The sequence below is a fragment of the Thunnus albacares genome, chromosome 1 (assembly GCF_914725855.1).
Source record: "Thunnus albacares chromosome 1, fThuAlb1.1, whole genome shotgun sequence".
Lineage (NCBI taxonomy): Eukaryota > Metazoa > Chordata > Actinopteri > Scombriformes > Scombridae > Thunnus > Thunnus albacares.
The window spans coordinates 7,094,985-7,239,163 of record NC_058106.1 but is presented as its reverse complement, the minus strand read 5'-3'; the positions used below and the strand labels follow the sequence as shown (position 1 = coordinate 7,239,163).

Below are 144,179 nucleotides of genomic sequence, written 5' to 3'. Positions count from 1 at the left end.
CTACAGATCCCGGCGACATCGCGCTGGCGCTCTACTCTGCCCTCTTCTCCTACTCCGGCTGGGACACCCTCAACTTTGTCACAGAGGAGATCAAAAACCCTGAGAGGTAACATTTCTTTTCTTTTTTTTTTTTTGACCCCTGGAGCCACCAAATAACTCCAGAGTTTGATTATAATCCAACAACCTTGTGCTACAGGAACCTGCCACTGGCCATCGCCATCTCTATGCCCATCGTCACCATCATCTACATCCTGACTAATGTGGCCTACTATGCTATTTTGGACATGAGTGCTATACTGGCTAGTGACGCAGTGGCAGTGGTGAGTGTGACAGCAGCACAGAAGGACTGAGATGGATGACGAGATGCATGTGTGTGTTAGTAGCTGAAAACGCACTCGCTAAAGCGCTTTGTGTGTCTGAATCAGACGTTTGCAGATCATACGCTTGGTGTGATGAGCTGGACCATCCCCATCGCTGTGGCTCTGTCCTGCTATGGAGGCCTCAACGCCTCCATTATAGCTGCATCCAGGTAGAACACTAAAGCATCAGTTAGAGTTGCAAAAAATCTGCAGTGGTTGTTTTATAATGATTATTAATCCAGTCTTGCTGCTTCGTTGTGATTCATTTGCAGTATAAAAGTCCAGCACTTAGAATGGCGTCATGGTATTCATCTTAATGCATGTTTGTTGTGTTCAGGTTGTTCTTTGTGGGCTCTCGTGAGGGTCACCTTCCAGACGCTCTGTCCATGATCCACATACAGAGATTCACTCCGATCCCTGCTCTCATCTTCAATGTATGAATATGGATCAATTACATGTAAAGTATAGTGGAGGAAGTACAGGAATCTTCCATTTTTGTAGTGGTTGTTAACCGTAGAGTAGAGTCTCCTCCTCATAAATGGGCTGATTGTGTGAAACTGCACTAATTTTAAATGACAAAAAGTTTTTAAATCTTTGCTTTCCATGCTGGAAAAGGCTAAACACATTTTTCATTAAGGTTAAAGAGTAAAATTAAATTTGATCAAACACCTCAGTTATGTAATTTCTCATTGTTTCTCCATCCATCCACCGTTTAGTGCATCATGTCACTGATCTACCTGACGGTGGAAGATGTCTTTCAACTGATCAACTACTACAGCTTCAGCTACTGGTTTTTCATGGGACTGTCCATCGCCGGACAGATCTATCTCCGCTGGAAGGAGCCTGACCGACCCAGACCTCTCAAGGTAAGACCAGCCAATCACAACTAGGCTATGTTCTGAAATCGATGTATAACTGGTGCAGTGCCCGTTGAAAATGTGCCGATTGCTTGGCGTCTGTTATTGTTGCTTCAACGGATAGAAAATTGAATACTGTTGATGTGAGGTGAACAGATGTTATGAATAATAAAGCATTCTTAGAGTACACACAACATGCAAGACAAGAGAACATGTCAGTTCTTGATTAAAAGCTGTTTTCAATGTCTACTGTTCTCTTTTCAGAACTCACTTATTTCTCAGCCTGTAGTCTCTCGTCTCGTCCTTCCCGTGTGCACGTGTCTCAGTCATAGTGCTTATGGGAATGCACAGATTTGATTGGCTGAGTAGCATCATGTTTATGATTTACAACACATGCAGTTGGTCTGTGAATTTCCTGTGCCGTTAAACCAAAGGCTAGAAAAGCTGCGCCAGGTAAAATAGAAATGCTGTCAAAATGTGATAATTCTCAATAATGAATCAGTTATACAGAGCTCGCACTCGACACTGCACTTCCTTGGGTTCCCAGAAATACACCTGTTCAGAGTCAGAATGATTCAAACCCTACATATACTGTATGAGTTTCAGTTATTTTCATTGTCTAGAATATTGTAAAAACTGAGATTACAGAAGGGTTCAGCAATAAAGTGAAAACAGCAGATTATCACTTAAACATTAAAACTCTTCAGTAAGCTGCTGCATACTGTAAACAGAAAGAAAAGCAACATTTTGATGTTAATAAAAAGAGAGACTCATTGTTATTGATATTAATCTACAGCCATACAAGCTGTAATGAATCAAATTAATTGATTACTGTATTACATTGGCCTTCATGGCACAGCAGCCATCATGATTAATACAGATATCACTAATGATTGTCTGTGGAGTAAATGAGAGTTTCTACACTAAAGAAATGTGACATCAGTTTGTAGCTTCTACTGGCATGTTGTACTGTATATTAAATACACCTGATCTGTCAGTATGAACTGCTGCTAAGAATCACAGATGAATAAAATGAAAATAGTGGCATTCTGCATCGCTGTGTGGACTTACACTTCACTTCTACACCTTCATTTTTTTATGTACAAAATAGAGCTCAGTGGTAAAGGTGCTCTTTAGGAGGAGAACCTAATACACTCACACACCCATAGCACAGCCATCAGGAGCAATTTGGGGTTCAGTATCTTGCCCAAGGACACTTCAGCACAGCATGCAGACTGCAGGAGCCGGGGATCAAACCACCGACCTTCTGATTGGTGGACGACCCGCTCTAACTCTGAGCCACAGCCGCCCTTTAAAAGTTTTTATGGAATGTGACACCAACTAAACTATAAAAAGAAATAGTGAAACAAATAACTAAAATACAGCGGAATCTTTCCACGTAGTACAAATAAATCAACAGAAAGTTTTTTGTTGTTTCTGTGGCTCACGGTTTCCCTCCTCATCTCTCTCTCTGCAGCTGACGTTATTGTATCCGGTGGTCTTCTGTATGTGTGCGGTGTTCCTGGTGGCCGTGCCTCTCTACAGCGACACCCTCAACTCTTTAATCGGCATTGCCATCGCCCTGTCAGGTGTACCTGTCTACTTCCTAGGCGTCTATCTCCCCGAGTCCAAACGACCGCCTATCATCACTAAGCTACTGCGTGAGTCTACCCCACATCCTGTATCTCAAGACACTTGTGTCATATCGGTTATTTCTTACCCTCAACAACATGTTATTGTCTGTCACTGCAGGTTCTTTGACTCATTTCACCCAGTACAGCTGCTACTGTGTACTGACAGAGATGGACAAAAGTGAATAGCACTCCGAACACTTTACCCAGAAGTCTCTGCAGCCTCACAGCCACCAGGGGGACCAGACAAGGGATGCTGCTGTGAGGGGGGAAAAATAAAGGATCTATGACTTTTTTTTTATTGTACTGTACACTACGTCAAAGCTTTCAGACTTAACTGACTTGTTTACAACACTGACAACGCTGCCATTGACGCACATGTTCACTCGCAGATTCACACTGAAATTCAAGGACATTCAAGGAATTTTTACCTAAAGTACAGATGCTGTTATAGTGTTATACTCCATATAGTGGATATTGTTACATACAGTTTAAATTCACACTATTTAATGACCTCCATTATAAATGATTTGCCTTGTTAGTTCAACCGGTAATTGTAAATATGCTTTTTGAGCAGTATGCGCCTGTGAGATTTTACAGGGACCTGATAATGATGCAACTATATGTTGTCTAATGGATGTTTTATCAGAGGGATGGGATTGTGTGCAGTATATGTGAGCAGGAGAAAGTACTTAATCTAACCAGAGGATTTATTGTAAGAAATATGTTCATGTTCACTTCCTGAATGAAAAAAAGGGAAGAAAATATTTGTCTGCTGCTACGTTGCCCATATTATTATTCTTGATGCTACATGTTTGAAACAGAGCATTTGGTTCTTTTCCATTATGTTTAATGACTGGTGAATGTTTCAAACATTTTGGCGGGGTGAGTTAAATGTCTGCAAGATCCAGTCCAACACTATTGGCAACTGTAGCTTTGCTTTAAACTGCGTAGCACTAAATCAATTTACTCTAATTCTTTACAGTTTTCAATTTGTCCAATTATTCGAGACATCAACAGATGTTCAGACTTTGGACAAAATAGCATTAACGTAGTTTTGTTTTGTATTTATAAATCATGTCCAGTTGTGCAGCATTTACAAATCCTGTCCCACATTTTCAAGTATCATCAACTATCTCTGAATCACTGCTTGGTTTGGCTTCAGTCAGAGGACTTGAGATACTTGTGGAGCCTCCTACACTCACTCCTGTGAGTTGTCATTTCCTGAGAGTGAATGAAATCACCATTTACAACCTTTTTTTTTTCTACACTTGCAGTTTACATCCAATTCTTGTCATTTCATTCATGAATCTGGATACAATTTGATGAGGAGAAAAACTAAAATTAATATATAAATATTAAATTAATTAGCATTTGTATGACGAGGTTCATGCCCACAGATCAAGACTGAAAACATTTTGAATTATTCAAAAGACAGAAATCAAACTTAAAAGCTCTTGATTTGAACCTAGTGCGTCGTTTTGCACCATTCATAAACTTTAAAACATTAATGGAACTGAAAGCTTTGATGACCAGGTTAGGACAGTTCTGCTCAAACAACTTATGCTTCTCTGACAATTTTGGACCAACTGGTACTGATTTCCTATTGTGACCTCTGGGACGTTGACTGTCAATCATAAAAAGAAGACTATTCCAGCCTTGGGAAAATGAGCAGGCAACATCAGGCCAGCACTTCCAACGAGTCTCTCATCTGTGAAACATATAGACCTCTAAAGTTGTGAATCATAGCACTGTTTACTTTTGTTGGATATTGAATTACATCCTGTGTTCATTCTGTAAACCGATCGATCCAGCAGGTTTGTGCAACTAATATGTAAATTAACCAGTCTGTATGTTTATTATGCAGGAATAAATGACATCCAGATGTTTTCCATTTATTTTGAAAGCTTTCTTTTTATACACATCTACATATTTACAAAAAAAAAGTTGTATTTTTTTAATTCAACAAGCATTCAAGAGAAACAATCGGAATTTCAAAAAGGGAGAATTTCTGAACCAAACTCACACACCCACAACAAAAAAAAAAATTATGCACCACGCTTTCACATTATGCAAAATCTAACACACAATTGTACGTACACGCACTACCATGCACAAAATGCAAACACCCTAAATTGCAACCACACGCGGCCCGAGACGTCTCACTAACAGAAGTGTTAACAGCACAAAGCATACGAGGCAAATCACACTGATGTGCAACATTTCTAACACACACACATCCACTTTGAACAAACACCCACACACACACACACACACAAATTCACTCCACCACAGATTTAAAAAAAAAAAAAAAAAAAAAGACACTGGGTCCTGCTGGAAATAACACCTGCTCCTTCAACATCTGTGTAGCAAAGAGAGGGATGGACCTGATGTAGGGTACGTGTGCAATTCTCTGAACAGTGAGAGGACTAAATGCTCTGTGGTTCAGTCACAATTTTTAACATTGGCACATAGAATGTATTGTTTTGATGCATAGGGGATTGTTATTGGACCTCATTATTAAACAGTGATGAGTGCTACACATAAGTGCCTTTCTGATGTTTTGTTTTCCCTACACAGAGGTCTATGGAGTACGGTGTTATTCATGAAAAGGGGATCCACAGACAGATGGGTTAAAGGGGTAGATCAATCGGAATCATATTTGTTCCCATCATCATCATCATCGTCGTCGTCATCATCATCTTCACCACGCTCATGCAGCACTTCCCTCTGGTAGCGCTCCCAGCTCCTCCGGCTGTACGAGTGCTCCTCCTCCCAGTAACCTGCACACACAAGGCAGAGCGACATCAGCCAATGAGTGACTGGAGGGACGGTTAAATGGCATTTGGAAGCATGTTGTAACTGAAGTGATTATTGGGAACAGTCATCGCTGTCTCTCCAGGCACACTCACACTTCTGTGATGATCTGTCGGTTATTAATGGTTCATATCTCGGTCTTATAAGTGGCTGAGATGTGTCGGGACTTGCCTGACACGTCTCATAATGTGAACAAAAAGGAACAAAACGGAGACAAGGTGTTCACGGAGCACTCCTGTCTACTTTTGTCCTGTTTAGATTTAGTGTTAATGGAGATATGGGGATCTTGTGAAATCAGAATGGCAGCATGGGGAGCTTGTGGAACAGGCTGCTGGGTTTACCAACCAATAGGGTTGCTAGTTAGATATTTTATTGGAAAATTCACCTTAAGTGACGAGCATTAATGTGACGGTGGAACGTAGGGGTGGGCGATTGGTAAAAATATCATCAGAATTTTTCCAGGCAGGATCATGAGCCACAATCTTAATTATTTTTCATGTTGGTTTTTAAGACTATTTTGCAAGTAAATGAAACACTTCCACTAATAAATAAGAGGAGATGTGCAGAGCTGCATTAAAAAGTAGTGACAGTTTATCTGGCCTTGTTTAAAATGGACATTGCAGTGTGAAACCAAACTAATGTCACAGCTGCAAAGCAAACAGCACCAACACAGTACACCTGAGCTGACATCAAGCTAGCTTTCAGTATGACAGAAGCGTAGTGTAACTTACTGCCACATAATACAAGCGTAGCATTACTCAGTCTACCTTCACAGTCTGTGGTGATACTGGGTTCAAACCTACAGTCTTATATAACTGACAAACAAGTGAAGCAGCATGAGGACGTACCACCGTAGCGCTCCTCTCTGTCGCTGTCTGAGTCACTCTCCTCATCAGGGTAGTCATTCCTCCAGTTGCCTTCTTCGTTCTCATCGTCATCATCTTCATACACCTCCTCTTCATGAACCACAATGTCGGGCACCTGAGATAAACAAAGACCCATTTATGTGATAGCCTTGTCTTTGTTGATTCATTATTGGTTTTAGTGTCTTGTGAGAAACTGTTAATAATAAAGATACAGTCACATGGTTTATACATAACCCTGAATGACCACTAGAAGGCGATCATTTTGTTCCATTGTCCAAACCTGTGAGTCACCTGTTGAGCATGAGACTGTAATAAAGTGAAGAGCAGCTGCATGCCAGCTGACTCTCGCTCATTTATCCAAATACACATTTCACAGGAATCTAGTAGTGACAGGTGTGAACCTCCCCCATGTCTACCCTCTACTTCACCCATTTATTCATTCACTCACTCCGATTTCAGCACTCATTCATCTGTCCGCCCATCCATCCACACACACCAGTTCTCCCTCATCAGCGTAGGCCCTGACAGACAGGATGTCCTGGATCCATCCGGGTGTGACTGTTTCCTGGTAGTAAAGATCGTAGACGTAGTCATCTTCCTGCTCCCGGTGCTCTTCCCCGGCTCTCTCCCCAGATATGCTCAGACGCTCCCGCAGCAGCTTTGTGTTGTTGCACAGGATCACTTCTGGGTCTGGGGTCTGAGTCTTTAGAAAAATGGAGTGAGAGGATAAATTAATCACTAGTGAGGTCGTCCATATTAGCATTGTTGACCGATAACCTCTGACACATTAACAAAGGCAGTTAATACAACACAACAAACAGGATTTTTTGCACCTTCTGTCACAACCCCGCAGATCTATTCTTTGGATTAAACAGTTATTCAACAATTATTTCATAAGCTATTAAACATCCACTATGATTCTGTTGAAAGTCTAACATTATTCCAACCTTTCTTTTCACAGTGCAGGGCTCTCCACAGGATGAATGACTGATAAGGGATGTAAGCATGGCGCTATGCCAAACAAGTTAAAACACTGGAGTTCAGCTTAAGATGTGTTTGAAGGTGTGTTTCGTTGTCTGTGGCGGCACCATATGGTGATAAACTGTAATTGCAGGTGTGTTTTTGGACCTCTTCCAAGGGAACCAACTGTGTTGCTGTGTGACGTCATGCTAGCAGAGACCAGGAAAAAAATAAAGAGCACACACACAAGCGAATTGAAGAGTGAGTCTGTCGCATTAGCTTCTCTCTCTGGTGGATCAAACACTGGATGATGGAAAATGCATCAACTGCGCTGCTTGTGATTTGAATGCATCTTGGGAAAGTTGCCACTGACACCTGGTTTATAATAATCATAATACTGAAAATGCAAGAGCGTTCATCAGCAGTCCATGGGCTCAGTCACCACTGTGTTACCTCATTCAGTGATAGTGACTTAACAGACATTTATTTAAATGAAAATCTTTGGGGATCTCCCAGATTGCCACTGGTACATGTAATGGGAAATGGTAAAACCAGCAACCTAAAAAGGGACATTGTGACAAATATGTGCACTGTTTTGGACAGTGTGAAGAAATCTGCTGCTGGATCAGTATAGCCCATCCTCCACCCTGACCAGCGTGATGTCACTGTTATTCACACATCATCAATACTGCCAATATAGATAGTTGCTTTCCTGCTACACATCATTTTTACACAATAAAAATTGCATTAGGTTTTCACCCTTTATCAAGATGGGAGTTTTACTGTATAAAATTACTACTCAGTTCCATTTAATTACTGTGACAGACAAAGCAGACTTCAACATTTCTGTTAACTCTGTTCTGTTCTGCTCAGCAGGTACTCCTGGAACAGGAGGAGGGCTGGTTAGTCTCAGCCTGAAAGTCTTCAGGAATTAGAGGGAGGATTCTTTGGGAATCTCATGATTTGATTGCACATCAATTCTTGGTTGAATGAATAGAAAAGGGGACACTATTTTAGTCTCTTAGTCCAGTAGTTCAGTGTCTGTAGTCCACTGAAATGAAATATAAAAAAAATACCTGGCAGTTAAGATCTTGATGAAGGTCACTATCACCGGATAAAAGTGTGTGAGAGAAAGCAGCTCTTTAACTTAAAAAAAGTTAACTGCATTAATTTGGAAGCATCTTACAGTCTTCTGCCTGAATGAGAATAATGAAATGAAAGTGTCATTTATTAACTAATATAACTGGTTCAGATGAATTTCTTGAGTACTACTGCAGTGACCTGAATGCGTCAGATGCAAATAACTGCTATGCACGCAATGAATTATTGTACATCATTTGCATACTCGCAGCAGTCAAAACAGACAAAAAAAGTGAGAGATACACTCAGATGAAAATTCTTGATACCAATAACAGATTGTTTACAAAAATATCTGCAGATGCCAAAACTGTCAGTTGGTCATTTATGCCTGTTTGTCTTTCACCTGAAACCTGCCCCAGACCATTTTGTGGCTACGATGAAATAAATATTTTAGAGCTGGTTAATACAACTGTTCTCACTATAGACAGCCTATTACTGAATGATGACCTAATGACAGGCTGAATATGAACATGGCAGTTGAAACTGTAGAAGTCATCACATATTAGACTTAATTTGCAATAAACGTGTTTCCTTGAAATTTTCCTAGAGTAGGCAAAGTTATAGACTACAGTGCCAAAACACACACACACACACACCTCCCTCCTGGTAACGTTATTTCTGCAGCACATGCACTCGTTTTTTCCCCCCTCCTCGTCGTGCCATCATCTGCTCCTCTCATTATAGTTATGGCTTTGGCTGCAATAATAATAATAATAATAATAATAATAATAATAATAATAATAATAATAATAATGAATACAGTACTATGAAAAGTCACGTTTCACAATCAGCGAGAGACAGAGGATATTACTTAACGTTACTTTGCCGACTTAAATGCCTCGTGAACAAGCAAGCTAGCAAATTACATAATGTTAGGCTAATGTTATTAATGTTAAATATTTTCCCCAAGGTTGGCAGATCTGTGTTAACTTAATTCTCAATTTCAACTTTCCACATCCACCTCAGTCCGTTAAGCTTTGCAAAAGGAGTTAAAAGAACCGTTCTGACTTGAGAGAGCAGCCAGCAGGAGTGAGGAGGGGGAACATGAGGGATAAAAATCAATGTCGTGTTGCTGTTGATTCGCAGTCTCTTGAAATGACATCATGCATTTGTCAATCATGATCATCCCCCACTTGACATCCGGGTGAAGGCAGGGGAATGAATCCGATGCCATGATTGGTCGGACTCTTCTTCTTTTGCTTTTTGGCAGGCTAACCGCTGCTGCCTCTTGCAATTAGACTTGACGTGCACAAATCGAACTCACAGGCGTCATCAGCTTTTTGTGCAGTTTAATCGTTAAAATCGTATCAGCAAACTGCGTCACCTGCTACACAAAATGTGTACAGATTGGTGGGTTTGCTGGTTACATGTTTTTTTTGTAAAAAAAACAAATTTGGTGTGTATGCTGTAAAGTAAGAGGAGGGGGAGGAGTGCTCCACTGTGTTGTTTATAACATCACGTCTCCAGCAGTGGAGATCAGCCTCTCTGCTGCACTGTTAGCTCTGGGGAAAGCCATTACTGTCCAACACACTGAATGGGTTCATGGTTTTTTTTTGAGGTGAAACAGACTGAGCACACTGTTATTTTCATCACCGCCTGGGAGCTGCACTAATCGAGTTCGGCCTTTTTCCTTTCCATCAACATAACATTAACATTATCATCATCGTCATCATTTTAATAATTGATTTTTGGCATTTGTGAATCTGTTTTCTTTTCATGTGTCTATGTTTGGGTCTAAAGCACTGCCACTGATCTACACACAATACGGTGCCTGAATGCACCGTATTATACAGAGACAGAGGACTGAAAGCTCTGCTGCAGCTCTGCTAACGTGCCGCTATCACTATGCAGCCTGTGTATTGTCTAAGTATCCTTAGTATACATCCATTTTTGAATTGTAACCTGAGGGTACAGGATTTTGATACAGAGCCCTGCTCAATTAATTATTATTTCCTTCACAAAGCAACACCATCAGCATCACTTGTTCCACCATTTTCCGGGCCTACTTTCTGTAGGTTTTTTGGGTTTTGCCATGATTGAACAGTTGATAGTTGAGACAGAAAGATGGTTATCACATACAACAAAGGTTCCTGGATGGAACTGAACCAGGGAAGTAATGCATCTTAACCACAGCACCATCTTTATATTCCTGATTAATCGTGTTAAGTCCACATGCTTGTTTTTCTAATAATACAGGAGTGACACCACATATTTCCTGTTCTTTCCATTTTTGTTACTTTGTGGGAAGTGAAGCAGCAACAAAACTTCAAGACACAAACTTATACCTGACCGTCAATTAGACTATTCAGATGGATCGATTTAAATGAGCAGTAGAAACAAAAGATACAGACAAAATCTTAACAATACCCATCCCTTATCGTCCAGCTACAATAACACTCAACTCACCTTCCCAGATGATTTGTCCTCGCCTTGTCCATCCTCATGTATGAGATCAACCACCTGGATTTCACCAAGACCCAAACATTTATCCTGGTGTTTCCCGGGTTCCTCTACACTCTCAGAGTCATCTGTCTGGGGATCCTGCTGCTCAGCTGGGCTTGGCAGCCCTGTGCGGTGGCTGGAGAGTATTCTGTAGCGTTCCTCCCTCCGGGTGCTCCACTTTGTGCTCCGTAGGTCCCCGGTGATCCGTTGTGAACTGCCAGCAGATGGGCGCAGCGCATGGGCCATGCGAGGCCGGGCCAAGGCCTGTCGAACCTGCGTCTGAACGGGGGCATCCTGGGGAGGAGATGACAGGAGGTCATAATCTATAGTGCTCTTACACGGAAATTAACAGATATTTAGCTTTAGTTTAGAGCACCTTGAGGTTGGAATAAACACAAACATGTGTCAGGTGATAAACCTTCAAGAACAACACACCACCCATGATTTACTTTCATACCCAATCTTCACTGCATCACTAAAAAAAAAAAAAAAACAAAAAAAAAAAAAACACTTGCTGCATCAGATGGGGACAGTCAGCAGAAACACAAAGAAGTAGAACATGACTATTTAACTCACGGCAGAAATGAAACAATCAAACTCGTGAGTGATATAAACCCAAAGTGAAGGCCTTGTGATGTTTACAAACTGAAATAATTCGCTTAGGTGATGGATGTGACTTACGTGAAAATGCTGACATGTACATTTAAATACATTATCATGTCAATCATACGACTGGCTTTGATTTTGGATTGAGTAAAACCATTTTACAGGCCAGCAAACACGTCACAACGACGTTCAACATCAACAAAATGAGCTAACGACAGCAGCTAGCAGAGGCCACTGTTTGACGACAGCATTGATTCAAGTTAGCTTGAGCGCTATGCTAACAACAGCTAACACAGAGGGCGCATTATTTTTCCAACGACAAACATCATTTTAAGTTATCAAAATCAGCTTCCTATCGGTCAGTCAACTTAACTAAACCAGCTGCGTTTGTACCGATACGTTAACTAACTTGAATTTGCCCACAGGCACTCCTAACCCTTTCCCCCGCCAGCTGCGTTGACGTTAGCCCGGTTAGCTGCGGATGCACCAGCGGGCCTCTTACCTGCGTCGCTACGGTCGCCACGAGTTTGAAGACGGAGTTTTCCACCTCGGCTTCATTGGGCTCCGGTACCGTCTCGCCGGTGCTCTGGGACGTCTCCGGTCGGATACGTTTGCATGCCAGCAACAAAGCATCCGCGGGGTCGGTGCCCCTTTTTCTCTTGACTCTCAGAATCGTCGTGTTTGGATCCATGTTGTCCTCAGTCTGCCTGGCACTCAGAGAAGAGGAGAAGGCGAGAGCTCTCACTCCGCCTTTATTTCTGGATACCGCAGACGTCATGAAACTTCTACTTAATCGAATTAGTTGATTTGTTCACTCGATTTAAAATGTGCTCTAAGCTCATTATTTGAAGTCGACTGTGCCACCACAGAAACGTTTATGTTACAATTAAATTATGGTATCCAAAAGCCAAATCGTTGTTAAATGTGCCAATTTATAGTTCTATTTCATTATTGTGTCTTTAAATGGAGACTAGATAAATAAAATGTTGAAATAGATTTGGAAAAAAATCTCCTAAAAGGCTTTTAAACTTGGAGGTTTGTTATTCAGTTGGGTTTTCCTATCATGTTAACATCATTTGTCTTTGGCAGTTTATGTTTTAAAGGATGATGAGTTCATTGGCCAGCTGACTGAGGATAATGGCTGGCCAACCAGTTCCCTGAGTTTAATTAGTGGGACACACTGGCAGCATGTCTTCAAATTAAACAGGGAAAGTGGTCAGGCTAATACAAAGAAACCTTATAAGTGGTTACTAAAAAAAAGGAAAAAATATACACCCTTTTAGAAAGTATTTTACTTATCCATATTTTAAAAAGTCATTTTTTTCCAGTTATAAATGAATACAGAAAAGTTATCATTTGAACACAATACTGTATATACAAGCGGAACTGTTACTTTGCGCAATTAATAATCTTTAATAAATACTATTTTAGTGCATAATTTAGATTTAGAATTTTTAAAATGTGTTCAACTGATCGACTATAAGAAATCATAATTATTTAGCTGGCACACTCTTGACACTAAACTGGCTGTAATGTAGTTATTGGCTGGTTTTCACTCTAAAACCCACTGGACAGCCAAGAGAATGAATTAAGTAATTTCAGGTCATGCTTTAATAATTTTAGGAAACAGATTATAGATCAATTATTAATGAATTAATTTGATTTGGTACAAATTACTAAGATAAATACTTTTATAAAGACTAAAATAATTCTCTTCTGATACCTGTAGACATATTATATTCGCAGCGCTTGAAAAAAGTTCATCTTGCTGAATTTGTTGAAATTGGAAGATCTGTGAGATATGGCCCTTTGCTGAAGGCTTAGTTACATCTAATATATTTAGGGAGGAAGTGATACTACAAATTTTGAACCAGATGTCTGTGCATGGGGCTGCGGAGAGAGCACACAGTGTTCAGATGTACCAAAAACTGAAACTGAAGTTAAGAAAACTGAACTATTTACTTACCTAACAGCTGATGTTAAATGATTCAAATCATCATCATTCGGGATGTTCTTTGTCTCACAATTAATTCAACAAAAACTCAGTGAATACCAAGGAAAAATGTTGAGAATTGCATTAACAATCGGACACCAATGTACGTTTTAAGCTCAAATTCTGATTGATTTTAAAATCAAGTGTGTGAACTTTTGTTGTGTTAACATGTGTCTTCTAAATCATGTGTTGAAACTCATACTGCCCTCCCAGCTCATCTTTCCTTCCTTTCACATTCCTGTAGTGTAAAATGTGATTTGCGGTCACATTACATCAACAATCTGGTCAGTCTTGCTGAGCAACATTGGCAGTAGTCTGTGCACGTTTTGTGTATGCCAGGAGGGCTCTAGGGCGGGTCACTTAGGACAGAAGAAAAGATATTAGGCTGTTTGTCCTCAGGGGGTAGTCGCATGACAAGTTTAAGCCTATGAGGAGGTGAAGCAACATTGAAAAGAAGAGTAACACATCCCCCAGTGTACTTACTGGTTTCTTAAAGAGTGACAGCTGGGCTGCGGTCACCACAGGTCTTTGCTTCTAAAGACAATTCAAAGCTTGGTTTAGTCTGCCTTTTTTAAGAACAGAGAAGTTACATAAATACATACAGGTAAGTGCAATTTTTACTCTTTGCAATTTTAACACATACATGCTGTATTCTGAAAGACACTGCTCTTGATAAATGAACATTTCTAGAAGACAATAATTCAAATGTACTTCGACTAATATACTAACAATCGAACATTATTCTTTTTAAAACAAGTATTTTTTAAATTCAGTACTGAAAATTGTTTTTTCATATCTTTACTCTTGCTCTCAGTGTGTTCAACATGTCAGCTGCCACCTGTCTGCTGTCTGAGGAGAACTTTTTGTGCTCCATCTGCCTGGATGTGTTCACCACTCCTGTCACCATACCGTGTGGACACAACTTCTGTAAAAACTGCATCACTGAAAACTGGAGAATCAACAGAAAATGTCACTGTCCTGTGTGCAAAAAGCTTTATGACAAAAGACCTGAGCTGCATGTCAATATATTCATATCGGAGATGGCTGCTCAGTTCAGAGAGTCGGATGTAAAGAAAGGCTCAGAGCAACACCGTGCTAAACCAGGAGATGTTCCCTGTGACGTCTGCACCGGGATCAAACTGAAGGCCCTCAAGTCCTGCCTGGTGTGTCTGGCCTCATATTGTGAGACTCACCTGGAGCGCCATCAGACAGTATCAGGGCTGAAGAGACATACGCTTATTGATCCTCTGGAGAACCTTGAGGACAGGATGTGTACAAAGCACAATGAAATAATGGAGCTGTTCTGCAAGACCGACCGCATGTGTGTTTGCCAGTTTTGCACTGAGTCGGACCACGAGTCACACGATGTTGTTCCTCTGAAAGAAGAATGGCAGGGGAAGAAGGCCGAGCTTGGGAAGACAGAGGCCGAATTTCGGCAGATGATTCGGGAGAGACAGCTGAAGATGCATGAGCTCAAACAGTCCGCAAAGCTCAGCAGTGAGGCTGCAGACAAAGAGATAGCAGATGGCGTGCAGGTCTTCACTGCTCTGGTGCAGTCTGTCGAGACAGGCCTGGCCGAGCTCATTGAAACGATCAAAAAGAAGCAGAAAACCACAGCGAAGCAGGCCGAGAGCTTCATCAAAGAGCTGGATCGGGAGATCTCAGAGCTGATGAAGAGAAATGCTGAGGCGGAGCTGCTCTCGCTCTCCAAAGACCACCTCCAACTCCTCCGACGGTTCCCTTCACTGAACGCCTCTCTACCCACAAAGGACTGGACAAAAGTCAGCCTCGGTCAGCCATCTTCTGGGGGAACTGTGGTGAGAGCTGTGTCTCAGCTCAAAGAAACGCTCAGCAAAGGGATGGAGAAGCTGCTTGAAGCTGAGCTGAGGAGGGTGCAGCAGTACGCAGCGGACATAACTCTCGATCCCGATACAGCACATCGCAAACTCATCCTGTCTGACGATGGGAAACAAGTTAATCACAACAATGTAGAGAAGAATCTCCCAGACAACCCAGAGAGATTTTCATATTGTGTCATCGTCTTGGGAAAGCAGAGTTTCTCTTCTGGCAGATTCTACTATGAGGTGGAAGTTAAAGGGAAAACGAAATGGGATTTAGGAGTTGCCAGCGGGTCGGCCAACAGGAAGGGAGAAATCACATCGAGCCCAGAGGCCGGCTACTGGACTCTGCAGCTGAGGAATGGAAATGAGTACATGGCTCTGGCCGACCCCGATGTCCTCCTCTCTCTGAAATCACGGCCTCTGAAGGTGGGAGTGTTTGTGGATTACGAGGAGGGTCTGGTCACCTTTTATGATATCGATGCTGCAGATATTATCTACTCTTTCACCGGTTGCTCCTTCAGTGACGAACTCTACCCATTCTTCAGTCCCTGTTTTAATGATGATGGTGACAACTCTGCCCCTCTCAGGATCTCTGCTGTCCTTAAAACTGACTGAATGTGTCGCTTGTTTTCCAGAAAATGATTTCTTATCATTTAAGGTAAAGTCACAGAAGTGCTAATAATGAAACAATCCAACAAAGCTTGAAACTTTATCAAAGGCTCATGTAGCAATTATGTCAGAATATTATGTTCCAGTAATAGCAGCATAATTATAACTGGATTTTATCATTTAAGAAATATTGTGATGGTAAGGAGCTTTTTATCCCAGGAGGATGCTGACAGACTACTGCTAGACTACTGTAATGAATACGAAAAAAGCATCTTGATCAGCAGCAGCTACTCCAGAAGGCAGCTGCTCTTTTCATTACTCTAGGTTGGTCTTAATTATTATTTTATTTTATTTTATTCCTACTTTTTAAATGGTTTTTAACTCACATGTCTTATTATTTTTTACTGGTTGGCAGCTGCTCTTAATTATTACTTTATTTTATTTTATTTTATTCTTACTTTCTTAATGGTTTTTTGTAACTCACATGTGTTATTTATGTGTTTGTTTTAACTGTGTTTACTTATGTCTGATGTTTTATCTTATACATTACCTACATAGTTTTTCTGGCTGCAGCTTCCGTGGTAGCTCACGCTCTGTGAAACACATTGTGCTTCCATCTGGAATGAAATGTGCTATATAAATCAAGTTTTGCTTTGAAATAATGTTGTTTACTCCCAGTTTTCCACTTCATGTCTATGCACTGTGAACACATTTATTAGCTGGTTCTCTGGTTTCTTTAGTAAATTTAGGACTTCACAGATCTGTCAGACCATAGTTCAGTACTACAGGAGTAATATGTTTATTCATGGGGTTAGGGTTAGGGTTAGGGTTAGGGTTAGGGTTAGGGTTAGAGCCTGAGAATTACCAAACAGACTGACTCTAAATTACTGGCAGAAGAAACTAAAACTATGATGACAGCACTAACAGGAAGCTCCAGTGGCTGTTTTAAGCATTTATTAAGAAAGGAGAAATGAGAGAAAGAGAAACATTATTCACCCCATTGATCCATGGAGAAACAGGAAACAGATCATCAAAAGAAATGTATTATTATATTTGATATAGTTTCGATTTATACCTTTCCATGGCAATAAATGTATCTATAGTGGTGTCCTTTTGAGAACAAAACTTTACATTAAAGAAAAAGAAAATTAGGTGATGCAAATAACATACACTTCACTGTGTTACTTAAATCTAATCTAATGTAGTTTATGGTTGTTAGTCTGTGTAATGATAAAATAACGGAGCAGAAAAACACAGGACTGAGTTCATTTTACATTAGATACTTTTTTTTATTTGAAAGTTTGGTTGATTGACTTAGTGAATACTGGTATATACTGGAACCTAAAAACCCAACAGATGGCGCCCAACTGCCACCACACAGCAGCACATGCAACCTGAATGGAAACCTTAAACACTGCATTTGTTTCAGCTGACTTGCATAAGGTTTGTCTCTACATCATATGTGAGAGAGGATGTTTGCATTGTATGTCTTTTGTGTGCAGTTTTTTTGTAAATAATTAAAAGTCTGTGATTATTTAATCATCTGGGTCTAATAAATACTTTAGTTTCTAAGGTATCTCTTGAGTGTGATAGTTTCTTGAGTATTTAGTTGAACCTGTGTAACAGCCAGCCTGAGGTACAAAGCAACAGATCACAATTCATATAACAAAAACCAAAATCTCTCCGAAAAGGATAGAGGCATTATTACAGTTCCAAGCTTTTGGTGTTACTTTAAACCATCATTAGGAGAAGCTGGAGGTGTCAGGAAGTTACAACTAGTAATACTAAATGGTGATTACATAGTTGCATCAGTTAGGCTGATGATGTCATCACAGGCCTAAACTGCTTGCGAGACTGGACATCAATAAATATCAAAACCAAAAGCTCTAAATGTCACGTCAACAACTTCAGTTCGTTAGAAGCTTTGAAACCACAGTTCGAGGAAAGTTTATTTTCTGCTAATGACTAATGTTTTTTAGAAGTAGCATGACTAAGTATTTACTCTGGTAAATTATATCTGGGTTGTTGCATATTGTCCATAGATTAACGTCTTTTTCATGAGTTGTCTTCAGCCTTGTTCCAGGTGTCAAGCCTGATTCAACAGGATATTTCGTTATAGCAGTTAGATGTTTGAATTCATTTCATTATGTCCTTACATGTTCACTTATCTTATCTGGAAATCAAGCAGCATTTTGTGTTGGAGATTTGACGTGATTTATAACAGAACTTTAAAATACTTTAAAGTTTAAAGTCCCACATTCTGAACTTGACCTCTATAGTTAGATTCCTCTTGGATTTTGTGATCTTTTAAGATTTGTTTCCAGTAAATTGTGGAATAGATGAATCCATATCTCAGGACAACAGTCTGTCTTGAGGTTACTTGAATGGTTTTTCCTACCACAATTTTGTCATGATCTTGTATATAATATTTCTTCTAGACTTAATTGATTAGGACTACAGAGTTTTTGACTCAAGACACTAAAGTTCTAATCAGTGAGATTCAGTCTTGCTAAGAAATAAAGCTGGTGAAATGAATATATTGTCCTGTGTGTCATAATTCAGAATATGAAGATCTCATTATTAGAACTGAAGTTTAGGTCTAGGAAATGAATAGTGTCAGTATTAGAAAATGAATGAGTGAACACAAAATGTGGATGAAAAGCATTTTAACAGTCCAGAATCCTGGGACAGACCGATGTCTGGCCAAAACAAGAATATCATTGACAAAACAGGCATATCATTTTATGGCAGAATGTAAATATAGTCTTTTCCAATTTAGTCACAATTATATCGGCAAAAACCAGCTCAGATGGTGATGCCATAGATAAATAACCTGATGCATGGTTTTCAATTCTATCTTTATTAAAAGAAGCAGGAAGACATCAACAAATAAAATTATTGTAAGTTATCATTTAGCTGCATAAAACTGGAATCCAAAGGCCAGCAAAGACCTAATATAGGTAATGGATAAATAATACAGTTGTTTTAGCTGTTTCAGTTGTTATACTATAAACTAGTAGTCATCATTTTCTGAGAGGAAGAGTCTTTGACTGAGGAGTTATTATCGGATCGGGATGCACAGGTCAAAGCTATGGACCACAGGACCACAAATACACCTGAGAGGAGAAAAGAAAAGCTGTCAATTCCAGCAAACAAGTAAACACAGAACACTTTATATGTGAGCATCCTGCACATACTGACCCTGCAAGGAGTTGAGTATAGTGAAGATGTATATTCCAGCAAGGGACATGAAGGTGGTGCTGGCTAACCCCCAAGGTAACCCCAGCACACAGCTGAGGCCCAGCACTGTGGCACAATCCTTCCACAGTCTGCTCCATTTCTTTCTGTTCATTTTGTTCCAGCCACCGTCACCTATCTTACGCCCCCACAGCTTGAACACCACCAGTCCCAACATGCAGGAATTATATAGTATCACCAGGCATGGAAAGGCCACAGTAGTGATGTAGCTGACCAAAAGCCTCTGTGGGAACTCGCTGCTCATCCAGCACCTGCAGCGTATTTTAAAAAAGAAGAATCAGAGAGACAATTAAAAAATAACCTGCATGAGGATAGTGAATAAATAGCAAAGTTGAAATCACAATGTGCACTTGCTAAGAATTCAAATCCATTATGTGGTGCATATTGAAAATTGTCACAATGAATCTTGATTTCTTACATCTGCACTGTTGAACTGGAGTTGTTAGCATCAGTCAGTTTCAGACTGTATTTCCCATAAACACCTGAAATCCCACAAGCCACTGCAATCAGTGTAGGAAGACCTGCATAAAGACATGAAAGACAGAGTTTACTCCAACAAGCCCTGACTTTATGTTTATCTGCGGTGGTGCAAATGAATTCCTTTACATTAAGATTTTGAATTAAAGTCATTGTCTAAATAACATAGAGAAGAATCTTTTCCAGTTCAAGGTATTCAAAGGACCTTTGGTTACATTTTACTATACAGTGACTGAGACCAACAAAAAGTCAACCGTTAATATTCAAACATTTCCTTCCTTGTTTTGAAACTTGCATTCATTACATCTGCTGCAGACTTCTTTTACTCTTATTGCATTGCTATTTCTTTTGGTGCAGCTGCCTGCAGCAGCCAACGGAAATGTATATCACAGTCATTAACCTGCAGACTTACTATTTGTTAAAAGGGATGTGTGCTGTGTAAAGTTTGACACAGTGCTCCACTAGACCGTTAATAATGTAGGAGCCACCTTAAAGCAGTTATTATCAATAGTTTTATATTAATAATGGATCTACCAGTATGTGGATGAGTACCAGTATGGAATGAGTACCAGTATGTGAAAGGTGTTGCTTGAGGAGGATTTTCACCTGACTCTGCAATTTAGCATCTTTCAGCTCTTTGTTTTGGTTTTACAGCTTGCAACTTACTATTTTGGTTCATTGCATTCATCAGTGTCATTTTCAGCTGCAATAAGCTGTTTTCAGTGAAAAAAGCTCTAATAAACCCACTGTACGCTACCTGCTCAGACAAAGTTGAGGACTAGCTGGTGAGCATTTAGTAGCCAAAGAGACAGATTTTTTTTCCCCAGGAGTTTGCAACAAACAACAACAGAGTTAAAAGGAGAGAGAATATTGGATTTGCATTTATCAGGTGGACAGAAATATCTCTCTTAATGAATGCTAATGTTGCTTAGTATCTGCTGAATGTGTAAATAAGCGACAGTTTGCTAACAAGATTGTTATATCAACTTGTCAGTGGAAAACATGTTAGTTTACACAGCTTGTTTCCACTGTGGCCAAAAAAAAAAAATTATTGCAGGTTTAAGCCCCCCAATATTTCAGCTGATATTGTATATAGAACCAACTGACACAAAAGGAATATAGGGGCCTTCAGGGCCTGGGGTAGTTCAGTTGGTAATCCTGCCCTCACCGTGATACTACTGTCCTTGTGTGCATGCTGTACCTGCAGTGGTGGTTGTTTTTCACCAATATCGTCACAGTATTATAATATATAATTCTAATAAATAATTAGAACTGAAAAAACAAACATTCATACATCAGTCTTATTCAGGCAATATTAATTTGGCTATTTGTTTGACTTATCAACAGTACATCAGAAGACAACACCTTCATACACCTTAAAAAATTGACTTGTTGGAACGAAGTACTGTCCAACCCAAGCTCCACTCACCCCATCCCACCAAGCTGAGTTTGAGCAGGTATCTCCTGACGTAGATGTTAAAGACTCGGACGAGGAGAAGGTAGAGGTGGAATCCCTCCAGAGCCGTCCAGCTGATGGTGGCCAGCAGGGACCAGTGTAAAAAGAAACCAAGAGCTCCGCAAACCCAGTCGTCCTCATTCTCAATCAATAAATGTGGTGATTACTTAGTTGCATCAGTTAGGCTGATGATGTCATCACAGGCCTAAACTGCTTGCAAGACTGGACATCAATAAATATCAAAACCAAAAGCTCTAAATGTCACGTCAACAACTTCAGTTCGTTAGAAGTTTTGAAACCACAGTTCAAGGGAAGTTTATTTTCTGCAAATGACCAATGTTTTTTTAGAAGTAGCATGACTAAGTATTTACTCTGGTAAATTATATCTGGGTTGTTGCATATTGTCCATAGATTAACGTCTTTTTCATGAGTTGTCTTCAGCCTTGTTCCAGGTGTCAAGCCTGATTCAACAGGATATTTCGTTATAGCAGTTAGATGTTTGAATTCATTTCATTATGTCCTTACATGTTCACTTATCTTATCTGGAAATCAAGCAGCATTTTGTGTTGGAGATTTGACGTGATTTATAACAGAACTTTAAAATACTTTAAAGTTTAAAGTCCCACATTCTGAACTTGACCTCTATAGTTAGATTCCTCTTGGTTTTTGTGATCTTTTAAGATTTGTTCCACAAGTTTTCCAGTAAATTGTGGAATAGATGAATCCATATCTCAGGACAACAGTCTGTCTTGAGGTTACTTGAATGGTTTTTCCTACCACAATTTTGTCATGATCTTGTATATAATATTTCTTCTAGACTTAATTGATTAGGACTACAGAGTTTTTGACTCAAGACACTAAAGTTCTAATCAGTGAGATTCAGTCTTGCTAAGAAATAAAGCTGGTGAAATGAATGTATTGTCCTGTGTGTCATAATTTAGAATATGAAGATCTCATTATTAGAACTGAAGTTTAGGTCTAGGAAATGAATAGTGTCAGTATTAGAAAATGAATGAGTGAACACAAAATGTGGATGAAAAGCATTTTAACAGTCCAGAATCCTGGGACAGACCGATGTCTGGCCAAAACAAGAATATCATTGACAAAACAGGCATATCATTTTATGGCAGAAATGTAAATATAGTCTTTTCCAATTTAGTCACAATTATATCGGCAAAAAACAGCTCAGGTGGTGATGCCATAGATAAATAACCTGATGCATGGTTTTCAATTCTATCTTTATTAAAAGAAGCAGGAAGACATCAACAAATAAAATTATTGTAAGTTATCATTTAGCTGCATAAAACTGGAATCCAAAGGCCAGCAAAGACCTAATATAGGTAATGGATAAATAATACAGTTGTTTTAGCTGTTTCAGTTGTTATACTATAAACTAGTAGTCATCATTTTCTGAGAGGAAGAGTCTTTGACTGAGGAGTTATTATTGGACCGGGATGCACAGGTCAAAGCTATGGACCACAGGACCACAAATACACCTGAGAGGAGAAAAGAAAAGCTGTCAATTCCAGCAAACATATAAACACAGAACACTTTATATGTGAGCATCCTGCACATACTGACCCTGCAAGGAGTTGAGTATAGTGAAGATGTATATCCCAGCAAGGGACATGAAGGTGGTGCTGGCTAACCCCCAAGGTAACCCCAGCACACAGCTGAGGCCCAGCACTGTGGCACAATCCTTCCACAGTCTGCTCCATTTCTTTCTGTTCATCTTGTTCCAGCCACCGTCACCTATCTTACGCCCCCACAGCTTGAACACCACCAGTCCCAACATGCAGGAATTATATAGTATCACCAGGCATGGAAAGGCCACAGTAGTGATGTAGCTGACCAAAAGCCTCTGTGGGAACTTGCTGCTCATCCAGCACCTGCAGGGTATTTTAAAAAAGAAGAATCAGAGAGACAATTAAAAAATAACCTGCTTGAGGACAGTGAATAAATAGCAAAGTTGAAATCACAATGTGCACTTGCTAAGAATTCAAATCCATTATGTGGTGCATATTGAAAATTGTCACAATGAATCTTGATTTCTTACATCTGCACTGTTGAATCGGAATTGTTAGCATCAGTCAGTTTCAGACTGTATTTCCCATAAACACCTGAAATCCCACAAGCCACTGCAATCAGTGTAGGAAGACCTGCATAAAGACATGAAAGACAGAGTTTACTCCAACAAGCCCTGACTGTATGGTTATCTGCGGTGGTGCAAATGAATTCCTTTACATTAAGATTTTGAATTAAAGTCATTGTCTAAATAACATAGAGAAGAATCGTTTCCAGTTCAAGGTATTCAAAGGACCTTTGGTTACATTTTACTATACAGTGACTGAGACCAACAAAAAGTCAACCGTTAATATTCAAACATTTCCTTCCTTGTTTTGAAACTTGCATTCATTACATCTGCTGCAGACTTCTTTTACTCTTATTGCATTGCTATTTCTTTTGGTGCAGCTGCCTGCAGCAGCCAACGGAAATGTATATCACAGTCATTAACCTGCAGACTTACTATTTGTTAAAAGGGATGTGTGCTGTGTAAAGTTTGACACAGTGCTCCACTAGACCGTTAATAATGTAGGAGCCACCTTAAAGCAGTTATTATCAATAGTTTTATATTAATAATGGATCTACCAGTATGTGGATGAGTACCAGTATGGAATGAGTACTAGTATGTGAAAGGTGTTGCTTGAGGAGGATTTTCACCTGACTCTGCAATTTAGCATCTTTCAGCTCTTTGTTTTGGTTTTACAGCTTGCAACTTACTATTTTGGTTCATTGCATTCATCAGTGTCATTTTCAGCTGCAATAAGCTGTTTTCAGTGAAAAAAGCTCTAATAAACCCACTGTACGCTACCTGCTCAGACAAAGTTGAGGATTAGCTGGTGAGCATTTAGTAGCCAAAGAGACAGATTTTTTTTTCCCCAGGAGTTTGCAACAAACAACAACAGAGTTAAAAGGAGAGAGAATATTGGATTTACATTTATCAGGTGGACAGAAATATCTCTCTTAATGAATGCTAATGTTGCTTAGTATCTGCTGAATGTGTAAATAAGCAACAGTTTGCTAACAAGATTGTTATATCAACTTGTCAGGGGAAAACATGTTAGTTTACACAGCTTGTTTCCACTGTGGCCAAAAAAAAATTATTGCAGGTTTAAGCCCCCCAATATTTCAGCTGATATTGTATATAGAACCAACTGACACAAAAGGAATATAGGGGCCTTCAGGGCCTGGGGTAGTTCAGTTGGTAATCCTGCCCTCACCGTGATACTACTGTCCTTGTGTGCATGCTGTACCTGCAGTGGTGGTTGTTTTTCACCAATGTCGTCACAGTATTATAATATATAATTCTAATAAATAATTAGAACTGAAAAAACAAACATTCATACATCAGTCTTATTCAGGCAATATTAATTTGGCTATTTGTCTGACTTATCAACAGTACATCAGAAGACAACACCTTCATACACCTTAAAAAACTGACTTGTTGGAACGAAGTACTGTCCAACCCAAGCTCCACTCACCCCATCCCACCAAGCTGAGTTTGAGCAGGTATCTCCTGACGTAGATGTTAAAGACTCGGACGAGGAGAAGGTAGAGGTGGAATCCCTCCAGAGCCGTCCAGCTGATGGTGGCCAGCAGGGACCAATGTAAAAAGAAACCGAGAGCTCCGCAAACCCAGTCGTCCTTCTTATTAAGCAGCTGAACCCAAAAGCTGCACAGCAGGAAGCTGAGGTGCAGGCAGAGCAGCGCACCTGTTAGCTGCATATGCAAACCAATGGCCTTCTCTGGACGCTGCCGTCTGTAAGGAAACAGAATACACTATATGAGTACATTTTTGTATTGCCTGCTCAGCACATACTACATCTGGCTATTTCTGACCTGAATTCTATCTTTTACCGATTTCATCATCACACTGTAAATAACTCCTGCCAAAGCCTAAACAATTCCACTTAAATCACATCTTCTTGAGTCCCGAATGCCATCCTTTATGTCCAGCTGAAACACAATTTTATTTTCACATATTGATCACTTTACCATGCTAAACTGGTAAAGACATCAATCAATCAAACACCTTAGCCACTGATGTAGTACTTTTTTGTTTACTCTGTGCAGGCTGGGTGGCTACCACACTAATTTGAGACTGAGTAGAGAGTCTGCTGTATTTGATCTTGATGGCTTACTTCATTACTGTATGACAATGAGGGGCTGCACCCCACAGCAGCGTCACTTCATTGATTATTAAAATCTCTGACACACTGACAGGATCAGTCAGGATCTAATGTTAAATAATGTTCTGTGTTCTTCTACACATCCTCAAGGTCAGCTGTTACACACAAAGTCCAGGTTTATACTGTTTGGATTTAAGCAGCCATCCTCTTGATATATCCTGAGCTCCATTATGTCGAGCAGCGCAGCAAAACTAAAAAACTGTAGTTATCATCTTGACAGGACTATCCAGAAAAAAAAAGGATTAAACGTTTAGCTTCTAAAATACTTTTTTGGTCAGACAAGTGAAAAACAAGTTATTTTCTGGTTTTGGTTTAATTTGTATCACAACTGCTGATTTAAAGAGGGAAACAGATTAGGGGAACTTGAAAAATGGGAAGTAGATTTTTTTTTTAAAATTCTCACTAAAAACGGAAATATAAAATAATCAATTTCTTTATCCTCTTATCAAACAAGTTTAACACAGCATTGGACGGAGGGTACATGGACCTGGATGCAGCAATGCAATTCTCCTGCCAAGTCTGCTGGGAAATAGACGACGTCAGTTGAGTAAGGGGTCTTTCAACATGGCCCAGGATGCATTGCGACCTGGCATAAACATGTATCATCTCAGAAACCACTGGTGAGGGGATATTTAACTTTGAATTGTGACAAAGTGTCAAAACTCCTGCACAGTGGTTGAAAAGAAAACCACACACTAGCAAAGCAAATGAGTTTGTATTTCCCCACAGTTGATAACAGATGAGGCATGCAAGATAAAGCATCCTGTCTATGTGTCACTGGGTAAAGAGGACTGGAACAGGATGCTTCTTTGGGCTGTCTGTAAATAAACATGCTCAGGTATCATTAAGATTTATAGTAACGCAAACATATCACACATTTTTTTTTTGTTTTGAACCTGCATCTTGAGTTCAATCACTGACCTTGTTTGACCTACATGACCTTATGATAAACTTCTGTGACCTCGGAGTGCAAAGATGCATGCCTTCCTTTGCAGAACTGAAGTCTTAGAAAAATGCATACTACCAACACTTTCTTCAATGCCCCATTACTAATTTTTCACATATTAGTAGATGCACATGTAATCACGTCTGCAGGTGAAGCAGGATATGTCTGTGTATTTGTTGCACATGCTCTCTTTTTTTGGTTTGTTCTTGTTTACTGAGGTGAGTCACTCTCACCCACCTTGCACGAAAAGGCACGTGAAAACTGTACACGCAGAGAACAACACTATAAAAGAATCAACCTGTTTTGTGCATAAAAGAGCCTTTGACCCACATAACTTTTGGGCACAACACTCAAGCAGCCGAGAGTGACTAAATTAGTCATGAGTCAAAATATAAGAACAGAATCTCATCTAAAAAATTCTGCCCTGTGTCTAGAAGAAAACACTGTTGTTCTGTGAAGAAAATCCAAGAACACACATTTACCATGCATATATTGCTTCAGTCCCTTGACAAAAAGGACTTAAGAAAGATTATTATCATTATCAAAATGTTCAGTTAAAGTCAAACAAAAAACTCACTGTAGACATATATAGATGATCAAGCTGATGGCTGTGAAGAAGACGGAGAGGGCTGATCCAGTGTAGGTGATATAGTTAAGGTTCTCAGCATTTCTTTTATCCACTGATACTTTGGGGTTCTGGAAGAGGACGAGATACAATAAAAAATATTCAAACTGTATTTAAAGCTCAGAAGGCAGACAGAGCTTTCTTTAGTATAATGTACTAGTTGATTCAGGTTTACTAGTACTTAAAGTATAGCTCTGCTCTGTGCCTCTGTGACAATGTCGTTCCCCAGTTACGTACCCAAGTGACAATAAAGTACCTTCAAACAGCGATAGCCTGTAGTCTTTCAGCTAGAATGAGAAAATCTGTGTGGCTGAATTAGCTGTTCGCTAAGTTCCGCTCCCCTCAGTTACTGTTACTACACTTGTTGAGCTTTACTTCTCACACAGTACATAATGCACTTTACCATGATAACAGTGGCTGATTTACTACTCAAATTTTTTTTGTAATTTTTTGACTTATTGATTTCAGACAGAGGTTGACAAAAGCAGGCTTCTCATTTCTAGCCAGCAACCGTTCATTTGGTCGTCTGTAATGTCAACTTTCTCTGACAGATTTGATCAGCTGTAGCTAGATAATTAGGCTAACATTAACTAGCTCCATGAGTTAGTCAAGAAAAATGTTTAATATTTCCAGCTGCCTCATTTTAAAATTATAATTATAATTATAATTATAATAATAACACGTCTCAGGCAAAATGTCTGTTCCCTCCAGCTGAGTAGTTAGCTAACCCTTTGGAAAGTCTAAAGAAGACTCCACCCTCCCTATTTAAAAGCAGAGTGCTGCTCTTGCTACAGCTCCATTCACATCATTCCCACTTGTTGAGAAAATACAAAGCTTGACAGGCCTGCTGTGCCTTCATGGTTGCCAGGCTATGACTGAACAATTGCTGTTTGGGGGAAGGGTTTAGCCAACGGTCAATTGGTACAAACTTCTACCCCAAACTACCAGAAAAAACTTTGTGGAGCTGCGAATCCACTCTCATGTGGACCCATAGTCCTTTATTATAGCAGACATTTATAGCGGGAAAAACACAGGTGTTATTAATAACATTAATGATGGCTCTGTTCTATTCAAGTGTCCCAGTTAGCCAAGACAGTGTGGCAGTGAGCCAGAATGCACAATACCAAGACCCTGAAACTGAAGCAGCCACGTGGAATTCAGCCATTATAATATTAGATTATTCACACCTGTACTTTTCCTCCTGTGACATGCTGCATGATGTGAACATGTTAAGTTCACAGTTTTTTAAGTCTGTGTTCAGTCAAGTGTCCATATGGACACTGACAGTTTTTCCTTGCTATAATCATTCCTCCTGTTCATACTGGCTATGAGAAGATCCCCTTCAAATGTGCTTTCAATGTAAGTGATGGAGGCAAAAATCCACATAGTCATTTTGTGCAAAAATGCATTTAAAAGTTTATCTGAAGCTTATATGAGGCTTCATCAGTCTGAGTTAGTCATATCAAGTGGATATCTGCCACATTTACAGTCTTTTTATCATTAGATTCCCTCTTTGTGTTTCCTTGGACAGTGTTTCACTGTTAAACAGCAGAAGTATAGTAACAAACAGAGGAACGTCAGCACTAAAAAGACTGTAACATTGACATATCTACTTGATTTGACTCATTTGGGTGGCAGAAGCTTCATATTAGCTTTAGATAAACCTTTAAATACATTTATGCACAGGATAAGGCTTGTGGATTTTGTCCCCCATCACTTACATTGTAAGTGCATTATGAAGGGATCTTCTAATGGCCAGTATTAACAGGAGGCATGATTATGACAAGAAAAATGTATTAAAATGTGTGAATGTGTGAGAAAATGGTTGAAAAAAGAACAAATACTGAGAGGAAATAGTCTGTACAAAGATGCTTTTACCACAAGCACAGCAAAGAAGCTCAGGTGGTAACAGCTACAAATGAAATGAGTTCCATTGTCAAAGGTATCACTGACTTCACTCCAGTGACCTGAAAACACACAGACACATATAAAAGAGTTAATGTTTTTATTTGAGAGAAAAATTGAGGTGAATCTCACTGTAGACTGATCTGCTGTATGTAACCCACCTGTTCCATCACCCAGCTCTGACTCCTCCCAAAACACACAAGTCCCATTTTCCACCTGAAACATATATTACAAAAACATAAGAGGAAAGCAGATTGTGACACTTTTGTAATGCTAGCACAACTGGTTTAGTCATTTTACCTCATTGTTGTGTTTGAAGATTAATTTGATGGGTTGTGGGAGGTTTCTGACTGAGGAGTTCCCTGCCTTCACTACCAGCACTGACTCCCCCATAACAGTGCCTTGCCTGTGGACAGGAGGGCTGGGTCTGAGTACTCTCATCCGTTCTTTTGGCAGCGGGGAACTCAGCTGCAACAATGGACAAAAGTTCCAGTAGTGATACATGACATGAGGGCTTGGATGAAGTTAATTTGAAGTGTAGAAGAATTGCAACAACATGAACTACAGTATCAACCTTTCCTCAGTTTTAATAGTACACAACAGCTGACTTTGGTCATACAGAGTTTATGGAAATCAGTGCAAATCAGCATGAAAAGAAAATGCAACCAACTTAAAGTGGAAGCTAACATTAGGCTCCACTTCCTTATCTATTCCCCTGAAAAAAACTTCCTAATTCACCTGCCTCTCTATCTACATGTCCATTGTGATTAGTATTGAATTAATACAGGCAACCAAGGAGTAACTAAAGAAGTCTCCTGTTGCTCAAAGTTTGCATGTTCAGCTACTGACCTTGAAATAAGTGCTGCTGAGCACAGTGATCACCAGCTGTACCTCCTCCTCAGGATCATCTCCTCTGCATGTCTGTAGAGCTGAGGATGGGATGTGAACCCTGTGTTCAGGAGTAGGACTCTCCTCAGCCTAAAAAAACACAAGTACACACAAAAACATCACAAACACCAAGGAAAACATGTATGTAAAAGTTCTATTTGTAAGAATCAGAAATTCTCTCTAATTGGTGACACCAGTAGCTGTTGAGTGAGCTGCAGTCAACATCCTGCTACTCTTGCTTGCGTGCTCGCTTCTCATAATAACATAAAAGATCTCTAATGTTGTGTTTTGCACTGTGTTTCAGCAAAGCATCTCTCACTCCCAGTCAATCAGTTTTGTTGTGAAATGTGTGCTTATTATCACCTTCGGACTATCAACAGAAAAAACTAAAGAGGTAGCTCTGGAGTGGGCGACTTGTCATTGCAGGGATGTTTAGTTGTGAAATGTATAGTGGTTGACGGAGGCAGTTATCCGTGTCATTAGCTGGAGACCTAATATCTGCAAGGTGTTTCTAGTCAGTTTGTTGTGTTGTATTGTTGTGTCGTTATGCTGGTTGTTTGTTGACGTCAGCGAGAGAGAGATAAGGCTTTTTGTGGTCACATAGAAACCAGTCCACAGGCTGTTACATGCAACTGAGAAAGACAGGGAAGGTCTCATTTTTTATGTAACATTACAGCCTGTTCACTCATTGACAATAAAAATGATGAATACATGTACTTGTAACTTGTTGAGGATGATTTTAATTGTTCTGGTTTTTTGTACGTTCCACGAAAGACATCCTGAACTCGTATGTATGATGTGGAATATGTAAAATAATTATTATTCTCTGTCTTTAATCACTCTTGATGAACAACACAAAAACATTTTTTTCTCCTGTTTTGCTCATTTGTTGGTGAATTTCATATAAAACTTCATATAGTTTTACCTCTAAGAACCAAGACAGAAGCTGCAGGGTCTGTTACCCCAAATTTTGACCTCACCTCTTGAGACGAGTTCACCCTCCATTTAATGAAGTTTAGCATACCACGGCCTCTTATCGTACATTTTCGAATTTTGTAGTCATAACACCTACCAACACAGACACATTTCAGCATTTCAGCAAACCAAGCAAAGTTATACAGAAAGATAACTACATGAATCAATTATTTCTATGAGAAAACTTTTAGATTAACAACTACTGGTCCTGCTGAGTAAAAACATTGCAGATTTGTGACATTAATTTAAGGATTATCGTACACAGTCATTTATGGGTTGAGAAAAAGCTCAAAACCTTGATATTCACAGAGTCATGTATATGATATACGGTATGTTATAATTCATTTGCTCAGTCGCTTTTTTATGTCCTTTTTTACTTTCAGGTTGTCTTTCACAATCATATCAAAGCTACTCCAGCATTCATTTGACATCAGGGAACATTGGTGTAGTAGATAGATGTATATTGCCCTTAAAAGGAGGAGTGTAAGATCTACAGCATGAGCTTAGTATCCACTGAATGAGTTACCTGGTCCAGGAGACATTACTTTCCTTACACCCAGAGAAGACATTTTCACAGAAGTCTGTCAGAGTGACAGAGAAAGAAAGTCAAATAGTTAAAGATAGTACAGTGTATGGATGGATACACACTGGATACAAGATTGACAGTACAAGATAAAACATGCTAATGACAGATCTCACTCCAGAATAAGAACATGAGAGGAAACTGTTCACCACTTACTCGGGGTAAGTGGTATTATATATTAACAGTTCAAGTGGTGCTCACCTCACAAGCACACAACCATTAACACAAAATAAACATGTGGAAAAACTCACCATCAGCTTGAGTTGTAGAAACCCAGACGAACGAGACGAGACAAAGAGTCATCCACATCCTCTCTCACTGTTCCTCAAACACACGTATGGTCTATCAGTTCAACACACTGCACTGTTCTGCTTGTTTGAGGTTGTTTGAGTCACATCGGCATACATCACATGTTGGTGGCAGAGTGAGGGTTGACAGGAAGTGATCCATATCAGATATGTTTTCAAACGAAGTACAATGACATAAGGATTTTTACAGAGAGCTAGTGAAGTTGAGTTTTAAAAGAAATCTAATGAACATATTTATCTGCTCATGAGAGAATGACTTATATTTATATGAATCACTGAGCCAAGCTAAAATGTTATTTATTAGTTATATCATTTACAATAGACAATATCACATACATGTTTGTAGTTGTTCATAGAAACAAATGATGGAAATATTTTATAATGATTTTTCACTCTAGGCACTGCCTAGAATGAAGGGGAAGTTTCTCAAATGTGACACTTTTCCAATACGCAAGCAGAAAGAAGTCAAGTCATAGTGGTTAACAATTCAGACACTTACTGTTAGCGGGGGAAGTGAAAGAGTCAGACCTGCATCACTTAATGTGTTCCAAAGGTGGCAGCTCACATGAAAAAATGAAATTGCCATGGCAAAACTAGACATTCTCCTATAATGCTTTATTTTATTCATAAACACATGCAATATTCAAGGTTTGTGAGGGAAAAAACTTTAATGAAAATTGATTTAAAGGCCAGGCTCACAACTTTTCAAATTTCTCTTAAAACCACAGTCAGGTGCTCAAATGAACATTGAAATAGGTGTTTCTAGTCATAATCATTCCTCCTGTTCATACTGACCATCAGAAGATCTCTTCATAATGCACTTACAATGTAAATGACGAAGGCTAAAATCCACAGTCCTCCTTCTGTTCAACAATGTATTTAAAAGTTTATCTGATGCTAATATGAAGCTTCAGTCATCCAAATGAGTCAAATCAATTAGATATTGTTAAATGAGTCTTTTTAGTGCCAGAGTCCCTCTTTTTGTTACTTAGCAGGGAAACACTGTCCGAAGAATCACAAAGAGGGAATTTGATGCTAAAAAGACTGTAAATGTGTCAGATATTCACTTGATATGACTAACTCAGACTGCTGAAGCCTCATATAAACTTCAGATGAACTTTTGCACAAAATGACTGTGTGGACACACTGTGGATTTTGGCTCCCATCACCTATATTGAAAGCACACACACTGTTCATATGGACACATGACTGTTGTTTTAAGACACATTTGAGAAATTAGGAACCTGTCTAAACAAAGATTTATGTTTCTGTAAAGAAAAAAAGAAAATTGCTTTGTAACTTAATTTACAGTAAGGCTACTATTCCTGAAGTCTTCACTGGAGTTGAAGTCATCCTGTCCTTCATATCTCTCTTCCTCCACTTGAAGAAACCTTGACGAAGAAACACATGTTACAACATCTTGGGTGGAGTTACAAGCTGGTGAAAGAGAACCTGAACAGACACACGTGACAAAAAACTAACTGCCAACAGAGAGACACACAATATGGGGTAGTTCATATATCCTGAGCCCAGCAAGGCCAGGCCTCAGGTGGTCCCCATGAGGCAGGTAAGACCCAGCACAGTGAGGCCACTAAATGTAATCATATTCATACTTTCATACGTGTTTAGCAAAATTAAAACAGTTCTTTAATCAGCACGAGTATTTTCTTTGTGTGTGTTGCCAAAAAATAAAAACAATTAGCACAGTGTTACCAGATAAGATTTTGGTAGCACTTCACGTAAAGCCCCCCCGTTTAGCATTTATCATGTGTATTATCACTCACTATCTGTTTAAACACCGCCTCCACTTATGTGAGCCCACAGGAGATGTTTACAGTCATTGCGTCAATTCTCATGCAAAAACATCCTGCTGAAGGCTTCCAGGAACCAGCTTTCAAATGAAAAAAAAAAATCAGAAAGCATTTTGAGCAGCAAATTATCTCTCATCTCATTACTTTCAATTGGATGTTTTGTATTATTTATTGGTTGTATCTGTTTTAAATGTTTAGAGGCCTCAGTGTCAATATGATGCTACATTCAGTAATATTTTGATGATATGAATTATTTTAAAATCAGTTTCTTGTGAATTCCCCTAACTTTATTCATTCATTTACCAAGAAGATAATCCATAAGCACTACTGGAGCATTATAAAGTCTTTATATAAACCTTTATTCATAAAGCAATTTTCAAAATTAAAATCCACAAATATAACATCAAATCAAAGTGAGAACTTAAAGGTAACAAGAGACGTCGACTGGACCAGAATAAAATTACTAAAACAGATTCCAGTAATATAAGATTAAAGAAAAACCAGGATGAGATCTCAGAAAAAAAAGATTGTTTTAATAAGAGATGCAAAGGTTCTGTGGTTTTATGCTATTTAATACATCTGGAGTTCTGTACACATCTGCAGCATGATAATAAGCTAAGAAGCTGTTGCAATAATCAGAGCATGAGTAAATAAACACATTTAAAAAGGTACTGTCTCTCTACACATGTCATATACATCTTGAAATGCCCATGTGGCTTAATGTATGTAGGCCAAACAAAGCGCCATCTCAAACTAAGAGTTGCTGAACATAAGAAATGGTAATATGGATTATGCCATTGCTAGACACTACAAGGAGAAAAACCATGGGTCGTCTATGTCCTTTAAATTTATCGGCATTGAAAGAGTGCGACGCAATCCAAGAGGTGGTGACTTGATTAACCAGCTCTTAAGAAGTGAGGCATTTTGGATTTATGAATTGAATACTATTGAACCTTATGGACTTAATGAAACACAGGATATGAGTTCTTTTCTGTGATATGAAAATGTTAACTTTATGAAACACAGGATTTGAGTTTTCATCTGAGATATGTAAATATTAACTTGTATTTCTCTCCACAGGCTATTTGGACTCTTAGGGAGAGATGAGCCACTGGCACTCACCCTTCCCATTTAGTGATGTAGAGGGACAGCTGTAGGACCTGTCGTCCATTCTGCTTAGGGAATTCTACCCATCCTATTCAGTCAGTTGTTTACGGGATGTAATGAAGTTTAATTATATAAAATGGTGTAATTCTTGTAACTTTGTGCAACATTAATCACGTCATGTTTTTTGTAATATGTATATTTTCATTTTCGTGCCCTTTGTAAAATGTTCACTTTGAGAAAATGAAGACTGTGATAATTAGTCATGTGACTCAAATGTATTTATCACACCTGTGAGTACTCAGCAGTTGTACTGATCGAACCTGAAAAAGCTACAGGCGAAACGTGTTGTTCGCTCTTAATAAAGTCACAGTAAAGTCATTACAGTGTGAGGTGGTTAATTTTGATTTTCACATGTAAGAAGGTCTCTGCATCTTTAAAAGTTAAAAGCAATTTCAAATTGTGAATATTGAAAAAATTGAAATATTTCAAAGCTTCATGGCATGATGTTCAAAACCCAAAGTACCATCAAACAGAACACCAGGGTTTATTTCAATAGATGTGATCTGATCGAACAGGGAACCTGTGGATGGCAGAGTTTGTCTATATAACTGGAACCCAATGACAGTGATTATTGTTTTTACTTCTTTAAGACATTGCGTAGGCAATATAATAGAGAAATAAACCACTTATAATCATCTCTCTCATGTAGTCAGGGATTGTCCAGGGATGCTGCGATGCAGCTGATTCATATCATAACATATCAAAGTGATGCTTTATTTTTTATTTTATTTTATTTATTTATTTGCAATATTTGTTAATATTTCTTCTTATTTCTCTTCATCCTTAACCTTTTGTCTTTCTTGTTGCTCTTTTGTTCTTGTTCTTCCTCCTCTCCACCTCCATCCTCCTTCTTCTCCACTAGGTGTGACTAAACATCACCAATCCACCAGGAGGTGCTATAACAAGCCATGGAGCACAATGGTAGTTGAGTCTGCACCAAATCATCTCTCAATAAATCATTTTGCATTTAATTTTAGTGGTTGCATCTCTTGTAATTATACTTTTGCTGATTGAGCTTGTTTCTAATTTCTTATTAATAATAGATTAATATGTAATGTAAATAAAAATTGTTTTGTATTTACTAAATTTGTATGGCAACTTCTGTTCAATAAAAGGTGTTATTCTATCATATTGTCAACATATCATTAGCCATATTGTTACACATGATTAAATAATCAACAATCAAAAATAAATTTATATGATATAACATAATATATTACAAAACATTAAACACAGAGTCTTGAAAATAATCTGCAATGTAAAGAAAGAAAGAAAGAAAGAAAGAAACACTGCAGCAAAGAATGTTTTTCTTGGGTCAGTCAGAGTGTCCTTCAACTCTTTACGAGTTGGTGTCACAGAGTTACTTAACTTTTGGCTTGATTTATATGTTTGTCAATGTGTGTGTTAAGAATCGTAAATATAAAGAAAGCGACTAAGATATTTGAAATCAAAGAGTACATTTGAACAGTAGCACAACTTTACAATGACCAGATTTTAAATATGTCTGGGATCCTAAAATACTGTACACATCACCTACACCAGAGGTTTGAGTGAGCAACAGAGGCAGGACATTGCAAAGTAAGATCAAAACTATAAGATTTAAGCAGTCCTTTGTTCCCTCTGCTGCAGCCATCTGTGCCTTATCTTTCACCATTGTTACAGGCACTTCTGAACTGTTTTATTGTCAAATTTTAGTGTCAAATTTTTAAATTGATTTTCAGGGTCATACAGTTCATACAGGATTTTTATAGATGATCTCCTCTAATTTAGTTGTCTTTACTTTGTGTTTTATTTTGTTGGCATCTCCAACCAATTAAATTACCATTAAACCATTAAATTAGATAATAATATTAAATGCGATTTCATTTGACCATCAGCAAATCAAGTTATTGTTCAGATTTGATTATATTTGGACTGTCCATTATACATGGACACCAAAACACCTAATAAAGGTTATACATGAAACATTTGTTTTAGCATTGTATATTAGTTATTGAGACCGGTATCCATTATCTTTGAGGCTCGTCAATCAAAGACCATGACCACAGGAACACAAATACACCTGAGGGGAGAAAAGACAAGCTGTAAATTTGTCTTCCAGTCTTACATATAAGCAATATTTACTCTATGAGGATCCAGAACATACTGACCTGACAGGGAGTTGAGTACAGTGAACAGGTACAGCTGGGGGAGGGAGATTAAGGTGGCGCTGCCTAACACCCATGGTAACCCCAGAACACAGCTGAGACCCAGCACTGTGGCACAGTCCTTCCACAACCTGCTTCCTTTCTCTCTGTTCATCACATCCCCGCCACCTCCTCTCAGCCCCTGCAGCTTGCACACCACCAGTCCCAGCATACAGGAATTACACAGTATCAACAGTAACAGAAGGGCCATAGTAATGACATAGCTGACCAAAAGCCTCTGTGGGAACTTGCTGCTCATCCAGCACCTGCAGGTTGGTAAAAATGTTTAAGCAGAAAGCTTTGAATTCCAAATAACCTGCTTGTTGGTGGGGAATAAGGAAGAGCAGAGCAAATCACAGTGTATACTTGCTGAAAATTCAAACACCCAAGGTGGTTACATATTTAAAATCCTAACAATGAATCTTGGTTTCTTACATCTGCACTGTTGTGTGGTTGTTGGCATCCCTCAGTTCCAGACTGTATTTCCCATAAACACCTGAAACCCCACAAACCACTGCAATCAGTGTAGGAAGACCTGCATAAAGACATGAAAGACAGAGTTTATGTCCACAAGCCCTGACTGTACGGTTGCATGTATTGATTTAAGGAAATTAAATGAAATGCAACAACTATTCGACAGTTTCACTGTCCATCTCAGAATCTACTCACCCCATCCCACCAAGCTGAGTTTGAGCAGGTATCTCTTCACGTTTAAGACTTGGACTAGGAGAAGGTAGAGATGGAATCCCTCCAGAGCCGTCCAGCTGATGGTGGCCAGCAAGGACCAGTGTAAAATGAGACCCATAACTTGGCAAACCCAGCCCTCCTCGTTCTCATTCTGCTGCAACACTAACATACTGCACACCAGAAAGCTGAGGTGGAGGCAGAGCAGTGCCCCTGCTAGTTGCATATGCACACCGATCACCTTCTCTGGACGCCAATTTCTGGAAGGAAAATAGTATATTAAGTCAATTTTGTAGTGCAACGCTCATATCATGTGTAGTATGTGCTAATAACAGTGCTTGAAGTGGAAAAAAATAAGTGCCGGTACTCCCCTTATTCACATGTTGGTGTGTGTATCGGTCTGTATCAGCAAATCATTAAGTATTACATTTTTACAGTATTTCTACAGTAAATAAAAGATACTAGGCAGGGGCGGAACTAGACTCTCAGCGCAGAGGGGTCGGTGCATTTTCGAGGGGCCCTTCTGATAAAGTCATTTTAAAAATTCAAACCTGTCAAAACGCTGATGGATCCTATCCTATCCATAAACACAAATTGTCACTTATTGAGCCAAGCAAGCCCATGTCTAAGACAACATATAGTGAAGGCACTTTGTCAAGCAAGCTTATTCTGAAGGAAAAAAAAGACAGGTTGCCAAGTTCAAGTGTTCAAGTGTTTCAGCACCGAGGACAGCACGCGGAGCACTACATGCATTGATTGACGGTTCAGCACCACCACCGATAGACAGCAACAGGCTAGGTCCACTGTCTCCATGTCTACCATGTCTTTCTTATACGGGAATAACATGAACATAAAATGGACACAGCAGTCTACAACACTACACAAGGCCTACTCAAACATAAAAGAGACACATACTACAGCCACACTAATACATTTTTGTTTTAAAACGCACAATATTTGCTACATTAATGCCTAGCATCCACACTACTCCAGCGTTTGCGAATTCCTAAAACAGAGACTTTTGAAAATGCTGCTGACCCTGTTTTAGTTTGAAAACTCTTGGATTGCGACTTTCTTAAAAACAATGATGCAGGCACCCATGTTCACTTCCTGATTGGGTCTTACCAGTTATGACTTATACTCATATTGCTGTTTTTGCTGTAGTGCAACAGGGATTTCTCATAATTATCTTGTTTTTGTAAAAAATAAGTTGACATACAAGCATTTAGATGTTTCAAATATACAGAACTAAACTTCAAAGATTTTAATTTCTGACAAACAATTCACAAGGTTCCATATACATAATTTATACATTTATAATATCTATGCATTCATAGACTGAACTAGATTTGCCAATATTTTATTTCTGTTTTTGGCTTTGGCCTCTTTCCGATGTGAATTCTGGGATAGTGTACATTATTTTAGTACATAAAACACCTAAAATGCACATAAAAGAACAATTGTGTGTGGTTTGCATTTGAATGGTAACCCTATGCTTGACAACACATGGGGCACGATTTAAATGAAGATCATGCAAGCCATGAGGAGATGGCTGGAATGGAAAAGGTGCTCTTTATGAAATTCTGAATATAATAGACCTGAAAGCATATGTCAAGTTATTACATTTTTAACAAAAAAGTTGCCACTAAACTCAAAATGTAATAACTTATTACATTATGTGCAAAAAGTTATTATGTTACGCACTCACCATTTTTATCACATTATTATTACATTTTGAGTTTTTATTACATATTTTTAATTACATTATGCACAGTTATTACATTATGAGTTTCTACAGACTCTCTAGAGCCACGTTTAAATAAACAAGTAAAGACAAGCAATGTGATCAAATAGGTCGAAAAATATCAGTATGATGGAAACAGGAAAACAAGTTCTTGATCAAGAAGACTAAACCACATCTGAAGATATCTGATATATTTGATCTTACAGGAAGGAAACACAGTTACTTTGTGAAACCAGTCCGATAGTAACTCAAACACTCAAATGCACACACTTAACTCACACATATTGCTTTTGTTGTCATATTTTTGTCATATATTGTAAAGCTTGAAAAAAAAGAAAAGACGCATTTTTTAAAAACATAAAATAATCGCTTTTTAACAATTTTACGGTATTTCATTTGGGTTTTTTTTCATCTTTGTTTATTCAGGGGGGAGTTTCACTGAGAGCTCTCTCTCTCAGGAATGCCCTGATCACATTCACACAATTACACATTCACACCTGGAAGCTGCCCAGTACAACCACAGTCTGATCTGCTGCCACTGAGCAGCTCCACTGGAGCAGTTGGGGTTAAGGGTCTTGCTCAAGGGCACCTCAGTGATGGTTAGAGGGAGGGGCAAGTGCTGCTTTTCACTTTCCCCACCATGATTTATGCTGCCGGTCCAGGGGACTGAACCGATAACCTTCTAGTGACAAGCTTACTTTCGCTAACCTTTAGGCACCACTGCCCTCTCTACACTCTTGAGTAAAAGGGATGTAGAAAAAACTCACTGTAGACATATATAGATGATCAAGCTGTTGGCTGTGAAGAAGACGGAGAGTGCAGGTCCAATGTAGGTGATATAGCCAAGGTTCACAACATTTCTTACATCCACTGATGCTAGGGCCCTCTGGAACAGGAAGAGATGCAATAATTTTTTAGGTTCATTCACTCCACGGCAGAACTGTACAGCTCTACTCTATGTCTCTATGACAAGCTCAGACTCTAAACAGTAGAAAGCTTATCACTAGGGCCGTTCCCTATATAAGTACAACACGGTTCCCTTTTTGCAAGTGAATTTTTCTACTCCTATATTACCATCAAAAGTAAAATTACACAACAATTGCTACGGAAATTAGAAATTTCTAGCTCAAACTATCAGAAACAACTATGAATAAACAAATTACATTTTCCATTGGAGAGGGAGGCTGCTATTTCATAGACTCAGTTATTTAAAACACAGCAAGCTTCTGAAAGCTTCCTTTAATGGGAGGGACATTATTCAGCACATGAGATAGCGATGTGGCTGGTAAGAGAGCTGATAGTGAGAGGAAATGTTCTGTTGAAAGGTTTTACCACAAGCACAGCAAAGAAACTCAGATGGTTGCAGCTACAAATACACTCAGTTTCAGTGAAGGTGGTATGACAACCGTCTGGGCTCCAGTGACCTGAAAACACACAGACACATATAAAAGAGTTAATGTTTTTTTTTGAGAGAAAAATTGAGGTGAATCTCACTGTAGACTGATCTGCTGTATGTAACCCACCTGTTCCATTCTCCAGCTCTGACTCCTCCCAAGACACACAAGTCCCATTTTCCACCTGAAACATATATTACAAAAACATAAGAGGAAAGCAGATTGTGACACTTTTGTAATGCTAGCACAGCTGGTTTTGTCATTTTACCTCTTTGTTGTGTTTGAAGATTAATTTGATGGGTTGTGGGAGGTTACTGACTGGAAAGTTCCCTGCCTTCACTACCAGCACTGACTCCCCCATAACAGTGTCTTGCCTGTGGACAGGAGGGCTGGGTCTGAGTACTCTCCCCCGTCCTTTTGGGAGCGGGGAACTCAGCTGCAACAATGGACAAAAGTGCCAGAAGTGATGCATGACATGAATGCTGGGATGAATTAACTAGAAGTAAAGTGTAGAAGAATTGCAACAGTATGAACTACAGTATCAACCTTTCCTTGATTTTAATAGTACACAACAGCTGACTTTGGTCATACAGAGTTTATGGAAACCAATGCAAATCAGCATGAAAAGAAAATGCAACCAACTTAAAGTGGAAACCAACATTATGGCTTGATTCCATTGTGTGTCGTGTTCCAGCTGTGCGGCCACTGCAGTCAATGCTTGTGATCCCACTAGACACACCGCAGCACATTTCAGAAGTGTCCCAGAAGCAACTCACCACTTATTATTAATGAAACAACACTTATAAAATCACCAAGTGGCAGCAGAGTGACTTTGCTCCAGAAACAGATGTGGTCCTGAGATGTCTAAGACCCATTTTTCACAAAAACACCAACAATCCGCTTTGTGCTGCCTATTTGCACATCACCTCCCATCAGTTTACCATGCAGCATTGGGCACAACAATACTACACATGGACACAGCAGATTTCAACATCAGGAAAATACCAAACTGTCCATGTGCTGCTTAAGGTCCAGCATGTTAGAGTAGGCTTAGACATTATTGCTGTGACTGTAATACCTGGCTTAGACGTCAACACTTCATCACCATAACACCTGAAAGTGGGGGCACAAAAAGTCTTGTTGTCCCCCCTATTCTAGCACCACTGCTGCCATGACTGCCCTGGCTTCCTATCCAGGTAGAGGGGTGGCTGTCTTCTCTCTGGCGCTGATGGAGCAAAATGCTCTGCTTCTGAAATGCTCCCAGTGGGATATGACACCATGCAAAGGATGGCACAAAACCACGCCAAAGCTGGAACATGACACAGCCGTGCCCGGTGGAATCAAGGTGTTAATCTATTCTCCTGAAAAAAACTCCCTAATTCACCTACTTCTCTGTATTTACATGTCCATTGTGATTAGTATTGAACTAATACAGGCAACCAAGGAGGGATTGCATGTTCAGAGGTACTGACCTTAAAGTAAGTGCTGTTGAGCACAGTGATCACCAGCTGTACCTCCTCCTCAGGATCAGCTCCTCTGATTCTCTGTAGAACTGAGGATGGGATGTAAACCCTGTGTTCAAGAGTAGGACTCTCCTCAGCCTAAAAAACATAAGTATATACAAAGACATCGCAAACACCAAGGAAAACATGTATTTAATACAACAATGAAAAAAAAATATTGAAATGAACTTGTTGAGGATGATTTTAATTGTTCTGGTCTTTATACATGTTCCAAGAAAGACATCCTGAACTCGTATGTATGATGTGGAATATGTAAAATAATTATTATTCTCTGTCTTTAATCACTCTTGATGAACAACACAAAACTTTTTTTTTCTCCTGTTTTGCTCATTTGTTTGTGAATTTCATATAAAACTTCATATAGTTTTACCTCTAAGAACCAAGACAGAAGCTGCAGGGTCTGTTACCCCAAATTTTGACCTCACCTCTTGAGACGAGTTCACCCTCCGTTGAATGAAGTACAGCATACCATGGCTTCTTATCGTACATTTTCGAATTTTGTCGTCATAACACCTACCAACACAGACACATTTCAGCATTTCAGCAAACCAAGCAAAGTTATACAGAAAGATAACTACATGAATCAATTATTTCTATGAGAAAACTTTTAGATTAACAAATACTGGTCCTGCTGAGTAAAAACATTGCAGATTTGTGACATTAATTTAAGGATTATCGTACACAGTCATTTATGGGTTGAGAAAAAGCTCAAAACCTTGATATTCACAGAGTCATGTATATGATATACAGTATGTTATAATTCATTTGCTCAGTCGCTTTTTTATGTCCTTTTTTACTTTCAGGTTGTCTTTCACAATCATATCAAAGCTACTCCAGCATTCATTAGACATCAGGGAACATTGCTGTAGTAGATAGATGTATATTGCCCTTAAAAGGAGGAATGTAAGATCTACAGCATGAGCTTAGTATCCACTGAATGAGTTACCTGGTCCAGGAGACATTACTTTTCTGACACTCATGGAAGACATTTGCACAGGAGCCTGTCAGAGTGACAGAGAAAGAAAGTCAAATAGTTAAAGATAGTACAGTGTATGGATGGATACACACTGGATACAAGATTGACAGTACAAGATAAAACATGCTAATGACAGATCTCACTCCAGAATAAGAACATGAGAGGAAACTGTTCACCACTCACTCGGGGGAACTTTGGTGTTTTGTGTTTCACCCCAGGCTGGTTTAGAGTCACTAACGTCGGGCAGCAGAGGACCATGAGCGACAGTGTTTTTGTCTAGGTCTGATGATCTATGACCTTGATATTTATACATAGTTGATAAATTAAAGGAAAAACCGGTCTAGGTCTGAATGCTTGACCCCTACAGTGAGCGGATCTGGCAGCTCTGTTATGCTGTGGGGGGCATTTTGCTGGCATGGTTTTGGTCCACTTGACCTCTTATTAAAACACAAGTACACAATTAAAGTGCAATTTACTTCAATTAAAGTGCAATTTACTTTAAAAAATCCCTAGCCCTCTGTACAAAACTTTGGTGTTTTGTGTTTCACCCCAGGCTGGTGTAGAGTCACTAGTGCCTTTGGGTTTTAGGTTTGGTGATTCACGACCTTGATATATATATATTAACAGTTCAAGTGGTGCTCACCTCACAAGCACACAACCATTAACACAAAATAAACATGTGGAAAAACTCACCATCAGCTTGAGTTGTAGAAACCCAGACGAGTGAGACGAGACAAAGAGTGAGGGTTGACAGGAAGTGATCCATATCAGATATGTTTTCAAACGAAGTACAATGACATAAGGATTTTTACAGAGAGCTAGTGAAGTTGAGTTTTAAAAGAAATCTAATTGACATATTTATCTGCTCATGAGAGAATGACTTATGAAATTTATAGATTTATAAACAAGGTTCGGGAACAGAGACCACGCCGAGTACACATCCCACTTCCGCACTACAAAGTATTTAGGCACACCCCATCCGTTCTTCTCCCTTGGTCTCAGTTGCAAGTCCCTCCCACCCTAACCCCTCTTTTCATCAACCATCCTTTCTCCTCTGTTTTAACACAGGAACAGGGGGCTCTATCCAGGCGATGGACCGGAGAGACAGTTCCCCCACTCAGAGTCTCAACCTCTCCCCCCTGTTCCCTCCTACCTCCCTACTGTCGGCAGTCATCGTCCAGTCGACATACCATACATCCATCATCGTCCCTTAACCCTCCATTCTATGTTCCTCAACTCTCACACCTCACCCCTTTCCTCTCCCCATCACTTCATCCCTCCATCCCTAATCCTTCATCAGGTTCTCCAACCCATCCATCAACATATCAGCTCTCTTTCATTATCTCAATTAAACTATTGAAATCTAATGTTCTGGGTGTGGTCTCAGTTAGGGAAATATTTATATGAATCACTGAGCCAAGCTAAAATGTTATTTATTAGTTATATCATTTACAATAGACAATATCACATACATGTTTGTAGTTGTTCATAGAAACAAATGATGGAAATATTTTATAATGATTTTTCACTCTAGGCACTGCCTAGAATGAAGGGGAAGTTTCTCAAATGTGACGCTTTTCCAATACGCAAGCAGAAAGAAGTCAAGTCATAGTGGTTAACAATTCAGACACTTACTGTTTGTGGGGGAAGTGAAAGTCAGACCTGCATCACTTAATGTGTTCCAAAGGTGGCAGCTCACATGAAAAAAATGAAATTGGCTTTGGCAAAACTAGACATTCTCCTATAATGCTTTATTTTATTCATAAACACATGCAATATTCAAGGTTTGTGAGGGAAAAAACTTTAATGAAAATTGATTTAAAGGCCAGGCTCACAACTTTTCAAATTTCTCTTAAAACCACAGTCAGGAGCCCAAATGAACATTGAAATAGGTTTTTCTAGTCATAATCATTCCTCCTGTTCATACTGACCATCAGAAGATCTCTTCATAATGCACTTACAATGTAAGTGACGAAGGCTAAAATCCACAGTCCTCCTTCTGTTCAACAATGTATTTAAAAGTTTATCTGATGCTAATATGAAGCTTCAGTCATCCAAATGAGTCAAATCAATTAGATATCGTTAAATGAGTCTTTTTAGTGCCAAAGTCCCTCTTTTTGTTACTTAGCAGGGAAACACTGTCCGAAGAATCACAAAGAGGGAATTTGATGCTAAAAAGACTGTAAATGTGTCAGATATCCACTTGATGACTAACTCAGACTGCTGAAGCCTCATATAAGCTTCAGATTAACTTTTGCACAAAATGACTGTGTGGACACACTGTGGATTTTGGCTCCCATCACCTATATTGAAAGCACACACACTGTTCATATGGACACATGACTGTTGTTTTAAGACACATTTGAGAAATTAGGAACCTGTCTAAACAAAGATTTATGTTTCTGTAAAGAAAATTGCTTTGTAACTTAATTTACAGTAAGGCTACTATGAACAGGGTTATTAGGAGACTTACATGTTGCTATAGTTACATGATGGGGGATTATCAGGGGAAGTTTGATTACATCTGGGCTTTATCATATGGACTAATGTCAGGAAAGGGTTGGGGTTCTAATCAGATTTGATTCCTGAAGTCTTCACTGGAGTTGAAGTTGTCTTTCTTGTTGCTCTTTTGTTCTTGTTCTTCCTCCTCTCCACCTCCATCCTCCTTCTTCTCCACTAGGTGTGACTAAACATCACCAATCCACCAGGAGGTGCTATAACAAGCCATGGAGCACAATGGTAGTTGAGTCTGCGCCAAATCATCTCTCAATAAATCATTTTGCATTTAATTTTAGTGGTTGCATCTCTTGTAATTATACTTTTGCTAATTGAGCTTGTTTCTAATTTCTTATTAATAATAGATTAATATGTAATGTAAATAAAAATTGTTTTGTATTTACTAAATTTGTATGGCAACTTCTGTTCAATAAAAGGTGTTATTCTATCATATTGTTAACATATCATTAGCCATATTGTTAAACATGATTAAATAATCAACAATCAAAAATAAATTCATATAATATAACATAATATATTACAAAACATTAAACACAGTATGTGTTATTAGAGAGATTAGATGATGTAAAAATAATGTTCATGTTACTGTAAGACAAACAGGGACCTGATGATTACTCTGATGAGCCCTTGAAAGAGTCTTGAAAATAATCTGCAATGTATTTTCTGTGCAGCTTCTCATGCAAAAAGAAAAAGAAAGAAAGAAAGAAAGAAAGAAAGAAAGAAAGAAAGAAAGAAAGAAAGAAAGAAAGAAAGAAAGAAACACTGCAGCAAAGAATGTTTTTCTTGGGTCAGTCAGAGTGTCCTTCAACTCTTTACAAGTTGGTGTCACAGAGTTACTTAACTTTTGGCTTGATTTATATGTTTGTCAATGTGTGTGTTAAGAATCGTAAATATAAAGAAAGCGACTAAGATATTTGAAATCAAAGAGTACATTTGAACAGTAGCACAACTTTACAATGACCAGATTTTAAATATGTCTGGGATCCTAAAATACTGTACACATCACCTACACCAGAGGTTTGAGTGAGCAACAGAGGCAGGACATTGCAAAGTAAGATCAAAACTATAAGATTTAAGCAGTCCTTTGTTCCTTCTGCTGCAGCTATCTGTGCCTTATCTTTCACCATTGTTACAGGCACTTCTGAACTGTTTTATTGTCATATGTGTCAAATTTTTAAATTGATTTTCAGGGTCATACAGTTCATACAGGATTTTTATAGATGATCTCCTCTAATTTAGTTGTCTTTACTTTGTGTTTTATTTTGTTGGCCTCTCCAACCAAATAAATTACCATTAAACCATTAAATTAGATAATAATATTAAATGCGATATCATTTGACCATCAGCAAATCAAGTTATTGTTCAGATTTGATTATATTTGGACTGTCCATTATACATGGACACCAAAACACCTAATAAAGGTTACACATGAAACATTTGTTTTAGCATTGTATATTAGTTATTGAGACCGGTATCCATTATCTTTGAGGCTCGTCAATCAAAGACCATGACCACAGGAACACAAATACACCTGAGGGGAGAAAAGATAAGCTGTAAATTTGTCTTCCAGTCTTACATATAAGCAATATTTACTCTATGAGGATCCAGAACATACTGACCTGACAGGGAGTTGAGTACAGTGAACAGGTACAGCTGGGGGAGGGAGATTAAGGTGATGCTGCCTAACACCCATGGTAACCCCAGAACACAGCTGAGACCCAGCACTGTGGCACAGTCCTTCCACAATCTGCTTCCTTTCTCTCTGTTCATCACGTCCCCGCCACCTCCTCTCAGCCCCTGCAGCTTGCACACCACCAGTCCCAGCATACAGGAATTACACAGTATCACCAGTAACAGAAGGGCCATAGTAATGACATAGCTGACCAAAAGCCTCTGTGGGAACTTGCTGCTCATCCAGCACCTGCAGGTTGGTAAAAATGTTTAAGCAGAAAGCTTTGAATTCCAAATAACCTGCTTGTTGGTGGAGAATAAGGAAGAGCAGAGCAAATCACAGTGTATACTTGCTGAAAATTCAAACACCCAAGGTGGTTACATATTTAAAATCCTAACAATGAATCTTGGTTTCTTACATCTGCACTGTTGTGTGGTTGTTGGCATCCCTCAGTTCCAGACTGTATTTCCCATAAACACCTGAAACCCCACAAACCACTGCAATCAGTGTAGGAAGACCTGCATAAAGACATGAAAGACAGAGTTTATGTCCACAAGCCCTGACTGTACGGTTGCATGTATTGATTTAAGGAAATTAAATGAAATGCAACAACTATTCGACAGTTGCACTGTCCAACTCAGAATCCACTCACCCCATCCCACCAAGCTGAGTTTGAGCAGGTATCTCTTCACGTTTAAGACTTGGACTAGGAGAAGGTAGAGATGGAATCCCTCCAGAGCCGTCCAGCTGATGGTGGCCAGCAAGGACCAGTGTAAAATGAGACCCATAACTTGGCAAACCCAGCCCTCCTCGTTCTCATTCTGCTGCAACACTAATATACTGCACACCAGAAAGCTGAGGTGGAGGCAGAGCAGTGCCCCTGCTAGTTGCATATGCACACCGATCACCTTCTCTGGACGCCAATTTCTGGAAGGAAAATAGTATATTAAGTCAATTTTATAGTGCAACACTCATATCATGTGTCATGTGTAGTATGTGCTAATAACAGTGCTTAAAGTGGCAAAAAATAAGTGCCGGTACTCCCCTTATTCACATGTTGGCGTGTGTATCGGTCTGTATCAGCAAATCATTAAGTATTACATTTTTACAGTATTTCTACAGTAAATAAAAGATACTAGGCAGGGGCAGAGCTAGACTCTCAGCGCAGAGGGGTCGGTGCATTTTCGAGGGGCCCTTCTCGGGACAACAGGGATTTCTCATAATTATCTTGTTTTTGTAAAAAATAAGTTGACATACAAGCATTTAGATGTTTCAAATATACAGAACTAAACTTCAAAGATTTTAATTTCTGACAAACAATTCACAAGGTTCCATATACATAATTTATACATTTATAATATCTATGCATTCATAGACTGAACTAGATTCTGTTTTTGGCTTTGGCCTCTTTCCGATGTGGATTCTGGGATAGTGTACATTATTTTAGTACATAAAACACCTAAAATGCACATAAAAGAACAATTGTGTGTGGTTTGCATTTGAATGGTAACCCTATGCTTGACAACACATGGGGCACAATTTAAATGAAGATCATGCAAGCCATGAGGAGATGGCTGGAATGGAAAAGGTGCTCTTTATGAAATTCTGGACATAATAGACCTGAAAGCATATGTCAAGTTATTACATTTTTAACAAAAAAGTTGCCACTAAACTCAAAATGTAATAACTTATTACATTATGTGCAAAAAGTTATTTTGTTACGCACTCACCATTTTTATCACATTATTATTACATTTTGAGTTTTTATTACATATTTTTAATTACATTATGTGCAGTTATTACATTATGAGTTTCTACAGACTCTCTAGAGCCACGTTTAAATAAACAAGTAAAGAGAAGCAATGTGATCAAATAGGTCAAAAAATATCAGTATGATGGAAACAGGAAGACAAGCTCTTGATCAAGAAGACTAAACCACATCTGAAGATATCTGATATATTTGATCATACAGGAAGGAAACACAGTTACTTTGTGAAACCAGTCCAGTAGTAACTCAAACACTCAAATGCACACACTTAACTCACACATATTGCTTTTGTTGTCATATTTTTGTCATATATTGTAAAGCTTGAAAAAAAAAGAAAAGACGCATTTTTTAAAAACATAAAATAATCGCTTTTTAACAATTTTACGGTATTTCATTTGTTTTTTTTTTTTCACCTTTGTTTATTCAGGGGGGAGTTTCACTGAGAGCTCTCTCTCTCAGGAATGCCCTGATCACATTCACACAGTTACACATTCACACCTGGAAGCTGCCCAGTACAACCACAGTCTAATCTGCTGCCACTGAGCAGCTCCACTGGAGCAGTTGGGGTTAAGGGTCTTGCTCAAGGGCACCTCAGTGATGGTAATGAGGGAGGGGCAAGTACTGCTTTTCACTTTCCCCACCGTGATTTATGCTGCTGGTCCAGGGGATTGAACCGATAACCTTCTAGTGACAAGCTTACTTTCGCTAACCTTTAGGCACCACTGCCCTCTCTACACTCTTAAGTAATAGGGATGTAGAAAAAACTCACTGTAGACATATATAGATGATCAAGCTGTTGGCTGTGAAGAAGACGGAGAGTGCAGGTCCAATGTAGGTGATATAGCCAAGGTTCACAACATTTCTTACATCCACTGATGCTAGGGCCCTCTGGAGCAGGAAGAGATGCAATAAACATGAAATATTTGTATTAAGTTGTATTTACCCCGATGGGTCTTCAATATAAGATATTGGCAACTTTTTTAGGTTCATTCACTCCACAGCAGAACTGTACAGCTCTACTCTATGTCTCTATGACAAGCTCAGACTCTAAACAGTAGAAAGCTTATCACTAGGGCCGTTCCCTATATAAGTACAACATGGTTCCCTTTTTGCAAGTGAATTTTTCTACTCCTATATTACCATCAAAAGTAAAATTACACAACAATTGCCACGGAAATTTGATAGAAATTTCTAGCTCAAACTATCAGAAACAACTATGAATAAACAAATTACATTTTCCATTGGAGACGGAGGCTGCTATTTCATAGACTCAGTTATTTAAAACTCAGCAAGCTTCTGAAAGCTTCCTTTAATGGGAGGGACATTATTCAGCACATGAGATAGCGATGTGGCTGGTAAGAGAGCTGATAGTGAGAGGAAATGTTATGTTGAAAGGTTTTACCACAAGCACAGCAAAGAAACTCAGATGGTTGCAGCTACAAATACACTCAGTTTCAGTGAAGGTGGTATGACAACCGTCTGGGCTCCAGTGGCCTGATAACACACAGACACATATAAAAGAGTTAATGTTTTTATTTGAGAGAAAAATTGAGGTGAATCTCACTGTAGACTGATCTGCTGTATGTAACCCACCTGTTCCATCACCCAGCTCTGACTCCTCCCAAAACACACAAGTCCCATTTTCCACCTGAAACATATATTACAAAAACATAAGAGGAAAGCAGATTGTGACACTTTTGTAATGCTAGCACAGCTGGTTTTGTCATTTTACCTCTTTGTTGTGTTTGAAGATTAATTTGATGGGTTGTGGGAGGTTTCTGACTGGAAAGTTGCCTGCCTTCACTACCAGCACTGACTCCCCCATAACAGTGTCTTGCCTGTGGACAGGAGGGCTGGGTCTGAGTACTCTCCCCCGTCCTTTTGGCAGCGGGGAACTCAGCTGCAACAATGGACAAAAGTGCCAGAAGTGAAGCATGACATGAATGCTGGGATGAATTAATTAGAAGTAAAGTGTAGAAGAATTGCAACAGTATGAACTACAGTATCAACCTTTCCTTGATTTTAATAGTACACAACAGCTGACTTTGGTCATACAGAGTTTATGGAAACCAGTGCAAATCAGCATGAAAAGAAAATGCAACCAACTTAAAGTGGAAACCAACATTATGGCTTGATTCCATTGTGTGTCGTGTTCCAGCTGCGCTGCCACTCCAGTCAATGCTTGTGATCCCACTAGACACACCGCAGCACATTTCAGAAGTGTCCAAGAAGCAACTCACCACTTATTATTAATGAAACAACACTTATAAAATCACCAAGTGGCAGCAGAGTGACTTTGCTCCAGAAACAGATGTGGTCCTGAGATGTCTAAGATCCATTTTTCACAAAAACACCAACAATCCGCTTTGTGCTGCCTATTTGCACATCACCTCCCATCAGTTTACCATGCAGCATTGGGCACAACAATACTACACATGGACACAGCAGATTTCATACCTGGCTTAGACGTCAACACTTCATTACCATAACACCTGAAAGTGGGGGCACAAAAAGTCTTGTTGTCCCCCCTATTCTAGCACCACTGCTGCCATGACTGCCCTGGCTTCCTATCCAGGTAGAGGGGCGGCTGTCTTCTCTCTGGCGCTGATGGAGCAAAATGCTCTGCTTCTGAAACGCTCCCAGTGGGATATGACACCATGCAAAGGATGGCACAAAACCACGCCAAAGCTGGAACATGACACAGCCGTGCCCAGTGGAATCAAGGTGTTAATCTATTCTCCTGAAAAAAACTCCCTAATTCACCTACTTCTCTGTATCTACACGTCTATTGTGATTAGTATTGAATTAATACAGGCAACCAAGGAGGGATTAAGATAAAGAAGTCTCCTGTTGCTCAAAGTTTGCATGTTCAGAGGTACTGACCTTAAAGTAAGTGCTGTTGAGCACAGTGATCACCAGCTGTACCTCCTCCTCAGGATCAGCTCCTCTGATTCTCTGTAGAGCTGAGGATGGGATGTAAACCCTGTGTTCAAGAGTAGGACTCTCCTCAGCCTAAAAAACACAAGTACACACAAAAACATCACAAACACCAAGGAATTGTTTCATTGTTGTATTTAATACAACAATGAAAAAAAAAAAATAGAAATTAACTTGTTGAGGATGATTTTAATTGTTCTGGTCTTTAGACGTGTTCCAAGAAAGACATCCTGAACTCATATGTATGATGTGGAATATGTAAAATAATTATTATTCTCTGTCTTTAATCACTCTTGATGAACAACACAAAAACATTTTTTTCTCCTGTTTTGCTCATTTGTTGGTGAATTTCATAGAAAACTTTCATATAGTTTTACCTCTAAGAACCAAGACAGAAGCTGCAGGGTCTGTTACCCCAAATTTTGACCTCACCTCTTGAGACGAGTTCACCCTCCGTTTAATGAAGTTTGGCATAATATCACGTCCTTGTCTACATTTTCGAATTTTGTGCTCATAACACCTACCAACACAGACACATTTCAGCATTTCAGCAAACCAAGCAAAGTTATACAGAAAGATAACTACATGAATCAATTATTTCTATGAGAAAACTTTTAGATTAACAACTACTGGTCCTGCTGAGTAAAAATATTGCAGATTTGTGACATTAATTTAAGGATTATCGTACACAGTCATTTATGGGTTGAGAAAAAGCTCAAAACCTTGATATTCACAGAGTCATGTATATGATATACAGTATGTTATAATTCATTTGCTCAGTCGCTTTTTTATGTCCTTTTTTACTTTCAGGTTGTCTTTCACAATCATATCAAAGCTACTCCAGCATTCATTAGACATCAGGGAACATTGGTGTAGTAGATAGATGTATATTGCCCTTAAAAGGAGGAGTGTAAGATCTACAGCATGAGCTTATTATCCACTGAATGAGTTACCTGGTCCAGGAGACATTACTTTTCTGACACTCATGGAAGACATTTTCACAGGAGCCTGTCAGAGTGACAGAGAAAGAAAGTCAAATAGTTGAAGATAGTACAGTGTATGGATGGATACACACTGGATACAAGATTGACAGTACAAGATAAAACATGCTAATGACAGATCTCACTCCAGAATAAGAACATGAGAGGAAACTGTTCACCACTCACTCGGGGGAACTTTGGTGTTTTGTGTTTCACCCCAGGCTGGTTTAGAGTCACTAACGTCGGGCAGCAGAGGACCATGAGCGACAGTGTTTTTGTCTAGGTCTGATGATCTATGACCTTGATATTTATACATAGTCGATAAATTAAAGGAAAAACCGGTCTAGGTCTGAATGCTTGACCCCTACAGTGAGCAGATCTGGCAGCTCTGTTATGCTGTGGGGGGCATTTTGCTGGCATGGTTTTGGTCCACTTGACCCCTTATTAAAACACAAGTACACAATTAAAGTGCAATTTACTTCAATTAAAGTGCAATTTACTTTAAAAAAATCCCTAGCCCTCTGTGCCGCTGCCACAGCAGGAAGCCAGGGCACTCGGTGAGCTAGCTCCATCTCTTCTTCTTGCTCTGTAATGTTAACTTCAGCCTAAGTTAGTTAGTATGCCCACTGAGATAGTCTGTGTGAATACTAACTTCCACACCAGGTGCTCAAGCTGTTAAGACTGACCGACTAATTATTACTAATTACACCTTGAGGTGGGTGGGCATTCCACGCCTTTACTTGAAGAGTTTACCAACTTTTATGTAAACAGTGTCACGGCTCTTGTCAATCAGACATATTTGTCTTTTTAATAACGTCAAGTATAACAGAGCCACCAGATCCCCTCACTGTAGGGGTCAAGCATTCAGACCTGGACCAGTTTTTCCTTTAATTTTTCACCTGTCTGTATATATTAACAGTTCAAATGGTGCTCACCTCATGAGCACACAACCATTAACACAAAATAAACACAAAAACACTCACCACCAGCTTGACTCGTAGATACCCAGACCAGTGAGACGAGACAAAGAGTCATCAACATCATGTCTCAATGTTCCTCAAGCACACATATGGTGTATCAGTTCAACGCACTGCACTGTCAGGGCAGGAGAGTCATATCTGTATACATCACATGTTGGTAGCAGAGTGAGGGCTGACAGGAAGTGATTCATATCAGATGTGTTTTCAAAAGAGTTACAATGACAAAATGACCTGTCCTGCCTGTTCATGTGATGAAAGTACTGGAGAGGCTGGCCTTGGCCCACCTTAGACCATAGATGACATCATCACTGGTTTCCAGCCAGCCAGTCAGTTGTCCAACCAACCTCATTTGGGAGTGGACAATGCCACCATCTACCTGCTGCAGCGTGCTCACTTGTATCTGGATATAACTGGTTGCACTGTGAGAATCACATTCTTAATTTTCTCCAGTGTATTCAACAGTATCCCCATCCAGCCACTTCTACTGAGAGAGAAGCTGCAAGCGATGTGGGTAGACATGTCCACCATCCTGGATTACCAATTACCTGACAGGCAGACTGCAGTTTGTCAGACTGGGCAGTGCTCTGTCTGAAATGGTGGAGAGCAGTACAGTATATCTAACTGATATGTGCTGGGTACAGGCTGCAAGGCTAATGGCACTCACGACTCTTCCCAGGACAAACCGTGGCCCAGTGTGCCGATAGCTTCCTCAATTCCTGTCTTGATAGGTAATAGAAAAGGAATGCTGAAACTGCTAACAAACAGGAAGCACTCAACCAATTCTGCAAATGTATCAATTTTAGCATCCATTCTTCATCAGCCACTGTCCCAAAAAATTTGGCTTATAATGCTTTTGACACACTAAATGTAGTGTTATTAAATGTCAGGTCTTTGACAGGAAAAAACATTTTTAATCGTTTTTAATTGAAACTTGTTTAGACTGAGATAACAGTGCGGCTGTTCTTATCGAGTCAACCCCTCCTAACTTGAGTTTTCTGAGTGAAGCTAGCGTGCATAAAAAAGGAGGTGGAGTTGTGGTTTATTTTAGGCCATATAGGCAGTCGCTTAGGGTGCCACCTTGTCTTGTGGGCGCTGTTTATCCTCAAAGGAAAAATAAATTAAAAAAATTGCCATTGGTTGCCCTTCCTCATTTCCTTTCCTGAGTTAACAAATGAACAAAGAAAGAAAGAAAGAAATACACTTTGCACCCCTGTTCCTCACAATTTTTCATCTGACCTGCAGATGTACTATGTGCACTGGAAGTGGGGGGTGGGATACTGTTTGATGCGCATCACAGCCCAAGTCTATGAAGAGATGTCAAGAGGCATATCCACATTTTATTTCACAATGAAAAGGTCCATACTAGGGGTGTGCCTGAATACAAATACATTATTCAGCAAAGCACAGACAGTGGGTTTTATACGAATATTTGTTTCATACAAATATTTAAAAAATTATTTGTTGGGAGTGTTCCCCAGAGATAAAGCTGAGCTACTGACACAAGCAAAGTGCTCCCAAGGGACTCTCCAAATCTGTTGTTCCCCTTCTCCTTTCCACAAAGTTAGGTTATAAAAAATAGGCAATGATGAAAAGTGCAAAGCAATAATTGCCTTTGAAGTTCCTCCCTACACATTACATGGTGTGCCATCTCTGTGCTTTGGGTGTATAAATAGGTAGAGGTCTGTCTGCATGAGGCAATGAGTTAAGCTTTAGCTCAGTAATCAGTGCAATTGTCTGTGATCTGGGAGACTCTAGTTCAAGACCCGATGTGGGACCTCCTTTGTAAGTTTTAGTTTATTCATGAACACTTACTGTAACACTTTAATTTTCTAAAATTAAAAGCGTCATAAAAACAAAAACAGGATTTTTAAGCCTCTTTCCACTTTTATTGGAATACAAATATAGATACAAATAATTTTGCTGCCTCAACAAATACAAACACTGGGATCTCTGCACACCCCTAGTCCATACCTTCAGGTTTGAAAGGAAGAAAACAGAGAAAAGAGGAGGAGGAAAAGAAAGCCCAATGGTTATGTATTAAAATGGGGGAGCAAACTTGGAAAGTTATTGGAGGGGGTCTGGGGTCCTCCCCCAGAAAAAAATTGTAATTTAAAACAAATTTCCTGCATTTCTGCACTACATAACCTCTTGGATTAAGTCAAGAAACAGCAACCGGCACTAGTCTAGATTAGTTAGATTGAAGGTGCTATGAAAACCAGGAATGGATCAAGAACAGTTTATAATTGGGTGGATCAGGACAGGAAATGATTATCAGAAGAAGTGCTATTTCATATTTGAAATTATATTCATAAAAACATTATGTAGCCTAAAATGTTAGTGGGTTGCAGGCTACTAGGCCATCCTCAAGGTCAAACAAGGACAAACAATTTATATATATGAAATAGTCTTACAACACATCACGATATGATTTGTATAATTAAACCTGATGTTGAACAATGTTAAACCTGAGGGTTACAATTCTCAATACTCACAAGGCATCTTCACAGCAACAAAATACAAACAGTTTGGATGAATGAAATGGCCTCACAACCACTATCTAATTCCAATCCCACACACAGGTTCTAGTGGTAGCTGATGTAGTTGTAATGTTATACAGGAATGAACAATCATAACTTTAGAAGCAGATTATTTTAACCTACATTATCTCAAATCAAGGACTATTTTAATGCACAACTCAGAAGGTGACTTTTGCTCCTCAGGACTAAAAAGGCCCATTTCATTCAAGGACTAGACCTTACTGTAAACTTGCAGCTCGCATTTACCCTGTATGAGAAAATGAGAGAATAATCATAACAATGAAAGCGCAGAGCAGCGCAGCCAGATTAGAAATCATTAAATGAAGTGATGCCTCATCATATTTAAGAATAATTCCATCTAAAGTCAGACTAAAACTGAAACTGAAGCAGAGTGTGGGGAAGATCTAGTTTCCCTGCTGTGACTATGTGCTGGATGTGTTCACACAGAACCAGCTGCAGGTGATCAATCAGAATCACGCAGATGTCTTGAATTTTTATGGATTTATTGTCAACATCACAACCACAATCCTTGTACAACAGTCTGATGACTCAGTGGTCCTGTGTAAATGAACATTATACGTCAGAATAAACATGTCAGATATCCATATGAAAATATAACAGGCTAATTGTAAACTATATTATTTTCTCAAATGTATAAATTTCCACTGTACAAGATAATATGGCGCAAACAGCTGATAATGTGGCCATGGATTAAACAGGCATATCTGAGGCTGAAACAGCCTATTCCCTTCAACAGTGGATTTATGTCCATCAGCAGTGCAACACCGACCTCTATTGGCCAGTAGTAGACATGCATGGCATCTATACAGGAGGCTTAACGAGCTGCTAAACTGCACGTGTTGTGCATGCCCAGTTAAGTAACGAGCTGACCTACAAGTGGCAATTCAGTCCTCTATTCTATCAGTTATATAGTAAACCAACACAACCCAAACATACAGTCCTAACAGTATGCTTATGGCATGATGCCTAGCAACATCTGGTAACTGTGAGTAACAGTAGCTGCTAATATGAGGCTACACAGTCAGTAGAACACATGAACATGAGCCTCTTTAGATCAGCTGACACAGAAACAATTCACTAACCAACAGCAACTATAAAAAGCATTCTCAAGCACCTCACTCACTTGCGTTAGACGCACTTGACACTAGATGACAGTTAGTACAAAGCAAAGTCCTTAATCCAGAAAAGCGTCTGATGCCTTGCAGATTTGGGGGGGGGCAGAGAGGGAACGTTATAGTGAGAGTGTCGCTGCTGAAAAGGGCCTTTTTGACACAGAGTATTTTGCAGAAGTCTACACACAAATACATAAGACAATTTGGACTGTACCAACTCAAAAGGTGGTCCGAAAATGTCCAAGGCACCAAATCTTGCCTAGGGCACCAAAATGTCTAGAGCTGGCCCTGTCTGCAGGCCACCTACATACTGTGCAACCTTTTCTGATGACATTGCTGAACTGCTGTCTATATACTGTATATCTGCATCACTTGTGTTTCAAAGTTGGCAGCTCACATGGAAAAATGAAAATTCTTTTAAGTATCATCTGAATAATTCAAAGTAATTTCTTTTTATAAAAAAACAAACATTTGCTATTAGCAAAACTTGACCATTGTGGTATAATGCTTTATTAAAACTTTATTCATAAACACGTTCAATATTCAAGGTTTGTGAAGGAAACAACTTTAATGAAAATTAAAGGGTCTTCAGAAAAGACTGACTCTCTCTTCGTCATGACAGCTAACCTTTAACATACTGATGTTATGTCAGAAAGAGCTGTAAGTGTCATAGGCTAGCAACAGCCTTGACACACATACAGACAAATAAATGTTGATTTCAGATGCGTGGTGCATTGTTTATGTTTTTATATTGGGTTAGGTAACAATGAGTAAGGCAAAACATGATAAACATCTATGTAAGGACTGAAAACAAGTATAACATTATAATCATTATTTTAATTGTGATGGATAATTTGGTAGTGAATGTTGAAAACAAAGACGTTTTAGTGTTTTACAGATATTTGTCGGGACTCAGGACACCCAGCTTGAAACCGGTACAATTCTGGACAAAACTGGATGTCTGGTCACCGTAATTTTGACTGACCTGCTGGGCTATAGCAGTTCACCAACTACCCCTATGAGTAGCCTCTACATCACAAAGCTTCCCTCTCCACCTATTTCATGTCGATGAGCAAATGTCAGGTTGTGGTGTGACCACCACATTACTTTGCTGATATAAATATGGTGCAGGATGAGACTAGTAATGCTAGCGGACTCTGTAGAAACTCATAATGCAATAACTGTGCATAATGTAATAAAAATATGTAAAAAAAACAAAACAAAACAAAACAACAACTCATAATGTAATAATCTGCTAATAATGTAATAAAAATGGTGAGTGCATAATGTAATAATTTTTTGCACATAATGTAATGAGTTATTATATTTTACAGGAAGGAAATGCAGTTACTTTGTGAAACCAGTCCAGTAGTAACTCAAACACTCAAATGCACACACTTAACTCACACATATTGCTTTTTTTGTCATATTTTTGTCATATATTGTAAAACTTGACAAATAGGAAGAAACACATTTTTTAAAAACATAAAATAATCTCTTTTTAACATGGCAATTTTATGATATTTCATTTGATTTTTTTTCACCTTTGTTTATTCAGGAGAGCAGTGCTCTTTTTTTCAGGAATGCCCTGATCACATTCACACAGTTACACATTCACACCTGGAAGCTGCCCAGTACAACCACAGTCTGATCTGCTGCCACTGAGCAGCTCCACTGGAGCAGTTGGGGTTAAGTGTCTTGCTCAAGGGCACCTCAGTGATGGTAATGAGGGAGGGGCAAGTGCTGCTTTTCACTTTCTCCACCGTGATTTATGCTGCCGGTCCAGGGGATTGAGTAATAGGGATGTAGAAAAAACTCACTGTAGACATATATAGATGATCAAGCTGTTGGCTGTGAAGAAGACGGAGAGTGCAGGTCCAGTGTAGGTGATATAGCCAAGGTTCACAACATTTCTTACATCCTCTGATGCTAGGGCCCTCTGGAACAGGAAGAGATGCAATAAACATGACATAAATCTATTAAATTTAGAAGCCTGATGTAATGATTAAGTATTGATAATTTTTTAGGTTCATTCACTCCACGGCAGAACTGTACAGCTCTACTCTATGTCTCTATGACAAGCTCAGACTCTAAACAGTAGAAAGCTTATCACTAGGGCCGTTCCCTATATAAGTACAACATGGTTCCCTTTTTGCAAGTGAATTTTTCTACTCCTATATTACCATCAAAAGTAAAATTACACAACAATTGCTATGGAAATTTGATAGAAATTTCTAGCTCAAACTATCAGAAACAACTATGAATAAACAAATTACATTTTCCATTGGAGAGGGAGGCTGCTATTTTATAGACTCAGTTATTTAAAACTCAGCAAGCTTCTGAAAGCTTCTTTTAATGGGAAGGACATTATTCAGCACATGAGGTAGCGATGTGGCTGGTAAGAGAGCTGATAGTGAGAGGAAATGTTCTGTTGAAAGGTTTTACCACAAGCACAGCAAAGAAACTCAGATGGTTGCAGCTACAAATACACTCAGTTTCAGTGAAGGTGGTATGACAACCGTCTGTGCTCCAGTGACCTGAAAACACACAGACACATATAAAAGAGTTAATCTTTTTATTTGAGAGAAAAATTGAGGTGAAACTCACTGTAGACTGATCTGCTGTATGTAACCCACCTGTTCCATCACCCAGCTCTGAATCCTCCCAAAACACACAAGTCCCATTTTCCACCTGAAACATATATTACAAAAACATAAGAGGAAAGCAGATTGTGACACTTTTGTAATGCTAGCACAGCTGGTTTTGTCATTTTACCTCTGTGTTGTGTTTGAAGATTAATTTGATGGGTTGTGGGAGGTTTCTGACTGGAAAGTTCCCTGCCTTCACTACCAGCACTGACTCCCCCATAACAGTGTCTTGCCTGTGGACAGGAGGGCCGGGTCCCATTGCTCCCTGTCCAATGGACAAAAGTGCCAGAAGTGAAGCATGACATGAATGCTGGGATGAATTAATTTGAAGTAAAGTGTAGAAGAATTGCAACAGTATGAACTACAGTATCAACCTTTCCTTGATTTTAATAGTACACAACAGCTGACTTTGGTCATACAGAGTTTATGGAAACCAATGCAAATCAGCATGAAAAGAAAATGCAACCAACTTAAAGTGGAAACCAACATTATGGCTTGATTCCATTGTGTGTCATGTTCCAGCTGCGCGGCCACTCCAGTCAATGCTTGTGATCCCACTAGACACACCGCAGCACATTTCAGAAGTGTCCAAGAAGCAACTCACCACTTGTTATTATTGAAACAACACTTATAAAATCACCAAGTGGCAGCAGAGTGACTTTGCTCCAGAAACAGATGTGGTCCTGAGATGTCTAAGACCCATTTTTCACAAAAACACCAACAATCCGCTTTGTGCTGCCTATTTGCACATCACCTCCCATCAGTTTACCATGCAGCATTGGGCACAACAATACTACACATGGACACAGCAGATTTCAACATCAGGAAAATACCAAACTATCCATGTGCTGCTTAAGGTCCAGCATGTTAGAGTAGGCTTAGACATTATTGCTGTGACTGTAATACCTGGCTTAGACGTCAACACTTCATTACCATAACACCTGAAAGTGGGGGCACAAAAAGTCTTGTTGTCCCCCCTATTCTAGCACCACTGCTGCCATGACTGCACTGGCTTCCTATCCAGGTAGAGGGGTGGCTGTCTTCTCTCTGGCGCTGATGGAGCAAAATGCTCTGCTTCTGAAACGCTCCCAGTGGGATATGACACCATGCAAAGGATGGCACAAAACCACGCCAAAGCTGGAACATGACACAGCCGTGCCCAGTGGAATCAAGGTGTTAATCTATTATCCTGAAAAAAACTCCCTAATTCACCTACTTCTCTGTATCTACATGTCCATTGTGATTAGTATTGAATTAATACAGGCAACCAAGGAGGGATTAAGATAAAGAAGTCTCCTGTGGCTCAAATTTTGCATGTTCAGAGGTACTGACCTTAAAGTAAGTGCTGTTGAGCACAGTGATCACCAGCTGTACCTCCTCCTCAGGATCATCTCCTCTGATTATCTGTAGAGCTGAGGATGGGATGTGAACCCTGTGTTCAAGAGTAGGACTCTCCACAGCCTAAAAAACACAAGTATATACAAAGACATCGCAAACACCAAGACAAACATGTATTTAATACAACAATGAAAAAAAATTATAGAAATGAAATTTGTTGAGGATGATTTTAATTGTTCTGATTTTTTGTACGTTCCAAGAAAGACATCCTGAACTCGTATGTATGATGTGGAATATGTAAAATAATTATTATTCTCTGTCTTTAATCACTCTTGATGAACAACACAAAACTTTTTTTTTCTCCTGTTTTGCTCATTTGTTGGTGAATTCCATATAAAACTTCATATAGTTTTACCTCTAAGAACCAAGACAGAAGCTGCAGGGTCTGTTACCCCAAATTTTGACCTCACCTCTTGAGACGAGTTCACCCTCCGTTTAATGAAGTTTTTCATAATAAGACGTCCTTGTCTACATTTTCGAATTTTGTAGTCATAACACCTACCAACACAGACACATTTCAGCATTTCAGCAAACCAAGCAAAGTTATACAGAAAGATAACTACATGAATCAATTATTTCTATGAGAAAACTTTTAGATTAACAACTACTGGTCTTGCTGAGTAAAAACATTGCAGATTTGTGACATTAATTTAAGGATTATCGTACACAGTCATTTATGGGTTGAGAAAAAGCTCAAAACCTTGATATTCACAGAGTCATGTATATGATATACAGTATGTTATAATTCATTTGCTCAGTCGCTTTTTTATGTCTTTTTTTACTTTCAGGTTGTCTTTCACAATCATATCAAAGCTACTCCAGCATTCATTAGACATCAGGGAACATTGGTGTAGTAGATAGATGTATATTGCCCTTAAAAGGAGGAATGTAAGATCTACAGCATGAGCTTATTATCCACTGAATGAGTTACCTGGTCCAGGAGACATTACTTTTCTGACACCCAGAGAGGACATTTTCACAGAAGTCTGTCAGAGTGACAGAGAAAGAAAGTCAAATAGTTTAAGATAGTACAGTGTATGGATGGATACACACTGGATACAAGATTGACAGTACAAGATAAAACATGCTAATGACAGATCTCACTCCAGAATAAGAACATGAGAGGAAACTGTCCACCACTTACTCGGGGGAACTTTGGTGTTTTGTGTTTCACCCCTGGCTGGTGTAGAGTCACTAGTGCCTTTGGGTTTTAGGTTTGGTGATTCACGACCTTGATATATATATATATTAACAGTTCAAGTGGTGCTCACCTCACAAGCACACAACCATTAACACAAAATAAACATGTGGAAAAACTCACCAGCTTGAGTTGTAGAAACCCAGACGAGCGAGACGAGACAAAGAGTCATCCACATCCTCTCTCACTGTTCCTCAAACACACGTATGGTCTATCAGTTCAACACACTGCACTGTTCTGCTTGTTTGAGGTTGTTTGAGTCACATCGGCATACATCACATGTTGGTGGCAGAGTGAGGGTTGACAGGAAGTGATCCATATCAGATATGTTTTCAAACGAAGTACAATGACATAAGGATTTTTACAGAGAGCTAGTGAAGTTGAGTTTTAAAAGAAATCTAATGAACATATTTATCTGCTCATGAGAGAATGACTTATATTTATATGAATCACTGAGCCAAGCTAAAATGTTATTTAGTAGTTATATCATTTACAATAGACAATATCACACACATGTTTGTAGTTGTTCATAGAAACAAATGATGGAAATATTTTAGAATGATTTTTCACTTTAGGCACTGCCTAGAATGAAGGGGAAGTTTCTCAGATGTGACACTTTTCCAATACGCAAGCAGAAAGTAGTCAAGTCATAGTGGTTAACAATTCAGACACTTACTGTTAGCGGGGGAAGTGAAAGAGACAGACGTGCATCACTTAATGTGTTCCAAAGGTGGCAGCTCACATGAAAAAATGAAATTGGCTTTGGCAAAACTAGACATTCTCCTATAATGCTTTATTTTATTCATAAACACATGCAATATTCAAGGTTTGTGAGGGAAAAAACTTTAAAGAAAATTGATTTAAAGGCCAGGCTCACAACTTTTCAAATTTCTCTTAAAACCACAGTCAGGAGCCCAAATGAACATTGAAATAGGTTTTTCTAGTCATAATCATTCCTCCTGTTCATACTGACCATCAGAAGATCTCTTCATAATGCACTTACAATGTAAATGACGAAGGCTAAAATCCACAGTCCTCCTTCTGTTCAACAATGTATTTAAAAGTTTATCTGATGCTAATATGAAGCTTCAGTCATCCAAATGAGTCAAAACAATTAGATATCGTTAAATGAGTCTTTTTAGTGCCAAAGTCCCTCTTTTTGTTACTTAGCAGGGAAACACTGTCCGAAGAATCACAAAGAGGGAATTTGATGCTAAAAAGACTGTAAATGTGTCAGATATTCACTTGATGACTAACTCAGACTGCTGAAGCCTCATATAAGCTTCAGATTAACTTTTGCACAAAATGACTGTGTGGACACACTGTGGATTTTGGCTCCCATCACCTATATTGAAAGCACACACACTGTTCACATGGACACATGACTGTTGTCTTAAGACACATTTGAGAAATTAGGAACCTGTCTAAACAAAGATTTATGTTTCTGTAAAGAAAATTATTAGTTACAATTGTTTTGTAACTTAATTTACAGTAAGGCTACTATGAACAGGGTTATTAGGAGACTTACATGTTGCTATAGTTACATGATGGGGGATTATCAGGGGAAGTTTGATTACATCTGGGCTTTATCATATGGACTAATGTCAGGAAAGGGTTGGGGTTCTAATCAGATTTGATTCCTGAAGTCTTCACTGGAGTTGAAGTTGTCTTTCTTGTTGCTCTTTTGTTCTTGTTCTTCCTCCTCTCCACTTCCATCCTCCTTCTTCTCCACTAGGTGTGACTAAACATCACCAATCCACCAGGAGGTGCTATAACAAGCCATGGAGCACAATGGTAGTTGAGTCTGCACCAAATCATCTCTCAGTAAATCATTTTGCATTTAATTTTAGTGGTTACATCTCTTGTAATTATACTTTTGCTAATTGAGCTTGTTTCTAATTTCTTATTAATAATAGATTAATATGTAATGTAAATAAAAATTGTTTTGTATTTACTAAATTTGTATGGCAACTTCTGTTCAATAAAAGGTGTTATTCTATCATATTGTTAACATATCATTAGCCATATTGTTAAACATGATTAAATTATCAACAATCAAAAATAAATTTATATAATATAACATAATATATTACAAAACATTAAACACAGTATGTGTTATTAGAGAGATTAGATGATGTAAAAATAATGTTCATGTTACTGTAAGACAAACAGGGACCTGATGATTACTCTGATGAGCCCTTGAAAGAGTCTTGAAAATAATCTGCAATGTATTTTCTGTGCAGCTTCTCATGCAAAAAGAAAGAAAGAAAGAAAGAAAGAAAGAAAGAAAGAAAGAAAGAAAGAAAGAAACACTGCAGCAAAGAATGTTTTTCTTGGGTCAGTCAGAGTGTCCTTCAACTCTTTACAAGTTGGTGTCACAGAGTTACTTAACTTTTGGCTTGATTTATATGTTTGTCAATGTGTGTGTTAAGAATCGTAAATATAAAGAAAGCGACTAAGATATTTGAAATCAAAGAGTACATTTGAACAGTAGCACAACTTTACAATGACCAGATTTTAAATATGTCTGGGATCCTAAAATACTGTACACATCACCTACACCAGAGGTTTGAGTGAGCAACAGAGGCAGGACATTGCAAAGTAAGATCAAAACTATAAGATTTAAGCAGTCCTTTGTACCCTCTGCTGCAGCCATCTGTGCCTTATCTTTCACCATTGTTACAGGCACTTCTGAACTGTTTTATTGTCATATGTGTCAAATTTTTAAATTGATTTTCAGTGTCATACAGGTCATACAGGATTTTTATAGATGATCTCCTCTGATTTAGTTGTCTTTACTTTGTGTTTTATTTTGTTGGCCTCTCCAACCAAATAAATTACCATTTAACCATTAAATTAGATAATAATATTAAATGTGATTTCATTTGACCATCAGCAAATCAAGTTATTGTTCAGATTTGATTATATTTGGACTGTCCATTATACATGGACACCAAAACACCTAATAAAGGTTACACATGAAACATTTGTTTTAGCATTGTATATTAGTTATTGAGACCGGTATCCATTATCTTTGAGGCTCGTCAATCAAAGACCATGACCACAGGAACACAAATACACCTGAGGGGAGAAAAGACAAGCTGTAAATTTGTCTTCCAGTCTTACATATAAGCAATATTTAGTCTATGAGGATCCAGAACATACTGACCTGACAGGGAGTTGAGTACAGTGAACAGGTACAGCTGGGGGAGGGAGATTAAGGTGGCGCTGCCTAACACCCATGGTAACCCCAGAACACAGCTGAGACCCAGCACTGTGGCACAGTCCTTCCACAACCTGCTTCCTTTCTCTCTGTTCATCACATCCCCGCCACCTCCTCTCAGCCCCTGCAGCTTGCACACCACCAGTCCCAGCATACAGGAATTACACAGTATCAACAGTAACAGAAGGGCCATAGTAATGACATAGCTGACCAAAAGCCTCTGTGGGAACTTGCTGCTCATCCAGCACCTGCAGGTTGGTAAAAATGTTTAAGCAGAAAGCTTTGAATTCCAAATAACCTGCTTGTTGGTGGAGAATAAGGAAGAGCAGAGCAAATCACAGTGTATACTTGCTGAAAATTCAAACACCCAAGGTGGTTACATATTTAAAATCCTAACAATGAATCTTGGTTTCTTACATCTGCACTGTTGTGTGGTTGTTGGCATCCCTCAGTTCCAGACTGTATTTCCCATAAACACCTGAAACCCCATAAACCACTGCAATCAGTGTAGGAAGACCTGCATAAAGACATGAAAGACAGAGTTTATGTCCACAAGCCCTGACTGTACGGTTGCATGTATTGATTTAAGGAAATTAAATGAAATGCAACAACTATTCGACAGTTACACTGTCCAACTCAGAATCCACTCACCCCATCCCACCAAGCTGAGTTTGAGCAGGTATCTCTTCATGTTTAAGACTTGGACTAGGAGAAGGTAGAGATGGAATCCCTCCAGAGCTGTCCAGCTGATGGTGGCCAGCAAGGACCAGTGTAAAATGAGACCCATAACTTGGCAAACCCAGCCCTCCTCGTTCTCATTCTGCTGCAACACTAACATACTGCACACCAGAAAGCTGAGGTGGAGGCAGAGCAGTGCCCCTGCTAGTTGCATATGCACACCGATCACCTTCTCTGGACGCCAATTTCTGGAAGGAAAATAGTATATTAAGTCAATTTTATAGTGCAACACTCATATCATGTGTCATGTGTAGTATGTGCTAATAACAGTGCTTGAAGTGGAAAAAAATAAGTGCCGGTACTCCCCTTATTCACATGTTGGCGTGTGTATCGGTCTGTATCAGCAAATCATTAAGTATTACATTTTTACAGTATTTCTACAGTAAATAAAAGATACTAGGCAGGGGCGGAACTAGACTCTCAGCGCAGAGGGGTCGGTGCATTTTCGAGGGGCCCTTCTGATAAATTCATTTTAAAAATTCAAACCTGTCAAAACGCTGATGGATCCTATCCTATCCATAAACACAAATTGTCACTTATTGAGCCAAGCAAGCCCATGTCTAAGAAAACATATAGTGAAGGCACTTTGTCAAGCAAGCTTATTCTGAAGGAAAAAAAAAGACAGGTTGCCAGGTTCAAGTGTTCAAGTGTTTCAGCACCGAGGACAGCACGCGGAGCACTACATGCATTGATTGACGGTTCAGCACCACCACCGATAGACAGCAACAGGCTAGGTGCACTGTCTCCATGTCTACCATGTCTTTCTTACACAGGAATAACATGAACATAAAATGGACACAGCAGTCTACAACACTACACAAGACCTACTCAAACATAAAAGAGACACATACTACAACCACACTAATACATTTTTGTTTTAAAACGCACAACATTTGCTACATTAATGCCTAGCATCCACACTACTCCAGCGTTTGCGAACCCCTAAAACAGAGAATTTTGAAAATGCTACTGACCCTGTTTTAGTTTGAAAACTCTTGGATTGCGACTTTCTTAAAAACAATGATGCAGGCACCCATGTTCACTTCCTGATTGGGTCTTACCAGTCATGACTTATACTCATATTGCTGTTTTTGCTGTAGTGCAACAGGGATTTCTCATAATTATCTTGTTTTTGTAAATAAATAAGTTGACATACAAGCATTTAGATGTTTCAAATATACAGAACTAAACTTCAAAGATTTTAATTTCTGACAAACAATTCACAAGGTTCCATATACATAATTTATACATTTATAATATCTATGCATTCATAGACTGAACTAGATTTGCCAATATTTTATTTCTGTTTTTGGCTTTGGCCTCTTTCCGATGTGAATTCTGGGATAGTGTACATTATTTTAGTACATAAAACACCTAAAATGCACATAAAAGAACAATTGTGTGTGGTTTGCATTTGAATGGTAACCCTATGCTTGACAACACATGGGGCACGATTTAAATGTAGATCGTGCAAGCCATGAGGAGATGGCTGGAATGGAAAAGGTGCTCTTTATGAAATTCTGTACATAATGGACCTGAAAGCATATGTCAAGTTATTACATTTTTAACAAAAAAGTTGCCACTAAACTCAAAATGTAATAACTTATTACATTATGTGCAAAAAGTTATTATGTTACACACTCACCATTTTTATCACATTATTATTACATTTTGATTACATATTTTTAATTACATTATGTGCAGTTATTACATTATGAGTTTCTACAGACTCTCTAGAGCCACGTTTAAATAAACAAGTAAAGAGAAGCAATGTGATCAAATAGGTCAAAAAATATCAGTATGATGGAAACAGGAAGACAAGCTCTTGATCAAGAAGACTAAACCACATCTGAAGATATCTGATATATTTGATCTTACAGGAAGGAAACACAGTTACTTTGTGAAACCAGTCCAGTAGTAACTCAAACACTCAAATGCACACACTTAACTCACACATATTGCTTTTGTTGTAAAGCTTGAAAAAAAAGAAAAGACGCATTTTTTAAAAACATAAAATAATCGCTTTTTAACAATTTTACGGTATTTCATTTGTTTTGTTTTTTCACCTTTGTTTATTCAGGGGGGAGTTTCACTGAGAGCTCTCTCTCTCAGGAATGCCCTGATCACATTCACTCAGTTACACATTCACACCTGGAAGCTGCCCAGTACAACCAGTCTGATCTGCTGCCACTGAGCAGCTCCACTGGAGCAGTTGGGGTTAAGTGTCTTGCTCAAGGGCACCTCAGTGATGGTAATGAGGGAGGGGCAAGTGCTGCTTTTCACTTTCTCCACCGTGATTTATGCTGCTGGTCCAGGGGATTGAACCGATAACCTTCTAGTGACAAGCTTACTTTCGCTAACCTTTAGGCACCACTGCCCTCTCTACACTCTTGAGTAAAAGGGATGTAGAAAAAACTCACTGTAGACATATATAGATGATCAAGCTGTTGGCTGTGAAGAAGACGGAGAGTGCAGGTCCAATGTAGGTGATATAGCCAAGGTTCACAACATTTCTTACATCCACTGATGCTAGGGCCCGCTGGAACAGGAAGAGATGCAATAAACATGAAATATTTGTATTAATTTGTATTAAGCCCGATGGGTCTTCAATATAAAATATTGATAATTTTTTAGGTTCATTCACTCCACGGCAGAACTGTACAGCTCTACTCTATGTCTCTATGACAAGCTCAGACTCTAAACAGTAGAAAGCTTATCACTAGGGCGGTTCCCTATATAAGTACAACATGGTTCCCTTTTTGCAAGTGAATTTTTCTACTCCTATATTACCATCAAAAGTAAAATTACACAACAATTGCTACGGAAATTTGATAGAAATTTCTAGCTCAAACTATCAGAAACAACTATGAATAAACAAATTACATTTTCCATTGGAGACGGAGGCTGCTATTTTATAGACTCAGTTATTTAAAACTCAGCAAGCTTCTGAAAGCTTCTTTTAATGGGAGGGACATTATTCAGCACATGAGGTAGCGATGTGGCTGGTAAGAGAGCTGATAGTGAGAGGAAATGTTCTGTTGAAAGGTTTTACCACAAGCACAGCAAAGAAACTCAGATGGTTGCAGCTACAAATACACTCAGTTTCAGTGAAGGTGGTATGACAACCGTCTGTGCTCCAGTGACCTGAAAACACACAGACACATATAAAAGAGTTAATCTTTTTATTTGAGAGAAAAATTGAGGTGAATCTCACTGTAGACTGATCTGCTGTATGTAACCCACCTGTTCCATCACCCAGCTCTGACTCCTCCCAAAACACACAAGTCCCATTTTCCACCTGAAACATTAATTACAAAAACATAAGAGGAAAGCAGATTGTGACACTTTTGTAATGCTAGCACAACTGGTTTTGTCATTTTACCTCTTTGTTGTGTTTGAAGATTAATTTGATGGGTTGTGGGAGGTTTCTGACTGGAAGGTTCCCTGCCTTCACTACCAGCACTGACTCCCCCATAACAGTGTCTTGCCTGTGGACAGGAGGGCTGGGTCTGAGTACTCTCCCCCGTCCTTTTGGCAGCGGGGAACTCAGCTGCAACAATGGACAACAGTGCCAGAAGTGAAGCATGACATGAATGCTGGGATGAATTAATTTGAAGTAAAGTGTAGAAGAATTGCAACAGTATGAACTACAGTATCAACCTTTCCTTGATTTTAATAGTACACAACAGCTGACTTTGGTCATACAGAGTTTATGGAAACCAGTGCAAATCAGCATGAAAAGAAAATGCAACCAACTTAAAGTGGAAACCAACATTATGGCTTGATTCCATTGTGTGTCGTGTTCCAGCTGCGCCGCCACTCCAGTCAATGCTTGTGATCCCACTAGACACACCGCAGCACATTTCAGAAGTGTCCAAGAAGCAACTCACCACTTATTATTAATGAAACAACACTTATAAAATCACCAAGTGGCAGCAGAGTGACTTTGCTCCAGAAACAGATGTGGTCCTGAGATGTCTAAGACCCATTTTTCACAAAAACACCAACAATCCGCTTTGTGCTGCCTATTTGCACATCACCTCCCATCAGTTTACCATGCAGCATTGGGCACAACAATACTACACATGGACACAGCAGATTTCATACCTGGCTTGGACGTCAACACTTCATTACCATAACACCTGAAAGTGGGGGCACAAAAAGTCTTGTTGTCCCCCCTATTCTAGCACCACTGCTGCCATGACTGCACTGGCTTCCTATCCAGGTAGAGGGGTGGCTGTCTTCTCTCTGGCGCTGATGGAGCAAAATGCTCTGCTTCTGAAACGCTCCCAGTGGGATATGACACCATGCAAAGGATGGCACAAAACCACGCCAAAGCTGGAACATGACACAGCCGTGCCCAGTGGAATCAAGGTGTTAATCTATTATCCTGAAAAAAACTCCCTAATTCACCTACTTCTCTGTATCTACACGTCTATTGTGATTAGTATTGAATTAATACAGGCAACCAAGGAGGGATTAAGATAAAGAAGTCTCCTGTGGCTCAAATTTTGCATGTTCAGAGGTACTGACCTTAAAGTAAGTGCTGTTGAGCACAGTGATCACCAGCTGTACCTCCTCCTCAGGATCATCTCCTCTGATTATCTGTAGAGCTCAGGATGGGATGTGAACCCTGTGTTCAAGAGTAGGACTCTCCTCAGCCTAAAAAAACAGAAGTACACACAAAAACATCACAAACACCAAGGAATTGTTTCATTGTTGTATTTAATACAACAATGAAAAAAAAATATAGAAATGAACTTGTTGAGGATGATTTTTAATTGTTCTGGTTTTTTGTACGTTCCAAGAAAGACATCCTGAACTCGTATGTATGATGTGGAATATGTAAAATAATTATTATTCTCTGTCTTTAATCACTCTTGATGAACAACACAAAAACATTTTTTCTCCTGTTTTGCTCATTTGTTGGTGAATTTCATATAAAACTTTCATATAGTTTTACCTCTAAGAACCAAGACAGAAGCTGCAGGGTCTGTTACCCCAAATTTTGACCTCACCTCTTGAGACGAGTTCACCCTCCGTTTAATGAAGTTTGGCATAACATGACGTCCTTGTCTACATTTTCGAATTTTGTGGTCATAACACCTACCAACACAGACACATTTCAGCATTTCAGCAAACCAAGCAAAGTTATACAGAAAGATAACTACATGAATCAATTATTTCTATGAGAAAACTTTTAGATTAACAACTACTGGTCTTGCTGAGTAAAAACATTGCAGATTTGTGACATTAATTTAAGGATTATCGTACACAGTCATTTATGGGTTGAGAAAAAGCTCAAAACCTTGATATTCACAGAGTCATGTATATGATATACAGTATGTTATAATTCATTTGCTCAGTCGCTTTTTTATGTCCTTTTTTACTTTCAGGTTGTCTTTCACAATCATATCAAAGCTACTCCAGCATTCATTAGACATCAGGGAACATTGGTGTAGTAGATAGATGTATATTGCCCTTAAAAGGAGGAATGTAAGATCTACAGCATGAGCTTATTATCCACTGAATGAGTTACCTGGTCCAGGAAACATTACTTTTCTGACACTCATGGAAGACATTTGCACAGGAGTCTGTCAGAGTGACAGAGAAAGAAAGTCAAATAGTTGAAGATAGTACAGTGTATGGATGGATACACACTGGATACAAGATTGACAGTATAAGATAAAACATGCTAATGACAGATCTCACTCCAGAATAAGAACATGAGAGGAAACTGTTCACCACTCACTCGGGGGAACTTTAGTGTTTTGTGTTTCACCCCAGGCTGGTTTAGAGTCACTAACGTCGGGCAGCAGAGGACCATGAGCGACAGTGTTTTTGTCTAGGTCTGATGATCTATGACCTTGATATTTATACATAGTTGATAAATTAAAGGAAAAACCGGTCTAGGTCTGAATGCTTGACCCCTACAGTGAGCAGATCTGGCAGCTCTGTTATGCTGTGGGGGGCATTTTGCTGGCATGGTTTTGGTCCACTTGACCCCTTATTAAAACACAAGTACACAATTAAAGTGCAATTTACTTCAATTAAAGTGCAATTTACTTTAAAAAATCCCCAGCCCTCTGTGCCGCTGCCACAGCAGGAAGCCAGGGCACTCGGTGAGCTAGCTCCATCTCTTCTTCTTGCTCTGTAATGTTAACTTCAGCCTAAGTTAGTTAGTATGCCCACTGAGATAGTCTGTGTGAATACTAACTTCCACACCAGGTGCTCAAGCTGTTAAGACTGACCGACTAATTATTACTAATTACACCTTGAGGTGGGCGGGCATTCCACGCCTTTACCAACTTTTATGTAAACAGTGTCACGGCTCTTGTCAATCAGACATATTTGTCTTTTTAATAACGTCAAGTATAACAGAGCCACCAGATCCCCTCACTGTAGGGGTCAAGCATTCAGACCTGGACCAGTTTTTCCTTTAATTTTTCACCTGTCTGTATATATTAACAGTTCAAATGGTGCTCACCTCATGAGCACACAACCATTAACACAAAATAAACACAAAAACACTCACCACCAGCTTGACTCGTAGATACCCAGACCAGTGAGACGAGACAAAGAGTCATCAACATCATGTCTCAATGTTCCTCAAGCACACATATGGTGTATCAGTTCAACGCACTGCACTGTCAGGGCAGGAGAGTCATATCTGTATACATCACATGTTGGTAGCAGAGTGAGGGCTGACAGGAAGTAATTCATATCAGATGTGTTTTCAAAAGAGTTACAATGACAAAATGACCTGTCCTGCCTGTTCATGTGATGAAAGTACTGGAGAGGCTGGCCTTGGCCCACCTTAGACCATAGATGACATCATCACTGGTTTCCAGCCAGCCAGTCAGTTGTCCAACCAACCTCATTTGGGAGTGGACAATGCCACCATCTACCTGCTGCAGCATGCTCACTTGTATCTGGATATAACTGGTTGCACTGTGAGAATCACATTCTTAATTTTCTCCAGTGTATTCAACAGTATCCCCATCCAGCCACTTCTACTGAGAGAGAAGCTGCAAGCGATGTGGGTAGACATGTCCACCATCCTGGATTACCAATTACCTGACAGGCAGACTGCAGTTTGTCAGACTGGGCAGTGCTCTGTCTGAAATGGTGGAGAGCAGTACAGTATATCTAACTGATATGTGCTGGGTACAGGCTGCAAGGCTAATGGCACTCACGACTCTTCCCAGGACAAACCGTGGCCCAGTGTGCCGATAGCTTCCTCAATTCCTGTCTTGATAGGTAATAGAAAAGGAATGCTGAAACTGCTAACAAACAGGAAGCACTCAACCAATTCTGCAAATGTATCCATTTTAGCATCCATTCTTCATCAGCCACTGTCCCAAAAAATTTGGCTTATAATGCTTTTGACACATTAAATGTAGTGTTATTAAATGTCAGGTCTTTGAAAGGAAAAAACATTTTTAATCGTTTTTAATTGAAACTTGTTTAGACCGAGATAACAGTGCGGCTGTTCTTATCGAGTCAACCCCTCCTAACTTGAGTTTTCTGAGTGAAGCTAGCGTGCATAAAAAAGGAGGTGGAGTTGTGGTTTATTTTAGGCCATATAGGCAGTCGCTTAGGGTGTCACCTTGTCTTGTGGGCGCTGTTTACCCTCAAAGGAAAAAAAGAAATAAATTTTTAAAATTGCCATTGGTTGCCCTTCCTCATTTCCTTTCCTGAGTTAACAAATGAACAAAGAAAGAAAGAAAGAAATACACTTTGCACCCCTGTTCCTCACAATTTTTCATCTGACCTGCAGATGTACTATGTGCACTGGAAGTGGGGGGTGGGATACTGTTTAATGCGCATCACAGCCCAAGTCTATGAAGAGATGTCAAGAGGCATATCCACATTTTATTTCACAATGAAAAGGTCCATACTAGGGGTGTGCCTGAATACAAATACATTATTCAGCAAAGCACAAACAGTGGGTTTTATATGAATATTTGTTTCATACAAATATTAAAAAAATTATTTGTTGGGAGTGTTCCTCAGAGATAAAGCTGAGCTACTGACACAAGCAAAGTGCTCCCAAGGGACTCTCCAAATCTGTTGTTCCCCTACTCCTTTCCACAAAGTTAGGTTATAAAAAATAGGCAATGATGAAAAGTGCAAAGCAATAATTGCCTTTGAAGTTCCTCCCTACACATTACACAGTGTGCCATCTCTGTGTTATGGGTGTATGAATAGGTGAAGGTCTGTCTGTGTGAGGCAATGAGCAAAGCTTTAGCTCAGTAATCAGCGCAGTTGTCTGTGATCTGGGAGACTCCAGTTCAAGACCCGATGTGGGAACCTCCTTTGTAAGTTAGTTTATTCATGAACACTTACTGTAACACTTTAATTTTCTAAAATTAAAAGCGTCATAAAAACAAAAACAGGATTTTTAAGCCTCTTTCCACTTTTATTGGAATACAAATATAGATACAAATAATTTTGCTGCCTCAACAAATACAAACTCTGGGATCTCTGCACACCCCTAGTCCATACCTTCAGGTTTGAAAGGTTATGTATTAAAATGGGGGAGCAAACTTGGAAAGTTATTGGAGGGGGATCTGGGGTCCTCCCCCAGAAAAAAATTGTAATTTAAAACAAATTTCCTGCATTTCTGCACTACATAGCCTCTTGGATTAAGTCAAGAAACAGCAACCTGCACTAGTCTAAATTAGTTAGATTGAAGGTGCTATGAAAACCAGGAATGGATCAAGAACAGTTTATAATTGAGTGGATCAGGACAGTAAATGATTATCAGAAGAATTGGTATTTCATATTTGAAATTATATTCATAAAAACATTATGTAGCCTAAAATGTTAGTGGGTTGCAGGCTACTAGGCCATCCTCAAGGTCAAACAAGGACAAACAATTTATATATATGAAATAGTCTTACAACACATCACGATATGATTTGTATAATTAAACCTGATTGAACAATGTTAAACCTGAGGGTTACAATTCTCAATACTCACAAGGCATCTTCACTGTCTAACAACAGCAACAAAATACAAACAGTTTGGATGAATGAAATGGCCTCACAACCACTATCTAATTCCAATCCCACACACAGGTTCTAGTGGTAGCTGATGTAGTTGTAATGTTATACAGGAATGAACAATCATAACTTTAGAAGCAGATTATTTTAACCTACATTATCTCAAATCAAGGACTATTTTAATGCACAACTCAGAAGGTGACTTTTGCTTCTCAGGACTAAAAAGGCCCATTTCATTCAAGGACTAGACCTTACTGTAAACTTGCAGCTCTCATTTACCCTGTATGAGAAAATGAGAGAATAATCATAATAATGAAAGCGCAGAGCAGCGCAGCCAGATTAGAGATCATTAAATGAAGTGATGCCTCATCATATTTAAGAATAATTCCATCCAAAGTCAGACTAAAACTGAAACTGAAGCAGAGTGTGGGGAAGATCTAGTTTCCCTGCTGTGACTATGTGCTGGATCTGTTCACACAGAACCAGCTGCAGGTGATCAATCAGAATCACGCAGATGTCTTGAATTTTTATGGATTTATTGTCAACATCACAACCACAATCCTTGTACAACAGTCTGATGACTCAGTGGTCCTGTGTAAATGAACATTATACGTCAGAATAAACATGTCAGATATCCATATGAAAATATAACCGGCTAATGTAGAAATTGTAAACTATATTATTTTCTCAAATGTATAAATTTCCACTGTACAAGATAATATGGCGCAAACAGCTGATAATGTGGCCATGGATTAAACAGGCATATCTGAGGCTGAAACAGCCTATTCCCTTCAACGGTGGATTTATGTCCATCAGCAGTGCAACACCGACCTCTATTGGCCAGTAGTAGACATGCATGGCATCTATACAGGAGGCTGAACGAGCTGCTAAACTGCACGTGTTGTGCATGCCCAGTTAATTAAGGAGCTGACCTACAAGTGGCAATTCAGTCCTCTATTCTATCAGTTATATAGTAAACCAACACAACCCAAACATACAGTCCTAACAGTATGCTTATGGCATGATGCCTATTAACATCTGGTAACTGTGAGTAACAGTAGCTGCTAATATGAGGCTACACAGTCAGTAGAACACATGAACATGAGCCTCTTTAGATCAGCTGACACAGAAACAATTCACTAACCAACAGCAACTATAAAAAGCATTCTCAAGCACCTCACTCACTTGCGTTAGACGCACTTGACACTAGATGACAGTTAGTACAAAGCAAAGTCCTTAATCCAGAAAAGCGTCTGATGCCTTGCAGATTTGGGGGGGGCAGAGAGGGAATGTTATGGTGAGAGTGTCGCTGCTGAAAAGGGCCTTTTTGACACAGAGTATTTTGCAGAAGTCTACACACAAATACATAAGACAATTTGGACTGTACCAACTCAAAAGGTGGTCCGAAAATGTCCAAGGCACCAAATCTTGCCTAGGGCACCAAAATGTCTAGAGCTGGCCCTGTCTGCAGGCCACCTACATACTGTGCAACCTTTTCTGATGACATTGCTGAACTGCTGTCTATATACTGTATATCTGCATCACTTGTGTTTCAAAGTTGGCAGCTCACATGGAAAAATGAAAATTCTTTTAAGTATCATCTGAATAATTCAAAGTAATTTCTTTTTATAAAAAAACAAACATTTGCTATTAGCAAAACTTGACCATTGTGGTATAATGCTTTATTAAAACTTTATTCATAAACACGTTCAATATTCAAGGTTTGTGAAGGAAACAACTTTAATGAAAATTAAAGGGTCTTCAGAAAAGACTGACTCTCTCTTCGTCATGACAGCTAACCTTTAACATACTGATGTTATGTCAGAAAGAGCCGTAAGTGTCATAGGCTAGCAACAGCCTTGACACACATACAGACAAATAAATGTTGATTTCAGATGCGTGGTGCATTGTTTATGTTTTTATATTGGGTTAGGTAACAATGAGTAAGGCAAAACATGATAAACATCTATGTAAGGACTGAAAACAAGTATAACATTATAATCATTATTTTAATTGTGATGGACAATTTGGTAGTGAATGTTGAAAACAAAGACGTTTTAGTGTTTTACAGATATTTGTCGGGACTCAGGACACCCAGCTTGAAACCGGTACAATTCTGGACAAAACTGGATGTCTGGTCACCGTAATTTTGACTGACCTGCTGGGCTATAGCAGTTCACCAACTACCCCTATGAGTAGCCTCTACATCACAAAGCTTCCCTCTCCACCTATTTCATGTCGATGAGCAAATGTCAGGTTGTGGTGTGACCACCACATTACTTTGCTGATATAAATATGGTGCAGGATGAGACTAGTAATGCTAGCGGACTCTGTAGAAACTCATAATGCAATAACTGTGCATAATGTAATAAAAATATGTAAAAAAAACAAAACAAAACAAAACAACAACTCATAATGTAATAATCTGCTAATAATGTAATAAAAATGGTGAGTGCATAATGTAATAATTTTTTGCACATAATGTAATGAGTTATTATATTTTACAGGAAGGAAATGCAGTTACTTTGTGAAACCAGTCCAGTAGTAACTCAAACACTCAAATGCACACACTTAACTCACACATATTGCTTTTTTTGTCATATTTTTGTCATATATTGTAAAACTTGACAAATAGGAAGAAACACATTTTTTAAAAACATAAAATAATCTCTTTTTAACATGGCAATTTTATGATATTTCATTTGATTTTTTTTCACCTTTGTTTATTCAGGAGAGCAGTGCTCTTTTTTTCAGGAAACGCCCTGATCACATTCACACAGTTACACATTCACACCTGGAAGCTGCCCAGTACAACCACAGTCTGATCTGCTGCCACTGAGCAGCTCCACTGGAGCAGTTGGGGTTAAGTGTCTTGCTCAAGGGCACCTCAGTGATGGTTAGAGGGAGGGGCAAGTGCTGCTTTTCACTTTCCCCACCGTGATTTATGCTGCCGGTCCAGGGGATTGAACCGATAACCTTCTAGTGACAAGCTTACTTTCGCTAACCTTTAGGCACCACTGCCCTCTCTACACTCTTGAGTAATAGGGATGTAGAAAAAACTCACTGTAGACATATATAGATGATCAAGCTGTTGGCTGTGAAGAAGACGGAGAGTGCAGGTCCAATGTAGGTGATATAGCCAAGGTTCACAACATTTCTTACATCCACTGATGCTAGGGCCCTCTGGAACAGGAAGAGATGCAATAAACATGAAATATTTGTATTAATTTGTATTAAGCCCGATGGGTCTTCAATATAAAATATTGGCAATTTTTTAGGTTCATTCACTCCACAGCAGAACTGTACAGCTCTACTCTATGTCTCTATGACAAGCTCAGACTCTAAACAGTAGAAAGCTTATCACTAGGGTGGTTCCCTATATAGGTACAACATGGTTCCCTTTTTGCAAGTGAATTTTTCTACTCTTATATTTCCATCAAAAGTAAAATTACACAACAATTGCCATGGAAATTTCTAGAAATTTCTAGCTCAAACTATCAGAAACAACTTTGAATAGACAAATTACATTTTCCATTGGAGACGGAGGCTGCTATTTTATAGACTCAGTTATTTAAAACACAGCAAGCTTCTGAAAGCTTCTTTTAATGGGAGGGACATTATTCAGCACATGAGGTCGCGATGTGGCTGGTAAGAGAGCTGATAGTGAGAGGAAATGTTCTGTTGAAAGGTTTTACCACAAGCACAGCAAAGAAACTCAGATGGTTGCAGCTACAAATACACTCAGTTTCAGTGAAGGTGGTATGACAACCGTCTGTGCTCCAGTGACCTGAAAACACACAGACACATATAAAAGAGTTAATCTTTTTATTTGAGAGAAAAATTGAGGTGAATCTCACTGTAGACTGATCTGCTGTATGTAACCCACCTGTTCCATCACCCAGCTCTGACTCCTCCCAAAACACACAAGTCCCATTTTCCACCTGAAACATATATTACAAAAACATAAGAGGAAAGCAGATTGTGACACTTTTGTAATGCTAGCACAACTGGTTTAGTCATTTTCCCTCTTTGTTGTGTTTGGAGGTTAATTTGATGGGTTGTGAGAGGTTTCTGACTGGAAAGTTCCCTGCCTTCACTACCAGCACTGACTCCCCCATAACAGTGTCTTGCCTGAAGGTAGGCTGGCTGGGTGTGAATGCTCTCCCTTGTCCCATTGCCCGCGGGAGACTCAGCTGAAAAGAGAGACAGAGAGGACATGTGACATGAGTACTAGGAAAAGGTTAATTTGAGGTAAATCAGGTTTCAAAATATGTGTACAAGGATTGCCAGAACTTGGAGGGAGCTGCATGGAGGAAGCCAACATGAAGGAGTCGCATGAAGGAGTCGCAAACATCAGGGTCTTCCTGAATTTGTTTTCTCAAAGCTAGAGAATACTTCCCTACTTCCCTAATTCACCTCATTCAATTTATCCATATTTAATCGTGATTAGTATTAATTCTGTGGCTTCAAATAATGTCCTTGAGACTGTCCACACAGGAAAAGCAACAGCAAGGACAGCTAAAATTATCCATGTTCACATTTACCTGACAAGTACTCCTTGTGGTTGTGCAACATTTGACTTTTGGTTTTTAATAGCGAAAGACAAAGTATCGTGACATTGTTGTAGCCTCTGAGGAAAACCTCTGAGGGACGTCAGAGTTGGTGGTCGGGTGACACTGACCTATATTCCACTGACAGTCAGTGATGCTTTCTTTTAACCATGACCACAATTGTTCCGTAAACTTAACCAAGGTGTGTTTCTGCCTAAAAAACGAAACTTAACCAACTTAACTGAACCTAACCGTAACCAGGTGGCAGATCAGGAAACAGTCATATGAATTATTTCTGTAATGGTCATTTGATAGTTCTGGAACATACTGACAAACAAGCTTTTTTGTTGTTGAGTTTGAAGGAAACTTCGATTCTTGCAAGCCACTGACCTTGAAGTAAGTGCTGTTGAGCACAGTGATCACCAGCAGTACCTCTGCTCCTCTGTAGAGCTGAGGATGGGATGTAAACAGTGTGTTCATGAGTAGGACTCCCCTAAGCCTAAAAAAACACAAGTACACATAAAAAATATTCACACAAAACATAATTTGTTCTGAAGATCACTTTAACGTGGTAGGATTATAATTTAGCATGATATATGGGAATGTTATAGCCAAAAGCTGAAATGATTCCATGACCTGTGAGATGACTGCATGTGGACACTGTAATATCCCAGACTCTTTATGTATGTGAAATAGGTGAAAGAACTCTTTACTGTAATTATTCTTCAAAAACCTGTAATTTCCCACTGCAGTTTATATAAATCTGGCTTAGTCCAGGTGATATGTGCCAAATTTGAGGTGATATGTTCACTTTTTCATAAAAGCATGAAACTCGTACAGATTGGGGCCCTGAACATTTTCAGAAACGGAGCCATCGCATGGAGCCATGGCGACCAGTTTACTTTCCTCCATAACCTAATTATGTATATTGCATCATATCACCTGAACCAAACGTGATAACACAGAAAAAGTGATGTCTACCCCTATGTTTTGATGGCCAAGGATTACAATGATACCATATACAACATCATAAACTGTTCAGCTGAATAGTTAATGGTGAATTCATTGATGCTGTGAGAAGGAAATCACAGTATCAGAATACCTAGGCTAGACTTTATAGTATCATGTCTGTTGCATGCATGTTGTGTAAAGTTTTAAAAGCTTTAATGTCCAATTTATGACAATTTGAACATTACTATAGCAGTAAACAAGTATTTTGTTTTACCAATAAGGACTGATTGTCACCTCACCTCTTGAATTCACCATCCAATGATTGAAGTTTGGCACATCATGGCCTTTTATTCAGCATATTACAATTCTGTCCTCAAAACACTACCAACATATTGATATTTCAGCAAAGCATGAGGTTATATGGCATTACAACTATATGATTCATGTATTCTTTGTAATAAAACTCTTTTGATATGAGGCTGTTAGGCTTCTTGATGAATTAAAAACACAATGTTGATATAGGTGATACATAAAAGTACTTCTGGGAAACAATTAATTTGCTCAATCATGAAATCAAAAAGATGCATATTACCCTTCACACAGAAGAGATTTCTGAGTATCGGCTTAGTATCTACTGTATGACTTGCCTGGTCCAGGGGATATCACTTTGGAGACAGTCATGGAAGACTTTTATTGTTTATTGTTGTTATTCTCATTTTCACACTTTTTCCTTTTCAATTTTCTTTATATTTTATTTTACTGTTTTTGTTTCCTGCACTAATTAAATGGGTCAACAGTTTTGTCAGTTGTGAATAAAATTCACCAAAATAACAAAAGAAATGAGGTGATTCTTTTCCTTTTTCTACCACTGGAGTGTCACCTTTGTCCTGAACTTGTTTTGCAGTATTATATTTCAGTATGGAAACTTCATCTCAATCATGGTGGACTGAGCTAAGCAATCACTATTTAATTATTTTAAAGAATTATCATTGACAGCAAAAAACTTATCTTCAGCAAGGAACACTGTAACGCCATGTAATTCACAGTCAGGACTCAAGTTGTTCATAAAAACAAGACTACAGCTATGCTAGGAGCTTTCTGAGGTGCTATAGGCACAATGGTGCTAACATGCTCACAATGACAAAGCTAACATGCTGATGGTAAGCTGGCATAGTCAATATTCTCAGTCATCTCAGTTTAGTATGTTAGCATGCTTTGATGTCATTTGCTAATTAGCACTAAACACAAAGTACAACTGAGGCTGATGGGAATGGTTATTTTGCAGTATTTGGTCATAAACCAAAGTACTGGACATATTGAAATATTTTCAATGTTACTATTTTCCCATAGATGCAAGTTCAAACAAAAAGTCATTTGATGTATAATGTCTAATATGTTGTGACACTTACCTCTTGCTGCAGAAGCAGAACTCAAACATGTATTTCATAATGTTTTCCAGTTGGCAACATACATAAGAAAATGAAATTCACACTTGGTTATTTACTCACTCTTTAATGTATCATCTGAATTCTCATTTACATATATGATTTCACAGGTTGTTACAAAAACTATTTGCAAACACTAACACTTGATCATTCTTCTATATGGATTTATTAGAATGTAATCAAAAGCACATGTATGCTACAATATTCAATAGTGCTCATAGGTCGGTGAAGGAAACTTGTGCTGCAGGATGGTGCGCAGGCCGTCCACAGGCAGCCAAATCTCGGGGACAAATGACTTGTTCTGAGGCAGCAGCTAACAGTGGATGTTACAAGTTGATGTCAAGCAAGGACACACAGTCACACACACACACACACACACACACACACACACACACACACACACACACACACACACACACACACACACACACACACACACAATGTAATCAGTATTATGGCTCACTATGTCATAATCAAACCTGTCAGTATTTATGAGCACAGCAGACACTGACTAAAAGCAGGTGTGATAAGGCACTGTTATATTTCTCAACATGTTGTTTATCATCTGTCATTACTGTTACATCTGCCTTTATCACAGTTTGTGCACCTGTGGAGCTTCTATCTGGATCCTGGAGTTGTTTCCTGTAGAGTTGAGGTGAGTCTCACTGATGTTGACTACATTCAGAGACAAGGCCTTCAGGCTGGAGTTCACAGAGCTGCCATTCTCCAGTTTGAACATTGGCATGATGTTATAGATAATCTCTCTTTCTGTACTGCAGAAGAATGTGAAAGCAACAATGTCAAACAGGAAACTTGCACAATATTAACTACTGCTAATTTTAACAGCATGACTATGACCATCAACTCTGTTAGAGTAGATGTTATCTAGAGTGGATGCATTTGATAATTGTATTTCTTTCATACCATGCTGTTATATTTTATTGCCTATACAATATAACTGAGAAGATATTGGCCTAAATGTTGACTTGCTTATAATAGCACTATCCTCTGGCTGATTGGTTCCTGTGCAGCTGGTGAACTAAAGGGTGGAGGTAGAAATGAAAACAAGTAGAAACATGGAGAAATATATATTAATAATGCTATATATATGTCACTCAACTCCTATGACTATGTTTTGTTCTTTGACATAATTTCATTGTAATTCTAGCATTATGTAATAATTCATTACCTCCTTTCACTGCTATGTTTACCATTACTTCCACTACCACAACCACTAGTATATACTGTACATCTACCAGTGGTGGAAAGTACATTAATTGAGTACTGTACTGTAATTAACTGATGAATCATTAATATCCCTAATAACGCAGAATAGAGGACTATATAGTAGATAATGATGAGTTACTAGAGAACAGACTGGAAGATACTATATCAATGAATCATTTGGTAATTATCAGTTCATAAATATCTGTAATTTCTGAGCTATTAGGGAAGTACTTATTAATAATTGATCTATTATATAATTCTAAATCCTTAGTAACTTCAGACAATCTTGTGTACCGTATTGTAAACTGTTACCAGCACAGTTTTGAGATACTTTATACTTGTACTCCACCTCATCTCAGAGTGGAATGCTGTATTTTTTTACTCCACTACATCTTTTTGTCAGCTATAGTTACTTTATGTAATTTTAGAGTGAGATTTTACATATAAAACACATAAGTTTATAAAACATGGTGCATTGTTATTGATTAAACTACTCAGCTGTAGATATAGCATTTAAATGAACTCCACCTTGACCAACTACAACATTAAAGCACTTGTTACACCTGAATGCAAGCAGACATATAGCTGCCCTGTTTGAGGAGACAGGGTGGGCATACTGTGGTGCTGCCCAGTTTTAGAGGCCTGTGTGTACAGATTCAGCTGTATGCTCCAGAGAGAGTGTACTTACTTTGTTGTGAGCTATACACAACACCTTGGGATCTTTTGTCTTAGTTTCAAGGCAAACAGATGATCCATTGAACCATGTCTTGCTTGCTGACTGTGCAGTCAAAGGAACAGGGATATATACCCATCATGCATTTTACGTAACCGGACCTGTCCTCAGTGATATTCTTCCAGTGATACTTTTCCAATTGACATGCAGTATTTTGAAATACTTTGGAGCACTAGAAGCTCTGTGCTACTTGGTTTCTGAAAGAGTCAACCAAAATCTATGATGTTATTTTTTGTTATTTCTCAATAAAAAGTAACTTAAAGGATGGGCTCAATTTCTTAAATCTGTCTTAAAATCACAGTCAGGAGCCTAAATGAACATTGAAATAGGTTTTTCTTGCCATAATCATTCCTCCTGTTCATACTTACCATTAGAAGATTCCTTCATAATGCACTTACAATGTAAGTGATGTGGGACAAAATCCACTTCTGTGCAACAGTGTATTTAAAAGTTTATCTGAAGCTAATATGAAGCTTCAGCCATCCAAATAAGTCAAATCCAGTAGATATCTTTAAATGTTACTTTTTAGTGCCAAAGTGTATTTATACATATATATATATATAAACTCAAGTTTAATATATATGTACATATGTTTTTGTTCTATGTGTTTTTTTTATTTGCAGTTATTTATAATTATTAAATTCCCAGCAAAGTTTACTGCTTCAGTGCACTGATGTCATTTTAAACAATAAAGTTTATTGTTAAACTGTAAAATATCCTGCCTCCATTACATATCTTTGTCACAAGTGTTTGATAACCACATTTGAGGGATCATTGCAAAAAATGTGTGTCTATGTATATATAAAACTTTTTTACTCTCTAATATCAGCGTTGGCAACGGCCCCAAAAATCCAGTATCGGTGTGGGGCCCTTTTTGTTACTATACTTGCACCGCAGCTCAACAGTGAAACACTGTCCCAGGAAACACGAAGAGGGAATTTGATGCTAAAAAGACTGTAAATGTGGCAGATGTCCACTTGATATGACTAACTCAGACTGCTGAAGCCTCATATAAGCTTTAGATCAACTTTTTGAATGCATCTTTATACATAATGACTGTTATGGCATGAGGTCATGACTGTTGATTTTGGCCCCCTTACAATGAAAGCACATTTGAAGGGGATCTTTTAACAGCCAGTATGAACAGGAGGAATGATTATAGTGATGAAAACCTCTTTCACTGTTCATATGGACACCTGACTGTTGTTTAAAGACACACTTGAAAAGTTGTGAACCCATCCTTTAATACCTGAGGCTGTTGTCTTTCAGTTTCAGGGGAGCTTATGAAGGACACAAAAGCAAAATAACACAACTATTATCATCTTATCTGTATGATTGGAGAAAACCTGAAAGATGCTGAGGTATATTGGAGATCAAAAACTACAATGATTTGGCCGTGATCTATTGTATGTAGATGATGCAGCACAAGTTACAAGCTCTTATTTTTTGTCTTTTTTGAACTCCACAGAACCAGCTCTCAGCCTGATCTGTTGTGTTACAGAAGACTACCTCACTGCTGTGCTAGATGACCCACTGGGTGATGTTTCACTGCTGTTTTCAACTGCATAGGCTAGGCAGATAGCAAAAATAGGTAGAAATACATAAAATATATCTATTTTGAATAGATGCATTGCTGTTTTTTTGGTGAACAAAATACCATCCAGTTCAATTCATACCATGGTTGACCATCGCATTAGGCAGCAGAAGTAACAGAAGTACGGGAACCATTGTACGTCCTCTGAATGTGTGACTGATGGAATAAATAAAAAGCAAGAATAAAGTGACATTTTAGTTCACATGCATTCAGTGTACTTCTGTTGCAAGTCAATTTACATCCAAAGAGGATACCTTTTAAATGTGAGACTGGATAAACAAGACTAGAGAACAAAGCTACTTATATGACTGCCTCTGTTGATTACAATGATACACATTTTTTTTCTGAACATGAAGTGTTTTGTAAAAATGAGTCTCCCGAATTCCCAAATATTGATGTAATAGCAAGTTTTCCTGTCCTGTATATAGAAAAAAGTAACATTCAATACTACAATAAGTTACTTGTTAAGAAGTTTTTTTTCTTCCTTTCTTGTTATAATCTCTCTCTTCTTACAACAAGCCTCCCCATGGCCATAGCAGCATAGTCCATTCCCAAGATATATTGACAAATATAGGGTCAGTTTTCCTCATGCTAATACTACAGCAACAATCTAACATTCAAAATTCAGTAAAAATCTTGAAATTCTTTCCATGGCTTTTTAAGTTTCACCAAATTGTAGGCCAAATAGACAAAATAATGTAATACAGTTCCACCGAAAGGGGAATTCTTCTAAATCTGTAAAACTAATTAAAATGTTCAACTTTGATCTTAATTGATCAAAAATACTCCATACTTTAGACCTGGACAAGTAATTCTAAAAAAAAAATGTTTGCAAAATGTAAGCCTTTTCAGTACTTTGTAGCACTCTTTATGCTTAGTGCTTTCACTCAGGAAAATACATTGAAATACTTACAATAATGCTCCATAGATATGAATAATTTCTCTTCTTACCTCTGAAGTGAACAGGATGAACCAGACAAACCTGAGCTGTGCTGGTTGAGTAACCTCACAATTGGGAACTTAAAAATAAAATACAATTGTTCCTGTGTTCCATCAGCTGGAAGTATTTGTTTTATGCAAAAAATTTTTTATCATGTCAACATAGTTAATCTAGGTGAGTTTGTTTCTTGTTTAAAAGGTGAGAACTGACGTCACAGTCTAAACTCCACTGCCACAGTAAACCAGAAATGTCAACAGAAATGTGATATCATATGCAATAGTGTCATGGTTTGAAAAACCACTAAAAGATGCAAAAGATACTCCCTTTGTTACTGTTTATGTAAAGTGACATGTAAGAGAGGCTGCACTGAAAAAATATCAAATATATACATGATAGAAATTTTATTTGAGATATTACAAAATAGATCACTTAGGGAAAAAAGTTTCACAAATCAGTATTTATAAAAATTTTAAATTTTAAAGTAACTTTTTTCAAATCTTGCAAATATTGAGACACTTTAAGTTTGATCACTATCTTGTTAGTCTCACACACTTGAGTTTGCATATATACTTTCATCCACCTCATGCTGAGATAGGCTTCAACCTTCTCCCTAGAGGAGTTAGATAACCTATTTCACACTCCATCCCTGAGGGTCTGAGAGTATATGCTTGTATATCCCTCATAGAGAGCTCCTCGCATACTCCAACAACTAGGGTTACAATCATGCATATTGTATTTATCCATAATGACTGTTGCTCAGTTCTTGCTTTGCTGTCAGGAGTTTGCATGCTGGTTGAAGTAAAAGAATTTCCCATAGATGTGATGTGTGATATGATAGTAATGACAAAACTTTAACAAAATAACTAAAAATGTTAACTTTTAATGTTAGAGTGACATTACATTACTACTTGCTACGTGTTTTACATCGCTATCGTAATTGTGAATAATAACACCAAACGTGACATAATTCCAGTATGAATCCCTCCGACACACACACACACGTGCACACCAAATATCTTAGTGTGTTAGGCTTAGCTGTTGGTGTTACGTGTTTCACTGCTTGTTTTAGAAGCTGGGTATTCAGTCTTTCTCAAAGACATCACAAACCACAGGAAGATGAAGAAACCTGTGAGAGTCAAAGGAAAGAAAACGAGATGGAGAGTGTTAAGAGAGGAGAAGGGGGGAGATGGTCATGCAAATCATGCAAATGCCTCTGATGAATAACAAAACAGACAGGACAACGCTACATTCTAACTGTCTCAGCTTACTGTTTATCAGTGTACAAATAGTCAGGTAAAAATCCCGTGTAAACAAGCATGTGTTTTACTCTTTTGCACTATTTGTAGTGTGAAATGGCCAGTGGTGGAGGAAGTATTCAGATTCTTTACTTAGGAAAAGTACCAATACAGGAATGTAAAAATACTCCATTACAAATAAAAGCCCTGTATGAAAAATCCCACTTAAGTAGAAGTAAGTAATAAGTATTAGCAGCAAAATGTACACAATGTATTAAGGTAAAAGTACTTGTTTCATCCACCACTGAGAATGGCTTAAATGTAATTTTTCCTGACAACCTTATTGTGCAACAGAGACTGGTATCATCAACTGTTAATGTTATGCTTAAAAGTCCAGAGACTTTGGCCATTTATTATCTTAGCCAAGTTAAATTGTGCAAACACATGTGTAGTAATGCAAAGACTTGTTATGTGTGTCTATCAGTAGTGATGGAAGTAACACAAGCATGTACCACATCCTGAATCTTCTTGAATGTAACATGAATATACTCCCCTCATTTTTATACATAATGTATTCTACAGATTTGCCTCATATAACCCTTTCTGTCATGTTCACAGTAACATCACCACAGAATAGAGTTGAAGATGAGGAAGCGGGCTGTGCGGACCTTGCAGTGAGTTCAGGATGGAGAAGGCGTAGAGGCCAGGAGTGGTAAGGTCGCCGAATGAGAAAAAGATCAGACCCCAGGTGATGCCAAGCAGAACGGAGACTCCCAGCAGGGTGCAGATGTCTCGCTTGGCTCTGTCACGTTGAATCTGCCCAAACTTGCAAAATATAGTGCAGTACAACACATTAGCAGGTCATAGACAATCAGAAACACCAAAACTGCTTTTCATCACAGATCATTGCCCAGTGAACTTCACCAACGAGTCTAGAAAACTCCAGCTGTGTGGAAGCGCATTTATCTTTTCCAGTTTATTTAAAATGATAAATATAAATATTATGGCATCACTTTTTAGGGGGCTTTCCATGAGAGACAGTAGTTCACATATGCAGACTGTATGCACAACCATGATTTAAATGAGCACATATTAAAAGTATTAAAAGCACAGTTTAAAAGACATGAATGACATCCAGTGACCATGAAGGTGCATCAAAACAAAAACAGCAAAGTGCAAAGAGTGAGGATTGGCCCGTACCTCTTTGTGATGGCGAAGACTGACAACACGTCTGACTGTCACCACTAACATTATCAGGTTAAAGACAAACACCAAGCTGTACACCCCCACTGTAGTTACCATCTTCACTGTGGTATTGCCTATATAGCATCTACAAACAGAGGGAGTGGAGGAAGTCAAATATAAATTAAAAAGTTATATTTATAGTTATATTTATACAGCACATGCAAGACACTTATTGAAACACTCAGTTAATTATTAGCCTTATTTGCATGTGCTTGCAATTTTTGTTCCTTCTTTCTCTTACATTTTGGTGCTGTTGGGGTCAGAGAAGTCGAGAGGAACACGGCCATAAGCGTCTCTGTCTATGATGACCACCAGGGCCACAATGACTGCAGGAATACCTACAACACAACAATGAGGTAAGAATTGATCCTTTCATATGATCATTTATTTTATGGTCATTTTTGGAGGCTGTAGCTTGTGTTTTTAGATTATACTGAGATGCGTCTAATATTCTGTATATCCCATCCATATAAATTAGGGAGACTAAATATTTGACCACAGTGCTGCAGAAGTTACTACATACAAAGTAAAAAACCTTCTCTACATATTTGCTTTATTCAAATGATGTGACTTTACTCACCCCAGGCCACCAAGCTGAGTTTGAGCAGATATTTCTGTACGTAGATGTTGAAGACTCTGACTAAGAGAAGGTAGAGGTGGAAGCCCTCCACAGCCATCCAGCTGAAGGTGGCCAACAAGGAGTAGTGAAGGCAAAGTGCCATGTAAAGACAAAACCCACTGGAAGACAGTGCTGCCACTGTTTTACTGGGGAGGAAGTGCAGGTTGAGGAGGATCAGGGCAATGGCGAGGTTGATGTGGACCTTCATAGAGACATCTGAACGGGCCTTTCTGTCAGACAGAGGACAATTGGCCTGTGTTATTTGCTAAAAATGAGCAGATTTCATGGGTATGTCAAGGAAGTAAAGAAGGAAGGACAGAAGTATTCTATTGAAAATAAGGTCATACAGACTGGAGGTAGGATGGAGGGATGGATGAAAGAGAAAAAAAGGAGGGATAATATTCAAGAAGAAGAAATTGCATGAAATAATATTGTGATAAAAGTCATAAAGAAAGAAAGAAATTAAGCAATACCTGGATATAGAAAAAATAGTGGAAAAGAGTCAAACAAGGGAGGGATAAAGGACAAAGCTGAGATGGGTGCCATCCACCAGGAATGAATAAACAACCTTTTTGAGAAGAAGAGCACAACGGTGATGACGAGGGCAACGAGCGAAATGCTGCAACCAATTAGAGTGATGTAGCCCAGGGCCTTCTTGTCTGCAGGTGAGGTGGAAGCTGAAACCTGTGAAGGAAATACACAAGATTCTTCTCTTGATATACACATTTCTATAATCACATTTAGTGACTTATACTACTTATATTATACACTTCTTCTACTCAACTATATTTCAGGAAATACGGTACTCCAATACTGACAACTAAATGTAAAGGAATGTATGTATTGACAACTACTGATTAGGATTTACAAGAGACTTTTAAAATACAATTTTATTCATGCTCCCTAAAAGTACATGCCGAAGCTAAAATTGGCTCCACTTCCACTGGCTTTAACATTCAATTGCTTCTTACATATTAAGGATTGGTAATAATAATCCCATAATAGAATAAATAGAATAACAAAACACCTTTGTGCATCTGATTACTTCTACTTTTGATACTTTTACTTCAGTATTCCAGAATATTTTGCTGATAATATGTTTGTAATTTTAAGTTTTTTTTTTTAAATTTTGGATATTGGTACATTTACTTGAAATCAGTATGGCTTGTATTTATTTATTTTACATTTGTGTCATGTTTGGCAAGTCATGGCAGTCATAGGCTGTATACTGTAGTTATTTAGGAAAATAACCTGGAAACTATTTTCATAATTGCTTAGGCAGCAAAACTGCCCGGAATTCCCTAATTTCCAATTTGAGGATTTGGGGATGTTCTCTGTTGTATTTCGCTGTAAACTGAATATATTTGGGTTTTAAATTGTTGGTCAGAAAAAATGTCATGGGTATTTTGTAACTATTTTCTGGCATTTTTATTTTTTGACATTTATCAGTTAATTAAAAAAGTAATCGACAGATTAATTGATAATGAAATGAATTCTTAGTTGCAGCCCTACATGGATGGAAACATATAAAACAGTTTCAGATGCTTTCCTACTGTATGTGCAGTCTCAATAAGCTTCCAACTACTCTGCTGTGATTATCTCTCTATAGTTAAACTTCATATGATGAAAAAGGCCATTCCTACCAGGAGCACGGCAAAGTATGTGAGGTGGTTACAGGAGCAGGTGATGTGACTCTGACCACGTTCCCACAGTGTTCGGCAGCCAGAGTCGCTGTAGTCTGATAAGTCAGACAAAAAAACAGATGTACACGTTGATCCATTACACAAATGTTACTATCATATTTGAATTAACTTGCTTTGCAGAGACCACAAAACCACAAAAAATACAACATTATTTCCATAGATGTAATATTTAGTTACTCACCCTTTGTTGAAAAATTAAGGAACATACAAATGGGTTTTTCAGTCTCCTGTGATGCAGCAATATACCAAGTTTACATCAAGTTTATAGACATATTTTCATGATTTTAACTAACATGAACTGTGCGAAAGACACAAATTTATGTATGAGTTGATGATAACACAAGGTTACAGAAGGTAAGGTTATAGCAAATGATAAGTATAATGAAGTTTTAGTTACGTTTACACCCTTAGTAAGATTCATGGTGATGTTGACACGCTCGTGTAGTCCCGAAATATTCTTCTCCCGCACACTCAGGCCAACCAGTCTCCCGTCATACAGCTCACCCTTTTTGCCCTACAGTATAACACACATTCAATCCATTAGTTTGACAATTTATCCAAGACAATTATTAGGCAAAATGTTGTCATTACTTGAAGTATCTTGACTGTGATTAAGGAAAAAGCCATCCAGTGCTTCTCTTAGACTGCCAGATAGCACCAATCTTACAGGAGCTGTCCAATGCATGTTTTGGCATTTTATTAAATTGTTGTTGTAGTTTATCGACGTACTCATACTACAAATTAATTTGTCTCAGTAATCGACCATTTTGGTTTAAAATGGTCCCTGCTTGTAACTGTAATAATATGATACACCTAAAATGGTTCTTTGACAAAAATAAATAACACAATGTGCACAATGGTATTCACATTATACTAAAATGAATGGAAACCAATGGGTGCCTGTAAGTATGATTTGAAAATAGGCAGCAGTAATGTAAACATATACATTTTGACTCCTGTTTGTTATGATAACATTTTACTCACTAGCTTGATTGTGTGTGCAGTTTAACTCAAGAGATCAGGCAGCTTTCAAATAAATTGCTGTTTAACCCAATTATCAAAAACTTTTATATGAGCGTGAAAAAAAGTGGATGTCTATGAAATGAGGAATTTAAAATGTGTGAATTTAAAAAAATCTAAAGATTTTTTATGAATCCTAATTGGACCTAAATCATGCAGATGGGATACAGTACAAAATGAATATATATATATATACAGTCACTGGCCACTTAATTAGGAACACCTGTGCAATCTAATGCAATCCAATACAACAGCTCTGCTATAAATTCTACATTTAAGAAGCTTATACATCTTCAGATGTTGTTGACATTGTCAGGAAGGTGATAATTCTACTTTGTTTAGTGGTGGTGGTGAACTAGAGTGCATTATATTGAATTGTGTTCCTAATATTTTGCCTCCCTCATGTATGTTAATCGAGTGGACAAAATATTAGGAACACAATTCAATATAACGCACTCCAGTACACCACCACCACCCACCACCACTAAACAAAGTAGAATTATCACCTTTCTGACAATGTCAACAAAATCTCAAAATGTATAAACTTCGTAAATGTAGAATTTATATATATAGACTGTAGCCCCTCAGATTATTTTTTCTACTCTATTTTACATTTAAAAAAGTGTAGTCACTGACCCCCATTTTTTCAGGGCAGGTAATCATGCAGAACACAACCGTGTTGCGTGATTTAATGTCCAACTCACTCGGCAGCTGAACACTCACTGTGCTGTCGGTGACAGCCGTCTCTGTCAGTGCCTATATATCAGAGACACAGAGCCAAAAACAGGAAGTGAACGATTGCATGTAAATATTCGTCATAGAATGACGCAACTCTCACAGCTACATTTGCATCACACATCAACATTGGGTAAAGAATTTGAATTTGCAAACAAGGTTACAGTCAAAAGGTCTGGGTTCAAAGATTCAGCTTGCAGAAGTAGAAGCAGAAGTCACTGTTCTACAGCTGACACTTACCTCTGACAACCTCCCTGTGGAAGGGTCGCACATACAACTATTTAGTATGAAAAGTAATATGATGTAATTGTGTAGTAGTTGTGTAGTCCTGGTAATGATTAGTTATTGGTGTAAAAATAATGTTGGTGACTCTACATGAGAGCATTCAATACTTCAGATATACTCAACCACTCCAAAAAAATGTATATTTGAGGAAGATATCTTGTTCATATAGCATTGTCCTGCCAGCCTGCATTTCACAGTTCTCAGAGTATGTACACTGGAGGCTTCAAGTTTCCACATCACACTTGTGTTAGTTGTATACCCAACCATGATTCTAATCTAGTTGTGATGTCACCAAATCCTGCTTGTAGGTGCACATCTTAAAGTCAGATTTAAGGTCGGTACAAATTAACTTTTGCTCTTTAGTAGATGAATATGAAAACAGTATTTTACTGTCAAACTCTGCACATACATCATTCTGCACAGTGAAGCTCAAACATCTAAGTAAAGTAACAATGAGCAAAACAATTTTTTTTAAGGATGGAGGTTTTAAATATAGCCTTACCTTAGTCTCATTGGCATAAATATTTAGGCCGTTGAAGCTGTCTGTGGGTTTGTAGAGGACAGCTGCAAAACGACCGCTGGATATGGATTCAGTCTCATGCAACTCTGTTTTCTCTAAACACTTTTCAAACCATTCCATGGCACTTGTGGGAAAAGACAAGAAAGTATTAACATACATCTGTGTGCTGTCGTTTTCCTGATCATAAATCCTGTGCCACACAATGCCTTAACTTAAAATTTCATCAGATCATAAATATTGCAACAGATATAAAAGGTGTTTTATTGTATATAGCATCTTTAAAATGTTTACTCGATACTTCTGTTGAAGTTCCCTTCTTGGAAAATGTCTTCTACTTCTGTCATGTAAGACTTGATATCTTCAATACCTGTATAATAAATTAAAGATTTACTGATTTTTAAGATAGACACAAATAGCATAATTCCAAAAAAATGCACATTAATGTCCCTCACTTGGGCATTCAAAATTGCAGTCCTCACATATGCTAGAAAAATGCTCTTGATTATTTTCAAGGGTCTGAGACACCAAAGACAGGATCAGCCAGCAGAGGAACCACCACTTCATCCTGTTTAATGTCACCACACATACAGAGAATTCATTTAGAGCAAAAAAACATTTTTTTTATTGAATGGCAGAGAAATAGACATTTAATCTGATTAGACACTGGATCTTAAGTGATGAAGGTCAAACAGACTAAATCATTGTAAGCTAATAAAATATTCCAGCAGTAAGCGAGTCAGAGTGAGGGAGTTCTCTCTTTCCTTAATCATAAAGCACTGACATTTGGTAGTTTCTCCTCTATTGATATCATGCTGTTTCAGTGAGAAGTAATCCTAGTGTTGCTATTATAGTCTACATACATGTCCCTCGAGCACAGCCCTGTATTCTTTGTATTCAGAGCTTTTATCAACCATTCACTGCAGTGTTATGACAGAATTCTAAAACTGGGTGATTTTGTTCATGTTGATGTTGATGGTGCGACAGATTCTGTGACTTTGGGACTGCTTTAGCTTTCATATTCTACAGACTTCAATCAGCTTCTCAATGTTTCTATTAGTAGACTGAGCACATAGGCGATCCACAACTCTTGCGCTGATGCTGTTCTTTTTTGCATATTCTTCTGTGTGTCATTACTTTCTGATAGTAACCAGGAAAGGAAACAGACACCATTTTCTTAACTCTAACGCGGCAGATTACTTTATATCTATATTTCACAGGAATCCTGCGTTAATTTAAAAAAAAAAGTATTTGTTGTAATGTAGTTGTTGTTGATTTGCTCAACAGAGTAGCATATTCTCTTAAGTCTACTACATGTGCCCTTAACCTCATGCCATAGCAGCTTTCTCAAAAGATATAGGTTCACAATTTTTCAAGTCTGTCTTAAAACAACAGTCAGATGCTCATATGAAGACTGAAAGAGGTTTTCATCACTGTAATCATTCCTCCTGTTCATACTGGCTATTAAAAGATCCCCTTCAAATGCACTTTCAATGTTAGTGATGGGGGCCAAAATCCACAGGCCATGACCTCATGCCATAGTAGTCATTTTGTAAAAAGATGCATTTAAAAAGTTGATCTGAAGCTTATATGAGGCTCCAGCAGTCTGAGTTAGTCATATCAAGTGGATATCTGCCACATTTACAGTCTTTTTAGCATCAAATTACCTCTTTGTGTTTCCTCATTCAGTGTTTCCGTGTTGAGCTGTGATGGAAGTATAGTAACAAAAGGAGGGACTTTGGCACTAAAAAGACTGTAATGTCGAAAGATATCTACTAGATTTGACTCATTTGGATGGCTGAAGCTTCATATTTGCTTCAGATAAACCTTTAAATACATTTTTGTACAGAGGGAGGCTTGTGGATTTTGGCCCCCATCACTTACATTGTTGAGTGCATAAAGGGATCTTCTAATGGCCGGTATGAAGAGGAGGAATAATTATGGCAAGAAAAACCTATTGCAATGTTTATTTGGGCACTTTATTTTAAGAACGCGTCCGTTATGGCAGTCTTTGAGTGCTTGTCAGCAGAACTACAGTAGTGTACATTATCATCCTCTCTCTACAGTCTGCTTTGCTATGGCCACTTTTGAAGAAAAGCACTCCAAATGCCAGAAACATTAATGACTTTAATTTTTCCAGCTCCGTGGTTTTGAGCAAAATGCTTAAGAAACTGGTTCATCTTCAGCTGTCTGACTTTAGGGGCTCCAACACTACAGTATATCTCTATGTGATAATAATTCAATCTGGACTACATTGTTTCCTTTGGGGAATTATGTTCAGAAAGAGTAAACGTTCCGTGTAGTGTGAAGTTCAGTCCTGGGGCCCCATTCTTTTCTGCCTGTACATGCTGCCATTAGGTTCTAATATCCACAAATAATGAAATATGTTTCCACTACTGTGCAGACAGCACATAGCTCTATTCTGCTTCAACTGGTGACATCAGCCCTGTCAACAATTTTGTAAATTTAATTTCAGAAATTGGTGATTGAATAGCTTAAAGATCATCTCTGTGTTGTTTTTAATGTTCCTATTTTTGCATCTATCTTTGTATGTGTATTTTTGTCTTCTGTGAAGTACATTGTTTTGCATCTTTTTGTATAAAAGTTTTATTTATTACTCGTATTAAAATGTGTGTAAAATATTCAAGCCTTACACACTCACACAGAGAAACATTTATGAATCTCAAGACAACAGCAAGTATATTTACACAAGTCACGTCTGTAGACTTATTTAAATAAGCAATAGATACTTCACAGGTCTTATATCAGCATCAATATAGATAGCGAAACAAAGTGGCTCTGACCAGAATCAAAACGTAGCCTACCTCTGTATGTTTCTGAGTCCGTGTAGAAAGTCTGATTAGAGAGCACAGCTAATGTGACAGCAGTGAGGAAAGTTGTTGAAATTATAACCCTTTGCGGGAAGTTGAAAAAAAAAAAACAGACAAACATGTAAATTACATTGTGAGGTAAAAAGAGGAAGCAGAAACAGACAGAAAGCTAAAAATACCTTCTGTAACTCCTCTGTGCCACTGAACCTAAAGTAAACATGGACTCACATTAAATCATTGATAAAGACTGGCTGGATACTGCATATACATTCTTTATACATTAAGTCCTAAATTGTGGTTTTGTTTAGAAGTCAGGTTAACCTAAATTTCATGAGAGGTCATTGGTCCGTATATTATCTTTTAGCTGTATGTCACTTCTCCTACCTACAGAGGGCAGTAGCACATAAAAAATCAAGTAAAAGTAACTGTAAAATCATATTAATGGGCAAAAACTTGGATGGCATCTCCTCGTAGCGTGGTCAACAAATCTGCATTCCACATGATTATCTGGATCTGTATTGCAAGTCATATACTTCTTACTCCCATACTTTGTATCTCTCTATTGTGAAATTCAATAAAACAAATTCCCCCCAACATATCTTAATCAATCTCACACACATGTGCCATTAACTTGTTTTTATTTTTTAAGATAATTAAGAATAAAAATGAAATGCCTGAGTCAGCAGCCATTTGACTTGAACTTCTGTTTAATTCTAATACTCATATGTGTTTATGGGCTCACCTGTAGCTTGTGACACTGTACAGGAATTCCATGGCTGTGTGTGTATGTGTGTGTGCTACACATTATGCCTTATTCCATCAGGACGTTTACGAGCTAGGCGTGCAGGTGGATTATGTGCCAGGTGGTCAGCACGGGATAAAGACAAGACAAAGACAAAGCTTGATCCTTACTTTCTCTCTTTTAAACTTTATCATCATTATTTATCTATAATCTATTATTTCTACTTTTTAGCATCTTTCTTGCTATTTCTGCCATTGTTTTTATATATTATCTATATTTTCTTTACATAATGTAGGATTTAAATTCTCTTGTGACTGGGATGGTGTGTGGGGATTTATGAATGTGAGCATTATTATTTCCTCAGTTTACCAACTAAAGAATAAAAATGAAATACATCTTTTTTTTTTTAATCATTAGTCAGGATGGGGTCTGTTAGCGGGGGGATTTCCCTGTATTTGGTTGGTTGATGCCATGACAGTTGAGATGACAAGTGGTGATGGATGTTAGCCTCTGGGGTGATGAACTCTCATACACTGCTCACCTGGATACAAAGTGCCCACTGAAGCATAATGACTCACACACAGCAGGTGTTGTTACTCATTATGACAGAGTGGGAAAACCTGGCTCTGTTTTTTAAATGTAGCATTTTAAATTGTCAGCAAAGGTGGTTACTTACTAAACTATTGGGATGGGGATTTCCACGCTGTAAAAGTCCTACATTTAGCAAAATGATCTGATCTACTGCCGCTTTTTGCCTTGATCACACATAGAATTGCTTTAAAATGTTAAACCTTCTTGTGTTTTTATTTGTAGATCTAAGACACAAGCTGCGAGACGTGAGAATTTACAGCATGCACTGATGCACAAATATTTTGCAGAAGTGCTGTAGGGAGGTTTTACCAGCAACCTATTTGGATGATCGTTAGACAATAGCGCCACTTCCCTTGTAGTGACCTCAGGCTACAAAGATCAGTGAGCTGATAGGGATCTATAGACATGTCTCTAGGCAGTCTTCGTCACACAGAGACAGAAGAACTGAGAAGGATTATCTAAGGAAGTACGACCAATCTCTGCTGTCCGCGGTGACGACAGGTGCTTTCCCCTGACCTAGCCAAAAACAAACAAACAAAAAAAAAAATTACCTAATATGCAAAAAAATATGATGCACTTAATACACTTATTGCTTATACACATTGCGAAGAATGGAAGTGAACAGACTTACAATAGATGCAACTGGAAAGATAAGAGTGTAAGCAATGAATGAAACTTACAGTAATAAAAATCTTACACTGGGTTAATGAATAGTGAGTTTATGGTCACCTTATCTCACATAGTGTCTTATCAGTGCTTTCCAGTTATATTCAGATTATTTGCGCGCGCGCGCGTGTGTGTGTGTGCCTGCATGTGTGTGTGCGGTGTGTATGTGCATGTGTGTGTGGCGGAATGAAACTCACAGTAATTACAATCTCATTCTGGGTTAATGAATAGTGAGTTTATGGTCACCTTATCTCACATAGTGTCTTACCATTGCTTACCAGTTATATTCAGATTATTTGCGTGTGTGTGTGTGTGTGTGTGTGTGTGTGTGTGTGTGTGTGTGTGTGTGTGTGTGTGTGTGTGTGTGAGAGAGAGAGAGAGAGAGAGAGAGAGAGAGATGTAGTCTGTCACCTCTTTGTGATGGAGCTATAAAACACAGGGGGGGAGGGTCATGTTTGCTCCTTCTCCTCCCCTCCCCACTTCCACCTCCTGGCTCCGTCCTCATTGTAGTGGTCAGCTCCTTGTGTCAGAACACAGGGACGATGCCGGAAACTGTACCTTCAAAATAAAATGAAATTCATGTATATGTATTAGTAGCTTGCAGAGTTTTACTCTTTTAAGAGTTTTAGATGACTTTTTTAGAGACTTTGCCATTTTTAGGTTGATTGGATTGTCATTGCCGGTAGAACATATTACATACATTGTTTGGGCCTTTTATAAAGAGTACGGTCTTGACCTGCTCTATGTGAAAAGTGCCTTGAGATGACTTTTGTTGTGATTTGGCGCTATATAAATAAAAATTGATTGAACTGATTGATTGATTTTATGTGCTGTTAATATTTGTGAGGGACACAGAGAAACTGTTGTGAGGGAGAACATGTCACAGGTTTTGATTAGAGAAGAAAAGCAACTGTGTGTATTGGTTGAGTCATCAGCCGTGTTTTGATTGCAGTCAGGACGTATCAGAAAACTCACCTTTTATTTTGAGTGTGGACCGGAAAACATCTTTTACCGCATTGTGGTACTTGACGGTAGCATGTGTCCACGTTAGGCACCGAAACACCCGAACAGCCGATCACTGTCCGTCCTGCTCCGGTAGGGAGACAACGCACAGACACTGACTCAGGACAGGACCCATCGCAAGTAGCTAAGTGTCGGCTTCCGAGAAGATTTCCGCCGGGAAAAGGGAGAAACTGGATTTAAAGGGCTAAAAAAAAAAAAGAAAAACGTCAAATATAATTTTGACAAGAGAGGTCGCGATCTTTCAGCTACGACACTGCTTGAAGCGACTGCTGAAGGACTCGGTCAAGTGCGGTGAACTTTGTGCTTATGATTTGTTTGCAGTTTGTAACTTTCTCAGGGTAAATTTAACTGCACTTCATTGGGCATTATTATTCAGAGAGCCGATTATTAATCCACTGGATTTGAACATGTGAGCAGTAAATGCTTCACTAGTGGGTTTCTGCGGTAGATGCTTATAGTGGACACTGCTGAAAACGTTGTAAAGTGCAATTTCAAGGTGGCTAATTAAGGAGCGACTTTGAAGTTGATTAAATGAGACATTTTATCTCTGGTGGGTACAGACAACAGAGCACAGTACATAAAGATAGGTAGGTGAGACGGCCTGTCAACGGAGCAGAAAAACTACAAGGGGAAAGCTGTTTGGACCCACAGGCTCACATATGAGTGAGGACAACTCACCGACATTTATGGAGGGTCTGTTTGTAAAGGGGCTCTGGCTGTAAATCTGAAAATGGAGCTCTCTCTTCCAGGATGCAAGTTGTAGGCGCATTTAGCTAGTTTTATTACAGCTTTTCATTTGGTCTTTTACCTCGTAAAGCAGCAATAGCACGAGAGAAAACTCACAAAAAGACATATAACGTCGTATTACGCCGCGGACCATGATGGCCTCCTCCTCGCGGGACAGCTGCCTCTGGTTGCTCTGGAGACGGACCCTCCTCGCGCTGTGGCTGTGCGCGCTCGGGGCTCGTGGAGCGGAGGATGATAGCACTTTCAACGCAGAGGTAAAAACAAAAAAAACCAACATACACAAGATTGCTCCTTACTTACTGACAGAAACCAACTCAGAAGCAGCAGAGGGTAGAAGTGACTCTTAAATATCGAAGTAAATTAAACTTTATCTCTGCACTCTTCAGAAATGACTGAAAGACGTGGAGTTAGTTAGTTCACTGTGGAAGCAAACAGTACCACAGCCCTTGCTCGTGTCAGATAAACTCAAATAACCACATAACAGTGCTGTTCATATGCTATTCCTCTGGTGAGAAATATAATTCCTCATGGTTAAGTTTATAGCTGCTATGAGAATTTTTGTTGTGAATGGTAATTTTTGTGTTTGCCAATTTAATTAACCGACATGAAGGCATGACTGTACCTATGCAATAGCTTCAAACGTGACCCAGCCAATCAGAATTGAGGCAATCTGTCCGGTGTACAACACCTGCTTTATATTACTCATATCAATTACTTTATTTTGTTTGTTATATTTGGTTAGCAAAGTATGTTAACAGGCAGGTGTACAGTCTATAAAAACAAGATCTTTTGCACTGCAGGTGTATCTAAACATACAATGGTTCCAAAAATCTTCTCGTGACAATTCACAATGTATCATCCCCCTGTCACACCACCTCTTTCAGTAGGACATGTTTTAGGTAAGATGTTTTGTTCTTCTGGCCACCATCCATCACACCATCTCAAAGACCCTTCGTGGTCTCTGGACCCTTTTTAAATAATACCTGTGCTATAATCTAGGAACCCAGTCCCCCAAACGTAGGTAAATGGACAGACACACACAAAAGTAAAGCATTACACTAATACTCACTGATTTTAACTTCAGGAGCCATTGTTTAGATGAACTATTTGGAATCAAACTTGTTTATTTGAGTAATCATCACAATACAGACCAGAATCAACATGCCCAGTTGGGTGTTTCCTCTTGTCCAGTTATTCTTTGTCATGCTTAAAATGTTTTTTTTTCTCTGACCCCTTAACCGCCAAGGACACTCATACACATTTATTCTGTGTTTACTTAAGTGCGGAGACGCCAAAGTGTGCCAAAATGTCAAGAACCAGCCCCCTTTTGTTCTTGTTACACCAGTCCAGCTTCTATCCAGCACATTTGTTTGTTTTGTGGGACAATTAACGAGATAAGAGCGAACCTTATACCAATAAGCAGGTGATTAGTGGTAGAGCTGTTGATGCTGTTTTTGTGTGTTGTTTGACAGAGAGAGACACAGACAGACACAGACGTCCCGGTCATTAGAGGTGAGCTTGCATTACCAAAGTCAGTGACCGGGGGGGTCTGGTTGCCAGTCAGGTTACAACACATTCTGATGGGGTATTAACATAGTTGTAGTGTGTGTGTGTGTGTGTGTGTGTGTGTGAGTGTGTGTGCATGTGCCAATGTGTTTTACTGAGACAAGAGACAGAGGGTTTACACAATGCGTGGACTGATGAGCAATTCCTAAACACTTGTTGCCAAATGTGTGTCAGCTGAAAGAGTAACAATTGCATTTAGGCTTGGGCGGTATCTATTTTTTCATACCTTCCTGACATTTCACCAGGGTATACAGTATATGACGGTATTTGTGTTGAAAAAAACAAACAAACAAAAAAAAAACAAACCAAAAACGTAAAAGCTGAGCTGCTCATGAAAGAAGTCGTCGTAGCATGTATGACATTGTCTAGTGGTGATGCGTGGGTCAGAGATTTTTAATACCTGCACTCACCCGACATCAATCAACCGCCGGAACCCGACTCTCAGACCACCAACTGTGCAGAAAAGACGTTATGAACATGAGCGCTTAGGTAGAAGCACAAGATAAAACAATTAACACCGTCTCTTACTGTTCATCCGGTACCACAGCGGAGAAATGACTGAATAAATGTCAGGAACAAACTGACTGAAAGCCAGAAGATGAATATCAGCTCAAACAAAGAAAAGTCTTGCAAGTTTTATTCGGCACAAACATAACAAGACACAAATATCTCATATTTTGGCTAAAGTTTTCAGCAAAGTTATAAACTCCCAATCACTACTTCTGCAGTCTTCACTTCCTGCAGAGTCAACGAGCGGAAATACAGACAGCGTCACATTTAGTGTGTATACATGAATGCTCCACACAAGGATCTCTCCGAAAAAATATAGTGCTTCTGTGCACCTTGGACACAATGCTGTCCTACTTTATTGATGGTTACTGTTCAAGCAGAAGTAAATTTGGGCTGCACAACTGACTGGAGAAGAAAGGCTTGACAGCTTCCCTAACAGGATGTTCTGGTGAAAATCTAAGATGTTGTTGCAAAGAAATGAATGTCCATGATTTTCAAGAAATATTTTTTGTCTCCCTCTGTGTTTATTTTACTGGAGAGCTATTTACTTAATAACATCAACATATTACAAAGCGTTTTCACAGGCGCAAGGGACTGTCCTCTTGAAAACCTGTCATTTTAAAGTGCATGAGTGTTTCATTATAACAAGTAGACGATCATTAAAAGTGAAATGATTGAAACAGTGTGATAGTTGTAGGACTGCTTTTATTTAGAAGCTGCATCAGTTTTCACTGAGGTGACCAGGTGAGAATGGGTAAAATTCAGGACAGGGGAGTTGGGATGGGTGGGCGTGGTCATGTGACCATAGTGGGTGTGGTCTACAGTACATTACTGTCAGGGGTGGATTCACAAAAGGATTGCGCAGCTATTGTGGCTGCTAAACCTGCACAAATTAGACAAAAATAAACCGTGTAATTCACAAAGCTCCTGCAAAGGGTGAAGTGCACCACAAACTACGCTGCCAAGCAAATAGCATCTCGGTGCTCTTTTGCTATTTGCACGTTTGGTGCGAATAGCAAATGAGCCTCATTGCAAAAACTGTCCAATTCACAGAGACCAGCGCTAAAAGCCACACACAGTTAGAGTAAAATTATTAGCATCTTCAGAGGGTTGGTGGTAACTGAAGCAATCTCTCTCTCTATCTCTCTCTCTCTCTCTTCAAATCTTCAACCTTGTGCGGCTTGAATGACATTGAATTTATATTGAATGATATCAAGGGGGGAATCTTCAGTCAGATATTGGGGGGGGGGTCAAGTAGGTATGGGATGGTAGGCTTAGCTTAGGCTACGTAAAAATAAAAATGTCCTGACAGCACTGATGGAGCTCAGGATTCATCCATAAAGGCTACTTTATTACAAACAATCCCACTGTATAAACCTGGAATCTGTGTGTAACAGCTGATCTGTGTGGATGTGTAGCACAACACAGAACATTAATGACCGTCAGATCCTGACAGATCCGGTGTTAATGATGTTACCGCTGCTGTGCTGCGTGCGTAAATGCACACAGCCTCTTTCTCAGTTTGGAGACGCACTTATCGTTTCAGCTACTGTGTGATGCTGCAGCCAGCTGTGACACACAGCCAGCTGTGGGCAACAAACAGAACATCAGTACTGATGTTTCCTCGAAATCCTTGATACATTCACTGATACCTGAACAACATTATTGTAAGATTATTGTAAGATTCAGACATTAATTTAACACTCTTCAGACCTGCCTGAGTCACATTCATAGCTGTATTTTGACATTTGCCATTTCAGTAGATAATGTTAGAGATGTGAAATACTAGAGAACTAACAGAAGCAAAATACATGAAAGTTGGTTTGTGATTGTGGACAGCTGTGTGTGTGTGTGCGCATATCTCTGCTAATTAAATACATGCAATTTGAGGTTTTGTGGCTCTCTGCAGTTTTCATTATGGACCAATCTGTGTGCTGAAATATGGAGAAAAGTCTGAAACACTGTAAACTGCTCCACTCACTCAAACAGATGCAAAACAAGGGCAAATTGCACTCAGCTGCAAACTTTATGGGAATGTCGCTGCAAATGATGTGCAATTCATGGTGCTGCAGCGGCCACAATCCATTTGTGAATCGTGTTAATGAACAATAAAACTTATGAAAATCAAAACTCGACGCTGAAATGTATCATTTTTGTTCATGGAGTCAACTGTCTGTCATTAAGAAAAAGAAACACAGTGACTGTGTTGTCTGGAACAGTGTGTAAATAGTGACATAAAATCCATTTTGTTTTATTCATTTCATCAGTGCGGTGCCTATCACATCTGTCTGCATGATGCACATCTCAGATCACTCCTTCTCTGTGCCTGCCTGCTGCTACGCTAAGCAAAACTTGGGTTAAGTCTAATATTGGTGACAAACATCCCGAATTTTTCAGGACGTCTGGTCACTTATTTTTCATTACATGCTTATGAGTATATGCACTTAGGCCTATAAATTTTAATGTCAGTGGTCAGGATGCTTGTTCCATGCTGATGTTGTTGCGTTGCCTTGGAGGAAATTATAACGAGCACCTGTCTGCCTGTAGCTCTCCATCTGACTAGTTCATATGATTTTAATGTGAACTGGCAGGACAGACAGGAAGTGTATGCATTGTTAGCTTATGTTAAAATATCTCATATCCGTTAGATTAAAATGAGACTCTAAGTGTTACTTGATGACTAGTCATGCTGCCTGATTGTCGATGGGCCCACTGATCTGTCTTAACTTACAACTAAACTTAACGACAGGGGAATGAAACGCTGCTTTTATGAAGTCACAGTCGGTCATATCTGTGTGGATGATGACGTTTTTCAAAAAGCACATTGCACAGTCTGAACAGGGATTGAAGAAACATTCATGTGTGAGCAGAAAATAGCACATAAAGTCTATTTCTTGAAGGTGGAGGACAGGCAGAGGAGGACAGAGTGAGTCTTGATCAACAAAATCAACATATCAAAGGACCATGCATCTGTTAAACAAATCCATAAAGTGTTGGAACTACATTAAATACATCTACTGTAGAGTTTGACTTGGCTGAGACAACTCTGAGACTTCAACTCCTACTCTGTCTGGACAAAAATGATGAGGTGGGAGGTTAGAAGAATGAGGGGAAAGAGAGGGATTATCTACGTGTGTGTGTGTGTGTGTGTATGTGACAAGAATCTGAGAGATTTAGATTGAAAAAGAGAAATGTCACAGCAACCACCAGAAGAAAAAAATATGATGGAGTTATATATGAGAGATGGAAAGAAAAGACAAAGATGGCGAGAGAAAGTTGACGGGGACGGTAGCGGCCAGCCTCAGCTGTGCAGCATGTGATGGCTGAATGTGACAGCTGTTCTCTAACTGGGACACACACACACACACACTGTACACACAGGCATGCTGGGCCTGGGACTCGGAGGCATCTTAGGAAATACAATGGACCCTCTTGTCTAGAGAGAGGGAGCTGTGAGAGCTTGTGAGAAAAAAACTTGCGAATATGAGCAAAAGAGGATGAGAGAGCGCAGAAAGACACACGGACACGATAAGAGACAGGTTGTGCGGGGACAAAGTAAAGAGTCCGCAACAGCTACTTGTGGCTAAAGCGGAGTAAAAGTGGTGAGGGGTGGGATAATAAGTGGCTTATTGCAGCACATAACTAGACAACTTCCTCAATCCATATCCTCTTTGTATCCATGTAATCTGCAACGTGCCGTCTCTTCACATTCCAGCCGCTTCCCCCCTTGCTCCCCTGTGATTGGCTATCATGTGTGTGGATTATTGTCTCACATGCAAAAAAAAAAAAAAAAAAAAAAAGAGATACTTCTAATCTTTTTGACTCTAACTGCACCGTATACGTTATAAAATGTTCAAATTGAAGAAATTAAATTCTTCCCTTCCTCCTCTCTGTCCGTCTCTCTTGCTCTCTCGCTCCTCCATTTACTCATCCATCCTCTTGGTAGGACTTTAGGGGGGCGGCGGGGGGGGTAAGAGATGGCAGCAGACCAAGCCTCGGAATAAAAGCTCTGTTAGTATCTTGGCTGACATTGTGGTGGAGACACACACACACACACACACACACTCACACTCCTGGCAGGTTTTACAACTCCTTGTATATTGCTGGGTCTGGTTTTGGCAGGTAAGCTCAAGGACTCTCTGAAAGACCATTTAATAGAAGAGGTCTAGCGTACACTAACACACACACACACACACACACACACACACAAACAAGCCTTCCCCTATTCCTCCTGTTGTCTAAGACTTATTTTGTATTCAGCCCAGCTGATGAGGGAAGGTGAGCGGCCAGACTGAAGCACTTTACCATTTTAGAGGATGGGGGGTGAGGGGTGGCAGGGGTTCATATGCCTCCATAGATCTTCCAAACAGCACTGCAGCTCTGTCCTTGTACCCAACTACAGCCTGCTGTAAATACTTGCCGGGATGGGACAGAGAAAGAGTTTGTAAGATACACACACCCATAGACCACACAAAGATACAAACATCAACAGACAGGAAGGCATTTCCCTTTTTCATAAAGTCCCATCACCGCAGCAACAGCTAGTGAGGAAATGGCTGGAATGTGAGGAGATGTATGTTGGAGATTGCACCTAATAATAGCTTTTTTTTTATTATTATTATTGAAATTCAGATATGAATTGTAATTGTAGATACCCACAGCGTCAGTGTTGTGGTTAGATGACCATTAGTAGCATTTCTTTGTTTTTTTTATCTCCAGACAGTATGAAATATGAGCAACATTAGCCGACATGAGAGGAAAATCAATACTGCCCATCACTAATCAGTTCTTGAAAGATTTGTTGTCTCTTGTGAACATGTTTTTTTGTCATTTAAGGAAATTGATTTTCTTCAACCCATCGAGTGGAAACTAACTTATTATGATTTGCATTTCAGTTTTTGACAGAACACAGTTGAATGCAGAGGCGGTCGTTCTAAGGAAATCACATCGATGCTTTTAAAACTCCTCAGTAAAGCAGCAGTTACGGTATTGTGTAACAGTGAAGCCAATGTAAGCTGAAGTCACTTGAAAGAGATGAAAGGAGTGTTTTGTGAACACTGCCATCTGTTCCTCAACTGTGTTTTTGTGTGTGTGTGTGTGTGTGTGTGTGTGTGTGTGCGTGTGCGTGCAACAGAGAGAGAGAATAGGACAAAGTTAAGATAGTTTCAGGAAGTGCATATTTGTGCTTGAGTGTGTGTGTGTATTTGATTGTGTGTCAACGTGTTTGAAGCCTCCTTATCTAAAGGCAGAGGTGGGTCAGGGTCATGTCCAGTTCAGCCTTCACTCTGCCTCTTCCTGCTCCTACACACACACACACACACACACATACACACACACAGAGAGATACAGATACACACAAAACTGCTACAGCCAGTGCAACCACTGCCAGAAACAGAAGATAAGAAAGAGAAAGGAAATAATGAAAGAAAACAGCATTGAGTGGTATTCTTCTTTTTGCAGTTCTATACAAAATAAAATAAAAGGTGTAAATAACAATAGAAATGATAGAAAAAATAGAAAAAAAGTGCTGGAACAAAAGACCTATAAACCTCACCTCTTACTGTAGCAGCTTTTCTGTACAAATGTGTTTGGGGGTAGTGACACAGAGGTGAAACAGGTTTTAAAGGTTTGAGCTCCTCAGGCCAGGTGCTCCACAGCCTGCAGGCTCCAAAACGTCTGCTTTTCATCCTTGACCTCCTGACGGCCAGTGGATAGACGATAAAGACACGAGGCCTCAGGTGCGACTCACTGCACTGCACCTTTGACGTGCATGTACTTTCACTCTGAATCATTCTGCATAAATATCACTATATTTAAAAAAATATATTTTTATGAATATGTAACATGTAACAAACATATTTTGGCTAATGAGCGTATAGAACAGCTTGATTTTTTCCTGCAGCGTTCTACTGCTCTCAACGCATTTTTAGGATATAAACTTTTAACCTTCAGGGGAAAAGAGCAGAGGCACTAATTCACACAACAAAGGCCATACATTTAATGGGTGACAGTAGTCATCTACTAAATGATGAGGTGCCATCAGGATCTGTCAGACTCAGCTCAGCGATAGACAGTGATTGATCGATCAGGCATTGTGCGTTCGCTTCATAATTAATCACAGCAGCTCTGTCAGGATTGGTCTAATGGTGGAAGAAGGACACACAGGCAGAATATAGTTTTTTTGTGAGTCAGGAAGTGTGGGGAAGCAAAGAGTTCACCGAGTTAAAGTTACTTTAAAGTTTGATATCACCAACTGTTCTTTTATTTTAATGTCTGTTGCTCGGTGCTGATAATATTTTGATAATTGATTCATTGTTTTGAGTCATTTTTTAAGAAAAAAAAGTCAGAGAAGCTGGAATTCTCTGATCCCAGCCTCTTAAATGTGAATATTCTCTGGTTTCTTCAGTCCTCTATGACAGTAAACTGAATATCTTTGTGTTGTGGACTGTTGGTCAGAACATTTGAAGACATCATCATCTCAGTTTTACAGACCAAACAACTAATAGATTAATTGAGAAAATAATCAGCAGATTAAACGATGATGATCGCCAGTTCCCGCCCTTATATCAACTCCTCTCATCAGAGGAGGTCCACATATCTGACCTTTTTGTTACATGCAGTCATTTTACAGTTCTGTAGCAAGTGCAGGACGCCTAGGCAGGAGTGTCAACAGAGTAAATCACGGCTTTGCAATTTGTTTTCATTGGGCTGTGGGGACATTGTGGGGGCGGGTTACCGGCTACACTTAACCAATTTTGTGGGCAGCACATACAGATATGTGACTACAGCTCTTAGTGTAATATACAGTGTTTCATATTTATAGGATGTACGTTTGAGGGAGAGAAAAGACAGAGAGAGCTGGGTTTGTTTTCATGGTTTTAAAAGGAGTGGTTGAGTAAATACAGAGCTTTATCAGAAGTATTTTACATTGTGAAAGATGGGCGTAAACTGCTGCACACACACAGACGCTGACATTCTTATATGCGCACACACACACACACACACACACACACACACACACACACACACTTTTTACATTCCCTGCACCACCATAGGGAGTGTATCCATGCGTAGGCATATCCAGTATCTCAGACAACCCACTATGTAAGCGTGCCTGTGTGTGTGCGCGCGTGTGTGCATGTGATATTAGGTTTCTATATAACAGGTGGGATAGACTTTGCGTCATCTGTGATTGGGTCAAGTATCACGTTTTCTCCCTCAAGTCTGTCATTAACCTCCACCCCCACCAGCCCTCCCTGTTACACACTCCCACAGATACAGTCAGATACAGCTGGCCTGACAGTGTACTGATCTCCTCCCTTTCACTGTATGTACAAAACATTACATGCAACCCAAAGCAGCGGTAGTATACATTTCCTCTAATAGAAATTTAATGTGTCTGTATTTATAATAATTAATTTTAAGCATGAGAATTCATCCAGTGCAAAAACGTCATGTTTAACCCCTTTGAGAGACTGCCAACCTGTCTGGTGTGTGTCCTGTCCCAACTTTGATGAGCTGGTAGAGAAAATGGGTTGATGTCTGGACCTGCAACATGTGCCTGTATTCTGCAAAATAAAATAACACAAAAAAAACCCACAAAACAAATGATTATCTTATAATATAGTTTCTTTCTTTTCTTGAAAACAAAGCATTTCTGTAAAACAGCAGATGCAACATTCCTCTTCTTCAAGATCAAATAATAAATATGAGTGTCTCTGTCATGTCAGTTTATTGGCTTCAGTTCATTGTTATCTGATGTACACAGCACAAATTGCCTGTATGCTCATAAAATATCTGTTTCTGTCATAATTTGCTTCTTGATTATATCAAAATGTTCTCGTTTGCCGGCTTTGATTAAAGGCTTTTATCGTAAATTTTCATTTCGTACTTCAATTAACCTAATGAGCTTTGTTTTCCTACTGTACACTTACTATACTCCTTCATTTCACATTGTACAAACATATGCTACTTGTTCTTCATTCATCTTCCTTTATGTTTTTCCTCCTATGTGTGTCCAGTCATGGCTGAGGATGTACGGTTACCTGCCCCAGGCCAACAGACAGATGTCAACCATGCGATCAGCTCAGATCCTGTCCAATGCCGTCAGTGACATGCAGCGGTTCTACGGCCTGGAGGTCACTGGACAGATGGACTCACAAACCATCACGTGAGCAAGATTTAAGTTTGACATTTCTATACGTTTAGACTTACACCTCAGAGAAAGGATGAGGATTAATTCAACTGCCATTGAGCAAGGCATGTTGCTCCTGTGAAGATGCTCAGTGGCCTGGCTGCACTAGGCGGCTCATGGGTATTCTTTAAGTTAAAGAACAAAAAAAAGTACACAACAACATCAAGAGGAGAAAGTACTAGTTTTTATCGTCATGCTTTCCTTCATCTCTTCTCGTGGGTATTCCTTCCTTGCAACACGCACTCATCCCACTTCCTCTTTCAATTCCTGCAGAGCCATGAGGAGACCCCGCTGCGGTGTGCCTGACAAGTTTGGAGGCCAGATCAAAACCAACGTGCGGCGGAAACGCTACGCCCTAACCGGACATAAATGGAACAAAGGCCACCTCACGTACAGGTGATAAAAAGGAAATCGAGTGTGCCACGAATGGACTGAGTGTTATTTTGTTGTTTGTGGCTACTTTAAAACATCATGTTGTGACCTGAATTAATTCTCAATACTCATATTATGTGCAAAACTTGATATACATGAAAACGTGTCAATTTGGCTCAACCCAAAACAATTTTGGAACTAAGATATAACTGCTGTTATCTTCCAAAGACTTTGAATTGCTGACACATTTTATAACTATTGTTCTTTTTGTTCCCATAGTATCCAGAACTACACGCCTAAGATTGGAGAGTATAATTCATATGAGGCCATCCGGCGGGCCTTTAAAGTCTGGGAGAGTGTCACCCCATTGACCTTTGATGAAATCCCCTACCAGGAGATCAAATATGGACGCCGCAAGGAGCCTGACATCATGATCTTCTTTGCCTCGGGTTTTCATGGAGACAGCTCTCCTTTTGATGGGGAGGGGGGGTTCCTAGCCCATGCCTACTTCCCTGGACCTGGAATGGGTGGAGACACACACTTTGACTCAGATGAACCGTGGACCATAGGAAACCAGAATTTACAAGGTAGGAAGGGGATTGTTGTTGCTGGTATAATTTGGAATGTGTACTTCATTGTGTGTTTTAGAGACAAAGAGGTAAATTTTATGAGAGGCAACTAAATGCCATTTAGAAACATAACGAAAAGGGGAACAGAAACAGGGAACAGGGAAGAAAGCTATGTTGCGAGCACAATAATCTAAAGCTAACACCTTCCTAAGAGAGGGTTTTTTAGATCTTTTTAAACAAGTTCAGAGTCTATTGTGGCTTCAGATGGGTGGATGTTTTGCAGCACAAGTTGAGTTGGTGTGTCTGTGTTTATGTGTGTGCAGCCACACAGACGGCTCAGATGTCGAGAGGGAGTCCGCTTCTCGTTTTTCAGGTGGAAATGGAGCTTTGAGTCTATATAAAGTCCTTGATTGTTTCTGTGAATGTTCAGCTGATGAGCAGTTGGCAGCACTGAAGTTATGTCATGTTGTTGAGGTTTTAATTGATCTATATAACAGATTGCAAACAGCTGTCCCCATCGCTTTAGTACACACCTAACCAGAGTTGGCATGGCTCCACCACTCCACTTACCTCTGTAAAAGTTCAAAGTCGACACTTTGTGACATCACACAGTTTTTACCCCAACTGCTTCTCCTTATGGTTCTAAAATGTACTCACCATTACGCAGCTAAGACCTTGTACTGACACACTAATCTATGGACTCTGTGATCAGTGTACTTACACCATGGTGCATACATGCTGCACTGGACACACACACACACACAAGCATACACACATTTGAGGGCTTCCTTCTAATTAAAACCCTGAGCCCAATTACAGCTTTTAACCCCAATCTCTAGCACTAAACTAACAATGTGCAGAAGACAGGATTAAGAAGAGATCTTCTTTTTTAAGACTCTTCATAGTTCCTCTTCTCGCTGTGCACCAATCCACCCCACTGACCAGAGGGCTTTTTTATGACAATGGGCTTTCCTGCCCTGTTATCTACATACACACAGCAGACACAGACAGCTGAGCTTTGTGTGTGTGTGTGTGTGTGTGTGTGTGTGTGTGTGTCTGTATCTGTGTGATCAGCTGTGTGTGGGATGTGCTGCAGGACAGATCACAGGGACAGTGGAATGCCACAGTAAGTGGGAGTGTGTTCCACTCGGGGAGATCTGTAGACTGGTCCCTTTGTTGCACCACGCTACTTACACTGCTTAAAAGCAAAGTGCAACCAAATTACAATCTTGTCTGGCTTTAGTTAGACACATGTCTAACTAGTCTAACTTTTCACAGATGTAGCCTTCATTTAAGTCCTGCATTTTTGCTGCTCTTAGTTGTACAGTTGCTTAAATGCTCTGCGCTGTTGGGAAAATTTGGAATTTGTCTTCTTTTAAGGCAAGTAACCCTATGGAGACTGATCCAGCAGCTGGTGGAGGGAAAGCACAGAATATGCTAAAGAATGCCTTTTTTAATTATATAAATGAAATAAGGAAAAGTCCATTATAGATTTTTAATGAAATGTTTACGGTCCTGTTTATTGCGGAATAGTTCTTACAGAACTACCATTGTTCATTTACTTGTAGCCTGAATGAACAGGCAGTAATTTTCATTATTGACACATCTGTCTATTATTTTTCCAATTAAAAGATTAATCATTTTTCCTATAAAATGCCAGAAAAAATTGCGAAAAATGTCCATTACAACCTTTCAGAGGCCAGGGTGATGAAAATTAGCACTTTTGCCTGATCAACTGCTTAAAGTATCAAAATTGTTGTTAATACATTTTCTGTCAATCAACTAATCAAATAATTGTTTTAGCCCTAAAAAAGTAAAGTATAGATTGTACTTTAATCTTACATGAAACAAAAGAATTGCATCAAGTAAGAAGAAAGGCCGTCCCTCAACTTGAAGAACCGTGTTCAAACCCCAGTAAGCTTCACTTCTGCCCTGCTGAAATATCCTTGACCATGAAAGAGAATCAGCACTGACCTCTGGCCTCCATGAGAATGGAGGCCAGAGGTCAAACAGTCGTGGCTTAAAGGTTAGAGAAGCAAGCTTGTGACCAGAAGGTGGTCGTATCAATCCCCGGACAGTTCATTACCACCAATCCCTCATTGATACTGAGGTGCCTTTGAGCAAAGCCCTTAACCTCAACTGCTCCAGTGGAGCTGCACAGTGGCAGCAGATCAGACTGTGGTTGTACTGGGCAGCTTCTAGGTGGGAATGTTTAACTGTGTGAATGTGATCAGGGCGTTCCTACTAAAGAGAGGCTTCCTCCTGCTCAAACTTCCCTGAATAAATAAGGTTCTAAAAAAAAAACCAGACTCTAGCCCAGGAATCAATAGCTACACATAAAAAAAATTATATGACAGCGATAGACAGTAAAAGCACACACCCATTTCATTCTTTGCAGCTTTCCCTTTCTCTGACCTCAGTTAAATTTCTCAGTGAATAACAGTTGCATGGGGCTAAACTTTTTCATGTAAACCTTGTGACGCACAGTGTGATTAATCACACTGTGCACAGATGCTCTAACAAAAAAAAAAACGCTTTTACACTTCATCCACAAATCCCTCAAACACACCTGACATGGATGAAATGCTGCCGGCCAGTAGCTTTAAAAGGTCAGAAACCTTTGTGGTTCTTTGTGATCAGATGAGACTAATGTGAGTAAGTCACTGGAAAAAAGCAGAGCAAACTTGGAGAGTGCATTCTGGTTGTCAGGGTGCTGCTTTTAGTGTGCATTTCCCTCACTGGGAGTCTCCTTCATTGCTGATGAATGAGATGTGAATTGTGGTAAACAAGTGAACAAAGCTTCAGAGAGCAGAAATAGGATTTGAATGATTAAATGTGTGTGTAGGGGAGTCAGAATTAGCATTGGATGCATTGGTTGAACTTCTAACTTCGCTAAGACGTTTGAAGTTTACCGTTGCTTTTCTCTGTCAAACTGAATGGTTGTCACGGTTACCTCACAAAGGTCTCTTTATCTACTTGCAGTACACACACTCTCTCTTTCTTCCTCCTCAGCTATCTCTAGCGCTCTATCTTGCCCTCTGCTGTTTTCTCTCCTCGAGTGTTAGCTGCAGCTTAGCATGCCATGAGGACATTCATGTGACTCTGAAATTATAGACGGGGGGGTGGGGGAGATGAATTGTGTGTATCTGTGTGTGTGTTTGTTTGTGTGTGTGTGCTGCAAAGAGGAAATGAAGACATGCACAAGGACATGCATCCGGAGCATCTCTTTTTCCTCTGCATGCACAGCAGTGACATCACCAAGTCCCAGTCTCCCAACAGCATGATGTCATTGGCACCAATCTGACCAATCAGCATGTGCCATCAGGCCAGACAAAATGGCTAGCAAGTTCATAGTTCACCCAGAGCAGAGCAGTGCAACAAAGAGGTATTTACTGAGGGGAAGTACCCTACTGTGTGCTGGATCCACATCAGAGATGCCCCTATAGGAATATGTTGGTCAACTCTAAACCAGGTTTTCTTTGTTTGTACTTTTCTAAAAAAGAAAAAAAACCTGTAAGAAGTCTTTTGTGCAGAGAGGAAGTTGATGCAGTGGTCAGTGTGTCACAGCTGTGTTGTTTCCTTGTCAATGTGTAATTGTCACAGTGGCAGTGGACAACAGCAGCCCTTGATTGGTCATGTATGCTGATTGATATCAGCGATCATTAGCGTGCCTATCTGTGATTTATGGGTCTGATCTTTGGAGATTTATTTTGACATCATAAGTGGGAGAGAACAATGATGAGGCATTCTTACCCATGCACTGCATAGATAAAAAAAGGACTTTCTGCTGCCTGCAGAGGGAAACGTGGATTCTTTCTTTCTCATTCTGTACAGATAACCCCCCTCAAAAAATAAAGTGTTCAAAAAAGAAGTATATTGTCCAAACTGTCTATCCCCTAACTTTTTTCTTTGCTCCATCATATCTTTACAGGTAATGACCTCTTCCTGGTAGCAGTCCACGAGCTTGGCCACGCCCTGGGTTTAGAGCACTCCAACAACCCCCTGGCCATCATGGCTCCCTTTTATCAATGGATGGAGACTGAGAACTTCCAGCTGCCTGAGGATGACCGGCGGGGCATTCAGCAGATCTATGGTAGCATGTTTTGGATATTTTTTGGATGCCCCTTTTGGTATCCGGCAAGTATAATCATTGCAGGGTGTTAAATTTCGACATGAATCTGTGATTTGTACACTTTTTTTGTAAAAGTAGGTTTTATGCATTTTATTTCAACAACAAAGTCACCACCAGTTTTACTATTGTCAACAAACCCATGTAAAGATGAATTAATCTAATTCTATATCTTGTCACCATGCATATGGTGGTTAAATAAGTTTCATTCACTCTGTTTATGTCTCCCTGCAGGTCAACCAGACAGTGGCCCAACCCAGGCCTTGCCCACAGTGATACCCCGTCGCCCGGAGCCCAGGCCACCTCAGACTCCCCCTCGGCACCCCGACCGCCCCAGGACCACTGACAGACCGGATCACTATGGACCCAATATCTGTGAAGGCAACTTTGATACAGTTGCTGTGCTCCGAGGAGAGATGTTTGTTTTCAAGGTAAAGGGGCTGAGGATCTGGGAATAGGGATATTTTTAAGTGAAGCCACAGCCTGCTAGCTTGAGTTAAGTTATGAGCAGAGGACATTAGAGGAGATATGTTTATCTTCACAATCGTTAATTATGTGTCCCTGCTTGGAAATTCAGTTGGCCTTCAGCAGAGGAGCTGTCCTGACAAGTCAATAAATTACTTATTCTTTTCTGGAGAATCAGTTGGAGCCAAATGGCACGTGCATGGCCAACAGGGGATCTGTTTTCAATCAGGTCCTTGTGGACTGTAAACCAACAGGGCCGGTGTTTTTTATGAGATGGAACATTGTTCAAAGGGGTGTGGTGTGGTCAGGTGTTGGCCTTAAAGAGCCTCTGGACCCACACAAATATGGGCTGAAGCAAGCAGCAGTTTGTTATTAGCTGGGTTTGCTAGTCATTTGTACTATTTTACTGTTGGCTGTAGTTGCTATGTCAGCTGTTTTATTATGTATTTAATACTTAAGCCCTTTTGCTATTATGCAACCCAGCCCTGTGCCTTAAGCTATTGTATAAATCTGCAAAGTATTTTCACAGAACGTGTAGGTGCTGTTATTGTTCCTGATGCAAGAAATATATGTAGGCTAGTTTTAGCTTAAAAACTAGATTTTTTTTTTTAATTTCTTGAGAACACAAAGTTAAGAAATTTAAATTTTAGGGTTTGGTAACTTGTGATGAACATTTGTTTATTATTTCTGACATTTTGTTGATGGAACAATTGATTGATTTGTTGAAAAAAGGGGACTGATAATTGTTCATATAGCCCTTATGTTATCTTATTTCTAGAACAAGACAGTAAACATAACCTGCACTGCAGTTAGTGGGCTGCAGTGTAGGAGACAGTAGTAAAATATGGCTTGGGTTGATATTAAAACTTCCCCCTTGCGAAGTAGCTTGAATTATAATTTCAGTAGCAAATAGGACTCCACTTCCTCCTGTGTTTTCTCTACTAGGTCTGGATCTGTTCAGTGACGGTCTATACATAGTGCAGCTCTACAAAGATAAGCAATGATGTGTTTCAGTGGGAGAGGTCAGAAGAGGTGTCCAGTGTTGGCAGCGTTGAACACCAAAGAGCTTTGCAGATATGAGAGCGAGCTGGACAGAGAACACCCAGGCTTTACTGTAATGGAGCTCTGCTTCCCTTCCAGAAATGTTGTTATGATATCTGAAGTTTTGACATTTGACAGTAGACTGCTACAGTAGGGAGTCACTGACATCCAACAGTGTCGGCCACATATTGAACTGGATCCCAGTAAACCTTTTTTGACACAACAGTATTTAGATGAAAATTACAATCTATATGTGTGCAGATATTTACACAAAGCTTATTAGCTTAGCTATTTTTATTGTAGTACAATAGAATATTTAGACATTAAACTTAACTCTAGCATGGAAATGAAACAGCACTGTATCAAAGGTCTACTAGTCCTGTCCCTACAAAGACATAGAGTCAGTCTATGAATATCTCCTATCTTGGACTGGAAGTGTGTCTGACTCTGACCACTAGTTATAAGATTTGGCATCCAGCTGTCTGGACATGAGCTGCACATGGTCAAGCAGTTATATCTGTGCTCTTGGGTTTCATCTCAGCCAGTAATATCTGTATTCTTGGGTTTCATCCTCAGTCCTGATTTCAGTCTTGACAGCATTAGTGTCCAAAAATAACTTTTTGTCTTCCCCTACCAACAGCTATTACATAGGTCTGGGGAAAATATGTAATTGCGATCTCTCTGACCTGACCCATATGGTGATGGCAATTTAAATTGTCATTATCTTCTGTAAATGTAATTACAGGCAAGGCCAATCAGAAGCCTGGTCGACACAGAGCCATGTTTCTGTCTCGCTTATGTCTTAATGGTCTGAGTGTGGGAAGAAAAGGATTGAGATTGGGAAGTGATATATGCACTTCAGATATTATGTTGTCTCAAAATGTTATCAGCTAGAATTGACTCATTTAATTGTTTTTTTTTTTTTTTAATTTATTTTTATCACCTTTTAGCACTTTGCTCAGTATTAAATTCTGACTGTGCTGTTAATATTCTGATGTGCTCTTGTCAATTTGAAAATGATGCCTCCACTGATCAGATATTGTAGCCATAGTTCTTCTCTGTTATTACTCTGCATGGGCAAAAATCACTTACTTGTACTTTATGAGTGGGAGTAATCTGTAGCACATCATTAGTACGCTCCCTTCTCCACAGAGTCCTGTCCATTAGAAGAAGAAAGGGGCCTGTCATTCTGAAGGGAAATTGCTACTTTCTATTATTCACTTCTGCTATTTCTTCACAGCAGAGAGTTGGACATAAAGACAGCCAGCAGTGCACACTGAGCTGCTTTCAATATTGAAACTCCCACATCGAGATCTGGTCTGTTGTGCTGAGGACTAATATGGTCAATTCAGTCTTAATCTGGTCAATGCAATGAGCCATCAGACCACACAAATCGAGGAGCAAGTAGTCTGCCCAGGTCGGCCCTGTTCCGTTACTCCCAGCTCTCCGTTCTGTTCCATTCTGTGCTGTGCCGCGCCGTCCTGTCTGCCAGCGTGTCCTGCGTGAAGGACAAATCTAGGTGTGCTTGCCAGAAAGAAGCAGCTCTGAGCATTTTACCGTTACATTATCCAGGACAGGCAGGGCTACTGACTCACCACTTATGAATGAGTCTGAGGGCTTCTGGTGTAAATCTGTCCCCTGGCTTGTGTGCACAGCATATACACAGTTGTATGAATGTTCACTACAAGTTTCTGTCCGTGCTTAAAATGTGCTACCGGTGACTTGTTTTGTGCTGCCGGCTCGACAGTTAAATCACCTGAACAGTTCTTTATAAAAGTTATCTTGCTATGATGAACAGAGAGAGTGCAATAATGAGACGTGATAAAGCCAGCAGAGTGGAGACTGACTATTATTAGACCGCTAGTGTTCAGCTATTGTTAGTTTATTGTACGTTCTGGTCTAGTTATCCTGCAGAGCTGAGTTTGCTTGGCATAATAACCACTGAGCTTTACAACAGTGCTATGTCGTGGACTGATAAAAACTGCTAATATATAGGGCTAATATAATATTCATAGATCAGCTGTCTGTGTATCCCACCCATCAGCTGTTCTTCTGTTTGAGGTCCCTTAAATTTATCAGCTGATTTTTGAAATTGATTTTCTTTTGGATTTATTTCAACCAGGAATTAAAAATGATAGAAAGAAAGAAAAACTTTTACTCTTGGGGTTTTTTTTTAAGCTGTAGAGTTTAACTGAGGATAAGAAATGATGCACACACAAACACACTTCTTAATTTCTTCCCCTCAGGGCCGTTGGTTCTGGAGGGTCCGCAGGAACAGGGTTCTGGATAACTACCCAATGCCCATCGGTCACTTCTGGAGGGGGCTGCCTGGAGACATAGATGCTGCCTATGAGAGACACGACGGCAGGTTCGTCTTCTTTAAAGGTATGCAGCAAACACTCACATCTCACACACTGATGGAAGCATGCTCCTCAGCACACAACTCTCATGTGATGAGTCCGTCCATCCTCCAATCAGGTCGATAAAGAAGTACTGCTGCAAACAGTCTGGAATTATAAGCTGTCAACAGCCTTTGATAATATTCCCAATTTGGAAATTAAGGTACTAGCTGCCGTACAGCGTGCAAGAAAGTAACATACAAACTTTGTGTGACAACACTGCTGTGTTTTAGTAGTAACAATGACAAACAACACCAGTGTTTGGATTCAGTTTCCAGTGAAGCAGCGGTGTTTATTTTACCATGCCAATATACAATCATAGATGGATTCATTGGATGCTGTGGTGTAACACAACATCCAGGTTTTATCATAAGTCAGTCTGCCCCACATTTGTATGTAGCAGCACGTCAGCCTTTCAAGGTAAAAGTATTTGTATCTTTTCTTCTTTATAGATAAGATATTGTATTTTATCTGATGCAGTGCAGGGTTCATATCACAAGTATATGGATAATAAATATACCCTTCAGCATTCTACTGAGTAGAAAACCATGCACCAGCTGGTTTCTCCTTTACAACCTAAATACAGCTGTATCGCTCCACAGTCATTTTAAACTGTTATCTCTTAATGCTGTCATATTATAACGGTTAAACACACTCTAGGGCTTTTTCATCTTCTGCAGATGAAGAAGATATACTCTACATACCTGCACCTCCCTTAAAGCAGTACTACATGATGTATTCTACACGCCGAGTGTGAATCTCTTCTAGCACATCTCATGAATTATACTATTGATTTACTGAAAGCAGCTTGTATTTCTCTTTTTCTTTTTATTGAGACTTTTTGGGACCTTGCATGTTTTTTTTTAAGTTTTTTTATTAACTAATAAAAACAAAAATCAGACAGCAGAGCAATAGTTTGTAACTTATACAGACAAGCAGGCAGACAAAGCCAAAGAGCCAGCAAACGAACTAGCAAGCAAACAACAGAGGTAACCACAAAAAACACCATAAAACAACAACAAAGAAAAAAATAAATAGATGAAATAAGTATCTAATTAATTTCTAATTTAGTCTAATTTAGGAAGAAAGAATAAATAGGGAGTTAGTCTCTGCAGGTCATAAACTTACTACCTTACTGTAGCAAATGGACAGACACACATGTTTTTTTAAAATGCAACTCTTTCATTTGGTAACTTTGCCATCCGTAGTCTTCAGGACATTCTGTTATACTTATCTAGACAGCCGTTATTCATGTAAATTACTTAAGTTTAGCTATTTGACTCTTTATTAGATAAACATTTCCAGAAAGTGCTATCTGGTCCTAACCTCACCCTCCACAACCTACCGGGAGTCCAGTGATACCTGTGTAAGGTTTTGAGTTGAGTTAGTTTCAGTGAGACATTCTTGGAGATAGGGCGAGCTATTCTCCAGACCTCGTTCCATTCATCATTTGTTATCTCACATCTTAGTCCTTTCCAGAGCTGGAAAATCAGATGATGTTTTTTTTTATAACTTCATTACAGATATTTTTTGTTGAGGCTTTGGGTAGTTATTTTGCCTGATTCCTAAAAGCAATAACTGCACTCCTCACCAAGTTTCAAGTTCAGGTTTCAAGTTTCAAATGTATTTGTCATTCCAACCATATCCATATAGAAATTAAAATACAGTAGAATGAAAATGAAAAATATACTAACATACCTAGAAACACGTAAGGACAATTAAAAACTCAATAAAAAGCAGCAGTTAAGAAGACCAGTGCTGTGCTAAAAAACTGCAATTAAGTAAATGAATAAAAAATACTTTTTTTAGGAATACTAAGGAAAGGCATGTTTTTATATAAAATAAATAAAGCCTAAATAGATAACATAAAATATGAGAGAATATAGCAGCCCAGTATGTTCTCTAATTAAAGACTCAATAAATAGAGAAGCAATAAAAACAACAGATTCAAATGGTAATATATTGTGCTGGATGTGTAGGGTACTGAGTGTTAGCAATGTTTTAACTGATGGCTGTTACAGATCGCTGTTCAATACTGACCCAAGATGGTTTAGGTTGACTAAATCTAACTGTCTTCAGAAATGCATGCAGAGTGACAGCATAGTGATACAACTGGATACTTGACAGGATAAACCCTCCTTTGTTTGTGCTTTTCTCCTCTTCCATATACAATTGGTTATAAGTTATTTAACTTGATTGTATAGATTATCGGGCGTTGGAATTGGAAACTTAACACACAGAATCATTTTGGGATGGCCATCATTTTTATGGCAGATATTTTTCCCCAAAGAAAAATATCCATCTGAGGCTTTTCTATCTTTCAAACATATTTTTCAATTTCTCCAGAATTGGGGTAGTATTTGCTTTTGTTATTTTATCCAAATAGGGAAGAAATAAAATGATAAGATGAGTCAGGCCACTTTGAGCAGTTCACTTTATAACCATTTATGAATAAGCGTGTCTTTTACACTGATGGATGAAGTTGCTGAATGAAAAAGAAAGAACTCAGCCTTTAAGGCGGCTTGAGTCGGAGCTACAGGCTTCAGGGCAGCTGTTGACGAGGAGGAGGAGGATGACGTCATCGGCAAGACTCTCAGTGTGACACTTGGCAGCAAGCCAACAGCATAGATTGAGAGAGAGAGAGAAAGAAGGAAAGAAGGATGAAAGGAAGAGGAGGTGGACCTGAGAACACAAGAAAAGGGGAGACGAACACAAGAGTAGGATATCCGTTTAAATGCGCCAATCAGATCTGTCAACGACATGACTTTGCGTCAGCGTGAAGACAGCAGTACTTTCTCAATCTCCGTTTGAGTCAAATTGAGTCGACACAAACTCTTCTCACTGAAACATATATTATATCCAACACACCCTTTCAATAACAGCGTATACTTCACCAGAAAGCTATGCTGCAGCTGTTCGTATAGCATCTCATAACCCCCCCGCCCCCCCCCCCCACCTCAGCATCCACCCGAAGGCTCTGAGTTTACACTTTCCTAAGGAGGAAGTCATTAACGTCACTCCCCACTCCCTCCCGTTCTGAACGTGGTGTTTCCTTTTGTGGAGTGACCTTTACGCCAAATATTGACTCGGCAGCTCAAGATGACCAGCTGGTCAACGTCCGTGGTCACGGTCAGTCTTACATCATCAAGCTTCAATAAAAACTAATAATGATACTGTATGTGTTAAACCAAACAGAGGTATTAGATTTCACATTACAGTGAGATTAACAGGTGTACAGTTGTTTTTGAAACGGAGCTGTCAGCAAGAACACTGCTGGCTCAGTCGCAAACTGACTTCACTTCTGTTTCTCAATTCTTGCACGTTTGGACTACCGAGTTCAGCTTGTTTGGACTCTGCCTGCTATGTATCAAGAGAGGTCTTGTGTGAAGCCTTAAAATTAGGTTTTAAAACTAATTTTTAGCAAACGCCATCAGGGAATAGAATTAGTGAGGATATAAACAGATAGTAGGATGAATGGAAGCACAGATGGAGGTTTGTGTTTGACATCAAATATCTGGAATGTCATTGATTTTGAAAGGAAATCATGACTTACAAAGTATAACTCATCATTTTACAGTCTTATCCACCTCTTTTTTTTTTGTATTACACAAAGGTTGCACAGCTGTTTTTAACCAAAACAAGCCCAACAGTAATTTAAATCCCTTAAGAAAAACAACTGTTACACAGCAGGAAGGAATCAAATCTTTAGGTCACTGAAGCGCTTTGATGAAAGTCATGGAATAAGTCATGGGATTTTACATCAGGACTCCACACAGCAGGAACCCTGGGAAGCATTGCGTCAACTTCTTGCTCTCTCCAGATGCTGAGTGTAGAGCTTTCATTTTAAACGAGGAGCAAGGGGCCGGAGGTGGATGGGTGGGTGCATAGAGGGAGGGAAAGATGGATTGAAGCCAAGAGGAGCGATGTAATGATGCCAGGAGGAACGGAGTCCCCCTGTCTGACACAGTGAAAAACAATAAAACCTTCCCTTTAGCGAGAAATCTGCTTTAGCCCGACATAAGACAAGCCGCTCCTAATGGATAATTACAAGCCAAACCCAAACTCCTTAGTCAATGATGTCGTACTCGCTTCTGCTGTGCTTTTTGATTGCTTGCCAACAAATCATTATTGCATTCATATAATTTATAAGTGTGTGTAAATGCTGGTGTGGTTTCTATGATTGTTCTTATTGTTGTCTTATTATTCCTCATTCCATTTCAATTATTTTGCAAACTCTGCGCCAACAAATTAAATGCGTGTGCTCGAGCATGTCTGCGCCTGTCAGAGTACGTGTCAAATACAGTATGATTGTGTGTTTGTTAACATTTTTCAGAGTCCACAAGGGTTATGAGTGGGAGTGGAAAGGGAATGTCCCGGTGTATGCACCGTGAAGATCGTTAACAATTCTTTCCTCTCCTCTCTGCTCTTTTCTTTTTAGGACACAGATTCTGGGTTTTCCGGGAAGCTAACCTGGAACCAGGCTATCCGCTGGAGCTAGTCGATTATGGCCAAGAGATTCCCTACGACCGGATAGACACAGCCATCTGGTGGGAGCCATCCGGCTACACCTACCTCTTCCAAGGAGACAGGTAATGTAGCCTACAGGAAACCCCTGTAATTCACCTGCATTTCAAGGAGTATATTAATAATTTTATTAAACTGCTAAATATTTTGTCAATTGATTAATTGTTTAGTGAAATATGAAGAAACTGTGGAGAAAAAAATACCCATCATAGTTTCCCAGAGCCAATGGAGACATCCTTATATGTCTCTTTTTGTCTAAAACAGTCTAAAAGATCTTAAGATCCTTTAAAATGGTATATAAGCAGAGAAAGGCAGCAAATCCTCACATAAGAGAAGCTTGAGCCATCAAATGTTTGAAATTTTTGCTTGAAAAATGATGATTAATTGATTGAAGTGTGTGTGGTTAATCCACCTTCTGTTTCCCAGCAACATGGCTTAGAAGGTTTTCGTGATGCATTCAATCCTTTTCCACTCTTCTTAAGGGAAGACTCATTCATCATACACCAAATGCCTGTATTTTTATTACCGTTTTATTATTTACCGTTTTATTCTCCATAGATCAGATAGAAAGAAGACTCCATGACATGAACTCATTACTGTGTGACATTGAAATTATATGTATGAAACGTATATTTGTTAATGACATGCATCATTTCACTGTTGATGTGTTTCTAATGTATATGATCTTATTGTCATGCTAGGAAGTAGAAGCAGCAGGTAAGTTCATACAGTATGGTGTTTTTACATCTGTTCTCCAGGTTCACCAGTGTTTTGCTTTTATTTCCATATATAGACTCAAATGACTAAGATCACAGGAATCATTCATGTCAGAGATTCCTAGCATTGTCCTATGAGTGTTATGCTTTACAAGAGGAATAGCAGCAGCTATATTCGTGCAGATCTTTCGTTAGCAATGTTCAAAAATGCTGCGAACAAAGCAAACATTTAAAAGACGCTTTGCAGTGCTGTAAAATAGAAATAACACAAGTGTGTGCTAGGGTAACGTAATAAAAGAACTGAAAAATATTTTTATTGAAAAATAATTACACTATTGGTCAGGCTGAGAACAGTACAACTCTGGACTAATCAAAAAGTAAACTGAATAAAACTCAACAAACTTTAAGATCATTTATCAAAATTTGAAATGTGGCTGATTTGCTTCAGGTTTCACACTTATAGGAAAACAGATATTACTGTCCAGTGGAAACTGTACTGTTAAATACACACCATGCAGGATCATCATGTACTGTGTAAATAGCCTGCTCTGTCTTGTTTGGACAGTTGATCAACAGTAACAACCATCTCCTCCGCTGCTGTGTACAGGTACTGGCGCTTCAACGAGCAGTCGCGTTCAGCTGACCGAGGCTACCCGAAACCAATCAACGTCTGGGGAACGTCAGTGCCTTCCACTCCCAAGGGGGCCTTCCTCAGCGATGATGGAGGTGAGCTGAGACAAGGAGAGTGGTTTCTGAGTGTATGTGCACATGTGTGATGAAGGGCAAGGAGGGGCTTAGGCAGACAGCGACACGCCTGAAACAAAGAATCAGGGAGTGGTCGGTCATTCATCGGGAGAGAGAGGGGATGGGGTTGTGTTTGTGTTTGTGAGTCTGTTGGGAAGTGAATGTGAGCCTTCATGTGGAGAGTTTTCTGTGCTTAGTGAAAGTAGAGAGGATGATCCAATCTCCGAGCAATTTCTGTGTTCATTTTTTCCATTCATATATCAAATCATTTTGCCATGGTGATGGTAAGAAATACTCCCACACATGAACCCAACAACTTGTTGATTTTACACTTCCATATTTGTATGGATTAAAGTTAGTGATCTTTTGTTGCCATAAGACAGAGCCAGGCCAGAGTCATGCACGGGTCTGATTTTCAAGACCTACCCCCCGCGACGTGCAATACCAGGTCTACCCGTCACCCGAACATATGGCCAATCAGTTCCACAACCCGATCCTACCAGTCGACACAAGATCCATGGCCTGACCCGAAACTGCATATCCTATAATAACCATGTGCAGTGGAAACATCTCATAGGGATCACATTACGGTGATCAACCACATATTTGGCTCAAAAAGTGTGTGATGGAATCATTTCAAGCGCGTTAGGCAGCAGTATGTTTAAAGTGATCAATTTTGGGCCATTTCATATGTGAAATTAAGATAATATATTTTAAAACAAAAGTAATTCGGGAAATACAATTTAAATGAATATTTCTTGCTTATTCTCATGACACTGAGCAGCACATTTCCACAGTTAACGTGCCTGTTAGTAACGCACCTGATTGAAGCGGTTCTCATATTCCAGGTGGCCAGTCCCGGTGCCAGAGGAAAGTTACTGGCTGAGCATTTAGTTTTTATGGGTGGGCCATTTTTACATTTTTTCTGACATTTCTTTGACTTAATGATTAATAATTAATCAAGATCAGCAGATTAATTGATAAAGAAAACAATAGTAGCAACCCTAAAATGAAGCCTCAAGTAGGTTGTATAATCTTTTTATATGTATTATGTAAATTGGTGACCTCATCCAGCAGTAAGCTTTCAGTGATAGCTATACTTGCCAATCACCAGAGTGTGATCAATAGGCATTACAGGAACTAACATAAACAAACTGAAAATCCATCTACAGACACACAGCAGCACAAGACCCCATTAAGTTTTCATCCAAAATATGCACAATAATGTAGCTTAAGTAGCTAACCTTTGACATCCTCAATGAAAATATCTCCCAACAACCAAGTTCAAGAATCTTTATTGTCATTGTATAAAACAACGAAACAGCAAAACAGTGAAGCATCTCTCTGAGCCATGTAGTAACCTGTAACTTGCAGGACAAACCGCTGGATGTCCTGCGTATTTCAGTGAAAGTTGGTGCAAGAAGGTTGGTTTGGAGCTGAATTAGCAGCCATGTTTACTGGTTCACTGGGGAAAATAGCGTGGGACATGGGACATGCACTAGCAAAAGTCTGTTTCTTCCCTGAAATCATTCGAGTTGGAAACGTGTCCAGTTTTACCTGGTTGGACATACTAGCACCGAGGTCACCCGGGGCTACCGATTGCTGCAGGGGTGCTCTGGTCTGATCTGGTTAGCAGCAGGAGCGACAGCTCTGTTTTTAAAGCTGTTAGCTGTTGGCTAATTCAACCCACCAACTTAATTCAAAACTTGAGTCAAGTGATGTGACGCTATGAGCATCACAGCCTGTGACAGGTCAAGAATTACATCAATCACAAGACAGCGGGCAAGGAGTTCAAATGAGCGCGTACAGCCCAGTCTGGCCCGCCCCCAACGCTGCAGGTGGCGCAGAAGACAGAGCCGACACACCAAGCAGATTTGGAAAGAACCTGAAAGGATTGATGTGGTGCAGAGGTCAAAGGATTAAAACATTAAATTGAATTATTACTATTTTAATTTTATTTAAATATATTTATTATCCAACACCCGCAATTCAACCCGCATGTTCTTTGTTTTACCCAGAACTGAATGGGGAGATAAAATAAAGACAAAATACCACCCACAAATCACTTTTTTTGTGGGTCACCCTATGCAGGACTCTCAGCCAGGCTAACTGTTTCCCCCTGTCTCTGGTCTTTATGCTAAGCTAAGCTAAAGGCTGCTGGCTCCAGTTTCATATTGAACAGACAAATATCAGATCAATCTTTTCATCTAACTCTCTGCAAACAGAATAAGCACATTTCCCAAAATGTAAAACTATTCCTTTAATTTGTCCATCTTCAGACTGTTATGTTGGCTTATATTTTCTGCTCTGCTTGTCTTCTGCAGCTTACACCTTCTTCTACAAGGGCTCCAAGTACTGGAAGTTTGACAACCACCGCATGAAGAGCGAACCAGGCTACCCCAAGTCCATCCTGCGAGACTTCATGGGCTGCAGCGTGGACCTGGACCCTGACAGAGACACTGACACCGACTCAGGACGCAAACAACCAGACGTGAACCGCCCGCCGTTCAACCCCGACGCCGGAGGTGACGGCGACAAGGGCAAAGATGGAACGGATCGTGGCAGGACTGACAAAGACGGAGGCAAAGGCACCGACAACGACATAGACGAAGACTACCGCGAGGGTCGTGAGGAAGACACCAACGAGGTGGACGTGGTGCTGAAGGTGGACGACAGCGAGGAGCGGACCATGAACATCCTGATGGTGACCATCCCACTCGTCCTGGTGCTGTGCATCCTGGGACTGATCTACGCCATCATCAACACGCTGCAGAGCAAAGGGGCGCCGCGGCTGCTGGTGCATTGCAAGCGCTCGCTGCAGGACTGGGTCTGACCCTTGACATTAGAGGACACTGAACTTTGAACTTAAAATGGACCTTAGACGCCCCCGTTCTCCTCTAATCCAACCCTCCTTCCAGTGATCATCTGTCTCAAGTCTCTGTGCTCAGTGGCTCCTGCAACTCATAGTACACGTGGTAGTAGATCCATGCAAATACTGTACTGATACACATACACACACACAAACTAGAAGCAAGCATAATTTATGTCTTTTACACAGACACACACACACACACACACACACACACACCAAACACACCACCACCCTAACCTCCTCCTGTCTCCCATGGTGCTCTACAATGCGTTGACTGTAGACTATTTATATGAGAGAAGTTTGCACATTGTTTTTTTTTTTTTCTTGTTTTTGTTTTGGTTCATTTTGTGTGACTTTTTACTGTTATTATTATTATTTCTAAACCAGGAAGGCCGTTCTATTCTCTGCACCACCCTCCCTGTTCCCCTAATCTCAGTAGGGGCTTTTTCCTCACTGATAACTTGACATCTGCTTATGCTATCACGGTTGCCACAAATGCAAGACATGAACAGAGCTTGAAAAGAGAGAACTATCAGTCAACAGACCACCAAGCTTTCACAGCCCTCTCTTTCCTCCATCTCTTCCCTTCCTTTTCTCTGCAGTACAGTATGTTTTGGGGCGGGAGTTGAGTTAGAGAGAAACGGGGTTTGGTCACAACAGACATTTCACTGGAGTTTACTTTTAAGAGGTATCATGAAGCCAAGTCTGAGACCAGATATTACCCTCCGTTTGAGGCCCTCTGAGCAAGTTTTGGTTGAAAGTCTGGAGGTTGGATTAGAGGTTAGTTCGTTGTTTGGTTTTAAAGGGTGATATATTACAACTTGGATCTTATTTTTACAGTTTTGCACATTTGTACTCAAGTTAATTTATGAAATCTGGGAAAGCTGCGACATCTCTACGAAGAAGTCAGGCGGGTTGAGCGTTCAGACGATTAGACCAGTGTTTTACAAACTTCCAGGATATTCAGACTTATTTGAGAGAGAAAACAAAGAGAAATGGTTAATTTATTCCTCCAGTAGTGGTTTATACTGGCTTACTTGTTTGTTTACAACCAGTTCTAATTCTTAACCCTGTCAGACCTCTTGTAGCAACATTTCCATGTTCTCAGTTCTGATAGCAATGATGGCTAAAACTCAAATCAGACCCAAGTTGTAATAAATCATAATTATCCTTTAAATTCAGACTAACTTCTTTATTTTCTTTCTTTATCTTGTGCTCGCACAGTTGGACAATAGTCGTACCTTGTCTTTCCCTTATTTGGAAACCATTTAAAGAGCTCTTAGGCTGATAGGGTAAACAGACTTTAAAAGGGACCTCTTCCCTTAACTTTCGTTTATGTGGCTAATTCTCTGAGTGCCTCTATCTGTCAGCAATAAGACCTTTTCCTTTGTGCTACAGAGGAAACAGACTAATGGTTAATTTACAAAGTCAGCTCACTGTGAAATAACACAGAAAACAGAGCATTCATCGCATCCATGTGTTTGACGTGAAACAAGCTCAGAACAGGATGTAACACAGCAAGTGCAACACAGCAGTCGCATGGCGCAGCTAATGTACCATGTCGTTTCTAATGCACTTTTTATTGCTCGTGTTTTTTAAAAGGACAAGTCAAGAAACCTCATTCATGACCTGCAGTCTTTCTGTTGTAAAGCTGGGAGCTCCAGGGTGGGCAGTAGATAGATCGCGGCTCATGTGAACACGGACTAATCCTCTTCATTAAAAAACAGCAGGTGTGTGCAAATGCTGTTAACCCCCTTGACCCTTAAACTAAACCTTGAACTCCCAGAACCAAAACATTCTCCACTTCCTTTTCATGTTGCAAGAACAGAAGGGTGTTTGCACAGAAAAACGTCCATCTTAACAACTCATTTAGTTGGCCAGTGTTAAAGGACCATACCAGTGTTTTTTTAACTACAAATCATTGACAACCATGAGTTGAGTTTTACATTTTTGCAGTGGTGGAAGAAGTCATCCGATCCTTTACTTAAGTAAAAACCCTACTTAAAAAACTCACTTAAGTAAAAGTACATAAGTATAAGCAGCAAAATGTACTTAAAGTATTAAAGTAAAAGTACTCATTTCATCCCTCTGACTAATATATTATTATATATGACATCATTAGATTATTAATACTGTAGCATCAGTTTGTAAGCAGCATGTTACTGTTGTAGCTGCTGGAGGTGGAGCTAATTTGAACTACTTTATATACAGTTAGCTAGTTTAGTCCAGTGCTTCCCAACCTATGGGTTGGGCCCCTCCAAAGGGTCACCAGATAAATCTGAGGGGTCGTGAGACGATTAATGATAATCAAAGCTATCAAATAAATATAGTGGAGTAGAAATTACAGTATTTCCCTCCGAAATGTAGTGGAGTTTAACTATAAAGTAGCATCAAATGGAAATACTCAAGTAAAGTACAAGAACCTCAAAATTATACTTAAGTACAGTACTTGAATAAATGTACATAATTACTTTCCACCACTGCATTTTTGTATATATATTTCCTAAAGTACAGGACAGCCATTGCTTTCCATTCATTCACATGCAGTATGAGAATCGACTAGCAGACTCTTGAAACACAAATATAATGTAACTTTGACATAGCTTACTTGATTTTTGACGCATATGGAAATGCATGGAAACCAATGGCTGCCTTTGAAAACAGCATTCAGAATTCTAAAACATAACAGCAAGGTTTGCAGAATGGTTGGCTAAAGTGTCAAGTGTACTTGAATTCTAGTAAAGAGGCTAAAACATATAAAACCACTAGTGTGGTCCTGTACAAGACAATACAGTTTGATTTGACTTTGTAAATAGATTTTCAGGAATATCATGGGTCAGGTAACATTACTCTTGTGGAAGGAACAGTCCTATTATAGTCACAAAGGTGTAGCAGCAATGAAAAAAAATGAAATGACCTCATACAATCATCCATTTTCTTTAAGAGAAATAAGATTTGGAGAGTGTAAGAGTGGATGACTTCAAAAAAGAATGGGAGGAAGGCTTATCTGAGATAGCATTAAGAAGTAAGCTGCCACTCTGACCAGAGGGGGCTCAGCTCGCCCAGATCAGGTTACACAGATGTGGACGGGGAGGGTGAGGAGAGACCAAATTTCCTGCAGCTGAAACAAGGAAAGTGGGGAGGAAGGAGGGAGAGAGGACAGAGAGAGGCTGACCTCTTCTCCCTGAGCTTGCAAAGTTTAGATCTCAGGAATAAGGAGGGGTGGGAAGAGAGAGAGAGCGAGAGAGAGAGGGTTTTGATGGCTCTCATTCTATCCCTCTGGCAACAGCCCATGTGACCCAAATTCTCCTGCTAACTCAACAACAGCGCCGGCCAGAGAGGAAACTTTAGCTTACAGTAGGTGACAGGCCTTTTTTAGGAATGTTTGCTGTAAGTGCTTTGCTTGCAGCTGCGTATGTGCCCCGTTACATGTTTTAAAGCCTGTTTATTCACTCCAATCCTGCCTCACACGCAGGGGCAGTTTCATCTATCTTTCTTTGTGCCTGTCAGACTACAGCTTCTATGTTGACGGACTGAGCAGATACATGACACCGCCTCTCTGTAAAGCCCTCCAGTTAGGTGAAGACAGGCTGAAGTGGGTCAGGGGTTGCGACACCTCAGCAGACGGAGGTAAAGCCAACAGGACACTTGTAGTGAAAGGAAGAAAAGGAAGAGCATAATCAGCCATCACCAGAAGTCTGGGGATTGATCTGCGGCCAGTCGATAGCGGTTGCCAGGAAACGGTGTCCTGTGTCCATCGCTCACCTCCTCATCATCAGGGTTGAGGGGGTTGGCGGACACAGCTAATCAGCGTTAAAAGCACCCCCTCCCACCCTCAACCCTCCCACATGGTCTATCTATTCCGCCCTGCTCTTCCATTGGTCCTTCCGGCACATCAATGAACAAGAGTGCTTAGACAGCCCAGCGTCTGGACCGGCTCAGAAAATGCCGACTCATTGCGCTAGACACAAATCTGTGTACAACGTTCTTCTTTATCAAGCCTCCCTTTCTCCTCTGTAACCTCCACACAGAGCCTCCACTTAAAGTTAACCACTTCAAAGCGAAAGTAACCACTTCAAAGTTTAAAAAAAAAAAAAATTGGATTGCACCTGAGTTTGCTTGACTTGAAATTTCAGTGATTCAGCAGTTTGAGAGATTCTCTGTAAGGTGACACACGGACAAGGATTTGATTTACTACAGTTCATTGTCTCAGGACACCCGGTAAAAATATGGATAGTTCATGAAAAAAAAAAAATGTGTCAAGGCTGATTGATGCCCGTTTGTTTGTGCGAGCAGGCACGAGTAGGCGTGCCCGAGGTGTTCAGCTAATCAGCTCTACTCTCCATAAGTGAGGTCTGTTTTCTCTGTGCTGACTGTAAATCTCCCACACTCTCTCTGTCCCCACCCCTCACAGCCCAGGCCTCTAAGCCCGAGGGGATCATAATAACAACAATGGGCTTCTCTCTCTCTCTCTCTCTCTCTCTCTCTCTCTCTCTCTCTCTCTCTCTGTCTCTCTCTTTCTTTCTCCTCCCCCTGTTTCTCTCACCCTAATACACACACATAAACACATTATTGTCCTCCCCAACCTCACCCCCCCCCCCCCGCCCCCCCCCCCCCCCAGAGGAAACGAGTCCAGGCCAAGGTCCAACCTCACGCAGCAAAGCCTGTTTTTAGATCCACCTCCTCGTGACAGTTCTTTTTCAGGTCCTGAAGCCTTGTTCAGCAATGTTGTTACACTGTGGAAAGACCTGCTTTAAAGCACTGTAGCTGTCAGGTTTTGATTACAGCAAAGGTTGTTGATGCCACAAAGGTTGTTGATGCCACAAAGGCCGCAACTTTAAATCTCGTCTGTTTTGACGTGCGGCGCCCCGATGCAAAGTTTAGCTAAGGTTAGGACATCGCTGAGCTTGTCTGAGCTTTCATCTCTCTCAGGATGTGTTTCTGTAAACACTGCATGTTAAGCATTCCTCGTCAGCCCCACTGTTTTCTTTTTTGTCAGTTATACTAACGAACAGTTCCACAGTCATTCACAAGCCATGTTCGTCTTCTAGCTGTCCACTCTAGCTGTACTTCTTGTGTTTCAGATCCATGCTGTCACTGTGTATCCCCGCACTGCCTGATAACCACTAGCTTCAAAAAGTCATTGCATCAGCCCTGTGCAAAGTCTGAACTCTTCCAGGAAAAGCAGATCAATAAATAACGGACAGAAAAGATCAAAGAGAAAAAAAAATCCGTCTGTCCAACGTGACCTACAGCAAGACTGTGTTCTCCTTCAGTTTCGGGTCAACTTTGTGGCTCACGATGGCCTGAACCCAGAGGATTGCGGGTTGTCCGGATGCTTCTCGCTCTTCCCAGAGCGCATCTCACCTCGCTCGTCGAGCCTACTCATTCTGAAACCACTCATTTTAAAGCACCACTCAGCTAGCTCATCTGTTCGCCGCGGGGATGAAACAGAGAAGATGGCTGACAAATGACTCTGAGCGTCTGTGCTGAGCTGTGGCTCGTTGTGCCGCAGCTTCTCCAAGACTTCAGACAGACTTTGAGACTGTTGAGCAGCCCACTTATGAAAACTCTTTTCATCCACTAACTGTAGCTACAGTAGGGAGTAGATTTCTTTTTGGGCTCAGTCAATTCTGCACTGAGCATCAATAGTGGAACTTTGCATCTCACACTAGGCTCTCTTGATTTTCTCTCTTCATTACTACTTAAGTAATGGTTTAGTGACTTTTGGAAAAAACCTCGCTGTCATCCTGGACTGGGATGAAATTGGGGGAAAAAAAGAAAAGAAAGCAATGATCAATCAAACCTGATGAGGTTACTGTTTGTCTTTGATAATTTGTGTCTTATTTTGATTTTATTTTGTGCATTTGTTTCTCTATTTTTTTTTGTTAATAACATTCCAATTAGTTTTTTTTGATTGGTTGTTAGTGGGGTTTTTTCTGTAGAAAATGTAAGATTTTATACATTTGTGTTGTGTGTTCACCTCTAGTTGAGTGTGTTAACAAGCCATGCTGGACATGTACACATTAAAAATTGCTCTGAAAAATGTTGAAAGTTGTGTTTTGTAAGCTTGACTGATGCAGTACAATGTTCTCTCAACTTTTTGAATTGAATGGAGAACTACACACGGACATACTACACACCCTCCACTCTCTTCCTGCGGTGAGGTCACTGTCCATAGGGCCTTGCTTCCTGTCTCACACGGGACCAGCAGCAGAATGGCCTTATGGGCCATTGGAGGTTTGGCCGACTGCCATGAAGTCACATGAGCAGGGAGGAAACTAGCAGGCAGCGTGTGGAGCCAGTAAGAAATGAACCGGGCAACGGTGTCATCACACTGAGAGGAAATTCATTGTTCACAGCACCAGAAGGCTTTTTTTTGTGATGTATTTTATCCAAACACCAAAATTACAGAAGAGACTGACAGCAGACTTTAATTAGATGTTTTTGTGACTCAGAGCAAGTTACTCTAAGACAAAAAATGAAGTGACACCTACTCACATCCCGTTGCAGGCGTAATTGCCCAAAATTGACACCAAATTATAGTTATTTTGTCTTCCTCGTGATCAATTAATGGAGGAACCTAGCTGAGGGCTGCAAGCTTACACAAAGAAAAGGTTTTTATCACAAGGATGAGAAAAAGAACACAAGACATTCGAGACATTTCTTAAGGATTGATGGTGTGTTGGTCTGTCTCTCTTATGGGTCCAGAGTGAAATATCTCACTAACCATTAGATAGATTGTTGAAAATTGGTAGAGGATAAGGCCTAATGCCTTCAATAATCCTCAGACTTTCCAGCTGGTCACATGTTCCATTTGTCTAAAACTAATTAATAATTTAGAAATAGCAAAAAAAAAAAAACTTTTCTGTCTCAGAAATACAAAAACCTCATTCAAAATTACAGATAGTCCATTGTGTGCATGATGGATTAGTGCTTTGAAATGAGATTAGTATCATCGGAAATAAAATAGAAATCTAAAATAAAATCTTTGCAAATCATGGGCAAGTCATTAATGTAAATCAAAAATAGAACCATGATTAGAACCTTGGGATAATCCACAAAGTAATTTTAATCTATCTGAAATACAACCATTTATGGATGCAAATTGTTCTATATTGTTTAAATAAATGGCTATTTGAGTGCAACATCCTGTAATTCATATTTGTTAATCTTAGAAATAAGAATATTGTGGTTAACTATCAAATGCTTTGGATGAATCTAAAAAGATGCTGAGTGCAGATAGTTTTCCATCCAAGGCAGTAGAGATCTTGTGAACAAGCTGTGACAGTGCCAATTCTGTTGTGTATATTTTTCGGAAACCATACTGATGTTTGTACAGGATGTTGTTATCAGGATGTTGTGCTTTGAGAGTCTTACAGAAGATTCTCCAGTACTTTTGAAAAACAAGGTAGTATAGAGATTGGATGTTGATTTGTAAAAGTATCATGGTCACCTGATTTGTAAAGGGATATAACTTGAACAACTTTAAGATCATGTAGCACAACACCTGTTTGTAAGGAGAAAATATTGGTGAGAGGATCAATGACTGAACTAACAATTTCTTTTATCAAGTTACTTCTGATTCCATCATGTCTCTCAGCAGAATCCTTTAACTTCATAATAACACTATGTATTTCTTTAGCAGTGGATGGCTCAAAATTGCAAAGTGAGGAAAATTTACCTGTAATTAAATCAGTTGGAGTCTCACCAGAATCATTAAAATTCTTGGCTAAGGAAAATCCTACATTTATAAAAATGTATTAAAACCATCAGCTATCTCTCTGCAGTTAAGAGGGATTCCATCACTCCCCAACATCTCAGATGGCTAGACTACAGGAGCTTTTTTTCTCTTTAGTATTTGATTGATGAGGTTCCATGATGACTTAATATTTTAAGAGGCTTGGGGGAATCTTTCTGAAAAATATTTCTTTTTGGCTTTTCTTAATAATTCTTTATAATAGAAGATCTTTTTAATTCTTCAGTAACCCAAGATTTCCCATTTCTGGAGTAATTTGTTTTTCTCTTATGAAGATGATCAGAAATATCAGTCAGCAATAATCCTGCACTAATAGTGTAATCTAAATAATTAATTTGTTGTCAGTAAGTGTAGCAGATGAGCCTGTTATTCTAGTATGTGTATGAATCAAGGTATAAAAATAAGTTGAAGGACGTACATTGAGGAAGTCAACAGTAGATGACAATTCATCTTTGAGGAGGTTAATATTGAAATCACAAGGTAACACACACATTTTCCCTTCCTTACATCATTTCCAGGGTAAAGTAGAGGGCGTCCATGAAAGCTGATGTCAGAATCAGGTGGTCTATAAATATATCCAATTATAATACTTTTTTCCATCAAATAGTGAACAACAGGAACTGTGATGAACAATGACTCCACATCAGTCTTACCTACATTAAGACTAAGCTTCTGATAAAACAATCACTGAACAGGTATGCTTTATAGTGGATAAATACTGAGTCAGGTGATCATAGTTTTTAGGAAGACTACAGATATTCAAGTGAAAAGTCGAAAAAGCACGTACTTGATTTTTCTCAGATTGGTTTTGGGTTAATTGATTAAACTGATCCTCATGAAAGTATTGGCATGATAATTTAGAATTTTTTAAATTATCATAGTATTCATTTTAAATGCCAATATTGTCATTATTTATGTCAAAAGGGTTGAAAACTAAAACTCAGAGTCATCAGTTATATTGATATTAGTGCTGGAGGATTCAGTGGAGAATTAAAAAACATCCATCAGACAGTATGTATTACATTAGACCCTAGCTCAGTTAGCTAGTTACCTTAGTTGTACGCAGCTATGTTTGCTTATGTTGGGCGCAAACAACAAAGGCAAACATTTTTTCTCCACCAGCGGTAATGATTGAACTGAAACCTTTATTCATCCATCCAACAACTTTGCTGTTTAAAAAGTGTTATCGATCCTTTAGTGTTGCTACGGAATTTTAGCCATGTATATCTGACAAATACACATTTGTACTGTAACTACTACTACTAGTATAATCAGTAACCAACATCTAGATTTAGAGCCTGTGTTTTGTTGGTCCTTGAACTATTAACTTGCTCATGAAAACAAGCAGAGTCAGGCCTGTTGTAACTCTGGAGGAGGATGTACGCTTTTAAGGAGAAAGTACCAAAACAATCTGTTCAATACTCATGGGTTTGACAAGTTTGTACTCTGACTGTGGGAAGTTAAATCCACCGAATGACCTACTTTAAGATGCACTGTGAGATATTACAAGATGCACTTTAAAAGTAGGACATACCTCCGTGCACTTTGTCAACAAACAACATTAGTGGTGCACATTGTGTGTGCACATAGGGTTTGAGTATGTTGGCCTGCTTTGCACTGTATTTGCATGCTTTTAATGCTTTCCTGCTGTGTGTGTGTGTGTGTGTGTGTGTGTCAGAGTCTGGTCAGGATCATTGCTTGTAAATCTATCTGCTGCAGTTATCACCAGGTATACCTGTGGAGTGCCTTAATTACTTGCAGTCATGTCTTTCCTCCGGGTAGAAAATTAACTCACTCTTAGCCTGATGACACACACATGTGCACACACACACACATATACACACACACAGTAAGGATGATAATCACTAGCAGCTACAGCTAATGAACACTCAGCCCCAAATGTCCGAATGTAGTGGAGTTGAACCATCTATAAAAGAAAACCTTTACAGTAATACACCTGTTGAGCATCATTAGGGCTGTGTACAAATTGAAGTTTGATTTAACTGTACGATTAGAGGTTTTTTTCATTTAAAATTACCTTTGTAATTTTGTTTTGTTTTTTTCCAAATAAACAGTCCTTAAGGTAACTGTTGACAGCAAGGTTTGTGGTTTATCCAGAGTAACAGGGACATTGTTTCTGCTGAGACACATTGCTGTCACTTTGCGATGGAGTTGGTGGAGACCAAAAATAGAGCTAAAAGAGAGTAGATATTGGATTTATATTGATTAATGATAATGTTTCTCTACAACAGTTTGCTATCAAGTTCACTGCATCGACTTAAAAGCTGATGATATATATTGTTTAAAAAAATAATTTAATGCAGGTTTACGTCTTAATATCATAACATTTATGAAGAAATAATGTTGCGTAACAGCAAAAAGTCAAAATTGATCCAGCAAGTTCTGTAAAACAATTTGGAGATATGTGAGAAATTCATTTCAGTTCAAAATACTCCCTCAAGGGGCAATTTGAGGCATCTGACAATGTTAGAAAGAGTTTAAATACACAAGGATTAGTCTGTAGCTGGTCAACAATATCCAACACCACAAAGGCTCATATTATGTCAGTGTCAAAAGTGCAAGTGCATGTATCAGTCTATTCACAAGTTACACTGACCATTTCTTATACTGTGGCTGTTCACAAGTTGAATGACTTCTGGAATAAAACCAAACTTCCCTCTGTTTGTTTGTATACAGGTCATCTAAAACATACAAAGTTGAAGTAGTTGTAGAGGACATGTGTGAGCTCTTTGATAGTCTTATTTACTTCCTCAAGGACTTGTGCAGGATTTAGCTGTACTAGGGATCTCTGTGTCAATAATTTTAAAGCTGAGTTTATCAAAATCTTGCAATAGGTTCTTGTCTTTTTGACAAAGTGATGTAAACCAACAGATAAATGAAAATGTTAAAATATTTTCAATAAAAGAGGAACAAAACATCAATATTCTATGATCTACTCCAAAGGAGTTTAGCAGTACAGATGCTGATGAGCCTTTTTCACAATATCATCTGTATTTGTCACTAAGTCTCAATCTGTCAACAAACACAGTTCCCAAAATTTGTAGGTCTGGATGATTTCAACAAGACAGGAGTAAATTGAATTTTGAATTTGGATTTCTTTATTTGAACAGGGACAATGTACAAAGTATATTAACCTTATACAAAACAAGGGAGGATGTGATGTACCAGGTTTTAGCAAACTGCTATTTTCCACCCATCGTCCCTGGTGCTGTAAATCCAAAGGACTACAATGTTCTTTTCTTTAGGTGTGACATACTGTATTTAGACTACATGATTGGATTAGATGAAACTTTAATGAGTGCTGGAAGAAAATCTGAGGCAGCAGATAATGGGATGCAGCAAAGAAAAATAAGAATAAAGCATGATGAGCATCCATTCGTTCAAGAAACCATTTAAGCATCATCAGGGATGAAAGTAGCTTGCAGGATGCATTTGAAGGAAAAAAAAACATAGTTTGCATGATGTACTGAATGACAGCCTTTGATTGTACAGACACAAAGAAAGAGAATAGAAAGAAAAATGTGGTTTGAACATGATGATTGTTATTGCAATGAAAATTGCAAAATGTGTAGAATTACATGCAAATAATTCCTTGCTATAAAAACACGGTTTAACATTTTTCTTCCCTCTTCTTGCTGTCACATCCCCCTTCCCTCCTTTACTTTTATTGTTTCCCAGTGAGGTAATGTTGAGGTAACATCTGGCGCTGTAATAGAGCTGGCTCCAGTGTGTTTTTGGTGCTAGCTTTGGCACATGTTACCAAACCACAGGGTGTGGAGATGCTGCAGCAGGGCGCTATGGGTTTACAAGTTTGTTTGCCAATGTTTTGGTCAGTTCCATCAAGCTCCTGATGCTTGTAAAGTGCTGCTGGATGCTGATGTGTTGATCCTAGCTACAGCACACTTCATGGGTTTATCACACAATTGTTTGGATTTTGGTTTTCATATAAATATGCCTCCAAGTTTCCCTATAGCTGTGGTAAGTCAGAGATCTCCTGTCAATCAAACAATGTTTTCAGAGGTGCATCTTATTTTTATTAAAATTTTCTGTTAAGTTTTTGTAGATGGCTCTTTTTTTTATATTTTACTACTAAAACACCAGTGATAAACCTGAAAATATGAAATCACTTCCAAATCACGAATAACAATACTGGCACAAAGAAATGGTGTATGAAAATATGAATATATTTTACCTGTTGGATTTTTGGATTGCTGAATGGCTGGTGCTGGGTGCTTTGTTGTTGCTGAAGAACAGCTTGAGGTAGAGGGCCCACTAAAGGTCAAGGGCCCTTTTTCAGTTTCACTGCTAGATACACAATTACATTAAAAAGTCCTTCATGAACTGCATTTAGGCTGGATGACTAAATACTGCTTAAATACTGGATGACAGATTTCTGCCTGAAAATCAGACAGTCCTGAAGTTTTAACTAAAAGTCATGTTTCCACATTATTCTGCCACTACCACTGTTTAAATCACTGTAATTTGGCAAAAAGCTTCTTTTTAAGTCAAAGTTTTACTAGGTGAACCTGTGTAAAATTACAAATCAAACCCCTCTGTACTTGACCTTGTGTAGAGATCTCTGGTCCGCTCAGCTGCTGAGGGAGCCCAGCTAGTCTCCCAAGTATGGAACCACAAATAACACCTGGATGTACTTAAACACGCAAACATGCAAAGAATGCATAAATGAACATGCACACATGCAGGTGTGTGTGGGCACCTTGGAGACAAAAATGGAAGTAAACAAGAGTGCACTAATTGCAGTGTCTTTATTTCCACAGGTTTCAATAAGTAGATGATCTGAAATCACAAACACATGGTAGGATTATTTATTGATTTTTTTTTAAGGCATTTGATATTATAGATCATATATTATTCTCCAAACTACAGGCATATGACATTAGAGTACAGTTCGCTGATAGCAAAACTGAATGTATGAAGATCAAATGTGGAGTACCTGCAGGGTTGATATTGGGCCCAAAACTTTTCATTTTGTACATAAATGATATTTGTGGGGTATCCAAAAATATTGCAGTTTGTTTTGTTTGCAGATGATAAATGTGTTTTGTTCTGGAGATGTTTAAAAAATACTTTTAGATAATAAAATATTTAAACTTAGGGGGTAGTTTTATTGTCATTAAATTTGAGGTTGAAGTCACAGTCTCTATAGATGAAGTTAATATTGAGAGGGTTCCTCAATCAAAATTTGGGGTGTAAGTATAGAACATAAGCTTTCTGGGAAAAAAGTCTCATAATTCTAAGAAAACATAGTATATGTTGGATTATTAGGCACTCAAATGTTTACTTTTACCATATTTTAGTTACTTTGTGGAGAAGTGGGCAACACATATGCGACTAATATAAATCCACTGTTTACACTACAAAAAAGGGCAGCATGAATAATAAATATGATGGACTCAAGGGAATATACCAACAGACTGTTTATCAAGTCAAGGGTGATAAAACTTTGTTAGTTATATATAGAGCCCGACACAGATTATTACCTGGAAATGTACAGAAGTTGTTTGTGTTAAGATCAGAGGATCATAATCAAAAGAGGAAATTTAATTTTAAAATTCAGTGTGCAGGTATTACATTTGTCTGTTTATTTTAATTATTAAAGAGAAAAACTTTAAAATATATCCGCAGATCAAAAACGCTGTTGTGCACTGTGCTGATCCATTTTTAAAAACTTAGACAGACCCTAGTGCATATTTAGCAGTTCATTTGCATGTTCTCCCCTATTTTCTCTCTCACTTGAATCATTCTCTGAGCTGTCACACACGGGAGGAAGGTGTTTACTGTAAACTTCTGCGATCAGTGTTGTACTGCAGCAGAAAACACAACTTTGGAAAAAGGCGTTGACAATTTCTTTTAAAGTAATCTCTTCCTTTTAAAAAAAAAAATCAGGGTGTTGGTGTGAATTTGTGTTGCGCACTTGAACCGGAAACAGCTCCACAAAACTTCCAGTCTATCCGTCTCCTTTTTCCTGAGAGAAAGTTCTGACCTTAACTCTGCAGCAGCTGAATCTAACTGGCAACCAGGCTCCTCACTTCCCACAACCCCTTGTGTTATAAACCTTTGACTTCCACAGACCCAGGAGAGAAGAGACACAATAGTATGCAATGTACTCTCAGGAATATTCATCTCTGTGAAGCTCCTGCATTCAGAATTGGGAAAATTAAAAATACACGGACCAATTCACAATCTGACAACCCTTTTAAATTTCTTATTTTGTAATAGTTAGATGCTGAAATAGATTTGATGAAACTGTGAGAGAAAAATCTATCACCTTTCCCACAGGTCTGTTAAATCACTGAATACTACATTTCTATATCCTATATATCCCAAAATATTCAGAACATCCTTCAGCCTATGGGGAGAATTTGAAGCCTAAGAAGACAAGCTATCAAACTCTCTACATTCAGCCCACGCATTAAAATCCGCAGAGAAATCGCAGCACATCATGGGAAGACTTACCTGGTCATCATGTTCTCCTGACTTTATATTACACTCTCTAAACTTTTATCACATCCGACATCAACTCTTTGCAGCGGTTGATGTTCAGCACTGCGCGCTGATGTGCACTACAAAGCTGAGAGTACAAAGACAACCCAGATGAGGTTGTCAGATTTATAATGCAAACCTGCTGTGTCCGTGTTTTATTATGATATGTAGTTCCCCCCCATCTGTACAATAAAACTTCTATCTATGTGTGAATATGTGTGTTTGAGCTCTTATGTGCATGCATTAGGATACAACCTGCACAGAGTCTGGTTTCACGCTGATGTTAAACCTATTATCCTAACAACTGGCAAGAAAGCTCATAAAATTATGGGACGTAATAAAGTTAATGAGCAAAACATTTAAAGGGACACATGGTGCGTG

General features: G+C 39.2%; 9 protein-coding genes and 4 long non-coding RNA genes across 16 annotated transcripts in view; 3 read left to right on the top strand and 10 right to left on the bottom strand.

The window, feature by feature from the left end:
* slc7a6 (solute carrier family 7 member 6) overlaps positions 1-4,745 on the top strand; it is a 9,265-nt gene extending 4,520 nt beyond the window's left edge. For both annotated transcript variants that reach the window (XM_044364649.1, XM_044364729.1), the window contains exons 4-10: positions 1-106; positions 197-320; positions 426-529; positions 697-793; positions 1,076-1,225; positions 2,694-2,877; positions 2,969-4,745. The exon at positions 1-106 is cut by the window's left edge and continues 39 nt beyond it. In XM_044364649.1, the coding sequence (XP_044220584.1) occupies positions 1-106; positions 197-320; positions 426-529; positions 697-793; positions 1,076-1,225; positions 2,694-2,877; positions 2,969-3,036 (833 nt within the window). In that variant the 3' untranslated portion in view covers positions 3,037-4,745. The remainder of the gene's footprint in view (positions 107-196; positions 321-425; positions 530-696; positions 794-1,075; positions 1,226-2,693; positions 2,878-2,968) is intronic.
* Positions 4,742-12,418, bottom strand: slc7a6os (solute carrier family 7 member 6 opposite strand). Its single transcript, XM_044364767.1, has 5 exons — positions 12,181-12,418; positions 11,037-11,366; positions 7,027-7,233; positions 6,513-6,645; positions 4,742-5,630 (listed from the first exon to the last, which is right to left on the bottom strand). Exons 1-5 carry the CDS (start codon positions 12,367-12,369, stop codon positions 5,494-5,496), a joined length of 996 nt encoding a protein of 331 aa, XP_044220702.1. The 5' UTR covers positions 12,370-12,418; the 3' UTR covers positions 4,742-5,493.
* A 51-nt stretch (positions 12,419-12,469) lies between these two features.
* Positions 12,470-16,528, top strand: LOC122990936 (nuclear factor 7, brain-like). The gene is made up of 2 exons (XM_044364539.1): positions 12,470-14,275; positions 14,486-16,528. Exon 2 carries the CDS (start codon positions 14,496-14,498, stop codon positions 16,125-16,127), a length of 1,632 nt encoding a protein of 543 aa, XP_044220474.1. The 5' UTR covers positions 12,470-14,275; positions 14,486-14,495; the 3' UTR covers positions 16,128-16,528.
* Positions 16,529-19,115: 2,587 nt separating this feature from the next.
* LOC122988081 (adhesion G protein-coupled receptor G3-like) lies at positions 19,116-21,460 on the bottom strand (the record flags this gene model as incomplete). The annotated part of the gene is given in 4 exon segments (XM_044360248.1): positions 19,116-19,237; positions 19,323-19,630; positions 19,798-19,900; positions 21,286-21,460. Coding segments are annotated over 4 exon segments (708 nt in total), but the record flags the coding sequence as incomplete, so codon positions are not given.
* A 1,071-nt stretch (positions 21,461-22,531) lies between these two features.
* On the bottom strand, positions 22,532-43,535 carry LOC122986316. The gene is made up of 22 exons (XM_044357525.1): positions 43,461-43,535; positions 42,251-42,379; positions 41,047-41,214; positions 40,908-40,962; positions 40,717-40,808; positions 40,152-40,270; positions 37,626-37,900; positions 37,392-37,491; positions 36,921-37,222; positions 36,793-36,832; positions 31,736-31,794; positions 31,428-31,482; positions 30,907-30,994; positions 29,888-30,016; positions 29,339-29,506; positions 29,200-29,254; positions 29,012-29,100; positions 27,086-27,204; positions 24,855-25,132; positions 23,369-23,471; positions 22,894-23,201; positions 22,532-22,808 (listed from the first exon to the last, which is right to left on the bottom strand). Exons 1-22 carry the CDS (start codon positions 43,533-43,535, stop codon positions 22,699-22,701), a joined length of 2,916 nt encoding a protein of 971 aa, XP_044213460.1. The 3' UTR covers positions 22,532-22,698.
* Positions 43,536-47,137: 3,602 nt separating this feature from the next.
* LOC122990561 (adhesion G-protein coupled receptor G1-like) lies at positions 47,138-54,245 on the bottom strand. Its single transcript, XM_044363968.1, has 12 exons — positions 54,135-54,245; positions 53,125-53,179; positions 52,604-52,691; positions 52,118-52,246; positions 50,967-51,134; positions 50,828-50,882; positions 50,637-50,728; positions 50,004-50,122; positions 48,119-48,393; positions 47,885-47,984; positions 47,414-47,715; positions 47,138-47,325 (listed from the first exon to the last, which is right to left on the bottom strand). The coding sequence occupies exons 1-12, from the start codon at positions 54,193-54,195 to the stop codon at positions 47,273-47,275; spliced, it is 1,497 nt and encodes a 498-aa protein (XP_044219903.1). The 5' UTR covers positions 54,196-54,245; the 3' UTR covers positions 47,138-47,272.
* A 2,909-nt stretch (positions 54,246-57,154) lies between these two features.
* Positions 57,155-57,883, bottom strand: LOC122990871. Its single transcript, XR_006405505.1, has 2 exons — positions 57,813-57,883; positions 57,155-57,226 (listed from the first exon to the last, which is right to left on the bottom strand). It is a non-coding gene; the product is annotated as an uncharacterized LOC122990871 (long non-coding RNA).
* A 7,794-nt stretch (positions 57,884-65,677) lies between these two features.
* On the bottom strand, positions 65,678-81,057 carry LOC122990706 (adhesion G-protein coupled receptor G1-like). Its single transcript, XM_044364190.1, has 9 exons — positions 80,955-81,057; positions 70,389-70,556; positions 70,250-70,304; positions 70,059-70,150; positions 69,427-69,545; positions 66,920-67,194; positions 66,686-66,785; positions 66,215-66,516; positions 65,678-66,126 (listed from the first exon to the last, which is right to left on the bottom strand). Exons 1-9 carry the CDS (start codon positions 81,042-81,044, stop codon positions 66,074-66,076), a joined length of 1,254 nt encoding a protein of 417 aa, XP_044220125.1. The 5' UTR covers positions 81,045-81,057; the 3' UTR covers positions 65,678-66,073.
* LOC122990828 lies at positions 76,534-77,270 on the bottom strand. The gene is made up of 2 exons (XR_006405500.1): positions 77,200-77,270; positions 76,534-76,605 (listed from the first exon to the last, which is right to left on the bottom strand). It is a non-coding gene; the product is annotated as an uncharacterized LOC122990828 (long non-coding RNA).
* On the bottom strand, positions 78,936-79,953 carry LOC122990782. The gene is made up of 3 exons (XR_006405488.1): positions 79,901-79,953; positions 79,710-79,801; positions 78,936-79,197 (listed from the first exon to the last, which is right to left on the bottom strand). It is a non-coding gene; the product is annotated as an uncharacterized LOC122990782 (long non-coding RNA).
* A 7,257-nt stretch (positions 81,058-88,314) lies between the features above and the next one.
* Positions 88,315-98,059, bottom strand: LOC122990364 (adhesion G-protein coupled receptor G5-like). 2 transcript variants are annotated; one of them, XM_044363736.1, is made up of 14 exons: positions 97,639-98,059; positions 95,269-95,381; positions 95,108-95,183; positions 94,799-94,940; positions 93,913-94,032; positions 92,654-92,770; positions 92,438-92,483; positions 92,197-92,291; positions 91,122-91,237; positions 90,515-90,783; positions 90,176-90,272; positions 89,890-90,019; positions 89,358-89,514; positions 88,315-88,580 (listed from the first exon to the last, which is right to left on the bottom strand). In XM_044363736.1, the coding sequence occupies exons 2-14, from the start codon at positions 95,378-95,380 to the stop codon at positions 88,486-88,488; spliced, it is 1,572 nt and encodes a 523-aa protein (XP_044219671.1). In that variant the 5' UTR covers position 95,381; positions 97,639-98,059; the 3' UTR covers positions 88,315-88,485. The 2 variants fall into 2 exon arrangements, with proteins under 2 accessions (XP_044219671.1, XP_044219742.1); XM_044363807.1 differs by having other exon boundaries at positions 94,000-94,032.
* Positions 98,060-98,070: 11 nt separating this feature from the next.
* LOC122990502 lies at positions 98,071-100,706 on the bottom strand. Its single transcript, XR_006405398.1, has 3 exons — positions 100,619-100,706; positions 100,055-100,201; positions 98,071-99,493 (listed from the first exon to the last, which is right to left on the bottom strand). It is a non-coding gene; the product is annotated as an uncharacterized LOC122990502 (long non-coding RNA).
* On the top strand, positions 100,679-135,568 carry mmp15b (matrix metallopeptidase 15b). Of its 2 annotated transcripts, XR_006405318.1 has the most exons (11): positions 100,679-101,667; positions 111,511-111,659; positions 111,957-112,079; positions 112,335-112,642; positions 116,556-116,717; positions 116,988-117,184; positions 120,506-120,644; positions 125,097-125,247; positions 126,506-126,624; positions 128,967-129,617; positions 134,599-135,568. XR_006405318.1 is itself a non-coding variant. In XM_044363593.1 (10 exons), exons 1-10 carry the CDS (start codon positions 101,545-101,547, stop codon positions 129,473-129,475), a joined length of 1,980 nt encoding a protein of 659 aa, XP_044219528.1. In that variant the 5' UTR covers positions 100,679-101,544; the 3' UTR covers positions 129,476-131,223. The 2 variants fall into 2 exon arrangements, 1 of the variants encoding a protein (XP_044219528.1); XM_044363593.1 differs by lacking the exon at positions 134,599-135,568 and having other exon boundaries at positions 128,967-131,223.
* The last annotated feature ends 8,611 nt before the right edge of the window (positions 135,569-144,179 follow it).

Bases quoted from the DNA above. Each gene is read 5' to 3' on its own strand.
- slc7a6os (XM_044364767.1), bottom strand. From the start codon at position 12,369: ATGGATCCAAACACGACGATTCTGAGAGTCAAGAGAAAAAGGGGCACC. The intron at 11,367-12,180 runs GTAAGAGGCCCG...TCTCCTCCCCAG, and splicing joins TGGCGACCGTAGCGACGCAG to GATGCCCCCGTTCAGACGCA. The intron at 5,631-6,512 runs GTACGTCCTCAT...TTGTGTGTGCAG, and splicing joins CAGAGAGGAGCGCTACGGTG to GTTACTGGGAGGAGGAGCAC.
- LOC122990936 (XM_044364539.1), top strand. From the start codon at position 14,496: ATGTCAGCTGCCACCTGTCTGCTGTCTGAGGAGAACTTTTTGTGCTCC.
- LOC122986316 (XM_044357525.1), bottom strand. From the start codon at position 43,535: ATGGTCCTCTGCTGCCCGACGTTAGTGACTCTAAACCAGCCTGGGGTG. The intron at 30,017-30,906 runs GTGAGGTCAAAA...GTGTTTTTTTAG, and splicing joins GGGTGAACTCGTCTCAAGAG to GCTGAGGAGAGTCCTACTCC. The intron at 29,507-29,887 runs GTCAGTAGCTGA...CCATTGTTGCAG, and splicing joins TCAGCAGCACTTATTTCAAG to CTGAGTTCCCCGCTGCCAAA.
- LOC122990561 (XM_044363968.1), bottom strand. From the start codon at position 54,195: ATGATGTTGATGACTCTTTGTCTCGTCTCACTGGTCTGGGTATCTACG. The intron at 53,180-54,134 runs GTGAGTGTTTTT...TCACTCTGACAG, and splicing joins ATCTACGAGTCAAGCTGGTG to GCTCCTGTGAAAATGTCTTC. The intron at 51,135-52,117 runs GTCAGTACCTCT...CCATTGTTGCAG, and splicing joins TCAACAGCACTTACTTTAAG to CTGAGTTCCCCGCTGCCAAA.
- LOC122990706 (XM_044364190.1), bottom strand. From the start codon at position 81,044: ATGAACACACTGTTTACATCCCATCCTCAGCTCTACAGAGGAGCAGAG. The intron at 70,557-80,954 runs GTCAGTGGCTTG...CCATTGTTGCAG, and splicing joins TCAACAGCACTTACTTCAAG to CTGAGTTCCCCGCTGCCAAA. The intron at 70,305-70,388 runs GTAAAATGACAA...TTAATGTTTCAG, and splicing joins TCTTCAAACACAACAAAGAG to GTGGAAAATGGGACTTGTGT.
- LOC122990364 (XM_044363736.1), bottom strand. From the start codon at position 95,380: ATGAAGTGGTGGTTCCTCTGCTGGCTGATCCTGTCTTTGGTGTCTCAG. The intron at 92,771-93,912 runs GTCAGTGACTAC...GTTATACTGTAG, and splicing joins CCTGCCCTGAAAAAATGGGG to GGCAAAAAGGGTGAGCTGTA. The intron at 90,784-91,121 runs GTTGTTTATTCA...TCTGTCTGACAG, and splicing joins GTGCTCTTCTTCTCAAAAAG to AAAGGCCCGTTCAGATGTCT.
- mmp15b (XM_044363593.1), top strand. From the start codon at position 101,545: ATGATGGCCTCCTCCTCGCGGGACAGCTGCCTCTGGTTGCTCTGGAGA. The intron at 116,718-116,987 runs GTAGCATGTTTT...GTCTCCCTGCAG, and splicing joins GGGCATTCAGCAGATCTATG to GTCAACCAGACAGTGGCCCA. The intron at 117,185-120,505 runs GTAAAGGGGCTG...TCTTCCCCTCAG, and splicing joins GAGAGATGTTTGTTTTCAAG to GGCCGTTGGTTCTGGAGGGT.